The sequence below is a fragment of the Molossus molossus genome, unplaced genomic scaffold, assembly GCF_014108415.1.
Source record: "Molossus molossus isolate mMolMol1 unplaced genomic scaffold, mMolMol1.p scaffold_m16_p_13, whole genome shotgun sequence".
Lineage (NCBI taxonomy): Eukaryota > Metazoa > Chordata > Mammalia > Chiroptera > Molossidae > Molossus > Molossus molossus.
The window spans coordinates 42,055,513-42,177,408 of record NW_023425348.1 but is presented as its reverse complement, the minus strand read 5'-3'; the positions used below and the strand labels follow the sequence as shown (position 1 = coordinate 42,177,408).

General features: G+C 38.9%; 1 protein-coding gene across 1 annotated transcript; it reads right to left on the bottom strand.

Annotated features, from left to right (window-relative positions):
• Window positions 1-22,238: 22,238 nt before the first annotated feature.
• Window positions 22,239-116,779, bottom strand: LOC118628537 (glycerophosphodiester phosphodiesterase domain-containing protein 4-like). The gene is given in 15 exon segments (XM_036259523.1): window positions 22,239-22,735; window positions 32,737-32,812; window positions 35,969-36,116; window positions 53,406-53,560; window positions 54,596-54,817; window positions 66,030-66,186; window positions 77,923-78,005; window positions 78,398-78,543; window positions 79,423-79,500; window positions 80,361-80,454; window positions 80,525-80,623; window positions 85,680-85,739; window positions 88,083-88,176; window positions 109,646-109,749; window positions 116,597-116,779. Coding segments are annotated over 15 exon segments (2,196 nt in total).
• Window positions 116,780-121,896: the final 5,117 nt, after the last annotated feature.

Genomic DNA, 121,896 nt, shown 5'->3' with positions numbered 1-121,896 from the left:
ATAAATAAAAAATAAAGAGAGAGAGAGAGAGAGAGAGAGAGAGAGAAGAAAACAAAAGAGGGGGAGGGACAAAATCAATATTTGAAAAATGGCTAAAATTCTCAAATTTGATAAAAACCATAAACCCACAGACCTAAGAGCACACCAAAACCCAAGAAAAAGGCACATAAAGAAATCTACAAGATATATCATAAGCAAAATGCTTTAAAATGCTGGTAAAGAGAAAATGCTCAAAATCAGTCAGAGAGAAAAAACATATTACATGTAGAGGAACAAAGATAAGAATGACTCTTTCACACTCCTTCAAGAGGAATGATTTCTTGTTGCAAACAATGCAAACCAGAAGACAGTAGAGAGCAACATCCTTAAAGAATTTAAGAAAACAAAACAAAACTTGTTAACCTATAATTCAATACTCAGCAAAAATAGTTTTTAAAATGAAGCTTAAAGAAAGACATTTTCAGATACTTAAAACTGGAAGAATTAATCTCCAGGTAACTTACACCAAAAATATGTTAAAGAAAGTCATCCAGTATGAAGGAAGAAGGTATCAGGTAGGAATGTCCATCTACATAAAGAAATCGGGTATAGCCCTGGCTGGTTTGGCTCAGTGGTTAGAGAGTCAACCTGCCCGGGTTCAGTTCCCATTGGGGACATGTGCCTCGGTTGCAGTTTGTCCCCGGTCCAGATTGGGGTTATGTGGGTGGCAGCCACTCGATGTGTCTCTCTCACATCGATGTTTCTCTCTCTCTCTTCCTCCCTCCCTCCCACTCTATCTGAAGATAAATGCAAAAATGTCCTCAGGTGAGGATGTAAAAAAAAAAAGGAAAGAAATCAAGTGTACTAGAAATATTAAATATATGGGTAGATATAAAATAATATTTATCTTATTAATAAAATTACTTCAGAAAATAACTGACTTGAGAGCAAAAAAATAAATAAATAACAATGATATTGCAGCTAATAAAAATTGTAGAAGTAAAATGTAAGTCCACAATAGCTCAAGTAACAGGGAAATGAAAGTGTAGTGTTGGACAGTTCTCATACTATACGTGTAGTGTCATAAAATTACTTGCAGGTAGAGACTCTAATAAGCTAAATATGTATACTATTAACTGCAAAGTAATCTCTGAGAAAAGGTATATGTAAATAATAAGCCAAAAAAGGAGATAAAATAAAATTATAAAGATTACTCAATTAAAAAGAAAGCAATGCCCTAGCCAGTTTGGCTCAGTGATTAGGACCAAAGGGTCATGGGTTTGATTCCAGTCAAGAGCACATATCTGGGTTGCAGGTACAATTCCCAGCCCAGTTCCCGGCCATGCGGGATGCAACTAATTAATGTGTCTCTCTCACATCGATGTTTCTCTTTCTCTCTCTCTCTCTCCCTCCCTCCCACCCTTTCACTCTCTCTAAAAATCAATAGAAAAATATCCTTGGGTGAGGATTAACAAAAAATAAAAGTAAAAAGACAGCAAGAAAAAAAGTAAAAAAAGAACACAGAACAGGAGAACAAATAGAAAACAATTATTAAATGTCTGATCTAAACCTAAATACAGGATGGGGTTAAAGTAGGTTTACAGTTAGTTGTTCACATGGAAAAAGACATGCAGGTTATGATTATTACAATAGCTTTAACTCTGTTTGTCACATATTCATGACTGAAAACCTACTTCTGCCCTACCCTGTATATCTGTAATTCCTTTCAATGTAAGCATTCAAATTAAATGCTCCAATTAAAAAAACATAATAATTGTCTAACTAGACTAAAATAATGAAACTCACCATATGTTCCTTACAAGAGGTTAGTTTGTTGAGATAGAAGGGAAAAGATATGGTACCTTGTACATGTATCACTGTTCCATTACCACAATATGCCATGTGCCAACCAAAGACAAAACCTCAGTCACATAAATACAAGCATTTACTGCTCACACATCTGAGCTTATTGACTACCTGTTCTGCTGATCTAGACTGGTCTCAGCTAGGATGACTGGAGTGACCTGGCTCTGCTCTATGTCACTCAACCAGGTTAGCCCAAGGATGTTCTCATGGTGATGGAAAATGTCCAAGAAAGCAAGTTCCATTGTGCAAGTCCATTTCCAGTCTCCGCTTCAACAGATGTCTTGAAGTCAAAGTCAAAAGCAGAGCAGGTGAACTCATGATAGGAGGGCACAGTAAAGTCGCTTGGCAAAGGGTGTGAACACAAAGGTGTAACTAAAGGAATGGTGAGAATCAGGGCCAAACGATACAATCTACCTCACTGTATTACCAGCAGATCAAAAAACCTTGAGACAATTAGAATTAGCAAAAACAAAAGGAGATATTCCATAATGATGAAAAATTATTTTTTTTAAAAAGAATTTTCAATTTATAAGACCCAACCACATAGCCTCTATACGAGCAAAAGACAAATCCACAAGTGTGGTGGGAGATGTAGCACATCTCTCTCAATAAAAAACATAAAAAGCACACACACAAAAAAAAGCCTGTAAGGATACAGATTTTAACAACTTGATTAACAAACTAGTTTAACATTCATAAAACGCTGTACTCAATGACAGCAGAATATCCGTTCCTTTCAAACGAAAATGGAACATTTATCAAAAATGATACTGTGTTGAGTACACAAACAGTTGTAACTCGTAAGAGTTGAAATCTTTAGAGTATGTTTTCTGACTACATTGCAATTAAGCCAGAAATCAGTTAAAAAAAAAAAAAACATAACCAGAAAATGCCACATATTTATAAAATCCCATGGCTCAAAGGAAAATAATCACAATGGAAACGAGAAAAAAGTTTGAACTAGTTGATGAAACTAGACGGAAACTACATGATCTTGGTGTCTGTTGCAAATAGAAAATTACCAAAGAAAGATGTTGTGAGCATACATCTTTGACTAAGAGGATGGTCAACCGCGTGAATACCGAATAAAAGGCAGCACTTGAACCAGAATCATTACCCCAACCATTTCCCACATATCTACAGGCCCTTTAACTTTGGGTCTACCAGCCAGGGTCGCCAAGTCCACATTTGCCCAGTTGCTCGCGTCAAAAACCGGGGTGTGCCTGTCAGGATGGAGGAACTCGGCGCCCCCCCCCCCCCCCCCCCCGCCCTAAACAACCAGAAAACTGGGCAGAACACACTGAACAACCCTTCTCGGACGTTGAACAGCACGCAGTGACCGGTGAGACCGGACAAAGGAGCCCAGCCCTTCACGCCTGCAGGGACTTCGGGCGGGCAGACCGCAGGCCATGCCTGGATCTGCGGGCTTGGCGCTGTAGCCCCAGGACACGCACAGGTGGGAGCCCCTAGCCTCAGCTTCCTCCCACCAGCCCTGCAGGTAATGGCAGCTCCGGGTTCCAGTGACTGGGTGAGCTGACTGGGTCCAAGCGCCTCGGTTTGGCCGCCAACCGGATAACACGAATGTAGCTCCTATTTCGGGAGATGCTTACGTGGGAGGCACCGGAGCTGGACACGTTACTTACCGTCACCTCACAGCCCAAACCCAATCTGGACTTAGCACTGGCGAGACCAGCGTCTCCCAAGATGGAGGCCGGATCAAAGCACGCGCCTGCGGGGTGGGCGGGTGGGCGTGGCCGTGGGCGTGGCCTCGGGGCGCCCTCAGGTTCCGGGAGGCTGAATTTAAAGGCCACCCCCAGCCTTAGCTTGGAGCAACACGTTTGAAATGTGCCTTTTGGGGTATGTGCTCTGCTTTGTTCTGTTTGGGTCCTTATAAAAATAAGTATAAATAGTTCTTGTTATTCATTCAGTTCAGTTATGAACTATTTTTTTAGCCTTGTTACTCATAGATTGCCTCATTTTTTTACTTTTTTTCTTGTCTTTTTTTCCTAGCCCGCTTTAAACAATGGTCTTGTTTTAGCTTTGTTCAATCTTTGACTTTTCTGGCTATTTTTCTAGCTCTGACCCCAGTTCTGAGCTCTAGACCCTTATATCCAGCTGCCTGCTGGTCATCTTCATCTGAATGCCCTGCCGTTGACCCCTCAAACTCAGTAAACCCTAACCTGGGTTAATTAGCTTTCTCTTCAAATCAGCTTGGTCTCCTGCGGCTTCAAATCGCTAAATGCTGAGATTAGAAACAAATGGCTCATTCTTGACTCCTCCCTTCTTTTGCATCACCCCTCCCAACCCCCCCATCCCCACCTCCAACCAAATTCCGCTTATTATATTTCCTATCGATTTCTATCCATTTCTTCTAGTCATTCTCTTGTTGCATTTTAATACCCATTAGGCCCCGAGTATCAACTGCTTAGTGCCGCTATAATGGTAAGGATTCCGGGTGTTACTACAATAAACTCCCAAAGAATCTCACTACCAGTTTACCTTTCCCCAAATTGACCTTTCAAAGAGCAGCTACTGATTTTTTTAAAAATGCAAATCTGACCATGTTTAAAATTCATTCCTAACGTGAGAGTTTAAGCTCCTTAAATTGGACCTGGCCTTTCTCTCCAGCTTCATCTTCGCACTTCTCTTCTTCAGCCCCATTCGTATTGTAACTCCAGCAAATCCAAACCTGTTGTACTGCTCCCCTACACCATTATGTATCTTTTTTTCCCCTTTTAATTTATTTATTTTTTATTAATTAATTTTTGTTACAGATGTTTCTCCTTTCCCCCCCCCACTGATTCCCTCCTCCCCCTCCCTCCCTGCCCTTTCCCCAGTTTGTTGTCCATGTCCACTGTTCATGCATACATGCATATAAGTTCTGTGGTTTATCTCTTCCCTACCACCCCCCTGTTTAGGGGATTGTCAGCCTGTATCCCACTTCCGCGTCTCTGGGACTACCCCCTTCCTCAGACTGTTATGTTCATTATATTCCACATATAAGTGAGATCATATGAAACTTGTCTTTCTCTGTTTGGCTTGTTTCACTTAGGATGATACTTTCCAGGTCCCTCCATGTAGTCTCAAAGGATAAGAGATCTTTCTTTCTTATAGCTGCGTAGTACTCCATTGTGTATATGTACCACTGCTTTTTTATCCATTCGTCTACTGATGGACACTTGGGCTGTTTCCAGATCTTAGCTATTGTAAATAGTGCTGCTACAAACATGGGGGTACATGTATTCTTTCTGGTTGGTGTTTCAGGCTTCTTAGGATATATTCCTAGAAGTGGGATCACTGGGTCAAATGGAAGTTCAATTTTTAATTTTTTGAGGTAACACCATATTGTTTTCCATAGTGGCTGCACCAGTCTGCATTCCCACCAGCAGTGTACTAGCGTCCCCTTTTCTCCACACCCTCGCCAACACTTGTGAAAGATACAATCATTAAAACGGAAAGGCTACCCACTGTATGGGAGAGCATAATTGCCAATGATATATCAGACAAGGGGTTAATTTCCAATACATATAGAGTGCTCATACAACTCAACAAAAGGAAGACAAAGAATCCAATTAAAAAATGGACAGAGGAACTGAATAGACACCTCTCTAAACAGGACATACAAATGGCTAAGAAACATATGAAGAAATGCTCAACATCACTAATCTTCAGAGAGATGCAAATTAAAACAACAATGAGGTATCACCTCACACCTGTCAGAATGGCCGCCATCAATAAATCATCAAAAACCATTATGTATCTTTATTCGTGTTGTCCCTACTGCCAGGCTTACCCACTTCCCACCCCCAATTTTCACCTGGCTAAATCCCTTTGTTGGTGTAAGATGTGCTACAGGCCTTTTTGGTCACTGCCATCTATTCCTCACCACCAGACTGGGTTAAGTACTTCTTCCTCCTGTTTTACCTGTCCCTTCAAATAAACCTCTTGCTTCTATATTAGCCAGATCGATGTTAATTACCTATTTTGTTTTGCTGAGGTTTTAATTTCTGCTCCCCCATCTAGTTGTCATGAGGGTAAGGCTCTATCTAACTCACCTCTGATCCCAGTGCTATTATAGTGTGTGGCCCAATTGGTTGGTTAAATAAATAGTAAGAACTTGCAGACCCATCAACCCTTAAGCTGAATAAGGCAGTTGGCTGCATTTTTTTTCCTGACCCAGCTGAATTCCCCGAAGTATACCTCCCACTCACAGTTGATAGTATTTAACACTAATCTTTAAGGGAGAACCATCACTTAGACCAGGATGGTGATAGTGTAGAGGAAGAAAAGTAGGCCAATCCTTGAGATGTTTACTCTCTCCCTCCTAACTTCAATCTGGGAAGTATTTTAACCCTTGATGTAGCAGTACTAAACTGATTGGCATCCACTGAGATTAGGTAGCAATCAAAAGATTAAGCAATCTTTTGTGATAATGAAGATTTTTCTAAACTCCATTTTGACTTCTTTAAAGACCTTTTCCTATTCTCTTATCAACAGAGAATGAAATGAGCTCTGGAGGTTGGGTCCATGTTTGAGCAAATACAGGCTTCACCCTGTCACTCCTGGTTTTAAAGCAGAAGTAAGAAACAACTGAAGCACCCAAAACAATATAAAAGGTGTACCAAAGAGCTTATCAAATAAGTCTAAGTATAATATTCTTACTTCAAAGAACATAAGCATTCAGTTCATCTCTGTGGAAGGTTTCAAACTTGCTGTGAAAAATCAGTAATGAAAGTAAACTTTGGGACATGATGTGGTATAATAAACAACTGGTTCCCATTAACATCTGGGAGAGATTTCTCTCCCAGCTTTTGTGTCCCAACAGAATTGACTCAATTTTGTAGACTCATTCATCTAATTAAATTGTTCTTCTGCAATGAATATTGTTCAAAGTCTGGTGGATCCTGTCTTATCCTAGACAAAAAGTTTGATAAACTAAAATAAGATTGTATTGGAAGAACTGTTACTTTTTAAAATCCTGTTTCAAAACTGCAAATTGAAAGTTTGCTTGTCATTTCTTCAAAACCACCATCCTTCTGTGGAGTAGGGGCTCTTGGTCCAATAGTTTCCCTAAGGAGCAAATCAACCTGAGATAAAGGTTTTTCCAGTGATTATGTTGTTACACTGTCATCTTATGGAGAATTCTGCTACAAACAGCAGAAGAGAGTTTTCAGTTTGCTGTAGTCCATAAAGCCTACTTCAAATATTTTACAAACCTGTATTCACATACACACACACACACACACACACGTCATTTGATTTGCTATTTAAACATCTAAGTGGCACATGGTCACCTAGGCCTTTGTGCCTAGGAAATGTTTCTCAGAAAAATGTAGGAAGCTACTAATAATACAAAAACACAGCCAAACCCTGGCCAGTTTGGCTCAGCAGTTAGAGCATCAGCCTACGGTCCCGAGAGACCCAGTTCGGTTCCTGCTAAGGGCGCATACCTCAGTTGCAGTTTGTCCCCGGCCCTGGTTGGTCATATGGGTGGCAGCCACTCCATGTGTCCCTTTCACGTTGATGTTCTCTCTCTCTCTGTTCCTGTTCTCCCTCCCACTCTACCTGAACAAAAAATGGAAAAATGTCCTTGGGTGAGGATAAAAAAAACACAGCCAATTCCTAACTTTCCCTACAGCCTAAAGTCTATTTCAACCTTTTTGTAGCTTTCTCATTATTGTAAGAGCAGTTTTATTACTCACCTGGACTGAAGAATTAGTAAATGGTCAAGTGTTGTTTTAAGTACCAGTTATCTAAATCTGTAAAATGACGCCAAGAAAGGGATGAACCTGCGACCAATTAATACATGTCACCTCAACAGTCAAGTGCCAGCTTCTGATTTCTCTTTCTTGGCAGCATGCTGGGGAGTAATGCCAGATTCAACTACACAGCAGTGTATCAAGCCCAAAGCATGAACATTATCATGGCTAAATGTATATGGTATTCCTGTTTTAACCACTGTCCTTTTGATTAAAAGTAATGAATCTCCTTTTAAGTGAAATGTCATTAAAATTAATATTTTTGCTTTGAATACATTCAGACTGAAGAAATATTGACCTACAATTCTGAAAGAGATACTAAATATTAACATTAGGATTTGGGCAGGAAAAAAAAAAAAGAGGCCCAAGATTTTGAATAGGGTATCCTCAAGCAGCCTCAAATGGATACAAGTTGTTATCAATGTTTGGTTGACCTTTGATTCTCTAGCCAGAAACCAGTTATTGGCTAAGATGCTCAGCACAACTTCGACTCCTAGTTATAGATTCTTCTATAAAACCTCCATTTTAGTGTCAGTAAAAAGAGGCGGCGTTGGCACAGAATCTCCTGACAAACCAGGTAATTTCAAGCGTTATAAACAGATGACATTTGCTGTGTATCAGATATTGTGTTAAACTCTTTGTATACATTATTTTAGTTCCTCAGAATCTTAGACACTATTATTGTACTCATTTTACGGATCTAAAAACTGAGGTTCAGAAAGGTTAAGTAGCTTCTCCCAGGTCATACATCCTTGTGACAGAGGCAGAAATTCTACTATACTACTATGTTTCCTGTAGACTTCTGCTGTCCAATAGGGTAACTACTACCCATGTGTGACTATTCAAACTTAAACTAATAACAATTAAATGAAATGTAAAAGTCAGTTTCTCAGTCAAGTGCTTAGCAGCCACATGGACAATGCAGGTATAGAATCCATTATTTCAGAAAGTTTATTGGATGGTGCTGGTCTGGACTCACAAGTAACTAGATGCCCTCTCTCTTTTCTGATAATGCAGATTACATAAATTACCTTGTTACCCTGACTGCCAGAAGTTCAATTCCAAATTTTAAGTTCAAATATCACAATATTTTAGCCCCTGTGATCAACATACTTGTGCTCATCTTTTTTTGGTCCTGATTTTCTACCTGTATTTACTTATTATTTCATTGAAAAATGTTCTTGAACCGTCCTTGTGTCCCTGGAAAGAACCTCACTTGTTTGAGATGTATTTTTTTAAATGTTTTATTGTATTCAATTCACTAACATTTTTTAAAAGGATTTTTGCATCTGTAATCATCAGAAATATTGGCCTGTAGTTTTCTTTTTTTGTATTATCCTTGCCAGGTTTTTGTATCAAGGTATTGTTGACGTCACAAAATATGTTAGGAAATATTGCCTCTTTTTCAATTTTTGGGAAGGCTCTGAGAAGGATAGGTACTAAGTTGTCTTTGAATGTTTGATAGAAATCACTAGCGATGCCTTCTGGTCATGGACTTTTACTTTTTGGAAGGTTTTTGATGGTTATTTATGTTTCCTCACTGTTGACTGGTCTACTTAGATTTTCCAGTTCTTCATGATTTAGTTGAGGAAGGTTATATATTTCTAAGAACTTGTCCATTGAATATGGTGGTGTTTAGCCTTTCATAGTATTCTTGTATGATCCTTTGTATTTTTATGGTGTCCGTTGTAACTTTTCCTCTTTCATTTATGATTTTGTTTTAGTCTTTTCTCCTTTTTCCTTCATGAGTCCAGCCAGAGGTTTGTCAATTTTATTAATCTTTTCAAAGAATCAGTTCTTTGGTGCATTACTTTTTTTGTTTTGTTTTGTCCTTTCGTTCTCTATTTCATTTAATTCTGCTCTGATTTTTATTTCCTTCCTTTTTGTTGACTTTGGTCTGCATTTGTTCTTCCTTTTTCTAGTTCTTTAAGATATAATGTTAGGTTGTTTGCTTGGTTCAACATAAACTAATCAATCAATGTGATACACCACATAAACAAAATAAAGGATAAAATCATATGATTATATTAATAGATATAAAAAAGCATTTGACAAGACACATCCTTTCATGATGAAAACACAATAAAATTGGTATAGAAGGAAAGCACCTTAACACAATAGAGGCCATATATGACAAACCCTCTGCTAATATCATATTCGATGGTGAAAAACTGAAAGCTTTTCTTCTACAATCAGGAGCATGACAAGGATTCCACCTCTCACCACTATTATTCTAACATAGTACTGGAAGTCCGAGCCAGAGCAACCAGGCAAGAGAAAGAAATAAAAGGCATCCAAACTGGTAATAAAGAAGTAAAATTATCACTCTTTGCAGAAGGCATGATTCTTTACATAAAACATCCTAGAGACGCCATCAAAAAAAAAAAAAAAAAAAAAAACTATTAGAAATAATAAACAAATACAGTAAAGTTTCAGGATACAAAAATCAATGTACAAAAATTCATTCCATTCCTATATACTAACAATGAAATTTCAGAAAAAGAAATGAAAAAAAAACAATTTCTTTTGCAATTGCAACAAAAAAGAATAAAATACCAAAAAATAAACTTAACAAAGAATGTGAAAGACCTATAGACTGAAAACTACAAGACATTGTTAAAAGAAATTGAAAAAGACACAAAGAAATAGAAAAAGGTATTCTGTGTTCATGGATTAAAAGAATCAACATAGCCCTGGCCGGTTTGGCTCAGCAGTTGGAGCATCAGGCCTGTGGTCCAGAGACCCAGCCACTAAGGGTGCATACCTCGGTTGCAGTTTGTCCCCGGCCCTGGTTGGTTGTGCGCGTGGCAGCCACTCAATGTGTCCCTTTCACATCGATGTTTCTCTCTCTCTCTCTTCCTCTCTCTCACTCCCACTCTATCTGAACAAACAATGGAAAAAAATGTCCTCGGGTGAGGATTAAAAAAAAAAAAAGAATCAACATAGTTAAAATGGTCATATTATTCAAAGCAATATACAGATTTAATACAAAAAATTCCAATGGCATTTTTTAAAGAATAGAACAAAAAATCATCAGATGTGTAGGAAACCATAAAAGACCCCGAGTAGCCTAAGCAATCCTGAGAGAAGAGAGCAAAGCCAGAGGTATCATACTTCCTGACTTTAGAACAGCATGGTATTGGCAGGAAAACAGACACACAGACCAATGGAACATAATTGAGAGCCCAGAAATAAACCCACATGTATACGGCCAAATAATTTTCAACAAAGAAGCCAAAAACATACAATGGAAAAAAGAAAGCCTTGTCAATAAATGGTACTGGGAAAATTAGAAAGCCACAGGCAAAAGATTGAAACTAGACTACTGTTTGTCCCCATAACAATAATTAACTCAAAATGGATCAAAGACCTAAATATAAGATATGAAACAATAAAATACATAGAAGAAAGCCTAGATACTAAACTTATGGTTTTGAATCTTAGAGAAGATTTTATTAATTTGACCTCAAAGGCAAAGGAAGTAAAAGCAAAAATAAATGAATGGGACTAGATCAACCTAAAGAAACTCTGCACAGCAAAAGAAACTGCCAACAAAACAAAAGGCAACCATCCAAATGGAAGATATTTGCAAACAACACTTCTGATGAGGCGTTAATATCCAAAATTTATAAAGAATTCAAACAACTCAACAATGTAAACAAACCCAATTTAAAAAATGGGCAGAGGATCTGAACAGACACTTCTCCCAAGAAGACATATAAATGGCCAACAGACATATGAAAAGATGCTCAAGTTCCCTAGTTATTAGGGGAATACAAATAAAAATTACAATGAGATACCACCTCACAGCTGTTAGAATGGTGATTATCAAGGAGGTAAGTAATAATAAGTTTTGAAGAAGTTGTAGAAAAAAAGAAACCTTCATTCACTGCTGGTGGGAATTTGAACTGGTACAGCCACTATGGAAAACAGCATGGGGATTCCTCAAAAAATTAAGAATAGAGATACCATATAACCCAGCAACCCCTCTTCTAGTGTCTACCCCGAAAATTTGAAAACATGTATTCCTAAAGATATACACTTCCCCTATGTTCATTACAGAATCAACCACAGTGGCAAAGACATGGAAACAATCCAAGTGTCCTTCAATAGATGATTGGATAAAGATGTGGCACATGTATACAATGGAATACTAGCCATAAGAAAATATGAAATACTTCCATTTATGACAACATGGATGGAACTTGAGAATATCATACTAAGCAAAATATGTCAGACAGAAAAAATCAAGAACCATATGATTTTACACGTATGTGGGATATAAAACTGAAAGCAATAAGTGAACAAACAAGACAACAGTATTATGGTTACCAGAGGGAAAGGGCTTGGGGAAGTTTGTAAGGGTAAAGGAGATCAAATATATGGTGACAGAAGGAGATTTGACTTTGGGTGATAAATACACAAAACGATATATAGATGATGCATTATAGAATTGTACACTTAAAACCTACATTAATTTTATTAACCTATGTTACCCCAATAGATTTAATTTTTAAAAATGTTCTTGCAGATTTTCTTAAATCATTTGTTGGACAGGGTGAGGTATAAATATAAATGAATTAAAATCAAGACACATGTGCTTTATAATCGAAAGAGCTTTAAAACCATGACTTATTAATATAACTAGTATCAAAGTAAGATTTCCCAGCCCACTCATTAAGAAAGAGAAGATGTGCCCTGGCCGGTTTGGCTCAGCGGTTGGAGCGTCGGCCTGTGGTCCTGAGAGACCCGGGTTCGGTTCCCGCTAAGGGCGTGTACCTCGGTTGCAGTTTGTCCCCGGCCCTGGTTGGTCGTGCGGGTGGCGGCCACTCGATGTGTCCCTTTCACGTCGATGTTTCTCTCTCTCTCTCTCTCTCTTCCTCTCTCTCCCTCCCGCTCTACCTGAACAGAAAAGATGGAAAGATGTCCTCGGGTGAGGATTGAAAAAAAAAAAAAAAAAAGAAAGAGAAGATGTGCCTGAGGAGAAAGCAAAAAGAATCATCCTGATTTCCTGTAACTAGAGATTGAAGTGTATAAACAGGCTACAACCCTCACACATCCCAACTTCATCCCTATCTTTGGCCTGGTCCATGTGCATTTCTGATAGCATGGGAGATGAGGCTGACACTGCAAAGTCCCATGTCTCTGTACAGCCCTCCAAGTTTCAGCACAAGTCGTTGGCCTACTATTTATTTTTCTTATTTTTATTTTTTTTATCCTCTCCCGAGGACATTTTTCGATATTTTGTTCAGATAGAGTGGGAAGGAGAGAGAAACATCGACATGAAAGGGACACATCGAGTGGCTGCCATCCACACGATGCAACCAGGGTAGGGGACAAACTGCAACCGAGGTACATGCCCTTAGCGGGAACCGAACTCTGGTCTCTCCAGACCGCAAGTCGACGCTCTAACCGCTGAGTCAAACCAGCCAGGGCTTATTCTTAAGATTTATTTTTAAGAAGCACGTCTCTCATTGGTTCAGCTGAGCTAACCTGAGCTTAACACAATAAAACACTCCAAACTTGGAGAGATAAACACTGACGTAGTCCAGTTTCAAATTTTACTTGGCTAAACCCTCAAGTTTGGAGAAGTCTGCTTTGGTTGTGAAAATGTAGCCAGAAAAAGATTCCAAATGAAATGCTGCAGGACTTCCTGGAATAAACCAAAGGCTCCAGATCCTAACCACAGGAACCAGGCTTTCCCACATGGAATTCTGTGCTCAGCACCACCTATTACAGGCCCTCGATGACAGCTTCTTCCCATCATTTACACATTCCCCCAGGCACACACTGAAGCCATGCTGGAGGTCAGCATTAGGTAATGCCCACAGACCTTCTCCCCATTGCCAACTCACATCTCAGTCACCACCACAGCCCGCAGAGAACTCTTCTTCCTTATGTCCCAAATCTTCTTAGAGACCCAAAACTACCCCTCTGGAAATTCTGGATCCAAGTGTCTGGGTGAAACCCAGGCATCTGTATTTTTTAAAAGTACCACAAGCAAGCCAGATGTGTAATCTGGGTTGAGAACAACCCAGAGAGAGTATGCTAGCAGGTAACACATACGTTAGGAAGCCTTAGTTCCACACTCATCCCTGCCACTTCCCAGCTGTGAGACCTTGAACAATTTACTTTTTACAATTTACTTTTCTCTAATCCTCAGCCTCCCCAACTGAAAATGAGTTGTGGGTATCAGATAAAACAAAAATGTGGTTTCTAGTTAAAACAAGAAAAAAAGAAAAGAAAGAACACTTCACATTTGTATGCTGTTTCACTGTTTAGAAAATGCTTTTATACTCATGTCAAATGATAAAAGCCTACTAAAGTTATGGGGTGAATGAATATTATAATTATTTACATTTTATAGATGAGGATAGTGTGATTAAAATAAATAGATAAGGCAGGGGGAAATGTCACCGAGTTAGTAAATGTCAGAGGTAGGACTCAATCTAGGGTATCTAAGTCCAGTTCTAGACCATTTCTCCATGCAGTTGGTATAAATTCTCAAATACTTGATAAGGGCACACCACTTTAAAGACTGCCAATGCTGCTGTGTATCCTGCTAGGGCCGAGTTAAATACAAAGCAGCAGGTCAACAAATGCTGATTAGTTGAATGGCAATAACAACAAGCACAAAGTCAAGCTGAATAAAGGCTCCAAACAAAAGGGAAAAAAAAGCCTTCACTTTCAAAAAAAAAAAAAATTCACTTTACTATACACAAAATCATAGCCATCTGGGATTTTAAACTTATGTGCTTAGGGCATGTACAGAAAATCTGTAACTAGAGAATGAAAGAAAGGTTTCTAGATCATTTCACAAGAACTTCTTGTGCCCTGGTGGGTACGGCTCAGTGGGCTGGGCGTCCTCCATGCATCAAAAAGTTGCCGGTTCAATTCCTGGTCAGGGCACATGCCTGAGTTGTGGGCTCTATCCCTAGTTGGGGTGTGCAGAAGGTAGCCAATGTTTCACTCTCACATTGATATTTCTCTCTCCCTTTCTTTCTCTCTAAACATCAATAAAAAAAAAAATCTTAAAAACAAACAACTTCTTGTAACTCTATGCGTTCTATTTCTATGCTTTGACTTTATAGAGACACAACTTTAATCTTGAGGTAAGAGATTTGTGGTTATGCTTTCATCTACTGTTCCAGGTAGGAATCTTTAAAAAAAAAAAGAGTTTTATTGAGCCCTGGCCGGTTTGGCTCAGCAGTTAAGCGTCGGCCTGCGGACCAGAGAGTCCTGGGTTCAGTTCCCGCTAAGAGCACGTACGTACCTTGGTTGCAGTTTGTCCTCTGCCCCGGTTGGGGTCATATGGGTGGCGGCTACTCAATGTGTCTCTCTCACATGGATGTTTCTCTCTCTCTCTTCCTCCCTTTCTCCCTCTTGCTCTATCTGCAGATAAATGCAAAAATGTTCTCAGGTGAGAATTAAAAAAAAGAGAGAGAGAGAGAGATTTATTGAGATATAATTCACATACCATATAATTCATCCAATACAGGGTACAATTTAGTGGCTATTAGTATATTCAGAGAGCTGGGCAACCATCCATCCCCACAATCAGTTTTAAAATATTTTCATCACCCACAAAAGAAACCCCAAACCTCTTAGCCATGATCCCATAATCCCCTAATCCTATCTACCTCCCCCTACAACCCTAGATAACCACAGGTCTATTTTTGTCTCTGGATTTGCCCATTCTGGACATTTCATATAAAAGGAATCATTCAAAGTGGTCCCTTGTGACTGGCTTTTTGCACTAACAATGTTTTCAAGGTTCACCCATGTTGTAGCATGGATCAGGACTTCCTTTTTGTTACCAAATAATATTTCTTTGCATGGATATAACTATGGTTTATTTATCCATTCATCAGATGATGAATATTTGGGCTGTTTTACTTTTTTTTTGGTACGTGCTCCTAGAAGAACCGAACTCATGACTCTCTGGTCCGCAGGCCGACGCTCCAACTGCTGAGCCAAACCGGCCAGGGCTACTTCTTGACTATTATGAATAATACTGTTATAAACATTGATGTACAAGTTTTTGTTTGGACATGTTTTCATTTATGGGTCATATAGTAATTCTATTTTTAATCTTTCGAGGAACTGCCAGTCTTCTTCACAGTGGCTGCACCATTTTACATTCCCACCAGGAGTGTATAAGGGTCCAATTTCTCCAGATTTTTGTGAATACTTGTTATTATCTGTATTTTTATTAAAGCCATCCTGGGGTGGTGGAGTCAAGTGGTGGATCATTGTACTCCTAGTTTTTATTTCCCTAAAGGCTAATGGTTTTGAGCATCATTTCATGTGCTCATTGTCCATTTGTATAGCTTCTTTGGAGAGATGTCTATTCAGATCTTTTGCTCATTTTTTAATTGAGTTGTATTTTTATTGTTCAGTTGTAACAGCTCTTTATAGTTTTGATACAAGTCCCTTATCCAATATATAATTTGGGAAATTTTTCTTCAATTTTGTGGATTATTGTTTTATTTTCTTGATGGCGTCCTATAAAGCATAAAAGTTTTATGTTTTTATTATGCCAATAGGCCAGGAATCCCATTATCCTACTAGTTTGTAAGCAAGAACAATTCCAACTTGTTAATTTTTAATTCTAAAAGTCCCCTTTTTACCACATGTAGAAACTTGGGTTGGAGGCCTATTTGTTTATAGATATCTTATAAGAATTATGGTTGATAAAGCACAATGTTAAAAGCAAGCACACAACTAAATTGAGGGATAAACTAAGTGGTATTTATGTGGAGAAGGTGCCAGGGCAGGATAACACCTGGATCATAGCCCCTGGACCTAGGAAGCTGGTAGCTACTATATAAATGAATTAGCCAAAAAAATGCAAGTTAAGCAAATTACCCTTCTCTCTTCTAGGTAGACCTGAAAAGAGCTCACAATGATGGTGGAATAGGGGAAAGTTCCCCAGCATGTCCTTCACTTTCAGGCTTCCACACCTTTTTCATGTTCCTCCCACCACTCCAGTGCCCTCCAGGGTTAAAGAACTCCTCCTCCATGAAGCGCCCTCCCAATGTCCCAAGGGGAATTATGCTATCTCTCCTCTGTGTCTCCAAAGCACCAACTCATCCTGTGTGGAGGGTTTCATTTCTTGCTGCTGTGTGGGTTTGAACTGCAGACCCAGGGTTAGTCTACCTTTGCTCCTCATCTGCTGTGTGGCCTTGGACATTCTGGGCCTTTGTCTCGGACTAGGGAAATGCAGAGCAGGGCTATTCTCCCAGAAGGACCTGCCAGCACTGATGCCATTGGCTGTGGGCTTGGCAGCTGTTCAACTGGCACCTGCCAGAAACATCTCCTTGGCTCATCAAAAAACTTCTTCATGCTCTTCTCTGCCCCTAGCCAGATCACCAGTATCTCCTGGTTTTCATAGCTACCACCCAGAGCATGCCCCTTGATTGCCTAGTTCTGTAGGCCAGTGAAGTTTACATTTACTTGTCCCATAGTACTGTAACAGAGAAAGAGTTCTTAATTGGCTATCCCCCCACCACCCACCCCACAGGGTACAGTGCAGAGGCAACAGGAAGAAACACCCAGAAAAAGAAGCCTATTTGCTTATCTTAAAAGCTGTAGAGTGAGGGAATGGTTCTAATTTAACACACATCTAGTGGCCAATTGCAATCCTCTCCAGAGGCCAGGGAGGCTAATGTGTACCATTTTCACATTCTCCCTCTGCCCCACCCCACGTCTCTAAGAAAGAAGTTTATGCACACATCTGGTGAAACGGCTTTCATAGCTGTTACCCAGAAGACACATCCCTCGATAGCCTGGTTCTGGTTGCCGGAGGGACTTGTGTTCAATGTTCAACAGAATTGTAGAAAAAGAAATGGTTCACAACTAACTATTCCCCCAGGGCTCTGTGCAGAAGGAACAGACAGAAATGCCCATTTCCTAGTTTTCCCCTGAAAAAGGGATAATTGCACACTTTATTTATTTATTATATTTTTATTGATTTTTAAAGAGAGAGAGGGAGAGAGAAACATCAATGAGAGAGGAACACCAATTAGTTGTCTCCTGCACATGCCCTCCTGGGGATTGAACCTACAACCCAGGCATGTGTCCTGACTGGGAATTGAACTGGCAACCTCTTGGTGCATGGGTCAACACTCAACCACTGAGCCACACCAATCCAACGATAATTGCATACTTTAAAACCTGCTGCTTAAGAATAGCCTTCTTATAAGCCTGCAACTAGGAGCTGACTGAGATCTTTCCCTTTGGGACACTACAGGCCTTGGCACACCCTCAACTACTGGAGCCACTAAGAACAAAGAAGACTTTGTTCACAAATGTTACAGAGATAGCCAAGAGCTAGGGCAGGGTTGAATTAGAAGGGTTATCTCCTTGAAGATTGGGAGATGTGGCTGCTTTATTTAATGCATAGAAATAACAGAGTCAAGAAAAATAAAGAAACAAAGAAATATTTTCCAAATGAAACAACAAGATAAAACCTCAGAAAGACCTTAGTGAAAAGGAGATAAGTGATTTACCTGGAACAGTTCAAAATAATGGTCACAAAAATCTCACTAAAGTCAGGAGAACAATGTATGAACAAAGGGAGAATTTCAACAAACAGGTAGAAAATATAAGAAAGTACTAAAGAGAAATCACAAAGCTGAATAATACTTAAACTGAAAAATAAATCAATAAGTCAATAGAGGGGTTCAATAAAGCAGAAGAAAGAACCTGCAAATTTGAAGATGAGGCAGTGGAATTCATCCAACCAGAGGAACAAAAAGAATAAAAAATAGTGAAGATGGCTTAAGGGACTTTTGGGTCACATCAACCACATAGGGGTCCCAGAAAGAGATAAGCAAAAGAGGCAGAAAACATATTTGAAGAAATAATGGCTGAAAATTTCCGTAACCTAGGGGAAGTAAACAAACATTCAGATCCAGGAAACCCAAAACGTTCCAAAGATGATGAACCCAAAGGTATCTACAACAAGACACATTATAATTAAATTGTCAAAAATTAAATACAAGGAGAGAATCTTAAGAGCAGAAAGAGAAAAACAACTTATTGTGTTCAAGGGAACCCCCCAAAAGATCAGCAGATTTTTCAGGAGAAGCTTTGCCAGACAGAAAGAAGTGGCGCAATATATTCAAAGTGCTGAAATAAAAAATTGCCAACCAAGAATATACAACTTGGCAAAGTTATCCTTCAGAATTGAAGGAAAGTTAAAAAGTTTTCCAAACAAGCAAAGCTGAAAGAGTTCAGCTCCACTAGACCAGCCTTATAAGAAATGTTAAAGGGCCTGGCCAGTGTGGCTCAGTGGTTGAGTGTCGACCCATGCACCAGGAGGTCACTGGTTTGATTCCCAGTCAGTGTATATGCCTATGTTGTGGGCCAATCCCCAGTTGGGATCATGCAGGAGGCAGCCAATTGATGTTTTCTCTTATCATTGTTTCTATCTTTCTCTCCCTCTCCCTTCCTCTAAAAATCAATTAAAAAATTTTTTTTAATAAAAGAAATGTTAAAGGGACTTATTTAAGCTGAAATAAAAGGGCACTAATTTGTAATAGGAAAATATACGAAAGTATAAATTTTACGGTTAAAGGTAAATATACAGACTCTTGAACAACACAGATTTGAACTGTATAGATCCACTTATACATGGATTTTTTTTCAATAAATATTTTTCCTTTTGATTTTTTTAAATAACATTTTCTTTTCTCTAGCTTATTTTGAGAATACAGTATATAATACATATAACATACTATATATATATACATATATATATAGACATATAATATGTATTTATGTTTTTGGTAAGGCTTCTGGTCAACAGTAGGCTATTTAGTTTTGGGAGAGCCAAAAGTTGTACACAGATTTGCAACTACATGGAGGGTCAGGACCCCTAACCCTTGTGTTGTTCAATGGTCAACTGAATAGTTAAATTCAAAATAACCCAGTGTTGTAGTGTTAATTGCTTATAAATCTAGTATAAAGGTTAAAAGACAAAAGTAGGAAAATATGACTACAATAATTTGTGAATGAATACACAATATAAAAATGTAAATTGTGTCATCAAAAACATAAAATGTGTTGGGGGAAGCAAAAATGTACAATGTTAGAATGCATTTAAAATTAGTTGTTATTAACATAATACAGAATATTATAAATAAGATGTTTTATGTAAGCCTCATAGTACCACAGAGAAAAAAACAACACAAAAACCTATAGTTGTATACAAAAGATAAAAAGAAAGAAATCTAAGCATGCCACTACAGAAAATCACCAAATCACAAATGAAGAGAGCAAGGGAAGGGAACAAAGGAATTATAAAATATCCAGAAAACAATAAACAAAATGACAATTAGTCCATACCTATAGATAATTACTTTAAATGTAAATGGAATAAAATCTCTAATCAAAAGATACAGAGTGACTGAATGAATAATAATAATAATATTAATAATAATAAAAGACTACATGCTCATACAATTGACTATTGTCTACAAGAGACTCACTTTAACATTAAGGACACACAGACTGAAAGTGAAGGGATGGAAAAAGATATTCCATGCAAATGAAAGCCAAAAGAAAACTTAAAGAAAAAAAATTATTCTATATATCTCCAATATTTTTTACTCATTTATTAATAGTCAGACATTTAGATTGTTTCTATATCTTGGCTATTGTGAATAATGTTGCAATGAACATGGGAGTGCAGGTGTCTCTTCAAAGTACTGACTTAATTTCTTTTGAATATATACTCAGAAGTGGGATTTCTGGATCATATGATAGTTCTATTTTTAATTTTTTGAGGAGCCTCTATATTGTTTTCCATGATGGCTTTACCAAATTACATTCCCACCAACAGTATGCAGAGTTCTTTTTTCACACAATCTTCAACACTTGTTACCTTTTGTCTTTTTTATAGTAGCCATTCTGACAGGTGTGAAGTGATTTTTCTTTGTGGTTTTGGTTTGCATTTCCCTCATAATTAGTGATGTTGAACACCTTTTCATGCACATGTTGGCCATTTGTATGTCTTCTTTTGAGAAATGTCTATTCAGGTCCCATTCCCATTTTTTCTTTTAATTTGGTTGAGAATGTATGTATGTATTTGCAATTGAGTTGTAAGTATTTCTTATAGATTTTAAATATTAACCTGATGTTAGATATATGGTTTGCAAATATTTTCTCCCATCTGTAGGTTGCCATTTCACTCTATTGATTGTTTCCTTTGCTTGCAAAAGGTTTTTAATTTGATACTATCCTACTAGATTATTTTTGCTTTTGTTGCCTGTGCTTTCGATGTCATGTCTAAAAAATCATTTCCCAGATCAATGTCAAGAAGGCTTTTTCCTGTGTTTACTTCTGGTAATTTCATGGTTTCAGGTCTTACGTTTAAGTATTTAATCCATACAAAGTTTCTGTTTTGTAAAATAAAGTTCTGGAGATAGAAGGGGCTGATAACTGCACAACAGTGTGAAAGTGCTTAATCCCACTGAGCTGTACACTGAAAAGTGGTTATAGTGATAAATTTTGTTATGTATATTTTATCACAATTCTTAAAGGACAAATTAGAAAATTAAGATTGATATTAAAGTTCTGTTTGACTAATGTTGTCTAGACTACTTAATATGTAATATCTAATTTTATCTTTTCTAAATCCTACCCAAATTTTCACATTCTAGTTCTAAATCCTCCCAGATTTCTTACAACCTCAAAATAATGTCACTTTATTTTTATGGATTCCAAGAATTATTACTCTTTTAATTAGTTCATTTGGCAAGTAAAGATTTTCTGACTGGTGATAGTTCTTCCACTGCAACCTTGAAGAATTATTTATATATTTATATTTATATGTAGTTATATTTGTTTTGACTCCTCCACTAGATTGAATCTTATCTGAGAGAAGGTGGCAATGTCCTATTCTTAGTGTCAGTGAAGAAGACAAGGCTCCAGAGGTTATGCCTGTTTGATTAATGATTATAAAATACCCCATTTTTATCTCATTGCACTGCTTCTTTCACTTGGTAGATTCAGGGCCATCTTTCCTTGAGATTCTCTAGAATGACCGAGCTCTAGACATTTGCTGTGAATCTGTTTTTCACTCAAGGCCTAGGGCCACTGGGTGGGTATGGGATTATGCCCATCATTTCATTAGAGAATCAGACAAAAGCAAGCATTCCATTTCCAACCTGATCACAAAAAGTGCATGTGGGATAAAACCTTTGCCCCCAACTCATGTCTATGCCACCTCTCATTTTCTGACTCAGGATGGCATCACTTTTGCACTTATCCTTTAGCCTTTGTCAGCCCAAGTGATCATAGAAAGGTCCATGTCATACACAACTTACGTTCTGCATTCCTGAAAGGTTGGCTTTATTTACATGCTGATGTTCACCACAGCCACTCCATTAACAGGGAATATTATGAAAGGTTAGGATGAGACAAGCCCTGTATCACCCAGAGAACACAACAGTTCCAAGAACACAACAACTGTTTTTCCTTCCCCATCCCTGGAGAGGCATTCTTTATAAAGAGGCTAGACCAGAATGCTTTTTTGGAGCTTCAATGGCTCTTCTGCACTCCTTTCTTGATCAATCCCTACAATCACCAATCTTAACACGGGGAGGAGAAGAAGGGGGCAAGGTGTGGTTAATTCTTCTTTGAGGACAGCCCAAAGGATGAGGACATGCTGGATGTGGTGGAAATCAGTATAAGAGAGGATTCTCTGGAGGATTCAATAGTGGGAGATCTTTGGGGTTGTGTTTCAGGATGAAGGACTGCTATGGAGGAGATTGTTGGTTCATTCATCTTCATGGCAAGCAATGCAGTTTGGAGGGTAGCCTCTCTAGTGGCCTCCCAGATGGGTGTTTGGTTGGAATTAAAGGCCTTGGAAGGTATCAGTTGTCTAATATAATCCCTTCAGGCATCAGTGATTTGATGGTTTCCTTGTCTTGCTCTGTTGTCATTCTCAGGAACTACTGAAAATTGGCGAGAGCCTGGGTACTTCTTTATGCTGTTGGTTAAAGCTGGATAGAGAGGTTTTAGAGTCCAAGGTCTTTCTGCAACTCGAAAGGGTGGCTCTGTGAACAAATCTGAAGATTCTTGATTCTCACTTTTTCCCTTTTGGAGGCTTATACTCTCCGTATCTGTGGGATAGAAAAGATAAGAACACAGGTGGCTCATGGGTCACTTCTCCAATCTTTGTTGGACATGTGATGAAACCTTAGTCTTTAAAATGTTAGTCCCTCACTTACCACCTCAGGTTCTATCCCCCTAGTTCTTGCTCTACCTCAGACTTTGCACAGATTTTATCATGGTCCTCCAATTCAGCATGGTGCTGAAGTTTAAAGTCTGTTATGTAAGGTTCTAGTTCCCCATGGAAGACCTCAGAAGACAGAGACTAACATTTGCTTAAAGTTCATGCATTTCACAATCATTGCTTCTAAATCAGTTTAAATAGAAAAACAAACACATCCTCTTAGAATGAGAAATTTTTAAGTTCAAAGGCTTTTGTCTTGCTTGTCACTACATACACAGTGCCTAGAAGTGCCTGTCCATACAGTAGGTGCTCAAAACATAAGTTTTATCTAACTGACTGACAGAAAAAATAGACCGTGGAGACGTCTTCTAGTAATGGAGCTAGCAACTTGACTCTTACCAAAGACTAATTAAAAACTAGATAATATTAAAAAAGAAAAGAAAGAAACAAGAAAATATCTTAAATTATATCAGAATTTACAATAAGGGGAGAAACAGTAGGGCCAAAATCTAGAAGAAATAACAATCCAAAGCAGTAAACCCAGAATCCAGTTACATTTTACCCTGAATGTAATTTCAAAGTTGAAGAAACAGCTTCACACATAAGTTTCATCTTTCGTCAGCTTCACAGGAGGAAGGAGATTTTTTTTTTTGGCTCTTGAGTTGAATTTGTAGGTCAATTCCATGACAACTAATACCTATAATAGTTTCTCAAATTAATGAATGTGGTCTACTACTCTGTTTACTTGAGTATTCTTTCTCTCAGTAAACCTTTGTAGTTTTGAATGAACCTTCATACATCTTTTTTGCAAGAGCTTGCAAATTTTCTCTTAAATTCATTTCAATTCTATGTTTTTTATGCTGTTGTAAATGGTGCTATTTAAAGATTTAAGTTTCCAATTATTCATTGCTAATATAAAGACATACAATTGATTTTCCTGTGTACTGACTTGTATCCTGAGACTCTGCTTAACCCATTTATTACTTCCAGTAGGTTTGTTGTTTGATTCCTTAGAATATTTTAATGTAAATAATAATATCTGCAAATCAGGAGTTTTATTTCTTCTTTGAAGCTGTCATTTGTCTTATTAAACTGGCTAGGATCTCTAGCACAATGCTGAATAGAAGTTGTGAGAGCAGATGTCCCTGCCTTATTTCTGATCTTGCAGGGAAAATATTTATTGTTTCACCATTAAAAATGATAATGGCTTTTCAGTAAATATATTTATAAATATCTTTGAGGAAGTTTCAACCCTAATGCTAGTTTGTCCAGAGCTTTTTATCATAAATATCTTTGTAAATACATTTGATTCTTTATAAATATCTTTATAAATATAAAGAGTTTTTTAAATAAATATCTTTGATCAGATCAAGGAAGTTTTATCCCAATTCCTAGTTTGCCTGGACCTTTTATCATAATTTCTTATCCATTCAGCTACTCTAAACTATTATAGATATTAGTTGTCATGGAATTGACCTACAAATTCAATCCATTTACATTACTGATATGTACTTATTTATTGCCATTTTTATTTTTTATGGCTATGTTTCTCTATTTTTTCTGCTTATTACGGCAGTCCTTTTAACATTTTTTGCAGTGCTGGTTTGGTGCTAATATATTCCCTTAGCCTTTTTTTTTGTCTGGGAAGCTCTTTATTTCTTTCACCTTCTATTTTGAATGATAGCTTTGCTGGATAGTCTAGTCTTGAATTCAGATCCTTGTTTTTCATTACCTTAAATACTTTATGCCATTCCCTTCTGGTCTGTAGTGTTTCTGTTGAGAAATCAGCTGATAGCCTTATGGGGGGGGGGGGATCCTTTGTAGGTAACCTGTTGCTTTTATCTTGCTGCCTTTAAGATTCTCTCTTTATCTTTAATTTTTTGGCATTTTAATTATGATGTGTCTTGGTGTGAGCCTCTTTGGGTTCTTCTTACTTGGGGCTCTCTGTGCTTCTTGTACTTATATACCTTTTTCCTTCACCAAGTTAGGGAAGTTTTCTGCCACTATTTCTTCAAATATATTCTCTAACCCCTGCTCACTTTATTCTTCTTCTGGTACTCCTATGATGTGGATGTTGTTATGTTTCATACTGTCCCACAGCTCTCTTAAACTGTCCTCCTGTTTTTTTTTTTTCATTGTTTTTTATTTTTGACTCTGATTGAGTGATTTTTCTACCGTCTTCTAATTTGCTGATCTAACCCTTGGTTTCCTCTAATCTGCTGGTTATTCCTTCCAGTGTGTTCTTTATTTCTGCTATGTCATTCTTCATTTCTGCTTGATGGTTTTTCATTTCCAATTGGCTGATTTTCATTGTTTCTATATCTTTGCTCATGCTGTTAAGCTTCCTCATAATCATTACTGTGAACTCTACCTCTTATAACTTGCTTAATTCTGTTTCAGTTAGCCTTTCTTTTGTAGAATTCTCTTGTTCTTTTATTTGGGATTTGTTTTCTTGTTTCACCATTTTGGCTGCCTCAATAGGGTTTGGAGCCTGCCAAATTTTTCCTGTGAGTGTCAATGTTCCACTGATTGTGGCTCCCTCTGCTGGGTTTGAATGAGTATGGAAGAGACCACACTGAACACCAATGTCTAGTCTTACTTCCCTGGGTAAAGTCCCAGGCCAAGCAAAGATTCAATTATCCCAGAATTATTGCCTGCAGGCTGACTATTAGTCTCGTTACTTAATGAGCCTCAGGTTATAGCCCTCAGCTGAATAAAAAATCCCACAGGTGGGCAGGGTAAGAGGATTTCCAGCGGGTGGGGCAATTGCTTTCCCCTGGGTTAAAGTTGCTTTGAGAAGAAAATGGTTTCTGCAGTGTGGGTTAACGGCTCAGCACAGGAACCCAGGCCTCAGCCTTCACAGCTCAGTCCCCAGAGCCATGACAGCCAACACTGAAAGCCAGGTTCAAAGCTCAAAGCTTTCAAAGGCTCTTCTTTGCCTACTGGCTAGCAGGCAGTCTCTGGCTATTAATGAGCCTCAATTTGCACTTTTCTGGCTGGGCGGTGAGGGAAGGGCAGTTGCTTCTCCCCTAGGCTAAAGCTGCTCTGATATAAAGTGGCTTCTTGAGGAAGATGGCTATTGCTGTGTAGGGGAATGACTCAGCATAGAGCTCCTGATGCCGCCTTTCCAGCTCTCTCCCCAGTGCCATGAACTCCCAACTCTCTTCACACAGCTCCAGTCCAGTTTTCCCTCCCCCTACTGGAGTGCAAGGTGAGTGGCTCTAGCTGTAATTTAGTGCACTGGCCCTTCAGGGAAATGCCAGTGTTCCCAGTGACTCTTCCTACTGGACAGAACCTCTGTTCTGATGATTTTCTCAGCCAGGTGTTAAGTGGGCACCTTTCCCTGTTCCACTGCTCTGTGCTGGGGAGCCAGCTTAGGGTTTAAATCTCCAACTTCTCAGAGGGAGCTTCTCACAGCCAAGATAACTCTCAGCTGCTGCCTGTTGGAACCCAGCCAGCCCTCTCATGCCTCCACACTTCCTACTACTCTTGATTTGAGGTATTCTTTACATCCCTGGTTATAAGGGTTCTCTCCAGCTGTTCTTCAGTTGGTTTTTCCATATGACTTGTCATTATTTTAGCTGTAATTCCAGTTTGGTCCCAGGAGACAGTCTGTGTATCTTTCATTCACTCTGCTGCCATTTTCCCTCTCTCTGTATTCGCCTGTTTATTTATTTTTATTTATTTATTTTTTTTATCCTCACCCGAGGATATTTTTCCATTTTTTGTACAGATAGAGTGGGAGGGAGGGAGAGGAAGGGAGAGAGAGAGAGAAACATCGACGTGAAGGGACACATCGAGTGGCTGCCACCCGCACGACCAACCAGGGCCGGGGACAAACTGCAACCGAAGTACGTGCCCTTAGCGGAAACCGAACCCAGGTCTCTCCGGGCCGCAGGCCGACACTCTAACCGCTGAGCCAAACTGGCCAGGGCTGTATTCGCCTGTTTAAACTGATGGATTCAATTTGCTAATATTTTGTTAAATATTTTTATGGCTAAGTTCTGAATGATATCTGTAAATTTAGTTCTTGTAATGTCTTCGTCAGGTTTTATATGAGGGTATTGCTAGCCTCAAACATCAATTGGAAAGCCTCTATCCTTTTCCTTTTTCCTGAATTGTCATAAAATTAGTATTATCTCATATATTTTATTAGTGAGAGGAATCCTTGGGGCAATGGACTTTTTTTTTATCCTCACCCACGGACACTTTTTGCATTTATCTTCAGATAGAGCAGGGGGGTGGGGAACATCGACGTGAGAGACACATCGACTGGCTGTCACCCACATGACCCCAATCAGAGTGGGGGAACAAACTGCAACTGAGGTACATGCCCCTAGTGGGAACCAAACCCTGGACTCTCTGGTCCATGGGCCGATGCTCCAACCACTGAGCCAAAGCAGCCAGGGCCAATGGACTTTTCTTATGGTGAGGTTTTTGATATACAAATTAATTGTAATAAAGAGTGGATTATTAAAATGTTCGATTTCTTCTCTTGGTTTTGGTAAGTTGTGTATTTCAAGTAATTTGTGTAATTCCTTTATCAAATTTAACGGCATAAAAATGTTTGTAATTTTCTCTTTTATGTCTAGGACCTAAAGAGACATTCCCTGTTTCATTCATCATTCAAATTGGTGATTTCTCACCCCCCCCCCCCCCCGCATCTTGCTAAGAGTATATAAATTTTATTATTTTTTTTCAAAGAAACACATTTTGATTGTTTTAAATTTTCTCTAATGTTTGTGTCACTTCTATTTATATCATTGATTCCTACTGTCTTTAGTAGTTCCCTCCTTTCCCTTGGGGAAAATTTACTCTTCTATTTCTAGATTCTTAAGGTAGAAATTTAATACTAAATTTTTCTTCCTTCTAACATTTAAAGTTACAAAATTCCCTCTAAGTCCTGCTTTAGCTGTATCCCACAAATTTTGTTGTATATGCATTATCCTTTAGTTTAAATTATTTTCTAATTTCCCTTGTGATTTATCCCTTGATTAATGGAATATTTAGAAACACATTAATTTCCAGCATCTAGAGGCTTAGCTAGATATTTTACTAATGTTCATTTCTTATTCAATTTTGTTGTGACCACAGAATATACTCTGTATGATTTCAGTCTTTTGAAATATATTTATTGAGACTATTTTATGGCTTGTCATGTGGTCTATTTCTGCAAATGTGCCATGTCATATACATTTAAAAACGCTGTGTACTTTTTAGTTGTTGGTATACTGTTTTATGTTGTTCAGGTCAAGGTGACTAAAAGTGTTGTTCAGACATCTACATACTTTCCGATCATATTGTGTGTGTTTTCAGTTGCTCTTTCAAGTATTGAGGGAGGAATGTTAAAATCTCTTGACTATAAATCTCTTTCATTCAGTTTTTGTTTCATGTGTTTTGAAGCTGTTATTAAATGCATACACAGTTATAATTATTATACCTTCCTGATATAGTGACCTTTTTATCAGTATGAAATCTTTGTTTCCAGTAATGCTCCATTTTTTTAAGTGTATTTTTTCATATACTTTATATGCTGAGGATGTGGTGCAAGTTGTACTTAGTGTTGGAGGCTCTATTCCCCTCAACCTGAATGGAACTGGACTAAGGTTCTGGCTTCCATCCAATCTTCCTTATTCCTTCCAGGATTCTAAACCCAGTCCTGCACCTTCTAGGTATTTCCTAGAGGTACTCAAACAGCATTTTGATACATTTTATTTATTTATTTTTTATATTTTGTTCAGATAGAGTGGGGAAGAGAGAGAGAGAGAGAAACATCAATGTGAAAGGGACACATCGAGTGGTTGCCACCCTCACAACCCAACCAGGGCCGGGGACAAACTGCAACCGAGGTACATGGCCTTAGCGGGAACCGAACCCGGGTCTCTCTGGACTGCAGGCCGACGCTCTAACCGCTGAGCCAAACCGGCCAGGGCACATTTTATTTTTTATTAGATCAGGCAAAACTGGTTTCTGTAACAGCAAACTAAAAACTCTTAAAAACAGGAAAAACCCTGACTGGTTTTCTCAGTGGTTAGAACACCAGCCCTCGAACCAGAGTCCGGGTTTGGTTCCCACTAAGGGCACGTACCTCGTTTGCAGTTTGTCCCTGGCCCTGGTTGGGGTTGTGTGGGTGGCAACCACTTGATGTGTCTCTCTCACATAGATGTTTCTCTCTCTCTCTTTCTTCCTCCCTCTCTACCTCCCGCTCTATCTGAAAATTAAATTAAATTTTAAAAAAACAGGAAAACATCAATTTATTTTCTACTCTCCTTATTTTCTTATCATTTCAACATGATTGGAGTATAGAGATCAAGCTAACGATTTTTTCTAAGGCATTACAGCCACTTCCTTCATTCAAATGTATACATATCTTCCAACTTGCCTTCAAAACTTCTCTTTTGTCCATGATTTCCTCACCATTTTCATGTTCTTTGTAATTATTGGTTGATTTACTGCAATGGGCTGAATTGTGTGCCCCCAAATTCACACATTGAAGCATTAACCCCTAGTACCTCAAAATCTGACTATACTTGGAATTAAGGCATTTAAAGAGGCAGCTAAACAGGGGCCTTTAGGGTAGACCCTAATCCAACTTGACTGGAGAAGAGAAAATTTGGACAGAGGGAAAGACACTGAGGATGCGTGGGCGCACAGAGGAAGGCTGTGTGAGGACACAGCAAGGTGGCAGCTTTCTGCAAGCCAAGGACAGAGGGCTCAGAAGAAACCAAATCTGCTGACTGTGAGAAAATAAGTTTCGGCTGTTTAACCTGCCCAGTCCATGATCTTTGTTATGGCAGCCTTAGTTTACGCACACAACTACCGCATGAAAACCATACAATATCTGGAATGCAGCCTTCACACCTCTTAATAGCCAATAGAGCGATCTTCTTAAATTCATATAACTCAGTGTTGCTTGAGAACTCTCTTCCCCTCAAGAGATATGGGGAAACATTCAGTTTTATAGTACAGTCGTCTCTCGCAGCTTCGCTCTATCGTGGTTTTTCAAATATGTTCATTAAAAAGATGATCGAGCACTGGCCGGTTTGGCTCAGCAGTTAGAGCATCAGCCTGCGGTCCAGAGAGACCCAGGTTTGGTTCCCAGTATGGGCACGTACCTCGGTTGCAGTTTGTCCCCGGCCCTGGTTGGTCGTGCTGGAGGCAGACACTCAATATGTCCCTTTCATGTCGATGTTTCTCTCTCTCTCTCTCTCTCTCTCTCTCTCTCTCTCTCTCCCTCCCACTCTATCTGAACAAAAAAATGGAAAAATGTCCTCAGGTAAGGATAAAAAAAAAAGTTGATTGAGACTGTGAAAATGATACAGCGTGCGCTCGGTTGCCTGAATCAATTATATACCCCTGTACTACAATTAAAATAAAAATTACTGTATGTATGGACTGTAGGCCTATGTATTCGAGCACCCCAGGAATCCTTCAACGCCAGGTGCAACTGCTAGAGTCTGAAACGGATTAACCATGATAAATGAGGGACAACTGTATAAAACACTACTGTCTTCCATTTAATGTATTCAAATTTCTGAACTTATTTTCTCATGGTCCCTATGGACCCATTCTTGACTCTTAAGGATTGTATCAGTTCAACCCTCTGCCAGCTGGTGCACAGCATCTCGGGATAGTCACCCACTGTCCATGAGAGATTAAGTGAATTGATGAACTGGCAACTTTACTTAAGGCTCTAGGTGCTGTGAAAGGAAACTGCGTCATGTACTGCACAGTTCTCTGCTTCCTAATTGGTTTGCCCTTTGCCACTGCACTGGCTTCCCAAACCAACCGCTCACTGTGTGAGTATCTCCTTTTGAAGATTAAAGCTAGCTTCCCTCCCCTTACTGGGTCTATCTCCCTTCCTCAGCCCAAGTTCTCCTACCAAATAAAAAGTCATTCTGTTAGTCCATTCCTTTGCATAGAAATCTAGAATATAGCTCCCTTGTTTGAAACTCACCTGCCATCTCTGACTGCTTATATGCAGAGCATTTTAGGACCTCTGCTGTGTCCCCCCACAGCCTCCCACACACACTGCCCACAACTGGAGCCCTATAAAGCACATTCAGCCCTAATTGGCATGGAAGCCTCTCTGTCCTGGATCTGGGTGCCTGGCCCAATGGTGTCGATTGCTATGCTTCTGTCGGCTTCTTTACTGTTCCCTGGGGGCCAACCCACCGCTCTCTTGGGCCATCGCCATAGACAGTTTTTAGTTATATTCGTCCTTTCTCAGAGTGCCCGGTACAAAGTGTGGTGAAAGAAAGTAAAACAAATGAACAAATAAACACCATGTTCAGCAACTTCCAAGGGGTCTCATTACTTAGAGAATGAAGTCCAAAATGAAGCCTGATTTCAAGTCTCCAGAATCTTTGCCCACCTACACTTCTCAATTTTTCCCTGGTGCCAAGTTCCCAAATTCCCAGACTCCCTCAGCTCTTGTCAGAGACATGAAAAGAAGGCCCTGTGATCTGCAAGCAATAGGCAGAAGTGGAGTAGGCCTCTGACTTTACCTGCATGTCTGCGGGTATTTTCCAAGACTTTTCTTTTTTCATTCTCTCTCCACCTGGAAGGAAGCAGACTATCCATGAGCCTCACAGACCACTTCCAAATATAACAATAATCCAAGGCAGTAGCCAGAAAAGAAACATTATCCAGTAAAATTCTCACTTAAGCAGAGGATTTGTAGTTTTCTCCTATAAAGGATAAATCACAAATGAAGAAATGATGGGCATGATGAGGTCTACACCACCACAGTCTCCTCTAGCTAAAATTCTTCTACCTACATTTTTCCTCTCCAACTTGAACCTTGCAATCCTGTAGGACTTGCCCTACAAGGATTCTCAAATGTAATTTTCTTGGACAGATAAACACTATGGCCTATAAAAGGACAGTGATTTTCCCAGGGTCACCCAGCAACTAAGGGGAAAAATCCAGGGCTAAATCCCCATCTTCAGGGCTTGTGAACATGCCGTTTACACAGCACCCCACCATGTCCAGTTTGTGGAAGGTGGGAATATAGAGGCACTTGTTCTAGACAACCTTCAACCCTGTCCTCTCCCACCTGATCCACAGAATCTGTGGTAACAGGCTTTAACTGAGCTTTAGTGACAGTCCTTATCCTTAGCACACTGTCCTGTGCTGAGGAGGTGGAAGGGGTGTGATGAGCTGTAGGCAGCATGGGAAGAAATGAAGGGTTCAGATTATTAACCTGCCTTCCTGAGAACTTGCCATGAGGGATGGATTATAGGAAGAGTGTTTAACTGTTTTTCTCAACTTTTCATAAGAACCATTTATACTTTTATTTTGAAAAAACAACAACAAAGTAATATTATAAATATAAAATAGTATGGAAATTCCTCAAAACAGATATACCATATACCCCAGGATTTCCATTTCTGGGTATTTGTCCAAAGAAAATGGAAACACTAATTTGAAAAGATATGTGCACCCCTATTTTCATTGTAGCATTATTTACAATAGCCAAGATATGTAAGCAATCTAGGTGGATATACCTAGAGAGTATTTTGCTAAGTGAAATAAGTTAGGCAGAGAAAGACAAATACCATATGGTTTCACTTATATGTGGAATCTAAAAAACAAACAAACAAAACAAAAACAGACTCACAGAATAAAGAAGGGATGGTTACCAGAAGGGAAGGGTGAGGGTAGCGGTAAAAGGGGAAGGGGAATATAGTCAATACTACTGTGATAAGTTTGCATGATGACAGATGATAACCAGATTTAGTAGTGTGATCACGTTGCAAGGTATAAAACTCTTGAATCACTATATTATAAATCTGAAACTAATATAATAAATATAAGATTGTATACCAACCAACTATACTTAAATTTTAAATAAATTTAAATTACAAATATATGCTTACCAATGAAAATAAAATATGGCAAAAATGAAAATCGCAGAAACACTATCCATGAGAAACCATATGAACGTATAGTGACTTGGTGTCTACAAAATACAAAATAAATCACAATCAAATAATTTTATTGTTGGAAGGGATTTTCAATCATATGGGCCAAGTCCCTTGGTCTGCTGCGAGGGCTGGGGAGGGAGCGGAGGGGCAGGCCAGGTGGAGGAAGCCTGTTTGATGTGGTGGTCTCAAACACAGAGAATACCTGCTGCTTTCCTAACAATCACCCCTTCCATGTGTCCGGGGCTCTGCAAGGGATAAAACTTCACACCCTTCATCTCCTTTGACCCTCAACACAGAGGCCTGAGGGAGTCCCAGAGAAGTCACATGGCAAGTCTGCGCTGGACCCAGGACTACAGCCCAAGTTCTTGAGCTCCAGTGCTCTGTGTTTTCACACCATGGCTTCCAGTGACCCAGGTTTCTGCGGCTCCCTACAGACCTCAGAAGTTAGAATTCTTGCATTTTTAATGGGCTCCCCAGATGATGCTGAAGTAACCAGTCAGTGAGCCAGCATTTACAAACCACTGTTCTATATCATGATGCTTCAAGTAGGCTGAAATTATAATTCTCCCTTACCTAACATGCCCCCTTCTCCACACTCCTCGCCTGAATCACACACATCCCAGAGCTCCATCTCCTGGGGCCTCTTGTGTGAATTTTCTAATTCCCCGGTTTGATCCTCCCTTTCCTCCTCCACTGTTCCCCTTACTTGATGCTACTGGGGCTGGCACTTTTTATTCTTTCTTAGGCCATTCTCCTCCCTATCCCAAGGTCTTTCCTTGGACTGAATAAAGATATTAATAAAAACACCATTGATCCTGATACTAATGAGAACAATGAACCATTAATGAGCATTTACAGGAGCTAAGGAAGTGTTCTAAGCACTTGAAGGGTCTGTTCACATCTCGTCCTCTCAACAGCCCTACTAGGCAGATACAGTAGAAGCTCTCAACCACCTTCCACTAAACTGAGGCTGCTAATCTCCTCCGGGAGACATACTGACTGATGCTTTGGCCTGCTCCAGGATGCCCACCAGGTGAGCACCACCAAGCAACACCAAGAATAGGTTGTTCTTGCTCCTCAAGTGGCTTAGAACAGTTGTTTTTATTGTTATAATTGTGCAGTGAAATGTTACTTAAATCTGCGTGAAAAAAAAAGTATGTCAATTTTGAGAAAACTAAGTTGGTGATTTAAAAAACCCAGTGAAGACAGAGTAGGTCATTAAAAAATAAACTGCATTTGAATTAGGTGTAAGTAAAATGCTATGAGAGATTGGGGCAGGAAGATTATAAAAATCTGGGTGTAGTCCTCATTCAGATTGTTTCTCCCTATGACTATGGTCTTGTTCTGCTTTAATGAAACTTAGAAATCATAGCTGGTCCATCTGGATGTCTAAATAAGCAAGAGAACACAGAATCCAGTCAACTAAATTATCCTCAAAGACTTTGAATTTATGCCAAAAATGAATATTTTAAATTAAAAATAAAATGGGGAAGGTATGTTATAAAATGACCAAAATAGTCCTCCCCAAATGCAAGCCTGTGTACAATGTGACTTTGTGGGCTGCTTGGGAAAGCTTTGTGATGCTGGCCCTGCCTCCCTGAACAAAGCGACACGGGGTCTTTTCACAAAAGCTCAGGCCAGGTGTAAAAGAAAATGTTTAGTCTTTTTTTTACTTATACACTTTTAAAACATCTTTTTGAATTTTGAATCACAGGAATCTATTATTAATTCAAATATTACCAATTTAAGTATTAAAATGAGAAGTTTTATTTAACTTTGAGACAATGTTGATTTATGGGGATAGGATTATGGAGGAGTGAGTGTGTTGCATCTTTTTGTAATGACTGAATTTTATATAATAAACACGTTTTCTTTGTAATCAATTTTAAAAACAAAAATGTTAGAAAAATAAGTAGTAGACACATGAAGGGGAATTATATAAAGACAGACAGGTGGAGAGATTTTACCTTTGCCAAGGGACCTGCCATCCAAGGTTTCCTTCAGGGTCACCTCCAGAGCACTGCTCAAGCTACCAATAGGAGTCAGCAATTTTACAATGCCACCAGAGGGCCTCAATGCAACCTGGGCCCTGTGAGATTGTACCCTTGACCCAGATCCCCTCTCCAGGTCCTAACCCTGACCGAGTCAGAAAAGGAGGCTGGGAAGGCTGGAGTATGGAGAAGACAATGTGAGCATTTTACTCACACCTAATTCAAATGCAGTTTATTTTTTAATGACCTACTCTGTTTTCATTGAGTTTTTTAGACTTCTTTGCCTAAAGCTTTTACTTTCAAGGCAGTTTGAAGTTTGAGTTATTACTTTTGATTCTGAATTGAGGCTTTTTGGTGTTCTAAAGTGAACCTTTAAAAATTATCTAAGAGTGACGAGAAAAGCTATGAGACCTGAGTAAGATTTCATTCAGGGGCAGGGAACAAGCTAGTTCACAGAGCAGTGTAAAGTGTCCATGGAGAAAAAGTAAGCTGTTTTCTGGTGTACACTATTGTGTCCCAGTCAGGCAACCTACTTGACACAGATAAGAAAAAGTCTCTGTAGCAGTTAACTAGTTAGCTGGGCTCCCTCAGGGATGAGATTTAGCTAAGACTATAAATCAGGTCTTCAGGCCCCTAAGCCTCTGGCAATAAGCAGCAGCAGGGCCAGAAGGGGAAATCAAGCTAGGTGACCGGACACTGGCTCTCTTCTTCAAATAACATTTTGTTCAGGACACACAGTTTCACTTTGGAGTGAAGCACACTTGTTTTTCTCCCCACACCTTATGCCACTGTCATTGCCTCTAGGAGGGTGGGGCTGCAGTGACAAAACTCGAGACTCAGACCTCATTCTGAATCTTGCCTCATGCAACAATGTGCAAGAATCGTTATACCTTCAAACTTCAGTTTTCTATGGGGATAATTAACGGTGGCTAACTCAGAAGGCTAAATTATATAATGTATAAAAAGAATACTGTAAGGATTCGATAATCAGCAGGTATTAGAATAATACTAATGTCTCCCTGAAAAATCACAGGAGGACCTGGGTGAGGAAAGGGAGAATGCTGCATCTCCAGTATAATAGAAATCTCCGCTCTTAAGTAGTTCCCCAGGCAACTACACAGTGGGCTATGTACCTGTGGGGCAGGGGATATGAACCCCTATTATACGGACTTGGAAGAACAATCTGGACCATCAGCTCACCATGACGTAATGAGGGTGATTTATCTGCCTCAGAAGCTGAATGTTGTCTGTGGTCACTGAGTGAATCCTGGAGCACCAGGCCAGTGAGAAGAGCCAAGGCTCATTGACGATATACAAGTTGATGGTGATGTTAGCTGCTTTATAGTCTCTGGAACAAAAACAGAACCCACAGGAGATTTAGACTTAGCCTTACCCTCATTATCTAAAAGGGGAACAGCCACCAGGTTTGTGAAAGGCTGTGGCTTAAATCACCAGAAGCAGCTGGTCCTGAAGCAACTCATGAAATGACATGCAGAATGGGCCCATGTTGCAATTAGATAAAGGGATGGATTTGTGGTATTATAGTAAACTGGATATCCTAAGGGGAAAAAAATGGAAAGAGGAAATGAAAGGAAAAAGAAAAAGAACAGAAAAGAAAAACCCCATCTGTAGTACTTGCTAATTTCCATGGTGTAAAAATACTCCAACCATAGCCAACTTCAAGCTGCCACTGGTAAAACAGGTTTTCAGAGTTTCTGAGTATCTGATAATTGGCTCCCACAAGCCAGTAGGAACAAGCTTCAGCACATTATTGGGTAGGAGCTAGACTTACTTTTGTCAAAGCACTTGACAACGCTCTATCTGCTTTTCTATCAGTCTTCTTTACTTGGGTGTAAACAAATTAAAGGCAGAGACAGTGTCTTATTCATCTTTGTATATTCAGTACATAGTATACTCCCTGCCTTCTTAAATAGTAATTGAAGGAATGATGCCTGGCTGGTGTGATTCAGTGGACTGAGTGTTGTCTCATGGCCTGAGAGGTCCAGTTCGATTCCCGGTCAAGGCACCTACCTGGGTTGCGGCTCCGATCCCCAGTGAGGGGCATGCAGGAGGCAGCCAATGGATGTTTTTTTTTTTCTCTCTCTCTCCCTTCCTCTCTCACTAAAAAACAAACAAACAAACAAAAAACATTTTTAATAAAAAAATACATACATACATCAATGTTTCTATTTCTCTCTCCCAAAAAATCAATAAAAGAAAAAATATATATACATATATATGTATAAATATAAAATAGTAATTGAAAGAATGAATAAATGAATACCACTTTGGTGAATATTTAAAATTCAAATATAAAGAACTTTAACAAACACTGAGTAAGGAAAATGCAACCAAACTTTTCCCAATGCACTAAATGTCAGTAGATACTTCTGTACTGTCCAGAGACAGGAAGAAGATAAGTACAGAAATATTTAGTAATTCAAGTTATCGTTTTCAGGGATTAAATTTCTCCAAAAATACACTATGTAAGTGCCTTCAGAATTTTTTTTGGAAATTTGAGTTGGGTAGCATATTGGAAACAGCTCTCTATAAGCTTAAGTTTCTGTTGCTGCTGTCATATACTGACGAGGCAAGTTCTTACACTCAGCATATAAACTAAAGGTAATAATACCACCTTTGCAGGAGTGTTGTCAATTAGTTACCCAATATGTCTCTAAGACAATTCTACAGATCACCTACATATACATTTAAAAGATAAATAAGCCCTGGCCGGTTTGGCTTAGTGGTTGGAGTGTTGGCCTACAGTCCAGAGACCTGGGTTCGATTGCCGCTAAGGGCATGTACCTCAGTTGCAGTTTGTCCCTGGCCCTGCTTGGGTTGTGTGGGTGGCGGCCACTCGATGTGTCCCTTTCACGTCAATGTTTCTCTCTCTCTCTCTCTCTCTCTCTCTCCCTCTCTCTCTCTCTCTCTCTCTTCCTCCCATTCTATCTGAACAAATAATGAAAAAATGTCCTTGGGTGAGGATAAAAAAAAAAAAAGAGAGAGAGAGAAACAAGAAAACAGCTACTTTTTAAATATTTTAAAACCAACACAAAGAACAATCACATTTCTTTATATTAATAATGAACATATAGAGACCGAAATTAAAAACACAATACCATTAAAAATCACTCCAAAGAAAACTTAAAACTTAGATACAAACTTAACAAACTAGTCCGGCTGATGTGGCTCAGTGGACTGAGTGTTGTCCCATGGTCTGAGAGGTCCAGGTTTGATTCTCAGTTAGGATACATGCCTGTGTTGTGGGCTCAACTACCAGTAGGGGGCGTGGAGGAGGCAGCTGATGGATATTTCTCCCCACATCAACATTTCTATTTCTCTCTTAAAAAAAAAAATCAATAAAAACATATTTAAAAAAAATTTTTTTTATTGATTTCTTTTTATGAGAGAGAGAGGAAGGGAGAGGAAGAGAGATGGAAACATTGATGAGAGAGAACATCAACTGGTCGCCTCCTGCATGCCCCCCACTGGGGATTGGACCCACAGCCTGGGCACATGTCCTGACCGGAAATCGAACCGGTGACTTCCTGGTGCATGGGTCGATGCTCAACCACTGAGCCACAGCGGCCGGACCAAAAATATATTTTTTAAAAATAAAATAAACTTAACAAACTAAGCATAGAAACTTGTAAGTTGAAAACTAAAAAATGTAATGAAAGTCATCAAAAATTATTGAAATAAATGGAGAGACATATGTGTTCATGGATTAGAAGACTCAGCATTGTAAAGATGTTGATTCTCCTCAAACTGATTTGCAGGCTTAAGGAAATTCCTATCAAAATCCTAGCAATGTGTTTTGTATAATTAAGCCAGCTGATTCTAACATTTATATGGAAAAGCACAACTAAAGAAACTAAAACAATCTTGAAAAAGAAGAACTGGGAGGGAATCACCCTACTCAAAATCAAGGCTTAGTATATAGTTACAGTAATCAAAACAGTATGGTATTAGAAGACATAGACACATAGATCAGTGAAATATAATTTGATACTCAGAAATAGACCCACACAAGTATGCCCAAATGAATTTTGACAAAGGTGCAAAAGCAATTCAATGGAATAAGAGGAGTTTTATTAATTTTTTTTTTTTTTTTTTTTAACAAATGGTGCAAGAGCAATTAGGCAACTGAAAAGATAGGGATGGGGCTGGAAAGAAACACTGTTTTATGTCATAAAAGTTAAGCTGTTATGAATTCAAAATGTTATAACTTTAAGTTAAATGTAATTCCCATGGTTACCACAGAGAAAATAGGTATAAAATATACACAAAACAAAGTAAGCAAGGGATTTAAACATTTCACTACAAAAAGTCAACTAAATATAAAAGAAAACAGCAATGCAGAAAACAAGAGACAAATAATAAGGCATACAGAAATAACAAAATAAAATATCAAATGATAAAAACAAAATAACAAATATTTACAGAAATGACTGAAGTAACAAAATGCTAAAAGTCCTTCCCTATCAGTAATTATTTTACATGTAAATGTATTAAACTCTCCAATCAAAAGACAGAGATTTACAGAATGGATAAAAACACAGGATCCAACTTTATGCTGTCTACAAGAGACTCATTTTATATTCAAAGACATAGATAGATTGCAAGTGAAAGGATGAAAAAAAAATTCCATGCAAAGAGAAACCAAAAACATCAGGGGTGGCTATACTAATCTGAGACAAATAGCTTTATAACAAGAAAGGTTACAAGAGACAAAGGACATTATATATTAATAAAATATTCAATACAAGAAGATATAACAATTGTAAACATTTACATACATAACAGATCAACCATATTTACAAAGCAAAAACTGATAGAATTGAAGAAGAAAAATAGACAACTGTATAGTAATAGTTGGATACTTCAATATCCCAGTCTCAATAGTGGATTGACTAAGCATGCAGAAATTAAGTGAGAAAATAGAGAATTTAATCAACACAAGAAACTAACTATATCTAACAGATGTATACAAAATATTAAACCCAAAAATAACAGCATACACATTCTTCTCAAGTGCACAGGGGTCATTTTTCAGAATATACCATATATTAGATAACAAATTAAATGTCAATAAATGTGAAAATATATCATACAAATTATCTTCTTCAATCACAACAAGGTAAAGTAGACGTTAGTAACAGAAGAAAAACTGGAAAATTCACATATTTGTGGAAATGAAACAACACATTGTTAAGCAACCAAAGGATCAACAAAGAATTCACAAGGGAAGTTAGAAAATACATAGATGAATGAAAATGAAAACACAACATACCTAAACTCATGAAATGTAGCAAAAGTGGTTCTAGGGGAGAATCAATGTTTACATTTCAAAAAACAAGAAATATCTCAAATCAACAACCTAAGTTTACAAAAACTTGAAGAGAAAATTGACCCAACATAGCAAGAGGAAGAAAATAATAAAAATTAGAGCAGACATAAACAAAATAGAGGACAGAAAAACAACAGAGAAAAATCAATGAAACCAACAGTTAGTTCTTTAAAAAGATAGACAAAATAATAAATCTTTAGCTAGATAGAATAATAAGAACAGAAAAGAAAATACTCAAATTACTTAAATCAGAAATAAAAGTGGGGACATTACTACCAATTTTACAGAAATAGAAAGGATTATAAGAGAGTACGATGAACAACTGTTCCCCAACAAACTGGATAGCCTAGATTAAACGAATAAATTTCTAGAAACACAAAACCTACCAAGACTGAGTCATGAAGAATTAAAAAATGTGAAGATCTAAATGAGTAAAGAGATTGAATCATTAACCAATAATCTGAAAAAGAAAAGTTCTATACCCAATTACTTCACTAATGAATTCCCCAAATATTTAAAGAACTAATACCAACTCATTAAAATGGCTATATCGACTTCTGGTCAAGATGGCGACGTAGGTAAAAGCAGTGTTGTGTCCTCCCACAACCACATCAAAGTTACAATTAAACTACAGAATAACCATCATTCAAAACCACCTGAAATCAAGCTGAATGGTAGTTCTACAACTAGGAAATTAAAGAAGCAGCCACATTGAGACTGGTGGGAGGAGTGGACGCGTGGACCAGCTGGTCCCACACCCACGTGTAGCAGAAAAAAATTAGAAGGATACTTTGGCTGGGAAGGTCCTCCCTGAGGACTGAGGGGTCCCCATCCCACACCAGGCACCCAGCTCAGGGTTCCAGTGCCAGGAAGAGAAGTCCCCATAACTTCTGGCTGGAAAAAACAGTGGAAACTGAGGCTGAAGGAGGCTGAGGCAGCTGGAGCTCCAGGCAGCTCCTCTTAAAGGGCCCGTGCATGAACTTACTCGGACTCACACCCTCCAGGCTCCAGCGTGGGGGAGGCAGCTTGAAAGGCACCAGAGACATATAGGGAAGAACTGAGTTGTTTGGCATTGGAGCAAGGGCTGGAGAGGTCTGGACAGATGTGCTATCACAGGCCTTTCTTCCTTTGGTGAGCCCTTTCCTGGGGCGGCAGACAGCCGCCATATCTGGGACTCCAGCAACCTGGCTCACACTGTTTGCCCTGCTCTGGTGATTCCCTGAGGTCCTGCCTCACCCAAATTTCAGGCCCACCCAAGCTGTCGCCAGTTGCTTTACCATAGGATTGGCCTGTCTTGGATCTTGCTTCAGGTTTCCTAAATTCTTTCAAACAAGCAGCATCTGGTCTCAGCTAGCCCCATACCTCTTGTTAAGTAATACATAGAAATAAACATAAGGAGGTAGCCAAAATGAGGAGACAAAGAAACAGGTCCCAAATGAAAGAACAGAACAAAACCCCAGAAAAATAAGCAAAATGGAGATAAGCAACCTAACAGATGCTGAGTTCAAAACACTGGTTATAAGGATGCTCAATGAACTTAGTGAAAACCTCAATGAACTTAGTGAGGGCCTCAAGAACATAAAAAAGGACCAGTCAGAAATGAAGGAGGCATAACTGAAATAAAGAATAATTTACACAGATTCAGTAGTAGAGTAGGTAAAGCCAAGAAGCAAACCATCGCTTTGGAATATAAGGAAGCAAAAAACACCCAATCAGAACAGCAAAAAAGAAAAAAGAATCCAAAAACATGAGGATAGTGTAAGGAGCCTCTGGGACAACTTCAAGCGTGCCAACATTCGCATCTTGGGGGTGCCAGAAGGAGAAGAGAGAGAACAAGAAATCGAAAACCTGTCTGAAACAATAATGGCAGAAAACTTCCCTAACTAGGTAAAGATAACAGACATACAAATCCAGGAAGAACAGAAGAGTCCCAAACAAGATGAACCCCAAGAGGCCCACACCAAGACACATCATCATCAAAATGCAAAAGGTTCAAGACAAAGAGAGAATCTTGAAAGCAGCAAGAAAAAAAGCAGTTAGTTACCTCCAAGGGAGTTCCCATGAGACTGTCAGCTGATTTCTCAAAAGAAACTTTGCAGGCCAGAAGGGAGTGGCAAGAAATATTCAGAGTGATGAAAAGCAAGAATCTACAACCAAGATTACTCTATACTGCAGAGCTGTCATTTAGAATCGCTGGCCATATAAAGAATTTCCCAGACAAGAAAAAGCTAAAGAAGTTTATCACCACCAAATCATTATTATATGAAATATTGAAGGATCTTTTTGAAGAAAAAGATAAAAAATGTGAACAAACAAGATGGCAATGAATACATATCTATTAACAATTGAATCTACAAACAAAATGAACATGCAGAACAGAAGCATTCTCATAGATACAGAGAACATTTTGTTGGCTGCCAGATGGGAGGGGGTTGGGGGAAATGGGTGAAAAAGGTAAAGGGATTAAGAAATACAAATTGGTTGTTAGACTGACAAACCTCAAAGGGAGGGGGGTTTGGGGGGTGGGAATAAACCAAAGAACTTATATGTATATATGCATAACCAATGGACACAGGCAACAGTGTGGGGAAAGGCGGGAGGGGGTGGCAGTGGGGAGGAGGGGGTCAATAGGGGAAAAATGAGGAACATCTGTAATACATTCAATAATAAAGATCAATTAAAAAATAAAATGGCTATATCAAACAGAAATCGACAAGGATGTGCAAAAATTAGTGCATTGTTGGTAAAGCTGCTATGGGAAACAGTATAATAGTTCCTCAATAAATTAAAAATAGAATTACTATATGATCCAGCAATACTATTTCTGGGTGTAACAGGAATATCTTAAAGATATTTTGGTTTGCCCTGGCCCATGTTGCTTAGTGGTTAGAGTGTTTGCCTGTTCTCCAAAGGGTTGTGGGCTGATTTCTGGTCAAAGGCCCATATGTGGGTTGCAGGTTCGATCTCTGGCCTGGTCAGGGTGTGTGCAGAAGGCAACCAATCGATGTGTTTCTCTCACATCAATGTTTCTCTCCCCCCCTCCTCCCTACTTCCCTCCCTTCCACTCTAAAAAAAAAAAAAAAATCAATGGCAAAAATATCCTCAGGTGAGGATTAACAACAACAAAAAGATATTTTAGGTTTGATACCAGAGAATGGCAATAAAGCAAATGTCGCAATAAAACAAATGTTGCAATAAAGCCAGTCACACAAATTTTTTGTTTTCCCAGTACATATAGAATTTATGTTTATACTATACTATAGTTTATTAAAAGTGCTATAGCATTATGTCTAAAAAAAACAATGTATATGCCTTAATTTTAAAAAATACTTTATTGCTAAAAAATGCTAACTATCATCTGAGCCTTCAGCAGGTCATAATCTTTCTTCTGGTGGAGGGTCTTGCCTCGAAATCAATGGCTGCTGACTGATCAGGGTGGTGGTTGCTGAAGGTTGGAGTGGCTGTGGCAATTTCATAAGACAACAATGATGTCTGCACCATCGATTGACTCTTCCTTTCACAAATAATTTCTCTGTAGCATGTGATGCTATTGATAGCATTTTACCCACAGAACTTTCAAAATTAGGGTCAATCCTCTCAAACCACCCATGAGGGCTAGAATCAACTTCCAATATCCTGTTAATGTTGATATTTTGACCTCTTCTGATGAATCACAAATGTTCTTAATGACATCTAGAATAGTGAATCCTTTACAGAAGGTTTTCAATTTACTTGGCCCAAATCCATCAGAGGAATCACTATCTATGGCAGCTAGAGCCTTACAAAATGTATTTCTTAAATAAGACTTAACAGTTAAAATAGCTCCTTGGTCCATGAGCTGCAAATGGATGTTGTGTTAGCAGGCATGAAAACATTAATCTCATTATACATCTCCATCAGAGCTCATGGGTGACCAGGTGCATTGTCAATGACCAGTAATATATGTATTTTTTATTGTTGAAAATATTACAGCTGTCCCCCCTTTTCCCCCATTGACCCGCTCCTCCCCACTCCCACCCAGTAATATATTTAAAGGGATCTTTTTTTCTGAGCAGTTCTCAGCAGTGTGTATAAACAATGTTGAAAAGAGATGTGCTGTCATCCAGCCTTTGTTGCTTCATTTTATAGGGCACAAGCAGAGTATAAAGGGTGTCCCCTCAAAAATGTATACAGGGTATCTGTAGATTCTATTACATTTTGAAAATGAAATGTATTTTAATAAATACTAGCTTTATAGATATTCAAAGTTGTGTATACATTTTGGGGGGACACCCTATATTTAGCATAATTCTTTAGGGCCCTAGGATCTTTGGACTGGTAAATAAGCATTGGCTTCAACTTAAAGTCAGCAGCTGCATTAAGCCCTAACAAGAGAATCAACCTGTCCTTTGAAGCTAGACATTGACTTCTCTCTACCTGTGGAAGTCCTAGATGGAATCTTCTCTCAATATAAAACTGTTTCATCTATACCGAAAACCTGTTGTCTAGTGTAGCCACCTTTATTAATTATCTTCACTAGATCTTCTGGATGACTTGCTGCAGCTTCTACATCAGCACTTGCTGCCTCACCTTGCACTCTTTTGTTATGAAAACACTTCTTTCCTTCAACCTCATAAACCTCTGCTAGATTTAAACTTCTCTTCTGCAGCTTCCTCACTCGCTCAGCTGTCATAGAATTGAAGAGAGTTCGGGCCTTGCTCGGGATTAAGCTTTTGCGTAAGGGAACGTGTGGCTGGTTTGATCTTTTATCCAGACCATTAAAGCTTCCTCCATATCAGCAACAGTGCTGTTTTGCTTCCTAATTATTCATGTGTTCACAGGAGCAGCACTTTTCTTTTGCGTTCACAACTTGGCTACCTGTTTGGTGCAACAGGCGTACCACTTACGCTGTCTTGGTTTTCAACATGCCTTCCTCACTACTAATCATTTCCAGGTTTTTGTTTGTTGGTTTTTTAGTTCATTTTAATTGTTTATTTAAATTTAACAGGTTTTGGATTATTTTGGTTTACTTACATTTAAATTTTTAAAAATTGATTAATTAATTAATTACAGATGTCCTTTTCCCCCAATTAACACCCTCCTCCCCACTCCCCACCCATCCCCCTCCATATGTGACCCTTCCTTTCACTTGAACACTCAGAGGCCACTTTAGGGTTAAAAATTGGCCTAATTTCAATATTGTCTCAGGAAACGGAGGCCCTAGAAGAGGGAGAGACATGGGGGACTGGCAGGGCTGGTGGAGCAGTCAGAACACATACATTTATCAATTAAGTTTGCCATCGTATATGGGCATGGTTTGTGGCGCCCCATAACAATTACATCACAAAACACTATAACAAATATAATAATAATGAAAAAGTTTGAGATATTATAAGAATTATAAAATGTGACACAGACACAAAGTGATCGAATGCCAATGAACTTGCTTAACACAGGGTTACCACAGACCTTCAATTTGTAAAAATTGCAGTATCTGCAAAGTGCAATAAAGCAAAGCACAATCAAATGAGGTATGTCTGTATACCCAAAAGAATTAAAAGCAGGGTTTTAAAGAGATGTTTGTACAACCATTTTGAGAGCAGCGTTATTCACAATAGCTAAAATGTGACTAATGAATACATAAGCAAACTGTACAATATATATACTATGAAATACTATTCAGCCTTAAAAATGAAGGTAATTCTGTAACGTTGAATTTAACATGGATGAACCTTGAGGACATTTATGCTCAGTGAAATAAGCCAGCTTCAAAAAGATAAATAGTACATAATTCCACTTATATAAAACTCATAAAGACAGAAAGTAGAATGGTAGCTTCCAGGGCCTGGTTAAAGGTGGGAAAATGCAAGGTTATTGTTTAATGTGTATAAAATTTGAGTTTACAAGATGAAAAGAGTTAGGTAGATGAATGGTGTGATGGTGGCAAAATGTTATAAGTATATATTAAAACCACAGAACTTCACATTTAAAAATGATTACAATAGTAAATTTTATGTTATGTATATTTTACCAAAATTCAAATGTTTTAAAAGAAGAAAACCTGAGTAAACTACAGAATTTTAGTTTAAAAAATTATGTTCACATAAAAACCTGTACACAAATGTTCATAACATTTATTTATAATAGCTTGTAAATAAAAGAATCAGATATCTTTAAGTTGGTGAATTATTAAACAAACTTTAGTACTTACATACAATGGAATACTACTCAGCAACAAAAAAGAACACACTATTATTATATGCAACAACCTGGATGGATCTCAAGGAAATTATTTGCAAAATATAAAATCACAAAAGGTTATATATTCCATAATTCTATTTATGTAATATTCTGCAAATGACAAAATTATAGACACGGAGAACAGATTGGTCATTGCAAAGAGTTAGGATTTGAGGAGAGGGGAAGGGGATGGAGATAATTTCCAGGGCACAGCATGTAAGGATGGTGATGATAAAAGCAGCAGTTAACATTTATTGAATTCTTACATTTGTCCAGTATTTTGCTATGTGTATAATAGGAATTATCTCATTTAATCTTTTAACCATTCTATCATGATATTGTTGTTGGTAATTTATAAATGAGAAAACTGACAATTAGAAACTGTCCAAAGTCCTATGTGTAGCTGATGGATAGGCCAGGATTTGAAAAAGTACCTATGGTCTCCCAACCACAGAACTTGACACATTATAAAGGCTCAATAAATAGAAGCTATTGAAATTATTTCTTGCCCAGCCAGTGTGGCTCAGTAGTTGAGCACTGACCCATGCACCAAGAGGTCGCTGGTTCAATTCCCAGTCACGGCACATGTCCAGGTTGTGGGTCAAATCCCCAGTGAGGGGCATGCAAGAGGCGGCCAATCAATGTTCTCTCATTGATGTTTCTTTTTTTTTCCTATCTTTATTGTTGAATGTATTACAGATATTCCTCCTTTTCCCCCCATTGACCCCCACCTCCCTACTCCTGCCCCCCTCCTGCCTTTTCCCACACTGTTGTTTGTGTCCATTGGTTATGCATATATGCATATAAGTTCTTTGGTTTATTTCTTCCCATCCCCCCCACCCCCTTCCCTTTGAGGTTTGTCAGTCTAGCAACCAATTTGTACTTCTTAATCCCTTCACCTTTTTCACCCATTCCCCCAACCCCCCTCCCATCTGGCAACCAACAAAATGTTCTCTATATGTATGAGAATGTTTCTGTTCTGCTTGTTCATTTTGTTTATAGATTCAATTGTTGTTAGATATGTATTCATTGCCATTTTGTTTGTTCATATTTTTTATCTTTAAGAAGACCCTTCAACATTTCATATAATAATGGTTTGGTGGTGAGGAACTCCTTTTAACTTTTTCTTGTCTGGGAAACTCTTTATATGGCCAGCGATTCTAAATGACAGCTTTGCAAGATAGAGTAATCTTGGGTGTAGGTTCTTGCTTTTCATCACTCTGAATATTTCTTGCCACTCCCTTCTGGCCTGCAAGTTTCTTTTGAGAAATCTGCTGACTGTCTAATGGGAACTCCCTTGGAGGTAACTAACTGCTTTTCTCTTGCTGCTTTCAAGATTCTCTCTTTGTCTTGAACCTTTTGCATTTTGATGATGATGTGTCTTGGTGTGGGCCTCCTGGGGTTCATCTTGCTTGGTCCTCTCTGTGCTTGCTAGACTTGTATGTCTGTTTCCTTCACCAAGTTAGGGAAGTTTTCTGCCATTATTGTTTCAAATAGGTTTTCGATTTCTTGTTCTCTCTCCTCCTTGTGGCACCCCCAGGATGCGAATGTTGGCACGTTTGAAGTTGTCCCAGAGGCTCCTTACACTATCCTCATGTTTTTGGATTCTTTTTTCTTTTTTGCTGTTCTGATTGGGTGTTTTTTGCTTCCTTATATTCCAAACCGATGGTTTGCTTCTTGGCTTTACCTACTCTACTATTGAATCTGTGTAAATTATTCTTTATTTCAGTTATGCCTTCTTCATTACTGACTGGTCCTTTTTTATGCTCTCAGGCCCTCACTAAGTTCGCTGAGGTTATCACTAAGTTCACTGAGCATCCTTATAAGCAGTATTTTGAACTCAGCATCTGTTAGGTTGCTTATCTCCATTTCACTCAGTTCTTTTCCTGGGGTTTTGTTCTGTTCTTTCATTTGGGACCTGTTTCTTTGTCTCCTCATTTTGGCTGCCTCCCTGTGTTTATTTCTATGTATTACTTAACGAGAGGTATGGGGCTATATGAGACCACATGCTGCTTGCTTGAAAGAATTTAGGAAAACCTGAAGCAGGATTCAAGACAGGCCAATCCTATAGAAGCAACTGGCAACAGCTTGAATGGGCCTGAAAGTTGGGTGGGGCAGGGCCTCAGGGAATCACCAGAGCAGGGCAAACAGTGTGAGCCAGGTTGCTGGAGTCCAAGATATGGCAGCTGTCTGCTGCCCCAGGAAAGGGCTCACCAAAGGAACAAAGGCCTCTGACAATACATCTCTCCTGGAGAAAGCCTCCTCTCCAGCCCTCACTCCAATGCCAAACAGCTCAGTTCTTCCCTGTATGTCTCTGGTGCCGCTCGAGCTGCCTCTCCTCCAAGCTTAGTGGGAGTGAGTCCAATAAGTCCGTGCGCGGGCCCTTTAAGAGGAGTTGCCTGGGGCTCCAGCCACCTCAGCCTCCCTGAGCCTCAGTTCCTGCTGGTTTTTCCAGCCAGAAGTTATGGGGACTTCTCTTCCTGGCACTAGAACACTGAGCGGCACCTGGTGTGGGATGGGGACACCTCAGTCCTAAGGGAGGACCTTCCCAGCCGAGGTGTCCCTCCTAATTTTTTATCTGCCATATGTGGGTGTGGGACCAGTCCCATGCACCTCCACCCCTCCTACCTCCACCTTCTTACCAGTCTCGATGTGGCTGCTTCTTTAATTTAATAGTTGTAGGAGTTCCATTCAGCTTGATTTCAGGTGGTTTTGAATGATAATTGTTCTGTAGTTTAGTTGTAATTTTGATGTGGTTGTGGGAGGACATGATACCACATTTACCTACGCCCCCATCTTGACCGGAAGTCCTCATTGATGTTTCTATCTCTCTCTCTCTCTCCCCCTCTAAGATTAATAATGAAAAAAAATTCTAAAAAGTATTTCTCAACTACTAGGTGAGTCTAAATTATGATTAGAAGAAAAGGAAATCATCTTAGAGCCATTTTCTATTTGAAAAAAGTAAAATAAAATAGAAATACAATCACAATAAAGGGGTAGTTGGGCAAAAAGAAATCTTCTGATTGGAAATTAGAGGTAATACATACATAATTTTCCACTGCTAAAGGAAAAAAGACATTTTTTGATCAACCATCTCATGGTCAAAAAGGTAGGAAAAGCAGAAACAGGAACAGAGGTATATCGGTAGCCTACTTCATGGTTTGAGATTCAGAAAGGTATCTACAAATATTTTTATTAAGCCCAAGGAGAATTTGGATGGATGGATGGATAGATAGATAGATAGATAGATAGATATAGATATAGATATCTCCAAGAAAGATTTTGTCTCTGAAACATTTTAATTATCTAAAGAAATTATTTTTAAATCTAAGAAAAAGGAGATAAAGATTAAACAGTGATCAATAACAGTTAAGTTTGAAAACGTGACCATCTTATTCCCAGGTACTTTTAATTTTAAAAACTCTCTCTAGATTTCCGGTCAAGATGGTGGCGTAGGTAAACGCAGAATTGCGTCCTCCCACAACCATATAAAATTACAAGTAACTACAGAACAACCATCATTCAAAACTGCCTGAAATCAAGCTGAATGGAAGTCCTACAACTATGAAATTAAAGAAGAAGCCACACCAAGACTGGTAGGAAGGGCGGAGGTGCAGATGGGCTGGTCCCACACCCACATGTGGTGTATAAAAATCAGGATGATACCTCAGCTATAAAGGTCCTCCCTGAGGAGTAAGGGGTCCCTCTCCCACACCAGGCAACCAGTTCAGGGTTGCAGTGCCAGTAAGAGAAGTTTCTATCACTTCTGGCTGTAAAAACCACCAGGAACTGAGTCTGAGGAAGGCTGAGGCTGCTGAAGCCCCAGGCAGCTCCTCTTAAAGGGCCCACTCACAGACTTACTCAGACTTGCTCCCTCTGAGCTCCGGCGTGGGGGAGGTAGCTCGAAAGGCACCAGAGACATATAGGAAAGAACTAAGTTGTTTGGCTTTGCGACAAGGGCTGGAGGGCTGGAGAGGCAATTTTCTCTTGGACATATGTGCTGTCGGAGGCCTTCGTTCCTTTGGTGAGCCCTACTCTCACAAAGCAGGCAGATGGCAGCCATATCTGGGACTCCAGTAACCTGGCTCACACTATTTGCCCCACCCTGGTGATTTCCTGAGGCCCCGCCCCACCCAACTTTCAGGCCCACCCAAGCTGTTGCTTTACAACCAGTGGCTTTACCATAGGATTGGCCTGTCTTGGATCCTGCTTCAAATTGTTCTTAATTCTCTCAAACAAGCAGCATCTGGTCTCAATGAGCCCCATATCTCTTGTTAAGTGACCCCATGCCTGGCACTGGAAGCAACCAGCCTTGGTTCACAACTTGGCTTTGCCTGGGCACCTCTAAGCCCAGCACAAGAAGCAGCCAATCTGCAGACCACTTGGTAGCTTATGCCTGGTGGCCCCTGGGTAGAACACAGGCAGGGGCTGACCTGGCCCCAGAGTCAGCACACCCAATGGACAGCTTCAGAACACTGTGAAGCACCACCACCCAACCACCTCCGCAAGTGACAAACTCAAGGAATGGACTCAGTGGGTGCCAGAGCCTCCTGAAGTAAGTCTGGCTCTGTGTGATGGTCCCTTATATAGCTGATCATCCAAGGTAGTCAGAGGTCAGTGGATAGTGGACACAGCCAGTCCTTGCAACTGATCAGTCTGAGTAAAACCCTCTCATTGATGTGTCAACAGCAATCAAGACTCAATTACAACAGAAGGGTGTAAAATCCACATGAGGGGTGCACCTCAAGGGCCCAGCTGGGAAACCAGGGAGGCTGTACCACTGGACCCTACAGGAAACCTACTACAATCAGCCACCATAGGAAGCCCAGGAGACATAACAACTCTATTTAATATATCGAAACAAACATCGAGAGGCAGGCAAAATAAGGAGACAAAGAAAGACGTCCCAAATGAAAGAACAGAACAAAACCCCAGGAAAAGAACTAAATGAAATGGAGATATGCAATCTAACAGATGCAGAGTTCAAAACATGGCTTATAAGGATACTCAAAGAACTTAGTGAGAATTTCAATTAACTTAGTGAGGGCCTCAAGAACATAAAAAAGGACCAGTCAGAAGTGAAGGAGGTACACTAACTAAAATAAAGAATAATTTACAGAGATTCAATAGTAGAGTAGGTAAAGCCAAGAAGCAAACTATCGATTTGCAATATAAGGAAGCAAAACACCCAATCAGAACAGCAAAAAAAGAATCCAAAAAAAATTAGGATAGTATAAGGAGCCTCTGGGACAACTTCAAGCAGCCAACATTTGCATCATAAGGGTGCCAGAAGGAGAAGAGAGAGAACAAGAAATTAAAAACTGCCTGGCCGGTTTGGCTCAGCAGTTAGAGCATCGGCCTGCGGTCCAGAGAGACCCAGGTTTGGTTCCTGCTAAGGGCATGTAACTCAATTTCAGTTTGTCCCTGGCCCTGGTTGTGTCAGGCGGGTGGCAGCCACTCGATGTGTCCCTTTCACATCAATGTTTCTCTCTCTCTTCCTCTCTCTCCCTCCCACTCTATCTGAATAAAAAATGAAAAAATGTCCTCGGGTGAGGATAAAAAAAATAAGAGAGGGAGGAAGGGAGGGAGGGAGGGAGGGAGGGAGGGAGGGAAGGAAGGAAGGAAGGAAGGAAGGAAGGAAGGAAGGAAGGAAGGAAGGAAGGAAGGAAGGAAGGAAGGAACTGAAAACCTATTTGAAACAATAATGGCCGAAAACTTCCATAACTTGGTGGAGGAAACAGACATACAAGTCTAGGAAGCACAGAAAGTCCCAAACAAGATGAAACCAAAGAGGCCCACACCAAGACACATCATCATCAAAATGCAAAAGGTTCAAGACAAAGAGAGAATCTTAAAAGCAGCAAGAAAAAAAGCAGTTAGCTTACAAGGGACATAAGACTGTCAGCTGATTTCTCAAAACAAACTTTGCAGGCCAGAAAGGAGTGGCGAGAAATATTCAAAGTGATGAAAAGCAAGAACCTACAACCAAGATTACTCTATCCTGCAAAGCTATCATTTAGAATCTCTGGCCGTATAAAAGAGTTTCCCAGTCAAGAAAATGTTAAAGGAGTTCATCACCACCAAACCAGCATTATATGGAATGTTGAAGGGTCTTTGTGAAGAAAAAGATCAAAAATATGAACAAACAAAATGGCATTAAATCATATCTATCTACAATTGAATCTACAAACAAAATGAACAAGCAGAACAGAAACAGACTCGTAGATAAAGAGAACATTTTGTTGGTTGCCAGATGGGAAGGGATTTGGCGGGATGGGTGAAAAAGGTGAAGGGATTAAGAAGTCAAAATTGGTTGTTAGACTGACAAACTTTAAAGGGAAAGGGGTTGGGTGGGGGGGGGGGGGGTGGAAGAAATAAACCAAAGAACTTATATGCATATATGCATAACCAATGGACACAGACAACAGTGTGGGGAAAGGCAGGAAGAGGACAGGAGCGGGAAGGAGGGGTCAATAGGGGGAAAAGGAGGAATATCTGTAATACATTCAACAATAAAGATAAGTTTAAAAAATAAATAAATAAAAACTATCTTTAATTATACATTTATAAATGTAGTGGTTGATAACTTTAGTTTCTTCTCACGCTTGGCTGCTTTAAGTTTTTAAATAATGATTTAGTAATGTTCTTAATTTATTATTTCTATTAGAAATATGCCTACCTGGATCACAAAGCTATTTATGAGGTACTATCTGGTAATGGCAGGAGGAAATAAACACCTTTTTTAGTTCTGACTTTTCAACAATCACCTTATGTGAAAATAAAAATGCCAAGCACACAAAAACATGTGTTGAATCATCAGAGATTAAAGCACAAGAAAAGGGGCTGAAGACTATGTTCCAGGTACATAATCCATACTTGATAAATGTTTGTTGGTAGAGGGAGGCAGGAAGAAAGGGAAGGAAGAGCAAGAGAGGAATAGGGAATTCCAAAAAGACAGCCACGCACAGAATCCTGAGATGGGAAGGGAAAGCTAAGTAGTTTGGTTAGAACGCAGATTTTGTGCAAGTAAGGCAATACAAGCCTAGAGAGGTGAGGTCAAACACTTACCTCAACCCATTGTGGAATAACCTCTTGTAGTCAACACTTATGATACTGATATTTTCTTTTGTAAGTTCTTCAATGGGGCTTAACCGGCCCACCTGTTGAAAACCAGGAGCTTTCTGTTTGACATAATCCCTGTCAAAACCAGGCAACCAATAAATCTGTAAGAAGAAACAGGAAATCTTTCAGTGGACAATCAGCTGTCTAGGTACAAACAGTCATAGAGAATAGACGGAGCCCTGTTCTAGCACTGGTAATAACCTACAGGGAGCAGAGGGAGGTTCTAGCCCTTGGCTTAATATTGTCTAATAAACTGTTATAATGGGGCTTTCATCAGGGTTGTTCTGCAACTGAGTTTTCTCAGATAACATCATGGGTCAATGGTCCATTATGTACAGATAGCCTCACACCAGCGAAAGGGGATGAGGGGTCAGCAGATGTGGATGAAAGGTGGGAAACATAAACATCTCCTTAGGCTGATGACACTAAATATCACTTTTGAGAGGGTGCATTTCCTTCCAATGGGAAATGCTATTATATTATGACTCATCTGTGCAAATAGTTCCATTGGTATAAAGACACATTTTTCACTCCCAGCACTCTTCCATATTCTCAGAATTTAAGAGATTTGTAATGGTTGACTACCCCAATGCAGAGAGTTGCTTCTGAAAAACATGATGAACAAATCTCTGCTCAAACAGTCATTACACACATTTCTTTTTAACAGAGTGCTGATATTTCATTTGGTTTTGGTTTTTCCCCCACTGAAATCAATAAAAGTGGGTCATTCTTGGGTTGCCATTTGCATAAGAAACTATTTCCAGCCCTGGCTGGGTAGCTCAGTGGGTTAGAGCGTTGTCCCAGTACACCAAGGTTGCTGGTTTGATCTCCAATTATGGCACATACAAAAAGCAACCAATGAAGGCATAAATAAGTGGAACAAAAAAATCAGTGTTTCTCTCTTTCCCATCTTCTCTCTCTCTCTCTCTCAAATCAATTTTAAAAAAATAAAGGAAGAAAGAAAAGAAGGGAGGGAGGAAGGGAGGGAGAGAGAGAGAGTCTCCATTTCTATAGGGAACAAAATTATTTAAGGATGCCAGGGAAGATCTACAAGGGTCAGTCAGATTCAACTTCTATGCTCCAGGGACATGCTACCCACCTCCCAACCTCTACCATAAATACTGAGATAGACATACCAGATGTTGCTCAATATTAGAGTCAAGAATCACACGTACAACACGATGGATAAATGTTTTTCTAAAAGGATGTTTTCCAGGAGGTCTACGAAGATCAAATATCACAATTTCTTTCTCCTTCTGTGCAAGTTCCAATAAATCACTTAGTTTTGGAATCACCTGTTGTCTTGCTTTTTCTTTATCAGCCTCTGATAAGGGTTTCATATTGTGAAATGGTCGGAGCTACAAAAATAAATACAAAAGAGAATGCACTGGCTTCCATTAGAAGCATTTTACAATCCTCCTGCTATGTAGCTCCACATCTAGCCCTACCTATGCATTACTCCATTACCATTGAACCCACAGGCCCTTTGAAATACTGGTCCTGAGATAAGAGTTACCAAGGAGAGACATTAAATGTAATCTCCACAGGTAATTATGGTATTTTGAATGATTTAGTCTACATCGAAGAACCTGTTGTATTTGCACTGAAAGACCTTCATGTTTCAGTCCTGACCTACCTTTTCAGACTTTTTTCTATAACTCAAGGTAATATAATCCCTTTTGCACTAGCTTCCAACATTTGCTCTCACTATTCTAGAAATAGGCTTTGGCTTCAGACTTAATTGGAGTCAATCCCAGCTCTATCACTCATTTGCCTTCTTCACCATACCTGTTAAAGTCCTAACCTCAACCTGCAAAGCCAAGTTCAAATGCTACCTCCTTTGTGAAGCCTTCCTTAACTACTCCTGAGCTGAAGAAACTTTGATGGTGTTACACTCCAATGGCCCATTTTTGGGCCTCTGTAATTATATGTCTCATTCTGCCGTCTATGGTTATTTGTGGCTGTCTTAGACCAGATTCAAATTCTGGCTTCATATGCTTCTTGCTGTGTAATTCGTAGAACCATTTAAATTCTCAATGTCTTCATTACCCAAACTATAAAATGGGGCATGGGAGGGATAATCTATATATGTCTCAAGATTATTTGAAGATTAAATGTGATGAAATATTTACAGGGTCTAAGAGCATGTCTGGTACATAGAAAAGTGCACAATTCACTTAGTTTCCTCACACTCTACTGCTTCAGCTGGAGAGTAACTCCCACACGGCGAGAACTGTCCATTTTCCTTTGAAATACACGGCCTTTCATCCTACACCCCAGTCCATACATATTTTAGTTATATTAAAGGTAATCAATGGCTGCTTTTATCATCCTTTATCAATTGTAGATTATTTGTGGGTAAAGTCAGTATAGCAAGCAGTAGCCACCTCACATTTTCTTAACTCAAATAATTTCTTTCTCTCTGCACAATTTTATCTTCATTTTCATTCTCATCCTTTCTATTTCTTCTCCTTCTCTTCACCTTTTTAAAATGCTGCCCTTTCTCACCTTGCACAATATCCCCATGCTAGACTGGAAGGCAGATCACAGAAGCTGAATTAAACATAGTATAGCCCTGGCCGGTTTGGCTCAGCGGTTAGAGCGTAAGCCTGAGGTCCAGAGAGACCTGGGTTTGGTTCCCGCTAAGGGCACGTACCTCGGTTGCAGTTTGTCCCCGGCCCTGGTTGGGTCATGCAGGTGGCAACCACTCGATGTGTCCCTTTCACATTGATGTTTCTCTCTCTCTCTCTCTCCCTCCCTCCCACTCTATCTGAACAAAATATCAAAAAATGTCCTCAGGTAAGGATAAAAACAAAACAAAAACATAGTATGGATCTGAGTTAAAGTCTATAATGAAGGATTTTCTTCAGTCCCACAAAAATAGAAATATGCTTCAGGATTCAAGATATTGTTAGACTCTATCAGATCTAGACCAACTGATTCATTTAAATGTTAAAAGAACAAGATGGCAAAGGCCAAAACAGGATTTAAATGACTAAGCTGTGCATAACTGTCTATGAATAGGGAAAAGAATAGGAAATGCACTATAGGAAGACACTTATGAAGGCTTTCCTTTAAGAATAAATTCAACGAAAAGGTCAAAATAGCAACAACAGGAGAGTTTAAAACTAGATTCCAGTAAGCTTTAAGTGATATTATGGGGTAGATATAACAGCTGAAGTAAATCAAGTCTCTTTTTTGTATATAAAATAGGGGACTTAATCAGAAAAATAAACTGGAATGAGACAATGCTAATTTAGACTATCTCCAACTTGTGGTTGAACATTTCAAAAGCTCTAGCAAGTAACAATATAGAAATGACAACAACCTTCTAGTTCTCCACATAAAACCTGCTTCCTCAATTAAAAACAATACTAAAATGTCCTCAGTTCTCTATGCCTATGCTTAGAGAAATTACACTAGAAAGGTCATTGGATGATTGAATGCATCATACTGTTTAAGAAAGAGGACAATTATCTAAATCTGCCCAATAGTGCCAATTAAAGGAAACCACTCAACAGATAATTTGAGAAGTATCTGAAAATATAGATGAACAACAATAAAGGTGCCACCACCTTTACTATGAATCCCAATACTATAAAAAATCAGATAGTTCAGAGTAGCACTGAAGTAGTGGGACTTTCTAAGAATCCCAAGTCCTTTCCTTGTCCCAACTCAGAACTGTTATTTTGAGGCTATTATCAGAAACACTCCTTTCTTCTCTCTGGCACTTTCCAAAAACTTCATCATTAGGAATCTACTCTGTAAAAACAACCTCCAGAAACATACTGCAGAGAAATTATTTTTTAGGAGTCACATAAAATTCTACTGTACATAATCAAATTATACTGATAAATATTGATTCAAAAAATAACCAAATAATTGGCCATGGTACCAAAATCCCTGAGGGGAAAAGAAGTAGAATAATTAGAATCAAACCCATAAGAATTCAGATGGACTCTGTTGACACGATTGCCTAAAATCCTTTTAATGCTGAAGTTAAGGAAGATCTAAGCCAACTCTAATAGACTTAGCTCAATAAAGATTAATTGTCCTTTCATTAGTCCAAGCTATACTTCTGCTTTACCTGCTTAAAAAAAAACAAACAAACAAACAAAAAAACTGAGATGATGGAGGATAAAGATTCATCCAATATCTGTGAGCTATTAACTAAAGAGTTTTACCTCATTTTCTAGCACTCATTTTCTATACTTTCTTTAGTCCAATTTCTACTTTCTTTGGTGTCCTAGCTAATGAAGATAGCCAATATTCAGTGCCTTCGCTAGGGAAAAATCAACAATTTACCTGGAAAGTTATGGTTTAGGCATTTACTGAAGGCCCATCCTACTCCTCTCAAGTCAAACCAAGATCTTAAAGATATGCAGCAACCCATCTTGAAGTACTAAGATTGACTCTATAACTCTATTCACAAAGTTTCTAAAGAAAAACTTTAATTCTACAAAATAACAGTTCAAGACTTCCGGTCAAGATGGTGGCGTAGGTAAACACAGTATCGCGTCCTCCCACAACCACATCAAAGTTAGGACTAAACTACAGAACAACCATCATTCAAAACTGCCTGATATCAAGCTGAACGGAAGTCCTACAACTACAAAATTAAAGCATCAGCCACATAAAGACTGGTAGGAGGGGCAGAGGCATGACAGGCAGGTCCCATACCCACGTGTGGCAGAAAAAAATTAGAAGGATACTTTGGCTGGGAAGGTCCTCCCTGAGGACTGAGGGGTCCCCATCCCACACCAGACACCCAGCTCAGGGTTCCAGTGCCAGGAAGAGAAGTCCCCATAACTTCTGGCTGGAAAAACCAGTGGAAACTGAGGCTGAAGGAGGCTGAGACGGCTGGAGCCCCAGGCAGCTCCTCTTAAAGGGCCTGTGCATGACCTTACTCGGACTCACACCCTCCAGGCTCCAGCATGGGGGAGGCAGCTTGAAAGGCACCAGAGACATATGGGGAAGAACTGAGTTGTTTGGCATTGGAGTGAGGGTTGGAGAGGTCTGGACAGATGTGCTATCACAGGCCTTTGTTCCTTTGGTGAGCCCTTCCCTGGGGTGGCAGAGAGACGCCATATCTGGGACTCCAGCAACCTGGCTCACACTGTTTGCCCCATCCTGGTGATTCCCTGAGGTCCTGCCTCACCCAAATTTCAGGCTCACCCAAGCTTTTGCCAGTTGCTTAACCACAGGATTGGCCTATCTTGGATCCTGCTTCAGGTTTTCCTAAATTCTTTCAAACAAGCAGCATGTGGTCTCAGATAGCCCCATACCTCTCGTTAAGTAATACATAGAAATAAACACAGGGAGGCAGCCAAAATGAGGAGACAAAGAAACAGGTCCCAGATAAAAGAACAGAACAAAACTCCAGGAAAAGAACTAAACAAAATGGAGATAAGCAACCTAACAGATGCTGAGTTCAAAACACTGCTTATAAGGATGCTCAATGAACTTAGTGAGGGCCTCAAGAACATAAAAAAGGACCAGTCAGAAATGAAGGATGTACAGTCAGAAATGAAGGAGGAACTAACTGAAATAAAGAATAATTTACACAGATTCAATAGTAGAGTATGTAAAGCCAAGAAGCAAACCATCGATTTGGAATATAAGGAAGCAAAAACGCCCAATCAGAACAGCAAAAAGAAAAAATAATCCAAAAAAATGAGGATAGTGTAAGGAGCCTCTGGGACAACTTCAAGCGTACCAACATTTGCATCTTGGGGGTCCCACAAGGAGAAGAGAGAGAACAAGAAATCGAAAACCTATTTGAAGCAATAATGGCAGAAAACTTCCCTAACTTGGTGAAGGAAACAGACATACAAGTCCAGGAAGCACAGAGAGGACCAAGCAAGATAAACCCCAAGAGGCCCACACCAAGACACATCATCATCAAAATGCAAAAGGTTCAAGACAAAGAGAGAATCTTGAAAGCAGCAAGAGAAAAGCAGTTAGTTACCTCCAAGGGAGTTCCCATTAGACAGTCAGCAGATTTCTCAAAAGAAACTTGCAGGCTAGAAGGGAGTGGCAAGAAATATTCAAAGTGATGAAAAGCAAGAACCTACACCCAAGATTACTCTATCTTGCAAAGCTGTCATTTAGAATCGCTGGCCATATAAAGAGTTTCCCAGACAAGGAAAAGCTAAAGGAGTTCATCACCACCAAACCATTATTATATGAAATGTTGAAGGGTCTTCTTAAAGATAAAAAATATGAACAAACAAAATGGCAATGAATACATATCTATCAACAATTGAATCTACAAACAAAATGAACTAGCAGAACAGAAGCATTCTCATAAATACAAAGAACATTTTGTTGGTTGCCAGATGGGAGGGGAGGTTGGGGGAATGGTTGAAGGGATTAAGAAGTACAAATTGGTTATTAGACCCACAAACCTCAAAAGGACGGGGTGGGGGGGGGTGGGGGGTGGGAGGGGATAGACCAAATAACTTATATGTATGTGTGCATAACCAATGGACACAGACAGCAGTGTGGGGAAAAGCAGGAGGGAGTCGGGAGTGGGGAGGAGGGGGCCAATAGGGGAAAAATGAGGAACATTTGTAATACATTCAACAATAAAGATAAATTAAAAAACAAAACAAAATAACAGTTCATTATCCAGGGTTCAGCAAACTTATTCTGTGAAAGACTACATACTAAATATTTTTGACTTTATGAGACAGTCAGTCTCTCTCACAACTATTCAACTCTGCTATTATGCTGGAAAAACAGCCATAGATAATTCGTAAGTGACTAAGAATGGCTATGTTCCAATAAACTTTATTTATGGACACTGAAATTTGAGTTACAGAGCAGAAGGGAGAGAGAGAGAAAAACATCAATGTGAGAGAGACACATTGACTAGTTGCCACCTGCACAACCCCAACTGGGGCCAGGGACAAACTGCAACCAAGGTACGTGCCCTTGGCGGGAATCAAACCTGGGACTCTTTGGTCTGCAGGCCGACGCTTTAACTGCTAAGCCAAATTGGCCAGGGCAAGTTTCATATATTTTTTACATATCATGAACATTAATCTTTTCACTTTTTCCCACCATTTAAAGATGTAAAAACCATTCTCAGCTCACAGGCTGTACAAACACAGCCAGTCAGCTAGATTTGAACATCAGGCTATAGTTTGCCAACCCCTGATCTAGGCCATGCTATACGTATCAGCTAAGGACATAATCTAATGCGAGATAACAAAATATCCAAAATTATTCAAAGCCAACCACTAAAGACAATTAAGGTGATTTCTGGGATTGATTAGATGTTGTAAAAAATAGACAGGCCTCTGTGATTTGACTTATACAACTCGGAAACACTTTCACAAAACACAGAAACCAAAGACCTTCAGTGACCTCAAAATATTTCTTCAACAATCATCTTTGCTGATCTTCCAGGTCATCAGAAACCTTTCTTTTTGAAAGTACACAAAAGGGGAGGCCATGGTCTAAGGGTATTAATTCAACAACTTGGCACATATCAAAGACACATTGCTTATTACTGTCTATTCCCTGATCGAGCAGCAAGGCTTTTAATCTTTTCCTCAGAAAAAAAATGCAGTCTTGGCTAAATTAGTCTAAGAATCTTCAAATCCTATTGTAGGTTCACGTTCTTATTTTATGGTACTACATTTAATGCAATCTCTATTGTTAACTGAAAATACCCAATATTTTTATGTTAGTTGATTAATTACCATACAGCTACATTCTCTTTCTCATATGACCCTTCACCAATGTAACATTCAATACAGTAACTATATTACCCTTACCAGTGAAGGAAACTGTCACGATTTATGTAGTTTGATAACTCTCCATGCCTGGAACAGTTCTTTTGGGCACTCCTATATAAAATCTTGATTTAATATTGTTTCTTGACAGGTTTTATTTTCAAAATAAAAATAAATAATAATAGGTTGATAATGCAATAATTTTTCTAGATTTTCTTATAGAATCGTGAATCTATTACCAGATATGAAATTGGCTCAAGCAGCCAAAATATTGCCCTCCCTAGGGGATATGAGATTGCTAAAAATAAAAGGGTAACTATATATACTGATTGCTTGTTTGATTTTGAAGTAGTTCACAACTTTAAGATGCTATGGAGGGGAAAAAAAAAGATTTTAACCTCTTTAGTTATCTGTATTAAAAATAAATAATAAATACACAAATTACTGATGCCTTGAAGCTTCCCAAATAAATTGTGGTCCTAAAGGTAGAGGTCCACAGTGAAAAAGACATGAGAGGAAATGCTTGAGCAGATCATCATGCTGAATAACATGCTCGACTAAAGTTCTTAGGGAAGGGCCTCGTATAGAGAAGAAAGACAAATCTATGGAGTTCAAGAATTGTACCATTTAATGCACCAAATGTGGTCCCCAATTTTGAAAAGAAGCACTAGAACTAATTAGGTTGTCAGATTCATGATGGCCACCTGGTAGCACCAATTAAGCTCAAATAGATACTTGACGTAATTTATCACAGAAGGGATAAATTGATTGCAGTATTAAACAAATCCTCCATGACATAATTTATCACAGAAGGGATAAATTGATTGCAGTATTAAACAAACACTGATGGGGCAACTTTTCTAAGATATCAGAAAATGTGACCAGATTTCCTTCATCTATAACCAACATAATCCTGAAAAAAACTGTAAAAGTGAGACATGGAATGGAACCTTGCCCATAGGGACCTCTCAAAACAGATTTTGTGCAGTTTCTTCCCTCTGTGGGTAATAAATTTGTACTAGTAATTGTGTGTTTATTTTATGGGCAGGCTAAAGCATTTCCCCATTAAATAGTAAATGCAACTTAAAATGGCTTTAAAATATTATTATATATTTGTGTTCTCTACTTAAGCTATTCTAACTTACTATACTGTGGTAGGGGAAAACATTTACCTACATTATTTATTTTAAATTGTGCAAAACTTTGCTCCTTATTAAAATATCTCCTGTCCTTATATACATCATAATCTTGAAAAGTGGGAAGAATATATGAAATGTGAAAACTGAAATGAGCCAAACTATAAAATACCCTTAAAATTTCATGCCCCCAAGGATTGCCCTTTTTCTCTAATGTTTTGTGTTCTTTCCCATCAGTAAGTCTTAAATTACCTCCCTATCAACTAGTCACTTATAGCCCCATGTTTTGGGAATATCTCCACCCAAACTTCATATCACTCATTAAAAAAATTAGCTAAAGATTACAAAGGATTAGCCAAGATATCTCAGTCCTGTTATTAACAAAAACAGGCTGGAAAATACCTCGTAGAAAGACTGCCCTTGAACATCACTGCAAAAGACCGTATCAGATAGTCTAAACTCCAGTAGAGCAGTTAAAGTAGAAGGAATTGATCCTTGGGTACATATTTCCCAACTAAAGTGACATCACCCATCTATAAGAATTGAAAAGGTACAATCAAAACCCTAGGTTCTCCAGAGAACCACTAGGAGTCAACAGCTAACCCAAGGTCCTTATAACTAGCAAACAACTACATGAAGTAGAACAGCTGTCATCAGAAAGCAACAGGAACAGATTGACAAATCTCAGAGGGAAGTGGGGAGGTAGGGGCAGGAAAAGATTAACCAAAGACTTTTACATGCATAACCGATGAACACAGACAATCGTGTGGTGAAGGCCTGGGCAGGGAGAGGGGTGGAGGGGGTCAATGGGAGGGTAGTGGGGGAGACATCTGTAATACTTTCAACAATAAAGATATGTTTTTTTAAAGCACAATAGGAAAAAATTCTGATAAATCCCAAACTTACCTTTGAATGCTTTTGTTCTTTATCTTGTAGTCATACTTTTGTTTTCATTGACTTCAGATTATACACTGCTGATTTAGCTGATCATGTTCCTCTTACTTAAAACAATCATTTGCCCAACTCTAGGATATTCTAGACAACCATCACTGTAACTATAACTCAGCTCTACCAAACTTTTACTAGTGTAGACAACTTGAAAATATGCTGGGCGATCAACTCCACTTTGGGTTTCAGAGAGACCCAAAACACTAATTCGAAGCATATATGTACCCCTATGTTCATAGCAGAATTATTTACAATAGCCAAGCTATGGAAGCAACCCAAGTGCCTATCAATACACAAGCAGATAAAAAAAGCTGTAGGTATATTACCCCCATTTTTATAGCAGCACTATTTACAATAGCTAAGATCTGGAAAAAGCCCAAGTGTCCATCAGTAGACGAATGGATAAAAAAGTTGTGGTACATATACACAATGGAGTACTATGCAGCTGTAAGAAAGAAAAATCTCTTATCTTTTGAGACGACATGGAGGGACCTGGAAAGTATTATCTTCAGTGAAACAAGCCAAGCAGAGAAAGACAAATATCACATGATCTCACTTATTTGTGGAATATAATGAACGTAACAGTCTGAGGAATGGATAGACCCAGAGACATGAAAGTAGGGTACAGACTGACAACCCTCAGAAGAGGGGGTAGTGGGGGGAGGGAAGAGATAAACCACAGAACTTATATGCATGTACACATAACCAATGGACATGGACAACAAAGCTGGGGATAGGGAGGAGGGTGTCAATGGGGAATAAAAGGAGAAACATCTGTAACAAAAATAAAATAATAAAAAATAAAATGAAATGAAAAAAAAGCTGTGGTACATATGTATAATGGAATATTACTTGGTCATAAAAAATAATGAAATATTACTATTTGTGACAGCATGGATGGACCTAGAGGATATTATGCTAAGTAAAATAAGTCAGTCAGAGAATACTATATGATTTCACTTATATGGGAAATCTAAAGAACAAAATACACAAACAAACAAAATTGAAACAGACTCATAGATACAGTGAACAACTGATGGTAGCCAGTGGGGAGGGGGGACTGAGTGAAAGAGGTAAAGAAGAAAGAAGTACAGAGTGGTAGTTATAAAATAATAAGGGGATATAAAGTATAGCACAGAGAATATAGTCAATAATATTATCATAACTATGTAAGGTGCCAGGTGGGTACTAGAAATATCAGGGAGAACACTTTGTAAAGTATATGATCATCTAACCCCCATGTGTACACCTGAAACTAATACAAAATAATACTGAATGTAAACTTTAAATAAAAAATAAAATTTTGCCCTGGCCAGTTTGGCTCAGTGGTTGGAGCGTTGGCCTGCAGACCAGAGAGTCCTAGGTTCAGTTCCCGCTAGGGGCACGCACCCGAAAAAAAAAAAAAGGAAAAGAAAATACGCTGAACATACCATCTCTTGCTAGCTTCTAGCAAATTTGAAATTAATGGGTCTAAAGTGAATTTGATTAAAAAATAAATAAGTATTCTAATCAACAGCCTTAACAGATGTTAGACTGCTATCAATTGATATAGATGGATGGATGGATGGATGGATGGATGGATGGATGGATGGATGGATAAATGGACAGACACATGGACAGACAGACAGACAGTGGAGGAGTGCCATAATTATAATTAAAGATTGTGACTCAACTTGATTATATAAATCAGTCTAATTCCCAATCATATTTCTTTGTACATGTTACACTTGCTATTATAGCATTATGGTATATAAATTCCTAAAAAGACTCAAAAATTGAAAACCATGAGTTATTCCTATGAATAGAACAAAAGTTCAAACTGTTTAGGTATAGAAATAACTGAGGAGAATATAAAGATGTGTTGTACTGACTGTATTAGTTTCCAACAGCTGCTATAATAAATTACTGAAAACTTGGTGAGTTATAGAACAGAAATTAGCAACCTGAAATCGACTCTAGTTTAGCATTTATCACACTGTAGTGTAATTGACTTTTTCATATGCTAGCCAGTGAACTCCTTTAAGGCTGGGTGTTGTTTCTTCATCATCGTATTCCTTGTATCTAGTACCCAATAGGTACTCAATAAATATTTTTTAAATCTATGATTGTAAACTACTCAAAATGCCCAGTAAAATGTAATATACATGGTAGGCACACTGTAAAAGTTTATGAATTGCTTGGATAAAAAGGAATTAAATGGCCCTGGCTGGTTTGGCTCAGCAGTTGGGGCGTTGACCTGCAGTCTAGAGAGACCCGGGTTTAGTTCCCGCTAAGGCACGTACCTTGGTTGCAGTTTGTCCCCAGCCCTCCTGGTTGGGGTTGTGTGGGTGGCAGCCACTCGATGTGTCCCATTCACGTCAATGTTTCTCTCTCTCTCTCTCTCTCTCTCTCTCTCTCTCTCTCTCTCTCTCTCTTTCTTCCTCTCTCTCCCTCCTACTCAATCTGAACAAAAAATGGAAAAATGTCCTCGGGTGAGGATAAAAAAGAAAAAGGAATTAAATGGCAGTAGTAAAATCAAAAGTTTGTCTTCAGAATTTCCATAGACTATAGAAATCAGTAATTAAACTGACTGCATTACTGGAATAGCCCTTCTGCCAGTGCTATAATCCTGCTACCAAATTGGAATGAAATTATGTGAATGCTTGACTATCTTCATCAAAAGCCTTTATCTCCAGAAGCAGCACATGACTTTGTACAGAAAATAGAATCAATGCAGGATTGTTGAGGTAGAGAATATGTCTTACCTGTGGTTGTACAAACCATTTGCCAGCATTCAGAGTTGACAGAAAATCCCAATAGTACATGGAACCTGGTACAATAGAATCATTTAGTATGACCTCCTTGATATTGGTTGTTCTTCTCAGGTCATAGTCATGCATGAGAAAAGGCACTCCATCAAAACTGCAGGCCAAGGGAAAAAAGATAGGAAGGGGTAGATAGGTTGAACCCAGCCACCTTGGCAGACAGTGTTCTCAAAAAGCCCATCAAAGGTCACAAGTCTTTGTAATAATAAAGTGAATGCTAAGTGAAAATAATAAAGTGAATGCTAAGGGAAATAAGTCAGTCAGAGAAAAATAAATACCATATGATTTCACTTATATGTGGAATCTAAAGACCAAAATAAACAAACAAACAACATTGAAACAGACTCATAGAAACAGTGAACATCTGATGGTGGCCAGAGGGGAGGGGGTTTTCTCTTATGTTTTGTGTTATTTCCCATCAGAAAGTCCTAGATTACCTCCCTCTCAACTAGTCACCTGTAGCCCCCTGTTTTGGAAACATCTCCACCTAAACTTCCTATCAGTCATTTAAAAAATTAGCTAAATATTACAAATGATTAGCCAGGGCAAATACTTTAAAACAACTGTCTTAAAGACACTCAAGTAAAGAAAGATGTGGATAAAATCAAGAAAAAAATGTGAACAAAATTGAAATATTAATAAAGAGATATAAAATACAAAAAAGAAATTCTGGAACTAAAATGTACAATAATTGAAATTAAAAAACTTACTAGAGGAATTGAAAGGCAGATTTAAGCAGGCAGAAGAAAGAATCAATGAACTTGAAGAGAGAACAATATACATTATTGAGTCTGAGACAAGATTGCACAAGGTAAACAGAGTCTTAAGGATACCACGACACCAAACTCACTACAAGAAAATAAAACTACAGACTAATATGCCTTATTAAATTGATGCAAAAATCCTCAACAAAATACTAACAAACAGAATTCAGCATTGTATTAAAAGGATTATACACCATGACCAAGTGGGATTTATACCTGAAGTAAAAAGATGGTTCGACATACCAAAATCCATTAATTTAACACACTACATTAACACCATGAAGGGGAAAGAAATCATATGATTATCTAAATTGATGCAGAAAAGTATCTGACAAAATTCAACACTCTTTCATGATTAAAAAAAACACACACACAAAACCTCACAAACTCATAAGAAAACTACCCCAACATAATAAAAGATATTTATGAAAAATCCACAGTGAACATCATATTCAGTAGTAAAAGGTTAAAAGCTTTTCTCCTAATATTAGGAACAAGGCAAGAATATCTGCTTTTGCCACTTCTGTTCATAGTGGTAGAAGATCTAGTCAGAGCAATTAGGCAACATAGAGAAATAAGAGGCATCTAAACTGTGAACCTAAAGGGTATTATGCTAGGTGAAATATGCCAGTCAGAGAAAGACAAATAACATGATTTCCCTTATGTTGAATCTAATGAACAATATAAACAAACAAACAAAAAAGAAACAGATTCATAGATACAAAGAACAGACTGACAGCTGTGTGGAGGCATGGAGGGAATGGGTGAAAAGGGTGAAGGGATTAAGCAGTACAAATTTGTAGTTGTAGAATAGCCACAGAGATGTAGATTGAAACATGGAGAATATAGTCAATAATACAAGGTATGGGGCCAGGTGGGTGCTTGGGACAGCAGGAGGACTAGAATGCATGGTTTTCTGGCCACTTTGCTGTACATCTGAAACTGGTGTGGAATTATACTGAATGTAAACTGTGGTTGAAAAATTAAAAAAAAAAAAAAAAGGCATCCATACTGGAATGGAAAAAATTACCTCTGTTTTCAGATGACATGGTCTTTCTTATATGTAGAAAACTCTAAAAATTCCCATTAAAAAACAAAATACAGAATAAATGAATTCAGCAAAGTTGCAAGATACAAAGTCTACATACAAAAATCAGTTACATTTCTATACACTAACAATGAACAATTTGAAAAAGAAATTACAAAGACAAGTCCATTTACAATCGCATCTAAAAAAATAAATAAAAATAAAGTACTTAGAAAATACCTTAACCAAATTGGTGAAAGACTTACAAAATAAAAACTAGAAAACATGGCTGAAAGAAATTAAAGAAAACATAAATAAATGGATACATAAAAACTCCTAGATCTCCCCCTGGCTGGTTTGGCTCAGCATTTAGAGTGTCAGCCCACCAGAGAGACCCAGGTTCAGTTCCCACTAAGGGCACATACCTCAGTTGCAGTTTGTCGCCAGCCCTGGCTGGTGTCAAGTGAGTGGCAACCAGTCGATGTCTCTCTCTCACATTAATGTTTCTTTCTTTCTCTCTTCCTCCCTCTCTCCTTCTGCTCTATCTGAAGATAAATGCAAAATATATATATATATCTTAGGGTGAGAATAAAATAAAACAAAAACAAAAAAAACTCCCTATATCTCAACAACAAAATCAAAAACAACAAAAAATAAACAACAACAAAAAAAACCCTGATTCTAAATTGGGCAAAGGGCTTGAATAGACATTTCTCAAAAACAGAATCATGAATGGCTAACAAGCATATGAAAATATGTTCAACATTAGTGATCACCACGGAAATGCAAATCAAAACTATAATGAGATACTGCCTCACACCGAGTACGATGGCTACTATAAAAAAAAAAAAAAAAAAAAAGAAAGCAATGTGTTGGCAAGAATGTGGAGGAATTGGAATCCTTGTGCACTGTTGATGGGAACATAAGATGGTACAGAAATTATGGAATATAAAATTATTATGTTATATTATATTACATTATATTATATATTTATATATTATAATTTATATCAATAAATTAAAAATAGAACTACCATATGACCCAGCAATCCCACTTATGGATATATAACCAAAGAATTAAAAGCAGAGTCTCAAAGAGATATTTATATAACCACATTCATAATGTTGTTCATTGCAGCTAAAATGCAAAAGCAACACAAGTGTCCACCAATTGATAAATAGAATAGCAAAATAGAATATTATTCATTCTTTTTAAGGTGGAAATTCTACAATATGCTACTTTGAGGAGTTTATGCTAAGTGACCCAAACCAGTCAGAAAAAAACAAATACAATATGCTTACATTTATATGAGTACCTAAAGTAGTAAAAATTATATATAAAGAAAGTAGAATGGGTTGCCAGAGGCTGAGGGGAGGGAATGGGAAGCTATTATTTAAAGGATATAGAGTTTCAGTTTTACAAGATGAAAAGAGCTATGGAGAATGATAAAGTTTGCACATGATAAATATATATAATACCACTGAACTATAGATATAAAATTATTAACACGGTAAATTTTATGTTTTGTATTTTACCACAATTAAAAAAAAAAATACCACCACAAAATATACACTTGAAATAGCAACCCAGATGACATAATGGTTTTCTTGGTGAATAAGTGCATTTCAAAGTGGAAAGATAAAGAATTGAATATATGTTTAAAATAATTATACCTATGTTATTAATATTTATGCTTAAGAAATCTGACCAAGGTCAGGGATCAAAACTGCAACCAACATATGTGCCCTTGACTGAGAATCAAACCCTCAACTCTGGTCCACAGGCCAACACTCTAACCACTGAGCAAAACCAGCTGGGTCCAAGCTGACATTTTTAATCATTCATTTTCTCTAAAGTTTGGTTCTTCTTTATTCTTTCTGTTTCTTTGTTAAGTATTTCTAATTTTTTTCATTTGTTTTATGGGTATTCATAATTGTTTGTTGAAGAGAGTTTACGATAGCTGCTTGAAATTCTTAGATAATTCCAATATTTGTTTACTTGGTATTAACATCTCTTGATTGCCTTTTCTCATTACATTGAGATTTTCGTAGGTTTGGTATGATGAAAATTTTGTATTGTATCATGGAGAATTAGAATATTATGAGATTCTGGTTCCTACTTAAATCTATGTTAGCAGAGTCACATGTTTAGATTCAGAACACATGTCCTGTTCCATGTTTGTAGGCTGTGGTTCAAATGCCAATTTAGTTTTCAAAGGCTTCACAGTGTTTTTCTGGCCATTCTCATTATGTGCTACCAAGAGGTCAATCTAAAACCTGGATGGTGCTCCAGACCAATGTTCAGGCATCAGATCTTCTGTGTGGTCTCATGCATGGGGTATACAAAGGTCTGCCCAGGATATTATATACAGGTTTAAAAACTACATTTCCCCAGCATGGCAGCTTCTCATAAAATTAAAAATAGAATTACCATATCATCTAGCAATTCCATGACTGGTTATATATCCAAAGAATTGAAAGAAGAATGTTGAAAAGATATTTGAACACTCATGTTCATACCAGGATTATTCAAAATAGCCAAGAGGAACAAGGATACAGAGATTCTAAATGATGCCCTAGATCAAATGGATATAATAGATATCTACAGATAATTACACCCCAAAACTGCAGAATTCACATTCTTTTCAAGTACACATGGGACATTCTCAAAGATAGACCACATGTTAGGACACAAACTAAGTCTCTACAAGTTCAAGAAGATTGAAATCATACCAAGTATCTTCTCAAATCCCAATGGCTTGAAACTAGAAATCAGTTACAACAAAAACATTTAAACACATGGAGGCTAAATAGCATGTTTTTAAAGAATAAATGAGTCACCAAGAGGATCAAAGAAGAAATTAAAAACTTCCTGGAAACCAATGACAATAAACACACAACAACACAAAACCTATGGGACGCAGCAAAAGCAGTCCTGAGGGGGAAATTCATAAATAGCATTTACAGGCCTACCTCAGGAAACAAAAAAAATTTCTAATTGACTATCTAACTTCACAACTTAAAAAACTAGAAAGCAAACAAAAAGAAAAACCCAGAGCAAATAGTAAAAATCAGAGCAGAAATAAATGACATAGAGACCAAAAGAACTATTCAAAAGATCAATAAAACAGAGAGTTGGTTCTTTGAAAAGAAACAAAACCAGAAACAAAAGAGGAGCAGTAGCAACTGACACCATAGAAATACAAAAAATCATCAAAACATACTATGAACAATTATACACCAACAAACTGGACAATCTAGGAAAAATGGACAAATATCTAGAAAAACATAGTCTCCCGACACTGAATCAGGAAGAGATAGAAAACTTGAACAGACCAATAACAACTAAAGAAATTGAAGATGTAATCAAGGATCTTGCAGCAAACAAAAGCCTAGGCCTGGACAGCTTAACCAGGGAGTTTTACCGAACATTCAAGAAGATCTAACACCCATTCTCCTCAAACTATTTCAAAAAATTCAAGAAGATGAAAGACTTCCAAACTTGTTTTGAGGCCAGCATAATTCTAATTCCAAAACCTGATAAAGACACTACAAAGAAAGATAACTACAGGCCAATATCCCTGATGAACATAGATGCCAAAATCCTTAACAAAATATTAGCAAATCAGCCCTGGCCAGTTTGGCTTAGTGGTTAGAGCGTCAGCGTGCGGTCCAGAGAGACCTGGGTTCGGTTCCCGCTAAGGGCGCATACCTCGGTTGCAGTTTGTCCCCGGCCCTGGTTAAGTTGTGCAGGTGGCAGCCACTCAATGTGTCCCTTTCACATTGATGTTTCTCTCTCTCTCTCTCTCTCTCTCTCTCTCTCTTCCTCTCTCTCCTTCCCACTCTATCTGTCCAAAAAATGGAAAAATGTCCTCAGGTGAAGATTAAAAAATATATATATAAAATATAAAAAATATATATATATGAAGATTAATATATATATATATATATATATATATATATATACACACACACACATATATATGCAAATCAGATCCAGTAATACATTAAAAAAAGTATGCACCATGACCAAGTGGGATTCATCCCAGTGATGCAAGGATGGTACAATATTCACAAATCAATAAATGCAATACACCACATAAACAAAATGAAAGATAAAAACCATATGATCATATCAATAGATGCTAAAAAAGCATTCAACAAAATACAGCACCCATTTCTGATAAAAACACTCAGCAAAGTGGGAATAGAGGGATCATACCTCGACATAATAAAGGCAATATATAAAAAACCTACAGCCAACATCATACTCAATGGGAAAAAAAAAACTAAAAGCATTTCCCTTAAGAACAGGAACAAGACACAGATGCCCACTTTCACCATTCTTATTTTAACACAGTACTGGAAGTCTTAGCCACAGCAATCAGACATGAAGAAAAAAAAAAGGGATCCAAATTGGAAAGGAGGAGGTGAAATGATCATTATTTGCAGGTGACATAATATTGTACATAGAAAACCCTAAAGACTCCATCAAAAATCTACTAGATTTAATAAACAAATTTGGCAAGGTAGCACGATACAAAACATCAAGAAATTGATGGCATTCTTATACACCAATAATGAACTCACAGAAAGAGAAACTAAAAAAACAATCCATTTACCATTGTGGTAAAAACATTAAGATACCTAGGAATAAACTTAATCAAAGAAGTCAAGAACCTATTTGCAGAAAACTATAAGACATTGGAAAAAGAAATAGAGAAAGATATAAAAAAGTGGAAGCATATACCTTGTTCATGGATTGGAAGAATTAACATCATTAAAATGTCCATAATACCCAAAACAATCTATAAATTAAATGCAATCTCCATTAAAATACCAATGCCATATTTCACAGAACTAGAACAAATACTTCAAAAGTTCATATGGAACCAAAAAAGACCCCGAATAGCCACAGCAATCTTGAAAAAAGAAGAACAAAGTAGGAGGGATCACAATACCAGATATCAGGTTATACTACAAAGCTACTGTAATTAAAACAGCCTGGTACTGGCACAAGAACAGGCATATAGATCAATAGGCAACAAAATTTCACATATCACACGCAGCAGAATTTTCACTGATACAACACCTCAGGCAAGAGAAACAAAGAAAAAAATTAATACATGGGATTACATCAAATTAAAATGCTTCTGCAGAGCAAAAGAAACAACCATCAGAATGGAAAGGGAATCCACTATATGGGAGAGCATAATTGCCAACAATACATCAGATAAGGGGTCAATTTCCAAAATATATAGAGTACTTATACAACTCAACAAAAGGAAGACAAAGAACCCACTTAAAAATGAGCAGAGGACCCAAATAGACACTTCTCCAAAAAGGACATACAAATGGCCAAGAGGCATGTGAAAAAATGCTCAGCATCACTAATCATCAGAGAGATGCAAATTAAAATGATTATGAGGTATCACCTCACACCTGCCAGAATGGCTGCCATCAACAAATCATCAAACAAGTACTGGTGAAGGTGTGGGGAAAAGGGGACTCTAGTACATTGCTGGTGGGAATGCAGACTGGTGCAGCCACTATAAAAATCAATATGGTGTTTCCTCAAAAAATTAAAAATTGAATTGCCATTTGACCCAGTGATCCTACTTCTAGGAATATACCCTAAGAAGCCTGAAACAGAAAGAATATATGCACCCTTGTGTTCATAGCAGCACTATTTACAATTGCTAAGATCTGGAAACAGCCCAAGCGTCCATCAGTAGATGAGTGGATAAAAAACCTGTGGTACATATACACAATGAAACATTATGCAGCTGTAAGAAAGATCTCTTATCCTTTGAGACTACATGGAGGGACCTGCAGAGTATTATCCTAAGCTAAATAAGCCAATCAGAGAAAGACAAATATCACATGATCTCACTTATTTGTGAAATATAGACCCGGAGAGATAGAAAAGAGTATGGTTCAGACAGACAAACCTCAGAGGAGGGGGTGGGGTGGGGGGATGCGATACACCAAAGAACTTATATGCATGTATGCATAACCAATGGACATAGACAACAATGCTTGGAGGAGGGGGTGGTATAGGGAGGAGGGTGTCTGTGGAGAAAAAGGAGAAACATCTGTAACAAAAATAAATTAATTAAAAAAAATTTTTTTTAAATAGCCAAGAGGTAGAAGCTATTCAAATGTCCATTGGTAGATGAATGGATAAGCAAAATGTAGTATACACATGCAATGGAACATTATTCAACCTGAAAAAGGAGGAAAAAATCTGTCACGTGCTACAACATGGATGAACGTTGAGGACATTATGCTAAGTGAAATATGACAGTCAGAAAAATACAAATTCTGTATGACTCCACTTATATAAGGTATCTAAAGTAGTCAAATTCATGGAAAAGAAAGTAGAATGGTGGTTACAAGTGGCTAAGGGGAGAGGCAAGAGGGAGTTGTTGTATAATAGTTATAGAGGTGCAGATTTCCAGATTTGTTTCACAATAATATGAATATAGTTAACACTTCTGAACTATACACTTAAAAATGGTGAAGATGATAAATTTTGTTTTATGCTGTTAACACAATAAAAAAGAAAGAAGAAAACTTTAATATATGCCACAATATAGGTGACTTTGACATTGTGCTAAGTTAAATGAGCCAGAAACAAAGGGACAGATACTGTATGATGCCGCTGATATGAGTGCAGTAGAATAGACCAATTCACAGAGGGAGAAAGCAGAGCAGTGGTTGCAAGGGCCTGAGGAAAGGGAGATCAAATAATTTGTATTTAAAGGGTACAGAGTTCCAGTTTGAGAAGATGAAAAAGTTCTAGAGTAGGATGGTGGTGACAGTGTAGCAAAATAAGGTGAATATACTTAATGCCACTGAACTGTACACCTAAATGTGAATAAAATGGTAAATTTTATATTAAGCACATTTTACCACAATAAAAAATTACTTTTTCTAGATAAATACTCTCAGTAAATCTCCACTTACCCTCTAGTTGGGGGAGCGAGAAAAGGGGCACCGCTCTTATTTCAGGGCAGGAATGGAAGACAGGGGTCTTCCCATCATTTCTAGGGGCAGAGCCCCAGGCAGTGAGAGGTGGGGAATGGCTTTATTCCTCTGTTCTCCTGATCAGGGCTGCTACAGTCAACATGTTTATATCCTGCTGGGCTACACTTCTCCCAGACTTTTGCTAGAAAGAGTAGCCTTTGAACCCTGGCCAGTTTGGCTCAGCGGTTAGAGTGTCGGCCTGCGGTCTGGAGAGACCCGGGTTCAGTTCCCACTAAGGGCATGTACTTCGGTTGCAGTTTGTCCCCGGCCCTGGTTGGTCGTGCGGGTGGCAGCCACTCGATGTGTACCTTCACATCGATGTTTCTCTCTCTCTCTCCCTTCCTCTCTCTCCCTCCCACTCTATCTGTACAAAAAATGGAAAAATGTCCTCAGGTGAGGATAAAAAAAAAAAGAAAAGAAAGAGTAGCCTTTGAAAAGGGGTACATATATATTTTTTTCCATAGGCAGCTATAAATGTTCTCTGGGTTTCAGAGCTGACATGAATATATGAGGGAAATAAATAAATAAATAAATAAATAAATAAATAATAAAAAACAAAAACAGGGAACTCACTAGCCACTTGGTAGTTCCTTAAGTCTTAAGAACCCTAGCCAGTCCACCTTCATTTCTCCACATTTCAGAATTTTCTGCCAGTTGCTTTGTGAATTTTGCCCAGGTTTTTAAGATATTTTTATTTTTTGTTTGTTTTGTGAGTCTTGGAAAGAATTGGGGGAAATTTACTCACTACATTTATTTCATCTGGAACAAAAGTTCCACTAGCTACACTTGCTACTTTATTACTGCCCAGGTCCTCTTTACCAATTTAAGTAGTTAACGACATTTACCACTTAGTGATTCTTGAGATTACATTTTTCCTGTTCAAGTTACTTATGTGATATTCGTGTCCTGACTCATGTTTGAATGTGGATTCACCAAAGAGAAATGTATTGGTAAGGTCATAAAGTTGGAATGTACATGACAAAGCCAGGATTAACTAGATTTTCTGACCCCAGCCTGGGGTTCTTGACATTGCCCGACAATAACAACTGTTCCATGCAAGATGTTTGAATCAGGGTTTTGAAACAGGATGTTCTGTCAGAGCCCCTGGGTTCATTTGTGGAAGTGCCTGGTGGTCATGGCATAATGTAAAGGTGCTGAGCCAGTGAGCTCCCAGCACATGGTCTTTCTCTCGTTTCTGTGAATTTAACTGTGATGTATGTGATCCTTCCACGTCTCCTCCACTGTCTGGGAACATTGCTCAGACAGAAGTATATTGTACTCATGTGCCTCTCAATAGCACTAAGAAGAGGGCTTGGAATATAGTAGGTGTCCGGGGACTGTTAGCGAAACATATTGCTAGGTAGTACATGGGGTTAAGTCTTAAGCACGGTTTGCAATGGAGACAAATTTGAATTATGTGTGGACTTTATATAGAGTATGTATGAATTATGAGCTTATAATTAAGAATGTAGGCGTACATGATATATAGAAACAATCACAGTGAAGCAGCAAAAATGAGGAGACAAAGAAACATGTCCCAAACGAAAGAAAAGAACAAAACTTCAGAAAAAGAATTAAACAAAATGGAGATAAGCAATCAGTCAGATACAGAGTTCAAAACACTGGTTATAAGGTTGCTCAAAGAACTCAGTGAGACATTCAAGGAACTTAGTGAGAACAACAACAACATAAAAAAGAACCAGTCAGAAATGAAGGATGTACTAACTGAAATAAGGAATAAGTTACAAGAAATCAATAGTAGAGTAGGGAAAGCCAAAAAGCAAACCATCGATTTGGAATATAAGGAAGCAAAAAACACCCAATTAGAACAGCAAAAAGAAAAAAAGAATCCAAAAAAATTAGGAGAGTGTAAGGAGCCTCTGGGACAACTTCAAGCTTGCCAACATTCACATCATAGCGGTGCCAAAGGAGAAGAGAGAGTACAAAAAATTGAAAACCTATTTGAAACAATAATAAGAGAAAACTTCCCTAACTTGGTGAAGGAAACAGATGTACAAGTCCAGGAAGCAGAGAGTCCCAAATAAGATGAACCCAAAGAGGTCCACACCAAGACACATCATCATCAAAATGCCAAAGGTTAAATACAAAGAGAGAATCTTAAAAGCAGCAAGAGAAAAACAGTTTGTAACCTACAAAGGAGCTCCCATAAGACTGTCAGCTGATTTCTCAAAAGAAACTTTGCAGGCCAGAAAGGAGTGGCAAGAGATATTCAAGGTGATGAAAAGCAACGACCTATAACCAAGATTACTCTATCCTGCAAAGCTATCATTTAGAATCGAAGGACAATTAAGAGTTTCCCAGACAAGAAAAAGCTAAAGGAGTTCATCACCACCAAACCAGTGTTATATGAAATGTTGAAGGGTCTTTTGAAGGACAGGAAGAACAAAAATATGAACACTAAAATGGCAATTAATACATATCTATAACAATTGAACCTACAAACAAAATAAGCAAGAAGAACAGAAACAGACTGATAGATACAGAGAACTTTTTGTTGCTTGCCAGATGGGCGGGGGCTGAGGAAATGGGTGAAAAAGATGAAGGAATTAAGAAGTACAAATTGGTTGTTAGACTAATGAACCTCAAAGGGAAGCAGGGAGGGAGGGTGGGATGAGATAAACCAGAGAACTTCTATGCATATATGCACAACCAATGGACAACGACAATAGTGAGGGGAAGGCAAGAGGGGGGCGGGATTGAAAAGGAGGGAGTCAATGGGAAAAAAAGGGGGGACATCTGTAATACATTCAACAATAAAGATGAGTTAAAAAAAAGAATGTAGAAGTACAGATATACACTTGCAAGAGAGAAGTGGTTCTTGTGTGTGTGTGTGTGTGTGCATGTGCATATGTGTGTGTGCACACTGTGTGCACATGTGGCATATGACCCAGGAGAAACTCTCTGAGGCCTGTCCTTTCTACAACCTGGTCCAGGCTGGTCATTTTCCATGCCATTGGCCTTATCTCCTCCCCACCCAGGCCCTGCTTTTTTACCTTATGTATACATCAGTCTGCAGCCCAAAGGCCCCATTTTCAACAGCTTTCTCAAAGGACATTATGGTGTTCTCAGGTGCCAGCTGTGGAAGGAAAGGACATCAGACCCTCTACCTCAGAGTTTCTTCTCCCAACATCCCTTTTATAGCAGGGAGGAAGCACAGCAATAAAAGGGCTTTATTAAAAAATAGCTTTTGGCTATTTTTTCGAAGAGCCTGCATATATGCCCATCCACCCAATATGATTCTGGGATTCTGCTCTTCTAAGGCAATGTCACTGGGCACATTAAAGAAAAATGGACTGGGAGTTAGGTGACCTGGGTTTGAGTCCAACATTTATAATGAACTCTTTATTCTTGTCATCAAAAGCCAACCCCTTTTTCTCTCCAGAGATTCCTAAGGTTCTGAGGTCCCTTTCTCTCATCCATAAACCCATACACACTGTACTCACCCACGTCCATCATGCTCAGACCTACCATGGGTGCACCTCTATGTCCAAAGAGGTCTGGTTTGGGTCCCAATTTATTCTTCTCCACAAGGCAGGGAGAATAATATCCCCATGGCACCACACACAGACATAAAAGGATAAAGAAAAAAGGCAATCCAATAGCCACTTGTGCAGCTGAAAAGGTTGGAAGGATTGAGGGGGAGTGAGAAAAAAAGATAAAGAGGAATGGAGACTCATCCCAAGCAACTAACTATCCCAAAGCAGCAGTCAGTAAATACCCAGCGCACAGGCTTCATTGACTCTGGACTGCCCGATTTACTATTTCCGTCACATCCCCATTTATTTTCAGTGACCTGACAGTACAGGGCTATCCAAATGTGAGCATTATCATTAAGGCAATATTATTCGACTGAAAATTCACAGGAAATGAACTGTGCAAGAGGTGGAAGGAAGGAAGGAAGGAAGGAAGGAAGGAAGGAAGGAAGGAAGGAAGGAAGGAAGGAAAAAGCATGTTAAGGGTTAGTTTCTCAGGAGTAGGAGTGAAATGGCTGGTGCTGAGAGAGCCCTGAAGCCTGTAAACATCAGCCTAGAATGGCTCTATATGTAAGGCAGTGCAGTACAGTGGAAGGGGCACTGGCGGACAGAGTCTGAGGTCAAAGCCAGACACTGCCACTGTCTAATGTGTGACTATGGACACACTGCTTAACCACTCTGGGTCTCCATTTTCTTCATTCTGAAAAATGGAGCTATCTTGCTGCTAATGATGACCTCATAGAGTTGATATAACAGTGTTTACCCATAATAGGTACTCAATAAATATTAGGTATTTGACTTTCTCTCTCTGTCTTTCTGTCTCTGTCTCTGCCTGTCTCTCTCTCTCTCATACACACACCCACACACGCACATGCACACACACGCCTCATCCACAATGCCTGTTATCCCTGGCCACTCTCCAACACTTATTATTACAGACTGAGGTTTTTACCCATTTGTGCATTTTTAATTTACCACCTATTCTTCAATCACTTTCAAATCTGGATCTGCAGCTCTAACCTCTCAGCTTTGTGACTTTATTACATCTCTTCTTTTCTTTTCTCTTGAAAAATATCATCTGGTCTCTCATGAATCTAGCTGAAATTTCAGAAATGAGAAAGAAAAGAATTCATTATTGTTCCCTTTAGGCTCTTTCCCCAAAATATTTCCTACAATTCACCCTCCACATACACATATATGTGTACACACATACACACAGGTACAAACACACAATGGCAACACAACCAATCCAGTCATTCTCGTCTCCACCCTTGTGCAACCAGGAAGCAAACAATCCTTGTTTAACCAACAGTAAAAAGAGACATTAAAAAAAAAGATCCTACTGGTTTCTCAGTAAGGGTGCTGTGGGATAACTCCATTCTCAAAACAATTTAATGTACAGCTCAGATTTTCTTATGTTTCCATGATATTGGGGCAAAGAATGGAGAGAAAACCAGTGGGAGACGAAGACATTTCTGCTTCTGCTATAAGTTCCCAGGTGTGACAGGAACTCACAGGGACCTGATTTGCATTACTAGAATGTAACCAGGGATATCTGGACCTAGTATGAGTTCATTAGCTGAAGCTAGTAATATTTCAATACAATCTAAAGAAACTGTGACTAGTACCATCACTCTGTCACATAAAATTAAAACGGCCTCTATTCTCCCCCCAACCCCTTTTCATTTCCACACAGTCACTGTGTAACAACATGAAGATACTTCTTACTTTCCTAGAAGGAGAATCCCTCTTTAGAAGAAGGCCTGTTTGATCAGGAAAATGTTCTGACAGTCCACGTGGAGTTGTGAGTTTGGCCACAAGGAGCATGCCTGAGCAGTAAACTAAAGGAATTTCAAAGCGGCATAGTGGTGGCTCTCTACCAAGCTTGTGTTTCACTGAGCAGAGGATGCAAGCTAAAGCCAGAGCTGAAAGGATAAGGCTCCACCCACATGACGTACCTTCTTGTTCCAAAGTGACCAAATAGAAGGCCACGGGATAGGAAAGGAGAACCATCATGGTTATGCAGCTCAGGTGCATGTAGGGAGCAAAGACCTGGGAGGAAGCCAAAAGTCAGGCTGGCCACACTGGGCAAACAGTGCTAGACCTACAGGATGATGCTTACCTTCAGTGAGAGCCCAAATGTCAGCCACCTGTCATTCCAGTAAATGCATAAAACCGCCATGAAAAACGTGCATATCAGAATCACTAGCACAGTCAGGATCTGAGGAAACAAACAAAAAATCTCCTGACTTCCAGGCACCAGGCTTGGATCGGAACTGTCCATGGGAATTGTATGTGTGTCCCCACAATGTCAGGGACCTCATTTCCTCATCCTTTTAATCTGACCATCCTGCACATCCCCAGTGCTGGGTGGATCCAATCATTTACCTTCTTTGCTCCCAAGTCTTTGTTGTGCAGCAGGGCTAGAAACCAATTCCACAGCTACCTGGTCTGATGTTTACTAACTGTCATCTCCAGCCTCAGCTGGGCCCCCAACATTGCCTGGCATCTCTCACTCAGTGTCAGCAACGACCATTACAGATATTCACTACTTTTTTTTATTCAACTCAATACAGTCCCAAGTAAATAATATTTTATTTATTTATTATTTAATTAATTTATTTTTGTTACAGATGTTTCTCCTTTTTCCCCTACTGACACTCCCTTCTCCCTCCCTCCCCGCCCTGTCCCCAGATTTGTTGTCCATGTCCATTGTTCATGCACACATGCATATAAGTTCTGTGGTTTATCTCTACTCCCCCACCCCCTCTTCTGGGGATTGTCAGTCTGTACCCCACTTCCACGTCTCTGGGGCTACCCCGTTCCTCAGACTGTTATGTTCATTATATTCCACAAATAAGTGAGATCATGTGATATTTTTCTTTCTCTGCTTGGCTTGTTTCGCTTAGGATAATACTTTCCAGGTCCCTCCATGTTGTCTCAAAGGATAAGAGATTTTTCCTTCTTACAGCTGCATAGAACTCCATTGTGTGTATGTACCACAGCTTTTTTATCCATTCGTCTACAAGTAAATAATATTTTATAATTACCTTTTCAATGTATGTTTCCCCCAACAGACTATAAGCTTCATCAGATATAGGATACTATTTATGTTGTATACTCACTGTCTTGCAGAATGTCTGACGCATAGTAAGCATTCAGTAAATAATTTTTGAATAGATGGAAAGAATCTGCCTGCCAGAACACTAAATACTTCACAGAGAAAAAACAATGAGACAAAGTAGATATAACTTATCTTCTTTCCCTTGAAATGTCTTTCTACATCTGTCCTGCTTTCTAGAGAGCACTTAGTTCCTTCTTTTCCATAATCTCTGTATTTGTTAAAGTAATTATATCCATAATTGAAACTTCTCACAAAATAATTCCAGGTCTTGCTGGCATGAATGCTTAATTTTACCCAACATTTAAGAATATTTCCAATCTTTAAAAAACTCTTCCAGAAAATAGAAAAAGAGGTAACACTTTCTAACTTCTCTTATGAAGCCAACAAAACATTAATACCCAAACTCTACAAGGACATTACAAGAAAGAAAAAGTATATTCATGTGCCACAATAATGTTGCAGTAAAAAATAAATCATGTATACGATGGTGGTCTCATAACATTAAAATGGAGCCAAAAATTGTCTATTGCCTAAGTGACATTGTAGCTATGGTAATGTCACTGCACAATGCATTAGTCAAGGGTTTTTATAGTGATGCTGGTATACATAAGCCTACTGCATTGCCATTTGTTTTTAAAGTTCAGACCTTTTGTTTTTTAATCCTCATCTGAGGATATTTTTCAATTTATCTTCAGATAGAGTGGGAGGGAGGGAGAGAGAGAGAGAGAGAGAAAGAGAGAGAAACATCAATGTGAGAGAGACACATTGACTGTCTGCCTCCTGTACGACCCCTACCAGGGCCGGGGATTAACCGCAACTGAGTTACTTGCCCTTGACTGGTATGGAACCTGTAATTTATTGGTCCACGGGCCGATGCTCTACCACTGAGCCAAATTAGCCAGGGCAAAAGTTTAGTATCTTTTAAACATATATGTTTATATATGTTTAGAGACACAAATACTTACCAATATGTTATAATTTCCTCTAGTATTCAGTACAGTAACTTCCTGTACAGGTTTGTAGCTAAAGAACAAAATGCTATACCTCATAGCTTCAGTGCATAGTATGCTATACCACTTAGGGTTGAGTAAGTACACTCTATGACGTTTGCACAGTGATGAAATCACCTAAAGATACATTTCTCAGAATGTATCCCTGTTGTTAAGCAACATATGAATGTGTGGGCCAATCTCTCCTATGCACATAAACGCAAAAGTCTTACATTTCCCATTAGTGCATCACAACTAAACACATCACAACATAGTGCTTTAACTGTCAAATCAGACTTACATGAATCTCATGTGATTCTGTGATCCTAACCAACACCAATCTTAACTAATAATTTAAAGGGTGCAGGCATTTATAAGGTACAGATAAACAGTTTTCCTTGGAGAAATCTGATCCTGTCAAATGCAGATGCTCATAAAAAGTTATTTTCTCTCCTATGCTAGGATACAGTCTGGTCTTGGACTTAAAATGTGTGGTGTGTTATGGGCAAAGTATGTGGAAACACTGCTTCATAGAAGGAGGCTTTGTGGTTATGGAGCATCCATATATTACATCCCATTAATTATATAATTCCAGCCAGCCATGTTTCCCCCCTACAAATCTATAAGTTCCAGGTTTATTTACAATAAGCAACCCAGTTAGAAATTTTCATAGATAAGAATTCATGGTTATTTTTTTTTTTTTGGCTAATAAGTATGTTTAGTAAGTGTGTTTCCCAGAAGGTTGGGTTATTAACATGTTTACAGGAGTTTTGATTGAGGTCATTCATTTCTCTCTGAGCATCCCTAGATAAAAGGGGAATGGGTTACAGGCCTGGTGCTAACCCTTTCTTGCCAGGTTTATTCTCAGTACACTAAAACTAAAACTCCAAGCCCTACAGAATCTCCCTTGCCAATAGAAGCAGACTCTCCTCCCAAGTTTTATAACCCCAGTCCTCATGGTTTGAAGGCCTAACCAATGCAGTTAGTTCCAAGGAAATGCCAAGCCTTCTCATACCCCACCTCTCTCTCTTCGCATTGCCTACAGACTCAAACCTGGGATAAATGATCAATGCCTTAAGAGATAAAGGCTTTATTCATTTATATTGACAAAAGCCCTGTAAAATATGTGTGAGAATGAATCCTAAGGGTGCTAGGCAAGGAGAAATAACATAATTTTAGATCGGGCTATGTAGTGATATGTGTATATCTACTACTCCTGTGAATTAAAGTTTACCTGAATCCAGGTATTATGCATCTCAAATTTGTTCTGTTTCTGTAGTTGTCTAAACCTTGGCTCAGAAGTAGCTTATGCTTAATGAAACTAGGATGCCAACAATTTCTTGGTGTAATATAGAAGAAAATATTCAAACATTTATTGAGAAAAGTTTGGTGAAATGCTATCACCCATGATAAGCTAATCCACTCCCTATCATGTTCTAAAGGAGGTCTCAGAGGACACTGGAAATACACTGGTGAGGAGAGTGTCAGCTTCCATGAAGAGCGCTGCAGTGGCTCTCCTCTACGCCTGAATAAAGGTGAGAGATGCTGCCCTGGCCGGTTTGGCTCAGTGGTTAGAGCATTGGCCTGCGGTCCAGAGAGACCCGGGTTCCGTTCCCGCTAAGGGCACGTACCTCGGTTGCAGTTTGTCCCCAGCCCTGGTTGGGTCGTGCGGATGGCAGCCACTCGATGTGTACCTTTCATGTTGATCTCTCTCTCTCTCTCTTTCTCTCTCTCTCTCTCTCTCTCTCTCTCTCCCTCTCTCCCTCTCCCCCTCTCCCTCTCTCTCCCTCCCGCTCTATCTGAACAAAAAAAGAAAAAATGTCCTCTGGTGAGGATAAAAAAAAATGGTGAGAATGCTGCCACTGAAACTGGCTTCCTGAATTCAAAGGCAATGATGAGATCCTGCTGTGGCAGAGGCCATGTAGCAGCACTAACTGACAGAGACATGGTAGGCATAGTTTTTACAATAGGGACAAGCTTAGAATGGTTATCAGAATGGTTTATCCCACAGGGATTCTTTGTAGTGACTAGCTGATCATGGTGTCCCAACTCAAAAACAGACAGTGATCTCAATGAGATCTATTTTCTTCACTTCTCAATCTACATTGTTTCCCTATAAGACCTTATGACTTCAAAATCCATTTGTTCTAATAACTTAAAGTTATATTTGCAGTTGATATGTCTCTTGAGTACAAGAAAATTTAAGGAGACTACTCAGAAAGTTTGACATGTTCCTGGATTTAGGATACACAAAGAAATGTATCGAACCTATACCTGAAATAGTCTATAAAAAAAGCAAGAGGCTGTGGGTGGAGCTGCTCAAGTACAACGGAACAAAATGAAAGAGGCTATGTTGGAAATGACCTACATGTTCACAGATGGTAGGGCAACAGTGCCTACTGTCTGGGGACCAAAAAGCACCTTTGATAGAAGGCAAGCTGGCGCCATTTTTAAAAGCTCCAAATGAAGGGGCCTCACCAGACATAATTCAGGGGTATAGGAGGACAGGCATTGACTCCACCAAGAGAGTTGAAGTCAAGGTTCTCAGAGAGCTGAAGCAGAAGGGTCTCTGAAAATACACATAGAAAAAGGCCATGGGGTAAAGAGCCAACAACTGTGCATTTACCTGGTCCTGATGGATCAACTCCAGATGACCCTCTTGCCCTTCCTTATGGGACTGTGTTCTTTTATTCTGCTTCCTACTCCCCCTGAGCCCTCCTTTGGTGAGAGAGAGGTAAAAGGACCATCATGCTCTCTCTACCAGTGCAGGCTTCCAGCAGCAGGGGAGGGGGAAAGTCTTATAAAGTTGGAGTCTGGGTTATTACAATGAACTGAATTTTCAATGACTGACATGAGAATGTTCTTGACATTATATAGGACTGGGAAAGTAATGGAGCTTGCCTAAGACTTTACTGGGATGGGAAGAAGAGAGTCACAGAGTAAGTTTAATAAGGAGTGGTAAGAAAAAATAAAGTGTGGGTTCAGATCCTTCAGTAAATCAGTGACACCTGTTAGAATTTTAATTTCTGTTAAAACAGAGTAAGTCGATTACTTTTTTCTAAGGGGAACAATGAAGAAAGCACAACTCTGTACAGAACACTGAGTGCCAAAGGGACACATTCTGTCCTGGTCTAAGATCTCCTATGAAGATTCAGATGTCCTACCTTATGATTCCAGTGCAGGTACAGTTCATACCCTTCCCAAACCAACAAAAATCCAAGTATCTGACAAGACAAAGAAGAAAAAGGAGGTTATTTTGAAATCACCAAGCTGTGGCCCACAGCACTGTTCTGTGTTCAAATGCCTTTCACTACATTCACTTCTTGCTATCCTTGTGCTTTTCAACCACTGGGAGCTTGCCACGCTGTTCCTCTGTCTGAGAAGCTCTCCCTCCCCATGCCGCTGACCTTTCAAAGCCAGTTCGTATGTCACTTCCTATTCGTAACCTGTACCAGCACCCCCAGGAAGAATTATTATTTTCTCTGGAATTTCATAACAAACCACCACACTGATATCCTTCCTGAGTTCCTACCAATTCCTTTTCCCTGGGATGGACCTTATTCCTGGTATTACTTAGACCCACTTGTCAGAGAACAGAAGTCAGGGGCCAGGCCTTCCCAGGGTCATTTAAAAACTCTTTCTTAAAGAACAAGTGTCATGTTACAACTGTTAACCACTGTTGCTAACACTGGTATTTAGTCAATAAATCTTAGATTTCAATATAAATCTAGCCAGTCACCAAGTCAGTGTAGAGATAGAAACTGAAAACTGGAGTCCTCAGATGCTCGGGACATTACTAAGAGCTGGGATATATATGGCACTTACCTTTTTATCAAAATAATGTTATGTATATGATTTCATTTCTTCTTTACCCAGCCCTATAAGATACCATTATATTAAATATTATCACTCTCATTTCAAAGAGAAGAAACTGAGTCTCAGAAGAGTTACATGACTTGACCAAAGTTACAAAGTAACCCAAAGATAGAGCAGGAAACAGAACCTAGGGCTCCCTCTTTGTTCACTGATGTATCCATTGTATGCATCCCAAAAGGGTAGGATAGAGTAGGGTTTGTTTAAATATGCTCATTATTTGACAGTAGAACTCATGCCTGCCTCAGAAGCTAACACAATAAACAGCATTTCACGCTTGTGTATGAAAGCAGTACAATTCAGTGGCCAGTCTGCCCCAGACCACATCACTCATCTGCATTTTCCCCATTATAAAGAGAAGTATCTAACTGGTCTCCCTGCCTATAGTCACTCTCCACACCACAACTACCAGGGTAATTTTCCTAAAATAGAAATCTGATTTATGCCAAATGTCTTAGAGTTACTTTCCAGACCTTCCAAAAGCTGTCACAGGCCTATGTCTTCATCGTGCCCTTCATGCTAACAGAACTGACCTTTCCCTCTTACGTTGTCACACCCCAAATTTTTCTATCTCGCCAACTTTGTCATGATGTTCTCTCAGCCTGGAGTGTTCTCCACCCCTGTATACTCACATCCAAATCCAACACTCACTCAGGATCCCTCTCCAGTGCAGACTTTCCCAAGAAACCTTACTTAATTCTCTTGGTAGAACAACCTCTTCTTCTCAGAATCCATTTAGGTCTCTCTGATGACAATTATAATGTTCTGCTTGTGTTCGTTATTTTTTTCCATGATTAAGGTGCCCTGCTATATTCCAAACTCATTGAATTAAGGGACCATTGTAACTTTTCATCTTACACGTATCTCTTTGTAATGCCCTAAATAAAAACATGTTTTTTGGATTTCTGTATACCTAGCACTATCATTCAAATGATTAATACATTTGGCGGGGAGGGGAGAAAAGAATCCAAATAGCACTTGATTTGGAGGTTAGGTTTCTTCTGTGTCAGACAGGAAATCAGTGAGGACAAGAAATCATGATGTAAGAGAGTACATTTCCTATGCATAAGTGGGCACTAAGAAACTACAATTACCTAAAAGTTGTCCTCCCATAAGCTTTCTACTTCCACAGACCTTTCTCTTGCCCAGCCTGAATTTCTCCCACTACATGACATATACAACAGAAGCAGGGTCACTATTGCCAAAAATACATTTTGCTAAAATGTAATTTTCACCTGAACCAGCAGACTAGCATTTGCACTTTATAACAGGTTTTTAAAAACTAGCTAATTTGTAAGGCCCAGAATGACTGGTTCTCAGGAGAAGGGGTATGAAATAAGTTAGTTCAATATGTAAAGGTAATTCTAATGTGAAGCTATGGGTGCTTAAAATAACAGCATTGAGTGAACCATAAAATAGGCTATGAAACAGGGGAATAGAAAAAGAATGTTCTGCCACCCTTTCAAAGGGTCAAAGTGATAAGATGCATCCTCTAATAGCACAAGTGCATTCTTCTCCATCAATCCCTTGTGCCTAAAATTCAAGCAGTTGATGTAAACCCCTTCTATTTTAGACAAGCGTGAGTGATCTTAGGTTCTGAGGGCTCCCAGCACCATCAGGCACTGTACCACAAACAGGAGCACCTCATGAGGCCACTCAGGAAGGGGGTGGGAGAAACGGGGAACATAACTCACCAACAGTAACGAAGTGTAGGCAACCAGGATTGCAAATAAACTCAGCAAAAGAAGAGACCAGAAGTACCAGTATCCTGAAACTAGATAAACAACCCTGCAAAAACATGTTTCAATCCTTAAAATACAGTAGAAAGCAGTAGTGTCTGTGTCAAGGACAGGGTACAAGACTGAACTAGATGAGGCATAAGAAAACAGAAGAATATACAAAAGGAAGCATTTGGGGGAACGTACCTGTAAAGAGCTTTGGCCTGAAATGTTTCTGTGAAGAAATCAGCAGACAGAATTTTGGGAGCTCCCTTATAGGTAACTAATTGTCTTTCTCTTGTGGTATTTAAGATTCTCTCTTTGTCTTTAACCTTTACAATTTTAATTATGATGTGTCTTTGTGTAGGTCTCTTTATGCTTCCTGGACTTGTGTGTCTTTTTCCTTCACCCAGTTAGAGAAGTTTTCAGTCATTATTTCTTCAAATAGTTCTCGATTCCTTGCTCTCTTCTCCCTTTTCCTTTTGGTACTCCTATAATGTGAATGTTGTTATGCTTCATGTTATCACAAAGATCCCTTAAACTATCTTTTTTTATTATTATTCCTTTTCATTTTTGCTGCTCTGGGTGTTTTATTTTTACCTTGTCTTTCAAATCGTTGATTCAATCCTCCTCTGTTTCATCCAACCCACTGTTTATTCTTTCCAGTGTATTCTTCATTTCAGATATTGTATTCTTCATTTCTGACCAGTCCTTTTTTATGGTTTCTACATCCTTTTTCATGCTATTGAACATCCTTACAACCACTACTTTGAACTTATAGCTGATAAAGAGCTTGCTCCCATTTCATTTAGCTCTTTTTCTGGAGATTTCTCCTGTTCCTCCATTTGGGGCCTGTTTCATTGTCTCCCCATTTTGGCTGCCTCTTTGTGTTTGTTTCTATATATTAGACAGATCTTCTATGACTCCCAGTCTTCATGGAGTGGCCTTATGTAGTAAGTGTCCTGTGGGATCCAGTGGTGTAGTATCCTTGATCACCTATGCTGGGTGCTCCAGGAATGTCCTTTGTGTGGGTTATGTACGTCCTCCTACTGTAACTGAGTCTTGATTGTTATGGGCCCATTTGTGCCTGGGATCGACCCTCAGGCTGGCTGACTGTGAGGCTAAACCTGACCACAGTGAGTGAGCTGCTGTGCAGGTGCTGACCACATAAAGCAGAATTCAGCTCAGCACAGTCTGGTGCCTACCGAGATCTCCCTTTAGATATGCTATTTGAAGCTTATTAGATCCTGCTCTGATGTTGTCTAAAACTGGCCACTCATGGTGTTGATTCTGGGTCTCTTGGGAGGTACGCTGGTGCAAGCCAATGTCAAATGCTTCCTGTGACTGGTCCTGGGCAACCTGTTAGGTACTACAAACGATCCACAGTTTGTAGCTGCCTCTGCTGGGCCTGGTACACACAAGAAACACCAAGCTGTGCACCAAGGCTGGCTTTTACCAACACCAGGACTGGGGACAGGTCACCAAAAGTCCCAAGGCAACCCAAGATCAGCCTCCTCTTGCTTCCACCTGACTGCTAGGGTCAGTCAATGAAAAAGCCTCTGGCAGTACTCAAGTTGCATGTGGCAGGTTTACAGTGAGTCTCCAAGTGGGGTCAAGTGGTTGTACCATGATAAGGAGGTGCTAATCAGCCTTCGGGAAAGGTGGGGGTATGGCCCCCATACCAGAGCCACACAACTCACTCTGTCTCATACTTTGCCCCAACATCAGCAGGGTAGAGCCACTAGAAGTTAGGCAGGTTCATCCTCCAGAGCTCAGAGGGTGGATCTGCCAGAAGTCCAGAGGATGGTTCTAGCAGATCTCCAGTGAGGGGTAAGCATCAGTCAGCTTCACAGAAAAGTGAGGGGAATGGCCTCCTCCCCATAGCCACTTAACTCATTCACTGACACCCTCTGAGTCTGCACAGACCTTTAAACCCTGGCCAAGGCAGGTGATCCTCAGCAGGGCATGAGCTCCACAGGGTGGAGTAAAAGGTAATTGCTCTATTCTATAAAAGAGTTTTGGATTGTTAAAATAGTCCTGATGTGTTCTTTTCCAAAAGTAGTTTATGAGAGAAAACTACTAATGATTTGCTAAGAAAAACAGTGTTATACTAGGTCTAAGTATCATATATCAAAAATAGAGACTCTTGACTTCCAATCAAAATGGCAGCATAGGTAAACGCGGTATCACCTCCTCCCACAACCACATAAAAATTACAACTAAACTACAAAACAACCATCATTCAGAATCACCTGAAATCAAGCTGAATGGAAGTCCTACAACAAAATTAAATAAGAAACCACATCCAGATTGGCAGGAGGGGCGAAGGCGTGGGCCTGTGCTGGTCCCACACCTATGTGTGGCAGATAAAAATCAGGAGGGATACCTCAGCTGCAAAGGTCCTCCCTGAGAAGCAAGGTGTCCCCATCTCACACCAGGCAACCAGCTCAGGGTTCCAGTGCCAGGAAGAGAAGTCCCCATAACATCTGGCTATAAAAACCAGTGAAAACTGAGGCTAAGGCTCCTGGAGCCCCAGGCAGTTCTTCTTAAGGGGCCCATACATGGACTTACTCAGACTTACTTCTCTCTGAACTCCAGCATAAGGGAGGCATCTCAAAAGGCACCAGAGACATATAGGGGAAAACTGAGTTGTTTGGCATCAGGGTGAAGGCTGAAGAGGCAGCTTTCTCCTGTACAGACATGCTGATGGAGGTCATTGTTCCTTTGGTGAGCCCTTCCCCCACAAGGCCAGCAAACGGGTACCATATCTGGGACTCCAGCAATCTGGCTCACACTGTTTGCCCTGCCCTGGTGATTCCCTGAGGCCCTGTCCCATCCAACTTTCAAGCCCACCCAAGCTGTTACCAGTGGCTTTACCATAGCAATGTCCTGTCTTGTCTCCTGTTTCAGATTTTCCTAAATGCTCTCAAAAAAGCAGCAACTGGTCTCAGCAAGCCCCATACTTCTTACTAAGTGGCCCCAGGTTGGCACTAGGTGCAGCCAGCCTTGGTTTACAACTTGGCTTTGCCTGGGCACCTCTAAGCCCAGCAAAAGAAGCAGCCATCTGCAGACCACTATCTCTGTAGCTTATGTCTAGTGGCCCTGGGTAGAACACATGCAGTGGCTGACCTTGCCCCAGAGCCAGCACACCTAGTGAACAGTGTCAGACTATGGCAAAACACCACCACCTAACCACCTCCACAAGTGACACATTCAAGGAATGAACTCAGTGGGTACCAGAGCCTTGCTGAAGTAAGTCTTGCTCTATGTGATGGTCCGTTATGCAGCTGATCACCAAGGTAGTCAGACGTCGGTGTATAGTGGGCACAGCCAGTCCTTGCAACTGATCAGCCTGAGTAAAACCCTCCCATTGACATGCCAACAGAAATCAAGACTCAATTACAACAGAAGGGTGTAAAGTCCACACAAGAGGTGTACCTCGAGGGCCCAGCTGGGAAACAAGAGAGGCTGTGCTCTGGACCCTACAGGATACCTACTACAATTGGCCACCTAGCAAGCCCAAGAGACATAGCAACTCTACCTAATACATAGAAACAAACACAGGGAGGCAGCCAAAATGAGGAGACAAAGAAACAGGTCCCAAATAAAAGAACAGAACAAAACTCCAGGAAAAGAACTAAACAAATGGAGATAAGCAATCTAACAGATGCAGAGTTCAAAACACTGCCTATAAGGATGCTCAATGAACTTAGTGAGGGCCTCAAAAGCATAAAAAAATGACCAGTCAGAAATGAAGGATGCATAGTCAGAAATGAAGGAGGCACTAACTGAAATGAAGAATAATTTACACAGACTCAATAGTAGAGTAGGTAAAGCCAAGAAGCAAGCCATCTATTTGGAATATAAGGAAGCAAAAAACACCCAATCAGAACAGTAAAAAGAAAAAAGAATTTTTTAAAAATGAGCATAGTGTAAGGAGCCTCTGGGACAACTTCCAGCATACCAACATTTGCATCACGGGGGTGTCAGAAGAAAAAGAGAGAGCAAGAAATTGAAAACCTATTAGAAACAATAATGACAGAAAACTTCCCTAACTTGGTGAAGGAGACAGACATTCAAGTCCAGGAAGTACAGAGAGTCCCAAATAAGATGAACCCAAAGAGGTCCACACCAAGACACATCATCATCAAAATGCAAAAGGTTCACGACAAAGAGAGAATCTTAAAAGCAGCAAGAGAAAAGCAGTTAAGTTACCTACAACGGAGCTCCCATGAGGCTGTCAGCTGATTTCTCAAAAGAAAGTCTGCAGGCCAGAAGGGAGTGGCAAGAGATATTCAAGGTGATGAAAAGCAACAATCTACAACCAAGATTACTCTATCCTGCAAAACTATCATTTAGAATCAATGGACATATCAAGAGTTTCCCAGACAAGGAAAAGCTAGCTAAAGGAGTTCATCACCACCAAACCAGTATTATATGAAATGCTGAAGGGTCTTCTTGAAGAAAAAGAAGATAAAAAATATGAACAATAAAATAGCAATAAGTACATATCTATGAATATTTGAATCTACAAACAAAATGAAGAAGCAGAACAGAAACAGACTCATAAGTACAGAGAACATTTTGTTGGTTGCCAGATGGGAGGGGGTTTGGCGGGATGGGTGAAAAAGGTGAAGGGATTAAGAAGTACAAATTGGTTGTTAGACTGACAAACCTCAAAGGAAAGAGGGGGGATAAACCAAAGAACTTACAGGCATATAATGTAACCAATGGACAAACAATAATGTGGGGAAAGGCAGGAGGGGTGTGGGAGCATGGAGGGGGCCGTCAATAAGGGGAAAAGGAGGAACATCTGTAATAAATTCAACAATAAAGATACGTTAAAAAATATTAAGGGAGATTCCAAAATGGCGGCACAGTGAATGGAAGCTACACAGACTATCTCCCAGGACCAAACTGGAATTATAACTAAAATGAAGACAAATCATCAGGAAAAAACAAAAGTAGCTTGCAAGGACCATATATCCAGGGACACTGAATCGATCCTGGTAGGATAGTGAAGGCCCAAGAGCAGGGCTGGGAGCCCACAGACAGCAGCAGTCTTAGCTGTGAGCAGTGCCCTCAGAGTTAAAATCCCAAGCCCACTCCACAGTACAGAGGTCCGGGACAGAGCGCTAAAATAGCCATAGCCACTCACCTTGAGCTCCAGCAGAAGGAAGGCAGACTGAACTGAAACTGTGTGGGGACACTCGGGATTTGGAGGGTGCTCAGAGCTTTTGCTGAGTAGTGGCCATGCAGGACGGTGGCCATCTTACTCCTTCCCAGGGCTCTGGGGAAAAGCAGTGGCCCCTCTCTCGAAGATTCAACCCCACCCAGGTGGGACATTGAAATGCAAATTGAGGCTCATTAATAACCAGCATCTGCCCCACCCTTTGGAAATCCTCTTAAGATGAACACCTGAGAAAGTTTTTCATTCAACTGAGAACCCACGCCTCTTCAAATAAGCTACACTAATAGCCTCTAGGTGAGTGGTTCTCAACCTTCCTAAAGTCACGACCCTTTAATACAGTTCCTTATGTTGTGGTGACTCCCAACCATAAAATTATTTTTGTTGCTACTTCATAACTGTAATTTTGCTACTGTTATGTCTTAGGCAACCCATGTGAAAGGGTCGTTCGACCACCAAAGTGGTCACGACCCACACATTAAAAACCGCTGTTCTAGGCAGAAAGCTAGAGAATAACTGAACCATTCCTGGGCTTGCAAATCTACCCAGAAAAGTAAGACTTGACAGTGGTGTTTAACATGGGTCCTCCCACGCTCATCCAAACCCAGCAGAGGAAGTCAAAAACAGCAGAACACCAACACCCACAGGGAAAATTTGGCAGGCTCCAAAACCCACTGAGGTAGCCAAAATCATGAAATAAATCCCAAATGAAAAAACAAGGGACCACTACCAAAGATGAGATAAATGAAATGCAGTTAAGCAATTTATCCGAGGTAGAATTCAGACCCATGATCTTGAGGAAGCTCAACAATATGAGTAAGAACAATATGAGCTCAACACTATGAGTAAAGACATAGAAACATTGAAAATCAACCAATTGGAAATAAAAAACCACCAAAAAACAAAAACAAAAACAAAAAAACAAAGAATGACATAGCAGAAATAAAGAACTCATTGGAAGGACTAAACAGCAGAGTAGAGGAAACTGAGAACTGGATCAATGAATTAGAAGACAGGGTGGGAAAAAAATCAACCAATCAGAGAACCAAAAGAAAAAAACAATTAAAAAACAGGAAGACAGCCCTGGCTGGTTTGGCTCAGCGGTTAGAGCGTCGGCCTGCGGTCCTGAGAGACCCGGGTTCGGTTCCCGCTAAGGGCACGTACCTTGGTTGCAGTTTGTCCCCGGCCCTGGTCGGTTGTGCAGGTGGCAGCCACTTGATGTGTTCCTTTCACGTCGATGTTTCTCTCTCTCTCTCTGTTCCTCTCTCTCCCTCCCACTCTACCTAAACAAAAAATGGAAAAATGTCCTCGGGTGAGGATAAAAAAAAAAACAACAAAAAAAACAGGAAGACAGCCTAAGAGAACTGTGAGACAACTGGAAATGTAATAATATTCGCATCATAGGAGTCCCCGAAGAAGAAAATGAGCAAGGGTTAGAGAATATATTTGAAGAAATAGTGACAGAAAACTTTCCTAATTTGGTGAAAGAAGAAGGCATTCAAGTTCAAGAAGCACAGAGAGCCCCAAGTAAGAAGAACCCAAACACGCCCACACTACAACACATCATCATTAAAATGACAAAAATTCAAGACAAAGAGAGAATCCTAAAGGCAGCAAGAGATAAGCAACAAGTTACATACACAGGAAACCCCATAAGGCTCTCAGCTGACTTCTCAACAGAAACACTACAGGCCAGAAGGGAATGGCATGAAGTAATCAAGGTCATGAAAAACAAGGATCTGAATCCAAGACTACTCTATCCAGCAAGGCTATAATTCAGCATAGAAAGTCAAATAAAGAGCTTTCCTGACCAAAAAAAGGGTAAGGGAATACATTGGCACCAAACCAGCACTGCAAGAAATGTTAAAAGGACTGTTGTAATTCGTAGAAGAAATAGGAAGAAAAATAGAACCACACTAAACAAAAATGGCAATAAATAAGTACATATCAATAATCACCTTAAATGTAAATGAATTGAATTCTCCAATAAAAAGACAGAGAGTAGCTGATTGGATAAGAAAGCATGACTCATCTATATGTTGTTTACAAGAGACCCACCTCACAACAAAAGACTCACATAGGTTGAAAGTGAAGGGATAGAAAAAAATCTTCCAAGGAAACAGAAAGGGAAAAAAGGCTGGGGTAGCAATACTCATATCTGATAAAATAGACTTCAGAATGAAGGCCATAACTAGAGACAAAGAAGGCCACTACATAATATTGAAAGGATCTATCCAACAAAAAGATGTAACCTTGGTAAACATATACACACTGAATATAGGAGCACCAAAATACATTTAAAAAAACTTCTGGGAACTTCAAAGGAGAAATCAACAGCAATACAATCATAGCAGGGGACTCAACTCCCTGCTGACATCACTGGATAGATCCTCTAGACAAAAAATTAACAAGGAAACAGAGACTCTAAATGATGCACTAGATCAAATGGAGTTAATGGATATCTACAGAGAATTATACCCCAAAACTGCAGAATTCACATTCTTCTCAAAACATTCCCAAATATAGACTATATGTTGAGACATAAAGTAAGTCTCTACAAGTTCAAAAAGATTGAAATCATATCAAGCATCTTCTCAGATCACAATGGCTTGAAACTAGAAATCAATTATAACAAAAACATTCAAACACATGGAGGCTAAATAGCATGTTATTAAACAAAAAAAATGTGTCACCAAGAAGATCAAAGAAGAAATTAAAAACTTCCTGGAAACCAATGAAAATCTATGGGATGCAGCAAAAGCAGTCCTGAGAGGGAAGTTCAGAGCACTACAGGCCTACCTCAAGAAACATGAAAAATTTCTAATTGACTTTCTAACCCTACAACTTATAGAACTAGAAAGTAAACAAAAATAAAAACCCACAGCAAGTAGAAGGAAAGAAATATTAAAGGTCAGAGCAGAAATAAACGACATAGAAACTAAAAAAACAAAAACAAAAACAATGCAAAAGATCAATGAAACAAAGATCTGGTTCTTTGAAAAGATAAACAAATTCATGGACCCTTAGCCAGACTCAGGAAGAAACAAGGAGAGAGAACCCAAATAAGCAAAATCAGAAATGAAAAAGGAGAAGTAACAACTGACAGCACAGAAATACAAAGGATCGCTAACAAATACTATGAACAATTAAACGCCAACAAGTTGAACAATCTAGGCGAAATGGACAAATTTCTAGAAAAACAGTCTCTCAAAACTGAACCAGGAAGAGATAGAAAACTTGAACAGACCCATAACAAATAAGGAAATTGAAGATGTAATAAAAAATTTAAAAAAAAATTCCCAGCAAACAAAAGCCCAGGCCTGGACAGCTTCATTGGAGAGTTTTACCGAACATTCAAAGAAGATGTAACACCCATTCTCCTCAAACTATTCCAAAATATCCAAGAAGACAGAAAACTTCCAAACTCATTTTATGAGGCCAGCATAATCCTAATTCCAAAACCAGATAAAGACACTACAAAGAACAAAAACTACAGGCCAATATCCCTGATGAACATAGATGCCAAACTCCTTAACAACATATTAGCAAATCAGATCCAGCGATACATTAAAAAAATTATTCACCATGACCAAGTGGGATTCATCCCAGGGATGCAAGGCTGGTACAATATTCTCAAATCAATAAATGTGGTACACCACATAAACAAAATGAAAGATAAAAACCATATGGTGGTATCAATAGGCGCTGGAAAAGCATTCAACAAAATCCAGCACCCATTTCTGATAAAAATGCTCAGCAAAGTGGGAATGGAGGGATCATATCTTGACATAATAAAGATCATATATGAAAGACCTACAGCCAGCATCATACTCAAAGGGCAAAAATAGAAGTATTTCCCTTAAGAACAGGAACAAGACAAGGATGCCCACTTTTGCCACTCTTATTTAACATAGTTTGGCTCAGCAGTTAGAGCATTGGCCTGTGGACCAAAAAGTCATGGGTTTGATTCCAGTCAAGGGCACGTACCTCAGTTGCGGTTTGGTCCCGGCCCTGATCAGGGTCGTGTAGGAGGCAACCAGTCAATGTCTCTCTCTCACATTGATGTTTCTCTCTTCTCTCTCTCCCACTCCCACCCTCCCTCCCAGTCTATCTGAAGATAAATGAAAAAAAAATGTCCTTGGGTGAGAATTTAAAAAAATTTTTTTATTAGTCATAGGGATATAAAGTACAGCATAGGAAATACAGTCAATAATATTGTGATAACTATGTATGGTGCCAGTTAGGTATTAGAAATATTGGTAGAAACACTTTGTTTTTCTTTTTTTCATCCTCACTCGAGGACATTTTTCCATTTTTTGTTCAGATAGAGTGGGAGGGAGAGAGAGGAAGAGAGAAAGTGAGAGAGAAACAATCGACGTAAAAGGGACACATCGAGTTCCTGCCACCCGCACGACCAACCACTGCTGGAGACAAACTGCAACCAAGGTATATGCCCTTAGCAGGAACCGAACCCTGGTCTCTCTGGACTGCAGGCCGATGCTCTAACCGCTGAGCCAAACTGGCCAGGGCTGGTAGGAACACTTTGTAAAGTATAGTAAAACCTCAATCTAATGGACTAATTTGGGCAAGCAGATGTCCTTTAAAGCCAAAAGTCTGTTATATAATAAAGTATGTTTTCTTAATGCGTATGTTAAAAATTTGACAAATTAGTTAGTTTACCTGTTTTTACTTATGTAGACACATCTGTGTAATTAAAATTAAGTATTAATGAAAAGTTTAATTTCACAGAAAAGTTTTCTATATGTATTACTATAATTTTAAATTTATACTAAATAGATCTAGTAATCCTGTGCTCCACTTAGCAAATGTTAATTTAACAAAGTCATAATACATTGCCTACAACCTTAATAATTAGGATAACCTGTAGGAAATCCTGGTGCCTTTCATCATTGAGCTGCATACATATCTGGCCTAGGACATAAAGAATCTGGAGATCAGATCTAGCAGGAGCAGGGAGAATGTGGGCCCAGGTGCTGCTCCATGCCAACTAAGCTACTAGATATTGGCTTTTCATGAATATGGCTGCAATGCCTGGACCCATCACTGATCTTCAGAGTGTAAATAAAAGGGGGGGGGCTTCTGATTCACTCCCCACTTTCAAATTTTATGAAAATTTTTCTTGTGACTAATCCTAACCCAATTCTATATTAAGAATGGACTTCTGCCCTGGCCAGTTTGCTGAGTGGTTAGAGCGTTGACCCACAGACCAATGAGTCGCAGGTTCAATTCCAGTCCAGGGCACATACCTCAGCTGCAATTCGTCCCGGGCCCTGGTTGGGGTCGTGCGGGAGGCAGCCACTGGATGTGTCCCTTTCACATTGATGTTTCTCTCTCTCTCTCTCTCTCTACCGCCCACTCTATCTGAATAAAAATGGGGGGGAAAAATGTTCTCAGGTGAGGATAAAAAAAAAAAAAAAAAAAGAATGGAATTCTGAGAAATGTAGCTTCGGTTTAGCTAAGTTGACCCAGACAGTACACTGCCAGAGTTTACTTCCACAGTTGGTGTCAACTTGGTGTCTATATACACCTTTTTTATCATCCTTACTTTCAGTCAAACATAATGCAGTTATCTCTCATACAACCAAAAACACACCAACCCTCACTCCAAAAGAAAATACAGTGTACCTATATCACCACTAATAGAAGAATGGGAGAAGAGAAAAACTCATATACACATCTTTATATATGATATATATGTATCATATATCTATGCCATATATTATATATATTTAAAAATATTGGCAAAATTATGGCTCTGTGACCTTTGTCCTGTGGTGTCACACCAGTGATGATATTATGTTAGATGGTAAAAGAAACTTTGCAGATGTAATTAAGATTACTAAACAGCTGACTTTAAAATAGGGAGGTTTTCCTGGATTAGCTAGGTAAATCCAATGTAATCACATGAGCCCTTAAAATCAGAAGAGGAAGGCAGAGAGATGAATAAAGAGGAGAAGTCAGAGCAATTTGAAATGTGAGAAGGGACATACACCACTGCCAGCTTTGAAGACAGAGAAAGCCACAGCTAAGGAATGCATGCACTTGCCTCCAGGAGCTGAGAACAACTCCCATCTGACAACCATTTATAAAAGGGCACATTGTTCCTACAACTAGAAGGAAATGGATTCAGCCAACAACTTGAATGAACCTGGAAGTGGATTCTCACTCAGAGCCTACAGTTAAAAGTTCAGCCTTATGAGATCCTAAGTTGATTACCCAGCCAAGCACGCCTGACTTCTGACCTACAAGACTGTGACATAATAAATGGATAATGTTAGGCCACTCAATTTGTTGTAATTTGTTGAGGCAGCAATAGAAAACTGCCCATTAAACTTACTTGTGACATCAGGACCTGCTGGAGCTCACTCATAAATACAAATTCTATTCGATGACAAAGTATTGCTGTATAAATTCTATCTGCTGCTGAGTATGTTTATGTCAACTATTCATTATAGAACTAGAGAAATAGGGTGGGTTTGGTGGTCCACTTGAGACGAAACACCATTGGCTTGAGCCAAAACACCATTGATTTCCCAACATCCAAAGCCCCTATTCTGCCTGGTGTATCACAGTGGTACTTTATACCTGTAGGAATAAATGTCAGTTCAGAACAAGTGTCCAAAAATGTCCTCTCCCCCACTGCACAGCCACCATGGTAAATGGCCAGAGAGTCTTTTGGTGGGAAACTAGGTGGAAGATTGACAGTATACACTTTTGGCTGTCTAGCATGGTCCTTCCTCAAGGCCTTCCCTTCTCAAAGAATATTGTATTTGGTAAATAAGTGAAATAGAGAACAGAAAAACAACAAAAAAGATTAACAAAACTAAGAGTTGATTATTTGAAAAGATAAACAAAATTGGTAAACCTTTAACAAACCAAACACAAAAAGAACCCAAATAAATAAAATTACAAATAAAAGAGAAGACATTACAACTCATACCACAGAATAGAAAGGTTCATGGAGACTACTGTGAATAACTATATACCACAAACTGGAACACCTACAAAAAATGGATACATTCCTAGAAATATACAATCTACCAAGACAAAATCATTAAGAAATAGAATATCTGAACAGAACAACACAGAGTAAAAAGAATGAATCAGTAATCAAAAACCTCCCAACAAACAAAAGCCCAGAACCACACTGTTTCATTGTTGAATTTTACCACATATTTAAAGAAAAATTAACTCCAATCCTCTCAAACTCTTCCAAAAAATTGAAGAGGAGAGAATACTCCCAAACTCATATTACAAAGCCAACATTACCCTGATACCAAAGCCAAATAAGAACATCAAAAGATAAGAAAACTAAGGGCCAATATACCTGATGAATATAGATGCAAAAATTCACAACAAAATACTGTCAGACTGAATTCAATACCACATTAAAAGGGTCATATACCATGATCAAGTAAGATCCCTGTGATACAATCATGGCTCAACACACAAATCAATAAATGTGATACATCATATTAATACAATGCATGTGATACATCATATTATACAATGCAAGACAAAAATTATATGATCATCTCAACAGATGAAAAAAAAAAAGTATTTGACATAATTCAACATCCCATCATGATAAAAACTCACAACTAATTGGATATAGGAGAAATATACCTCAACATAATAAAGGCCATATATGACAAGTCCACGGCTAACATCTTACTCAACAGTGAAAGGTTGAAAACTTTTCCTTTAAGATCAGAAGCAAGGCAAGGGTACACACTCTCTCCACTCCTATTCAAATAATACTGAAAGTCCTACCCAGAGCAATTAGGCAAGAAAAGGAAATAAAAGGCATCAGAATTAGAAAGAAAGTAAAATTCTCTATTTGCAGATTATATGATTTTATATAGAGAAAATCCTAATGACCACCAAAAAGCTGTAAACCTAATTAATGAATTCAGTAAAAATGCTGGATATAAAATCAATATACAAATATCAGTAGCATTTTTATGCACTAATAATGAATTATTTTTAAAAAGAAAAAAGAAAACAATCCCACTTACAACAGTATCAACAACAATAAAATACCTAAGAATAAATTTAACCAAGGTGGTGAAAGACCTGTTCACTACAAACTGTAAGACAAAGACTTGCAACCTATTTCATCTCATGGCACTCATGAAATGATTAGTAGAATTCTGTGGCACAGCAAAAAATATATTTTTGCTGATCTGACAAAAAAAAATAGGTATAGTTTTTATTCATTCACACTGGATGGCTATTGTTATGTTGGTTGTTGTCATTTAAAAAATATATATTTTTACTGATGTTTAGAGAGACAGGAAGGGAAGAGAGAGAGAGAAGCATCGATTGGCTGCCTCCTGCATGCCCCCTACTGGGGATTGAGCCCAAAACCCTGGCATGTGCCCTGATTGGGAATGAAACTGGCAACTTTTCAGTGCACAAATGATGACCAACCAACTGAGCTACACCGGCCAAGGCTGTTGTCATTTTTTAATTTGACAATCTAAGAAAAAAAGGTCATTGTCCTTGATAGTCAAGTACTGCATGTTTTTTAAATTCTTGTGGCACACCAGTGTTCAGCAGCACAATGGTTGAAAATTGCTGCTAGAAGACATTGATAAAATATATAGAAGACAAAAATAAATGGGAAGATACCCCATGTTCATGGATTAATATATTAATAATGTTAAATTTCCCATACTATCCAAAGCCATTTATAGTTTCAATGCAATCCCCATTCAAGTCCCATAGTGGTTGTAAAAAAGGCATTTTTTTACAAAAAACAAAAACAAAAAAAAGAAAAGCAAGAAATCCTAAAATTCATATTAACCATAAAAGACCCTGAATATCCCAAATAATCTTGAGGGGAAAATCAATGATGGAAGCATCCCACTTCCTGATTTTAAACTATCCTACAAAGCTATAGTAATCAGAACAGTGTAGTATTGGCATAAAAACAAAAACATAGACCAAATCAACAGAATCTAGAGCTTAGATATAAATCCAAGCAGATATAGTCAACTAATATTTGACAAGGGAGCTAGGACTACTGAGTGGAAGAAAGCATCTCTTTAATAAACGATGTGAGGAAAATTGAAAATTCACAATTAAACAATGAAACAGACCCCTATATTACACCACTCACAAAAATTAATTCAAAATGGATGTGAAACCATAAAACTCCGAGAAGAAAATATTGAGAAAAAGTTCCTTCACATGGGTCTTGGCAATGACTTTTTGGACATGACATCTAAAGCAAAAATAAAAAAATAAACAAGTGGTACTACATCAAACTAAAAAGTGTTCACACAGCAAAATAAATGATCAACAAAATGAAGAGGTAACTACAAAATGGGAGAAATTATTAGCAAACCACATGTTGGTAAGGGCTTAGTATTCAAAATATATAAAGAACTCATACAACTCAATAGTAAAAACAACCTAATTTAAGGTAAGCAAAGGATGAATAGAGATTTTTCCAAAGAAGATATTGAAGTGGGCAAAGGTACCTGAAAAGATGCCCAACATCACTAATCAAGAGGAAAATACAAATTGAAACCACAGTGAGATATCACCTCACACATGTTAGAATGGCCATTAACAAAAATAGAATATATAAGTCTGGAAGTATGTGGAGAAAAAGCAGATCTTGTACACTGTTGGTGGGAATGTAAATAAATAGGTATAGCCACCATGGAAAAACAATATAAAGGTTGCTCAAAAAAATGTATTTAAAATTTTTTTTTCTTCATTTATTTTTAGAGAGAGAGGAAGGGAAAGGGAGAAAGAAATAGAAATATCGATGAGAGAACATCCACTGGCCGCCTCCTGCATGTCCCCACACTGGGGTTTTGGTCCACAATCTGGAGATGTGCCCTGACCAGGAATTGAACCAGCGATCTCTTGGTGCATGGGTCAATGCTCAACCACTGAGCCACACCGACTGGGCTCAAAAAAAAATTTTTTAACTAGCATATGATCCAGCAATTCCATTTCACAGTATATAGCTGAAGGAAATGAAGTCATATTCCAAAGAGATATCTACAATCTCATGTTCATTCTTGCTTTATTTACATTAGACAAGGCTTGCTTTATTTACATTAGACAAGGCATGAAAACAACCTCAGTGTACATTGGTGTATGAATGGACACAGAAAACATGATATATTTGTATTTATATTTACATATATATAACTGAGCCATAAAAAGAAGGAAGTCTTGCCATTTGCAACAATATGGATGGATTGTCAGGACATTATACTAAGTAATATAGGTCAGACATAGAGAGACAAATACTTTATGATCTTACTTCTATGCAGCATTAAAAATAAGTTTTTAATACTTACCTGAGGATATGTTTTTGTTATTTTAGAGAAAAAGAAAAGGGGAAAGAGAAAGAGAAATATCAATGTGAGAGAGAAACATTGATCGGTTGCTTCCCATATGCTCACTGACCAGGGATTGAACCCATGACCTAGGTATGTGCCCTGACCAAGAATCAAACCCACAACTTTTTGGTGTATGGGACAATCCTCCAACCAGCTGAGCCACCTGGCCAGGGCCTATGTAGCATTCTGTAAAACTGACTTCACAGAAACAGAAACAGAAGCAGATGGTGGAGGGTCAGGGAATTGGGTGAAGATAGTAAAAATATACAAACGTCCAATTATAAGATAAATAAGTTCTGGGGATATAATACACAGCATCATGACTATTATAGTTAACAATTATAGTTAGCGATGTAGTATTGTATATTTGAAATTGCTAAAAGAGTACCTCTTAAAAAGCTCTCATCATGCCCTGGCCAGTATGGCTCAGTGGTAAGAGCGTCACCTGTGAACCAAAGAGTCTTGGGTTTGATTCTGGTCAAGGGCACCGTACCTCAGTTGCGGTTCATCCCTGGCTCCAGTTGGGGTTGTGCGAGTGGCAACCAATCAATGTGTCTCTCACATCGATATTTTTCTCTCTCTCTCTCTTCCTCCCTCTCTCTTCCAGTTCTATCTGAAGATTAATGTAAAAATATCCTCAGTTGAGGATTTAAAAAAATAAAAAAAAAGTGCCCTGGTTGGTTTGGCTCAACGGTTTGAGTGTCAGCCTGTGGTCCAGAGAGACCCAGGTTCGGTTCCTGCTAAGGGCATGTACCTTGGTTGCAGTTTGTCCCCAGCCCTGGTTGGTCGTGCAGGTGGCAGCCACTCAATGTGTCCCTTTCACATCAATGTTTCTCTCTCTCTCTCTCTCTCTCTTCCTCTGAACAAAAAAATGGAAAAATGTCCTCTGTTGAGGATATAAAAATAAATAAATAAATAAATAAAATTTGCAACTATGTAAGGTGATGAATGATGTTAACTAAATTTATTGTGGTAATCATCATGCAACATATACATATATCAAATCATTATGCTGTATACTTAAATTTATGTTTTCTGTCAATTATATCTAGTAAAACTGGGGCAAGCCCTCAGCTAACATCAATGGTGGAAAGTTGAAAGCTTTTCCTTTAAGATCAGGAACAAGACAAGGATGCCCACTCTTGCCATTTTTATTCAACATGTTATTAGAGCTCCTAGCCAGAACAATTAGGCAAGAAAAAGAAATAAAATGCATCCAAATTGGAAAAGAAGAAGTAAAAGTATCATTATTTGTAGATGACATATTATATATAGAGAAAATCCTAAAGACTGAATAACACCAACAACCAAAAATCCCGTTAAAACTAATAAATAAATTCAGTAAAGCTGTAGGATACAAAATCAATATACAAAACTTAGTTGCATTTCTACAATAATAATAAGCTATGAGAAATAAAAATTAAGAAAACAATCCCATTTACAATTGCATCAAAAAGGATAAAGCACCTAATAATAAATTTAACCAAGGAGGAGTAAGACCTGTACACTGAAAACTATAAGACATTAATTTTTTTAAAACTGAAGAAGCACGAATAAACGCAAAGCTATTCCATGCTCTTGTATTGGAAGAACTTATTGTTAAAATGTCCATAATACCCAAAGCAATCCACATATTTAATGCAATCTCTATCAAGATTCCAATGGTATTTTCCCAGAAATAAGATAAACAATCCTAAAATTTAGATGGAACCACAAAGACCCCAAATGGTCAAACAATCTTGAGAAAGAAGAACAAAGCTGGAATTATCATGCTTCTTCATTTCAAACAATATAACAAAGCTAAAGTGATCAAAATAATATGTTATTGGCAAAACAAACAAACAAACAACCAAACAAACAAAAAACACCAGACATATAGATCAATGGAACAGAATAAAGAGTCCAGAAATAAACCCATGCATATATGGTCAATTAATTTATGACAAAATAGCCAAGAATGCACAATGGGGGAAAGACAGTCTCTGAAATAAATGGCGCTGGGAAAACTAGGCAGCCATATACAAAAGATTGAAACTGGACCACTATCTTAAACCATATACAAAAATCAACTCAAGCCCAGCCAGTGTGGCTCAGTGGTTGAGCATTGACCCATGCACCAAGAGGTCGCAGGTTCAATTCCTGGTCAGGGCACATGCCCAGGTTGTGGGCCAAATCCCCAGTAGGGGGCATGCATTAGGCGGCCAATCGATGTTCTCTCTCATTGATATTTCTATGTCTCTCTCCCCTTCCTTCCTCTCTCTCTAAAATCAATAAAGAAAAAAAAGGCAACTCAAAATGGATTAAAGACTTGAACATAAAACCATAAAACCCTTAGAAGAAAACATAGGTGGTAAGCTCTTTGACATTAGTCTTGGTGATGATCTATTGCAAAGGCAATAAAAACAAAAATAAACAATTGGGACAACATAAAACAAAAATGCTACTGTACATCAAAGAAAATCAGCAACATAGCTAAGATCTGGAAACAGCCCAAGTGTCCATCAGTAGACGAATGGATAAAAAAGCTGTGGTACACATACACAATGGAGTACTATGCAGCTGTAAGAAAGATCTCTTATCCTTTGAGACTACATGGAGGGACCTGGAAAGTATTATCCTAAGCAAAACAAGCCAAACAGAGAAAAACAGGTATCATATGATCTCACTTATTTGTGAAATATAATGAACATAACAGTGTGAGGAATGGGGTAGTCCCAGAGACATGGAAGTGGGGTACAGACTAACAATCCCCAGAAGAGGGGGAGGTAGGGGAGAGATAAACCACAGAACTTATATGCACATATGCATGAACAATGGACATGGACAACAAAGCTGGGGACAGGGCAGGGAGGGAGAGGGAGGGGGGAATCAGTGGGGTGGGGGAGAAACATCTGTAACAAAAATAAATAAATTTAAAAAAAAGAAAAAGAAAATCACCAACAAAGTTAAAGGCAACCCATCAAATGGGAGAAAATATGTGAAGATCATATATCTGATAAGACATTAATATCCAAAATATATAAAGAACTCATATAACTCAAAAGGAAAAAAGTAATCCAATTAAAACATAGGCAGAGGATCTCAACAGACATTTTTCCAAAGAAGACATCCAAATGGCCAACAGGTACACGAAAGAAAAAGTGCTCAATATCACTAATCATCAGTGAAATACAAATACAAAACCATAAGGACATACCACCTCACACTTATTAGAATGGCTACTAGAAGGGGAAAAAAAGAAACAAGAAATAGCAAGTGTTGGCAAGGATGTGGGGAAAAGGAAAACTCTTGTTCACTGTTGGTGAGATTGTAAATTGGTACAGCCACTATGAAAAATAGTATGGAAGTTCCTCAAAAATTAAAAATAGAACTACCATATAATCCAGCAATTCTACTTCTGGGCATTTATCAAAGGAAACAAAAACACTAACTTGAAAAGATATATGTGCTCCGACAGTCAATGCAGCATTATTTATAATAGCTCAGCCACAGAAACAACCTAAGTGTCCATCAAGGGATGAATGGACATAGAACATTAAGTGTATTATAGCATCTTCATGTCATGAAATATTTTGAAACCACTGTAAATGCTATTCATTAAGAGGTTGAATAATTCACCAAAATGTTTGTAATTATTTTAAGTTAAAAGGAAAAGCAAAATTACATATATGGTATAAATATAATAATATAAAAATAAGCATAGAAAAAAGGCTGGGACTGATGCCAACAAGTGACTGTCACTATGTGTACGCAAATGCATGTATGCACACACACACACTGAAATATTATTCATCCATAAAAAAGAAGAAAATTCTGCTATTTTCAACTACATGGATAGAACCAGAGTGTATTATGCTAAGTGAACTAGGTTACACAGAGAAAGACAAATAGTGTATGATCTCACTTCTACATAGCATCTAAGAAAACCAAACTCGTAAAAACAGAAAACAAATTGGTGGTTCCAAGAGACAGCGGCTGGGTGATAGACAAATGGGTGAAGGTGGAAAAAAAGGTACACACTTCCAGTTATTTATTTTATAAATTGTTTATTTTATAAGTCATGGGAATGTAGGTACAGCATGGCGACTACATTTATTAATATATTATATACTTGAAAGTTGTTGAGAGTAGATCTTAAAAGTTCTCATCACAAGAAAAAAATTGTAACAATGTGTGATGAAAGATGTTAACTAGATTTATTGTGATAATTTCATAAAATAGAGGCAAATATCAAATCATTATGTTGTACACTTGAAGCTAATATAATGTTACATGTCAATTATATCCTAATGCAAAGATTTTTAACTGAGAGGAAAATTGATAAATATAAATAAATAAAAATATTTTTATTTCAAGTGCTGATAAGAATACTTACTATTTATTAAAGATAAACAGACAAAGATATAAAACTAAAAAGAAAATAAATTAAATAAACTAGTTTTAAAATTTGATGAAATTAAAATTTTAACAAATTCTATCTTAAAATTAATTAAAAATTTTTCAAAATTAGAATAGTTAATGCTGTCAATGGCAGCTTAAAATGGAAATTCTCATATACCTCTGTTATAAATGGAAATTGCTACAACCTTTTAAGAAAGTACTTTGGCAATAGACATAATGAATTTTACAAGTTTTTAATCTTCTTAACTCAATAATACCATTTGTGGAATCTATTCTAAGAACATTAGTTAGAATAGAAGGATTTCTCTGCACTCTTATCTTATGAAAACAAGAAAATTGAAAACACTTATAATGCCTAACAATAAAAAGTAGTTAAGTGTATTATAGCATCTTCATGTCATGAAATATTTTGAAACGATTTTAAATGCTGTTTGTTAAGAGTTTTAATAATTCACCAAAATGTTTATAATTATGTTAGGTGAAAAGGAAAAGCAAAATTATATATAGTAGAGTATAAAAATATTAAATAAGCATAGAAAAAAGGCATGGAATGAAGCCAAAAAGTGACTGTCACTATGGAATAAGACTAAGCAAATTTTCTATTTTCTGACTTTCTGCACTTTGGTTTGTTTTTTGTTTTGTTTTTATCCTCACCTGAGGATATTTTTCCATTTTTTGTACAGATAGAGTGGGAGGGAGAGAGAGGAAGGGAGAGAGAGAGGAACATCGACGTGAAGGGACACATCGAGTGGCTGCCACCCACACGACCAACCAGGGCCGGGGACAAACTGCAACCGAAGTACGTGCCCTTAGCGGGAACTGAACCCGGGTCTCTCTGGACCGCAGGCCGACGCTCTAACCGCTGAGCCAAACTGGCCAGGGCTGCACTTTTTACATTTAAAATAACAAACCATATTTTACTTCTGTAAAGGGAAAAATAAACTGTATTCTATTAAAAAGCCTCATACTCAAGTATACCCCTTTTACTCCTAAATACCAAATAATGGGTAATATTTGCAACAGTCAGAGAAACCGAAGAGCTGGGCACAGACCAGGAGTGTGAGTTTGGTCATGAAAGAATACTGAAAAAAGACACCTATATCTGATTCAGAGTCCCAGAGTCCCAGGAAGTATCCTAAGAACAGAAGGAAAAGGCAGAGTATGGAATTGAGACGGAGACATCGGGGTTCATGGATAGAGACCATGAAGACCAATTGACATAGGCATCAGTAACCCAGACAAATAGACTAAGGAAAACAGTGTTGGTTAGGGAGTGGTCAGAATAGAACTGCAAACATTGGAAGAACAGACAAACTTCCCACTGAACCATATTTGGTCTAAATGTGAGAGTGAGCACAGGTGGACAGGAAGTATAATAGGTGAGGGTACTTAGCATCCTTACCCTGACCCAGAGTCAGGCCTCTCATCCACCAGGTGTGGAAAGCCCAATTTTGTCTACCTTCCCTCTTATGACATTGGATTGTTTCAACCTGAGGTAGGATACAGGTGGCTATCAAACCAAAAAGTCCTTTCACAAATGAAAATATAAAAGTGAAACTCACCAGTCAAAGCCATGATATTCATTTTTGGTTTCTATCCACACGAACAGCAAAACTGAAGACATGCAAAATGCAATAACCAGAAATGGGTAAAATAATTTCTCTCTCTGGAAAGAGAAAAAAGGAAGTCGAATTTAAGTCTATGTATCCATGTTACCTCAGCAATATCTGAATACACTTGCCAAAGCTCTGTATAGTTACAAGGTCATGCATTACTCTTTCAGGCTGCAGTGAACACTATTATTGTTTTTACCCCTATGGAATTTTGTACAAGCCTATTTATAATACTGAACTGCAATTATGTGTTTACATGTTTGTATCTGTTGTGACAGTTTCTACTCTGAGGAAAAGGAACCTCTGTTACAAATCTCTATTACTATATCTAGCTTAGTTCCTTAAATGCAGTTGGCTCTCAACAATTGTATGATGATTCATCCATCTCTCCATCTACCAAATGTTTGTTTGATGACTCATTCAACTGAGTAATTCATTCATTCACTGTTCATCAGTTCCAGCGGTGGGGAACCTTTTTTCTGCCAAGGGCCATTTAGATATTTATAACATCATTCTTGGGCCATACGAAAGAATCAACTTAAAAATTAGCCTACTATGTTTGGCCAGGCTAATTTGGTGAGGTATTTGATGTTAGCTGGTATTGATTTTGAGGGCCTTATACAGCCCTCAGGCCAGATCTTTCCCACCCTTGATAGTCATTTACCAATATTTAGGGGAGGAGTATAAACGGGTTAGGAAATAAATCTGTTTTTGAGTAGCTATATTATTCTAGTACAATACTAGGAAGTCCACAAGCTACATTATTTATTTCTTAATATAGCCCTATAAGTATTGTTAAACTCATTTTGCTGCAGAAAAAACTAAAGCTCAGAGAAGTAAAGTAACTGACTCAAGATCAAGACAAGAAGTGACAGGGATAGTGCCCAGATCAAATCTGTGAGCCCAAAGCAGGATAGAGGGTGTCATTGCAGAGGAGGTGTTCACTCTGAGCCTTGAAGGCAACCCCCTACACAGAATATCAGGTCAAACCAGCCATGCCAGAGGCTGCCAAACCCTTTCCAAGAACATTAGGTTTTGATTGCTGAGTTATAATCCTAACACTTCACTATCACAAAATCAAAAAATCTGTCACTTAGAGACAGCTTTTACTGTGTTAAAAATGGATAGAACAATCCCTGCCCTGTCTAAATCATGGGGTTATTGTGAAGAATAAGAAAAAAAGAAATAAAATGGAAAACATAGATATGGTATCGCAAAAAGATGAGAGACATTATAGGTATCAAGGCACTAAACCATCACTTCTGAGTGTAGAAGGATGAAGAGCTCAGGTCTTATTCTCTACATTAAATTTGGGTGGACTTTTAAAAACACGTATCCTGCCCTAGCCAGTTTGGCTCAGCAGTTAGAGCATTGGCCACGGACCAGAGTCCCAGGATCGATTTCCGCTAAGGGCACATACTTCGGTTGAGGTTTGTCCCCGGCCCTGGTTGGAGTCATGCAGGTGGCAACCAATCGATGTGTCTCTCTCATGTTGATGTTTCTCTCTCTTTCTTCGTCCCTCTCCCCCTCCCGCTCTATCTGAAGATAAATACAAAAATATTCTCGAGTGAGGATAAAAAATAAAAAATAAATAAAATACACGTATCCCCTGCTCACAACACTCCCAGAGCTTCCTATTATACTATAATACCATCCAAACTGCTTGCTGTGGCCCATAAGATCCTAGATGATCAACTCTGCCCCACCTTTGACCTCATCCCAATCTACACACTGATTCCATTTCTGAACTCCAGCCACACTGGCCTTCTTTCTGTTTCTAGAACATAACCAAATTTGTTCCCACCATAAGAGCTTTGTACTTCCTGGTTCTTCTGCCTCAAATAATTTTGCCCGCCAGATGTACATATGGCTGGCTCTACCTCTTCATTTAGGAGACAGCTCAAATTACCTTTGCTCAAAGAGGTCTTCTCTAACCACTCTCCCATCTCAGTTTCTAAAACATTTTTCTTTTTATTACCTTCAAAGCTCTTACCACTAAATTAAATCATCATTCTTTATTTATTGTTTATTACCTAACTCATGTCACTAGAATGTAAGATACAGGAAGGCCAGAGCCTTAATTGTACTAATCATTGTGGCACATAGTAAGTGCTCAATAAAATTTTTTGTGTTGATTAAATCCATTTCTGTATTTTGATTCTCATTGTTACCATTCTTGCTCAAAATTTTCAAAGGCTCCCCACTGTTTAGAAGATAAAGATATTTTAGTATAACATAAAAAAGCTTCATAATTTGAAATATTCCATTCCAAACTTACCACATACCATTTATGAACTTATATGTCACTAAATTCAACATTGAAAATGTGTTTGTCCATAAACACACCCATGCTTCACTATCTAGACTTCTGACCACCTTATTCTTCCTACTCACAATCCCTTGCACAATCATTTATATATGTGGATCATCACTTCCAAAGGCAAGAATTCCAAGACATTAATAAAAATAGCTAATATTTATTGAGTACTAATTGTGTGGCAAGCCCATTTCTAAGTGTTTTCCACATATTATCTCTTCTGTCCTCACAACAAACCTCACTGGTGGATACTATTGTTATCATCTCCATTATTCTATTGAGGAATCTAAAGCACCAGAATATTAATTATCCTGCCCCAAGTTTGCACAGTGGTAAAGCTCTAATTTGGTGATAGTCACTGGTGAAGCCATAAACTGAATCCAGGCAGTCTTTCCCAGACCTAAGATCTTAGTTAGCTCTTATGCTCTATGCTATAGTCTGTACCCTGAGCAGAAATGGGGTCATGAGAATTATCTACATCAGTTCACATGACCAGTGGAAGGGCAGAATTGGAATTAGGACCCAAACATACTCCCAGGCTCTGGTCCACGGATTTTTCAATTATACCACATTGTCTTGAATGTCATAATTCCCATGAAGCCTCCCTTTACCTTTCCTTCTGTGCCCTTCTTTATAGCTCTTGTGTGACTTGCAACTCATCCCTACATAATAAATATCTGTCAAATCAATTCACTCTTCTCCATCTTTACCATCACACCTCTAATCCAGGCCTCCAACATGCAGTGAGGCTAGGCCACATGCCACCAGTCAGCCTTACCAGAGTTCTTCAATAATAAAGGAGCACCTTGCTTCCCACTGGCTGTTTTATTCTCATAAGCAGAGCTCCTTTGAAGGCATAGGTATCTCCCTGAATTAGTTTTGTCCCTTCCAATACACCCTCCACAAGATCAAATCATCATTCCAAACCATAGCTCAGACAATATCTCGAGATTAGAATCTTTTGGAACGGTTCATTCCTTATAGGCAGATGTCGGATTCTAAATACCACACAACATCTGTCCATCTTCCATTCTGGGTTCATTTCCCATCACTTCTCATTCATATCCCCTGCTCCACCTAAAATAAACCTCATACCAATGCCCTTTGTCTCTTCCTCCAATGCCTTTTCTTTTTCCATCCCCATATTCTTCACCTATATAATTCTTAACCACCTTTCCGCTTCTAAATAAAGTTATTTTCAACCCTTCCCTTGACATATGGGTGTATGTGTGCATGCAGGCACACACACACAGTTATAGCACCTCTCTCCCCATACTGACATAGCGTGTGTACCTGTCCTTTCATCCAGTAGACTGAACTCCTTGACAGTGAGAACCATGCCTGAGGCACTTCTGTTATCCCCAGTCACTAGCATAGAAGCCAAATATCCAGGCAGAAAAGATACAGGGGACAGAACACTCCTGCCTAATCCAGGGAAGCCTCCCATTTTCCACTCCTTTCTTTGTGTTCTCCATCTCAGGCATAAAATATTAGTGATTCAGTTGGTCTCAGACCTTAGCTGGACCATGTTTGCAAGTAAGTGAAGGTACACGGTGTGGCCATCTTCTTCTCACTTCAGTATGCTCATCATTTCATCTCTTACATCATATAGCCCAACAGAGGATCCCAACATATGGCATAGAGAAGAAAAGAGCACTCAATGAGGCTAGAACACATGCCACCACTCAGCTGTACCAGAGTTGTTCTTTAGGGAAAATCTGGCCTTAGCCTGACCAATAATAAAGAGCACCTTGCTTCCCACTGGCTGTTTTTTTGTTTTGTTTTATTTTCTCACAAGCAGAGCTTCTTTGGGAAACTCACAATGAAGAGAAAATTAAATATTCAGACATTCCTGTAATCCTTAGTCAAAAACATCTAATTTACTCAAATCTTACTTTTCTTCAAGGGTCACTGAATGAATAAAAGCAAAAGTGAGCCTGGCTGGTGTGGCTCAGTGGTTGAGCATCTACCCATGCAGCAAGAGGTCAATGGTTCAGTTCCTGGTCGGGGCACATGCCCAGGTTGTGGGCCAAACTCTCAGTATGGGGCATATCAGGAGGTGGCCAGTTAGTGTTCTCTCTCATCAATGTTTTTATCTCTCTCTCTCCCTCTCCCTTCCTCACTCTCTAAAAATAAATAAGAAACATAAAAAAAAAAAAAGCAAACTTCTGGTCAAGATGGCGGTGTAGGTAAACGCGTTATCGTGTCCTCCCACAACCACATCAAAGTTACAACTAAACTACAGAACAACCATCATTCTAAACCGCCTGAAATCAAGCTGAATGGAGGTCCTACAACTACGAAAATAAAGAAGAAGCTGCATGGAGACTGGTAGGAGGGGCGGAGGCAGAGGGGCTGGTCCCACACCCACCTGTGGTGGGTAAAAATCAGGAGGACACCTCAGCTGTGAAGGTCTTCCTTCAGGACTGAGGGGTCCCCGTCCCACACCAGGTGCCCAGTTGAGGGTTCCAGTGCCAGGAAGAAAAGTCCCCATAACCTCTGCCTGGAAAATCAGCGGGAACTGGGACTCAGGGAGGCTGAGGTGGCTGGAGCCCCGGCAGCTCCTCTTAAAGGGCCCGCACACTGACTTATTAGACTCACTCCAAGCTTGGAGGGGAGGCAGCTCAGGGGCACCAGAGACATACAGGGAAGAACTGAGCTGTTTGGCACAGGAACGAGGGCTGGAGAGGGGGCTTTTTCCAGGACAGACATGCAGTCAGAGGCCTTTGTTCCTTTGGTGAGCCCTTCCCTGGGACGGAAGACACCCACCATGTCTGGGACTCCAGCAATTTGGCTCACACTGGTTGCCCCACCCTGGTGATTCCGTGAGGCCCACCCAAGTTGTTGCCAGTTGGTTAACTATAGAATTAGCCTATCTCGGATCCAGGTTCAGGTTTTCCTAAATTCTTTCAAACAAGCAGCATCTGGTCTCAGATAGCTCCATACCTCTTGTTAAGTAATACTCAGAAACAAACACAGGGAGGCAGCCAAAATGAGGAGACAAAGAAACAGGTCCCAAATGAAAGAACAGAACAAAACCCCAGGATAAGAACTAAGCGAAATGGAGATAAGCAACCTAACAGATGCTGAGTTCAAAATACTGCTTATAAGGATGCTCAATGAACTTAGTGAGAACCTCATGAACTTAGTGAGGGCCTCAAGAGCATAAAATCGGACCAGTCAGAAATGAAGGAGGCACTAACCGAAATAAGAATAATTAACACAGATTCAATTGTAGAGTAGGTAAAGTCAAGAGGCAAACCATCAATTGGAATATAAGGAAGCAAAAAACGCCCAATCAGAACAGCAAAAAGAAAAAATTATCCAAAAAAATGAGGATAGTGTAAGGAGCCTCTGGGTCAACATCAAGCGTGCCAACATTTGCATCTTGGGGGTGCCAGAAGGAGAAATGAGAGAACAAGAAATCGAAAACCTATTTGAAACAATAATGGCAGAAAACTTCCCCAACTTGGTTAAGGAAACAGACATACACATCCAGGAAGCACAGAGAGTCCCAACCAAGAGGAACTCCAAGAGGCCCACACCAAGATACATCATCATTAAAATGCAAAAGGTTAAATACAAAGAGAGGATCTTGAAAGCAGCAAGAGAAAAGCAGTTAGTTACCTTCAAGGGAGTTCCCATTAGACAGTCAGCTGATTTCTCAAAAGAAACTTGCAGGCCAGAAGGGAGTGGTAAGAAATATTCAAAGTGATGAAAAGCAAGAATCTATACCCAAGATTACTCTATCCTGCAAAGCTGTCACTTAGAATCACTGGCCATATAAAGAGTTTCCCAGACAAGGAAAAGCTAAAGGAGTTCATCACCACCAAACCATTATTATATGAAATATTGAAGGGTCTTTTTGAAGAAAAAGATAAAAATATGAACATACAAAATGGCAATGAATACATATCTATCGACAATTGAATCTACAAACAAAATGAACAAGCAGAACAGAAACATTCTCCTAGACACAGAGAACATTTTGTTGGTTGCCAGATGGGAGGGCGTTTGGCGGGATGGGTGAAAAAGTTGAAGGGATTAAGAAGTACAAATTGGTTGCTAGACTGACAAACCTCAAAGAGAAGGGGGGTTGGGAGGGTGGGAAGAAATAAACCAAAGAACTTATATGCATATATGCATAACCAATGGACATAGACAACAGTGTGGGAAAAGACAGGAGGGGGACGGGAGTGGGGAGGAGAGGGTCAATGGGGGAAAAATGAGGAACATCTGTAATACATTCAACAATAAAGATAAAAAAATTTTAAAAAGAATATTTTAAATAAAATAAAAATAAATAAATAAATAAATAAATAAGCAAAAGTGAGTGAATGGCTAAATGAATGATATAAAAGAGGTAGTAAGAAAAAGGAGAAGTGAAGAATAAAAATGAAAAAAAGAAACACATATTTCAGTAAGGTTAACTGTCTCCAGAATTGTGGCAAACCTTTCATGGGAGAACTAGAGCCCAAGCATGCCCAGTTCTGGAGACTAGTGAGCCCTCATGACGGCAGGGACCAGCCCATCTTCCCCACATCTCAGGGAGTGTGGTCTAGCTCCTTCCTATCTGACTGTACCCAAGAACAGCAGCAGGTTCCACATCTAGCTTTTTTCTTCAGCTTGGTTTTCCAATGGCAGCTATAGCAACCAGTAATGCAGGTGATGTAGCATTCGTAGTTGAAGATGTGTACAATCCATGGCTTACTCTTTTTCTCTGTTGTCTTCTGGCTATTTACCTCAATCCTGTTGACCTTAAGCATCGTTCACCCTTTTGATGGAATGACAAATAAAACAATGAGGATTTAGTAGCGCCTTTATGTTTCCTACCCCACCAATCTACAGAAAATTATATTAAAAAATTAATTTTTAAAAATTTATAATTTATGATAATGCACTGGATTCAGTGCAGAAGATTAGAGCTTCATCCCATCTTTCCCAATAACTTGATGAGTGTTTATTGCAGTCATTGCACCGTTTAGTTTTCTCACCTCTAAAATGGGACCATATTCTCTGTACTAGCCAACTAATAGATGCAGAAAGCTTCACATTAGATAATATATATAAATATATCTCTTAAACTATAATACGCTCTTGGAATAACTTGAGAACTTAGAGGCATGGGTGAGGTATATGAAAAATACAACCCCTGACTACTAAGTGACTCACCTACATAATTGCCTGCCCCTTCCCTTTCTGTCCTCTCCCATATGGAGTCAGTGAGGGTTAGCCTCAATTAGGAATGATGGGAATCGGAGAGAAAAAAATGGCGGCAGAGTGAATGAAAGCTACACAGACCATCTCCCAGGACCAAACTGAAATTACAACGAAAATAAAGACAAATCGTCAGGAAGGGGCAACTGGAAGGCAGCTTGGAGGACCACATAACCAAGGACACAGACTCAATCCTGGTAGGCTTGCGAGGACGTGAGAGGGGGCCGAGAGCCCATGGTCTGCAGTGTCCTGGGCTGGGACCAGCGGACTCAGCTGGGACCAGGGGACTCAGCTGAAAGCTGCGCCCTCGGCTGGGTCCTGTGGCCTCGGCTGAGACCAGCAGCTGCCTCAGCTGGATCCTGCAACCTCGGCTGGGTGCTACGCCCTCAGCTGGTGCTGCAGCCTCGGCCGCCCTTACCTCGGAGCAGCGCCCCCGGGTTAAAGTCACAGGCGGATTCACGACACAGAGCCCAGACAGAGGCTAAATTGGCAGCAGCCACTCACCTTGGGCTCTGGCAGAGGGAAGGCAGACTGAACTGGAACTGTGTGGGGACACTCGGATTTGGAGGGTGCTCATAGCTTGTGCTGAGTGCAGCCACACAGGACTGTGGTCATCTTACTCCTTCCCAGGGCCATTGGGAGAGGCAGCGGCCCCTCCCTCGGAGATTCAACCCCACCTGGTGGCCATTGAAATGCTAATTGAGGCCCATTAACAACCAGTATCTGCTCCACCCTCAGGAAATCCTCTTACACTGAGCACCTGAGGGAGTTTTTCAGTCAACTCAGAAACCAAGGTTCTTCAGGTGACCCCTACTAATAGCCTCCAGGCAAAAAAGCTAGAGGATAACTACCATTCCTTGGGCTAGCAACTCTAACTAGGAAAGTTAAGACTTGACAGTGGTGTTTAAAGTGGCTCCTCCCTGCCTCATCCAAACCCAGGAGAGGGAGCCACAAACAGCAGAACACCAACACCCACAGAGAAAATTTGGCAGACTCCAAAGCCCACTGTGATAGCCAAAATGGTGAAAAACAGAAACAAAAGCAAAATGAAATAACAAGAGACCTCTACCGAAGATGAGATAAATGAGGGCCAGTTAAGCAAGTTAACAGAACTAGAATTCAGAGCCATGATCTTGAGGAAGCTCAACAGCATGTGTAAGGACATGAGCACCATGAGTAAAGACATAGAAATGTTGAAAAGTAACCAGTTGGAAATTAAAAACCACCAAGAAGAAATGAAGAATGACATATCAGAAATGAAAAACACATTGGAAGGTCTAAAAAACAGAGTAGAGGAAGCTGAGGACTGGATCAGTAAATTAGAAGACAAGGTAGAAAAACCTCAACCAATCAGAAAACCAAAAGGAAAAAACGATTAAAAAAAAGGAAGACAGCTTAAGAGAACTGTGGGACAACTGGAAATATAATAATATTCGCATCATAGGAGTCCCCGAAGAAGAAGAAAATGAGCAAGGGTTAGAGAATATATTCAAAGAAATAGTGACAGAAAACTTCCCTAATTTGGTGAAGGAAGAAGGCATTCAAGTTCAAGAAGCTCAGAGAGCCACAAGTAAGAAGAACCCAAACATGCCCACACCAAGACACAAAGTAATCAAAGTGCCAAAAATTAAAGACAAAGAGAGAATCCTAAAAACAGCAAGAGAGAAGCAACAGGTTACCTACAAAGGAAACCCCATAAGGCTCTCAGCTGACTTCTCACAAGAAACACTACAGGCCAGAAGGGAATGGCATGAAGTAATCAAGGTCATGAAGAACAAGGATCTGAATCCAAGACTACTCTACCCAGCAAGGCTATCATTCAAAATAGAAGGTCAAATAAAGAGCTTCCCAGACAAAAAAAAGAGCTAAGGGAATACATTAGCACCAAACCATCACTGCAAGAAATGTTAAAAGGACTGCTGTAATTAGCAGGAGAAATGGGAAGAAAAATAGAACCACACTAAACAAAAATGGCAATAAATAAGGACATATCAACAATCACCTTAAATGTAAATGGATTGAATGCTCCCATAAAAAGACACAGAGTAGCTGATTGGATAAGAAAGCATGACTCATCTATATGTTGTTTACAAGAGACCCACCTCACAACAAAAGACTCACATAGGTTGAAAGTGAAGGGATGGAAAAAAATCTTCCAAGCAAACGAAAAGGAAAAAAAGGGCTGGGGTAGCAATACTCATATCTGATAAAAAAAAGACTTCAGAATGAAGGCCATAACTAAAGACAAAGAAGGCCACTACATAATATTGAAAGGATCTCTCCAACAGGAAGATAAAACCTTGATAAACATATATGCACCCAATATAGGAGAACCAAAATATATTAAAAATCTTCTGGAGGACTTCAAAGGAGAAATCGATAGCAATACAGTCATAGCAGGGGACTTCACCACCCCGCTGACATCACTGGATAGATCCTCTAGACAAAAAATTAGCAAGTAAACAGAGACTCTAAATGAAGCACTAGACCAAATGGATTTAATAGATATCTACAGAGAATTACATCCCAAAACTACAGAATTCACATTCTTCTCCAGTGCACAAGGGACATTCTCAAAGATAGACCACATGTTAGGGCACAAACTAAGTCTCTACAAGTTCAAGAAGATTGAAATCCTATCAAGTATCTTCTCAGATCACAATGGCATGAAAGTAGAAATCAATTGCAAGAAGAACATACAAAGACATTTGAACACATGGAAGCTAAATAGCATGTTATTAAACAATGAATGAGTTACTGAGGACATCAAGGAAGAAGTTAAAAACTTTCTGGAAACCAATGAAAATGAAGACACAACAACACAAAATCTATGGGATGCAGCCAAAGCAGTTCTGAGAGGGAATTTCATAGCATTACAGGCCTACCTCAAAAAAGAAGAAAAATCTCTAATAGACTATCTAACGTCACAACTTAAAGAACTAGAGAGCAAACAAAAAGAAAACCCCAGAGCAAGTAGAAGGAAGGATAGTAAAGATCAGAGTAGAAAGAAATGACATAGAGACAAAAAAAAAAAAAAACAATTCAAAGAATCAATGAAACAAAGAGCTAGTTTTTCAAAAAGATAAACAAGATTGATGGACCCTTAGCTAGACTCACCAGAAAACAAAGAGAGAGAACCCAAATACACAAAATCAGAACTGAAAGAGGAGAAGTAACAACTGACACCACAGAAATACCAAAGATCGTTAAAACTACTATGAACAATTATATGGCAACAAATTCAACAATCTAAGGAAAATGGACAAATTTCTAGAAACACATAGTCTCCCAAAACTGGACCAGGAAGAGACAGAAAACTTGAACAGACCAATAACAACAGAAGAAATTGAAGATGTAATCGAGACTCTCCCAGCAAACAAAAGCTCAGGCCCAGATGGCTTCACAGGGGAGTTTTACCGAACATTCAAAGAAAAACTAACACCCATTGTCCTCAAACTATTTGAAAAAATTCAAGAATAAGGAAGACTTCCAAACTCATTTTATGAAGCCAGCATAATTCTCATTCCAAAACCAGAAAAAGACACTACAAAGAAAGAAAACTATAGGCCAATATCCCTGATGAACATAGATGCCAAAATCCTGAACAAAATACTAGCAAATTAGATCCAGCAATATACCAAAGAAATTATCCACCATGACCAAGTGGGATGCATCCCAGGGATGCAAGCCTGGTACAATATTCACAAATAAATAAATGTGATACACCACATAAATAAAATGAAGAATAAAAACCACATGATCATATCAATAGATGCCAAAAAAGCCTTCGACAAAATCCAGCATCCATTTCTGATAAAAATGCTCAGCAATGTGGGAATAGAGGGATCATATCTAGACATAATAAAGGCCGTATATGAAAGACCTACAGCCAACATCATATTCAATGGGCAAAAACTAAAAGCATTTCCTTTAAGAACAGGAACAAGGCAAGGATGCCCACTTTCGCCACTCTTATTTAACATAGTACTGGAAGTCTTAGCCACAGCAATCAGACAGGAAGAAAAAATAAAAGGGATCCAAATTGGAAAGGAGGAAGTGAAACTATCATTATTTGCAGATGACATGATACTATACATAGAAAACCCCAAAGACTCCATCAAAAATTTACTAGACTTAATAAATGAATTTGGCAAAGTAGCAGGATACACAATTAACATCAAGAATTCGATGGCATTCTTGTACACCAATGATGAACTCACAGAAAGAGAAACTAAAAAAACAATCCCATTTACCATTGTGGCAAAAACATTAAGATACCTAGGAATAAACTTAACCAAAAAAATAAAGGACCTATTCGCAGAAAACTACAGGTCATTGAAAAAAGAAATAGAGGAAGATATAAAATGTGGAAGCACATACCCTGTTCATGGATTGGAAGAATTAACATCATTAAAATGTCCATATTACCCAAAGCAATCTATAAGTTCAATGCAATCCCTATCAAAATACCAACGGCATACTTCACAGAATTACAACAAGTACTTGAAAAGTTCATGTGGAAACAAAAAAGACGTCAAATAGCCACAGCAATCTTGAAAAATAAGAACAAATTTGGAGGGATCACATTACCAGGTTTCAGGTTATACTACAAATCAAAACAGTGGTTATACCACTGTAATCAAAACAGTCTGGTACTGGCACAAGA